The sequence below is a fragment of the Microtus oregoni genome, unplaced genomic scaffold (assembly GCF_018167655.1).
Source record: "Microtus oregoni isolate MIOR12 unplaced genomic scaffold, Mior012 000014F_ref0000157, whole genome shotgun sequence".
In the NCBI taxonomy this organism is placed as follows: Eukaryota; Metazoa; Chordata; class Mammalia; order Rodentia; family Cricetidae; genus Microtus; species Microtus oregoni.
Window position 1 is genome coordinate 4,110,854 of NW_024543073.1, and position 144,179 is coordinate 4,255,032.

A 144,179-nucleotide genomic window follows, 5' to 3' on the forward strand; every position below is an offset into this window, starting at 1 on the left:
AAATATATTAAGCTGTTTTCCACTATTGTCAGTCCTGCCCTTAAGCTTCTATTGCAAACAGCTTTTTTTTTTCTTTGTCTTTCACAATATAAATCTCACCTGTTAATTTGAGAGCCAGTACTGTCAAGCTTGGAGCCAGCTCTCCAGGTAGATTCTGCACTGTGGTTATAACTTATATATAACAATAAACAGCCCTCATGTACTCAGAGATCTGGGGAATATGGCATTTAAATGTTTAATTATTAAAAGACTTTTCATAACAGAGAGACAGTTTGGCTCCTAGCAGCAGCATGCTATTTCCTCCAAAGAAGACAGAAGACAAATGGACACAGAACAACATCCATCCACTATTTACTTCATCAAGTAAAAGTGCTAACCACTGGACAAACTGCCTTTCATCTAAACTGAAGATCTTTAGATGTGGATAAAGAATGAAATGGCATCAACTTGCCTAGCTGATCAGGCCAAGGTAGGCTTGTCTTCCTACAGATTTTCTAATCCACAGGATCTTCTAAAACCTGGCAGGCCAGGTGATAAACAGTAAAAGGCAAATGCAACCCTCAACGACCACGGAGGACCCTGAGGAGAGGCTCTAGGTAGACAACCAGGGAAGTTCTCTATCATTTTTTAATCAATAACTCCTCAAGTAAAATTTTATCCTTCTCAAAGATCTCTGATGCAGTTTGACAGCTGAGAGGTTTTGTCAGTTGAAAAGGATGGCCTCACCTAATAAACTTCAGTACAACTTCTTAACATGTTCTAAATAAAAGGTGTTTTAAGATAGACAAATACAAGTTATTAAGGTGTGTGCCTGCAAGTTATAAAGGTGTGAGAACAAATGCACCTTTAAATTATTAAATTTCTGTACTTTTTATTGTGCAGAAACATCTGTCACAGTCATATCTGTTTATACAGCGTATGTTTCCAAAACTTATGTTTTCACAAACTCAAAAAATTCTTATGTGTTCCAGGGAGCCAAATTGAAAGATTTAGGTGAATTCCCTGGTCCTGAAAAATTTTTTCTACCTAAACTTAACTTTGTCCTCTGCTCTGCCAGGTCCAAGAGACCAGCTACCCCAGGATGTGACCAGCACCCAGCTATCTCAGACCCCCCCACAAGAAAAACTTCGACACCCACAAATTAACAGGAAGCAGTTTTGAGAATCCGCTGTCCCAATTCCTTCAATCTGCTATGCCTAACTCCCTGCCTTTTTATTACAAGAAAAAGATGGGAATGTTGGAATCTGCTGGCCTGGCTTGTCACCTGGATACCCTGTCCCTTTAAGAGGCAAGCCCCACCCACTCTCAACCTCCTGATTCTGCCAAGCCAAGTAGCTCTCTCCCTTCTCCTCCCTTCTCCCCTTCCCCCCTCCCTTCCCTTCCCCCTAAATAAACTCTATACCCAAACTCCCTCTGCCTGGCATACCTACCTGTCTCCCACCGAGGCCTCTGGTAACCCACTGCCGCCCCTCTTGGGACGGGCCCCCCACTACCTCTTTATAAATGGTAAGAGTCCTTCCCACTTCCCAGCATTGATAACCCCCTTGCTACGTTAAGGCTCCTTCCCACCAGTTCACCTAGCTTGTACTTTAAGTAGCATATAATACTGTTGACCATGAAAAATTGATTTGGCTTTGTGGCATCTGTCTTTTCACCACAATTTTATAGAACCCTCTATGGATTCTTCTAGAGTTCAATAGTCCGGCTGACTTTGCTGGCTTATGCCTGCGATCCCAGTGCTTAAAAGGCTGAGGCATTGGGCTACACCGTGAGACACCATGTAAAGCCACAATGGCAACAACAATAAGACAAACAATAAAACAAGAATAAAATCCAAGTTCAGTAGTCTGCTTATCCCCACGTAGAAGGCCTCCGACCAGTATTTCCGAATGTGTATTTCCTGCACAGAGTTTCTGGCTTCCATGCCTTCGTCTATTCTTCAGCTGCCACCCTTGCTAAGTGAATGGTCTCAGAGTTTCCAGTGGCTGAAATCAGAATCCCAGTGCCATCCTTGCCACCGTCCTGTGCCATATTCCTTATGTCCGGGGACTACATTAGCTCTTGTCCATCTCCTTCTGGTTATCATTTTTTTCCACCTAGTGACAACCTCCTAATCTTGCTGCCCCCATTTCCTTTCTGTTCTTCGCACCTTAACCAGTATTTTAAATACTGTATCTGTCACTTAGCTCCTCGTTTTCACAAACCCTTTGATGGAGGGTGATCCTCATGACCGCATCTCACAAAACCATCTTCAGGGATGTCTGTGTGTCCTTTGCTTACCAGCGCCCACCCCTGTCCTCTTTCTGTCAGTCTTATTGAACTGTTTGAAGCATCTGTACCTTGTCGCATTTCCCAGCTTTCCTGTGTGTGGTCTGTCAGCTGTTCTCATCTACACTTCTGGGTCAATTCACACTCATCTGAGACCCCAGGCTAAACACAGGCTCTTTCTTAAAGCTTCTCTTGGTTTTAGCTACTCCCGGAGCCAACAGAATGCCCAGAGAAGGTCTTACCATGATAGAAGGTGGTAACAGAAACATATCCCTCAAGAGCAGGACCAGGGTGACGGGCTGTACTGTTTCCGGGATTTTACACGGGGTGGCTACAAGGGTTACTGGAGAATTGACTCTAAATCTAGTACTGCAGTGACGTGGCCTGCCTGTCCTGAAAATGTTGGTTCCCATGCTTGTTTTATTGCTAGGGCCATCGTCACTGAGCATCCACTGTGGGTCACTCTATTTCCCAAGGAGAGGGGGAAATGTCTAAACTGCTCTTATTTCTTTCACTTAAACAACATTTAAATAAACCCAGTTTCACAGTTTTCCTTTTAGTGCAGTGTCAAAATGAGATTGGCAGTCTATGTAATTATCAAACATTCAAGATATGATCTGCAACCACTGTGGGGGTTGGGACCCACAGGTTGAGAACCTCTGGTCTGGGAACTGGTGCTTAGACACTGCAGAGACTAACCATGGACTGAGTAATAGAGTCCTCGGGGTGATGGATTTCCTGTTTAGATTTGCTATAAATTGGGGGCTGGAGAGATGGCTCCGTGGTTAAGAGCACTGTCTGCTCTTCCAGAGGACCCACGTTTGATTGGCAGCACCCACATGGAAGCTTACAACTGTTTGGAACTGTGTGTTCTAGCGGATCTGACGCCTTCATACCAGTGCACATAAAATACAGCCAAATATTTGGTTTTTGGCCCCTGGCATCCAGTCATTGATTAACTTTCTGGAAATGTTGGTGGCAGAGTAGTGTTCTTCCACAAGGATTGTTCTTGAATCTGCTGAGCTGTACTGCTTGTTTCTTATCTCTAATAATTGGATGAATAGTAAACGAGCAAGTTGACCTTCAAGTTGCTTTTAGGAGAGAAGCTAGTTATGTGTCTCGAGTCAAAAGGGGTCATTGTGGGACACGGTGAAGTCGTTATTTGTGAGTTAGTGGAATTCTCAATGGTCCCCTGGAGGAACCGTGTTTACATGCCTGGCACTGTGATCCTATCTGGTAGGGACTGTGAATAACAGCGTCTTACATATCCGACTGTTGCGGTCCCCAGCCGGGGTACTCTAACGCGCTCTCGTCACACATAGATCATTAATAGAAAGAATGAGTTTCCTGGATGAAACCATTCCTCCTCTGTCTCCACAAAGAGGAAGTTGTACTACAGAATGCTTCCTTAAGCCACCATGCAGACTGTGGAATGAGTTGTGACAATAAGGTCCATTTATTGTCAGACTTCATACAGAAGGAAAAGCTAAAAGCTGAGTAAATGGAATTCATTGTCTGAGTCAACTCAAAATACTCTTTTTTGTTTTTATTTTACTAGATCTTATTTCTATTTTCTTCTAAAAAAAAAAAGATGGTCACTGGTGGCACACACCTTTAGTTCCAGCACTCAGGAGGCAGAGACAGGTGGATCTCTGAGTTCAAGGCCAACCTGGTCTACAAGAGCTAATTCCAGGACAGCTAGGACTATTACACAGAGAAACTGTCTCGAAAAAAAAAAAAAACAAACAAACAAAAAAGAAAACAAAACCAAACAAAAATAACCCTCATTTGTTGGAATTGGTGAGACTCAGTGTTAGACATAAAACTTATTTTTTTCCCCTATAAATGTTTGAATTAGAGCAAACACCACTGAATCCAGTACTCCTTAAATAGAACCTGAGCCAAAGAGATGTTTCTTATGAAATCTTGGCCATATCTGAAAACAAATGACTCTTGAGACATCTAAGTTCCCCCAAGCTCAGAGGCTTAGCATTTTTAGAATTTGATTTAAAAAAATAAGTGTCAAACACCCCCTCATGACAAATTGGGTTTACTAGAGCCCTCTATTAGAACACGTTGAAAGACAAGACCCATTTTTGACAGAATCAGCCAATTATTTAAGATAGTCATCACAGAGAGAGCTCTCTGTGAGCTGTGTGGGAGGTGGGAGGATAGAAGTCTTACTAACGGAGAAGATGCTGAAGTCAGCCCTCAGTGGAGGCCTCTCCCCTTACGTTCTGTGAAGAAGACCTCTCCCTGTTAGGCACCAGGAGGATGCTTTTCCCAACTCCAGTCTCGAGAGAAAGATTTCAAAGTGAGATCATTCACCAGTAAAGTGTCTCAGGAGCAAGTGTCAGTAGGAGCCAGTAGCATCTTTGAAATTGATGTTGCCCAAGAGAAAGGGCTCGGACAGAAGGGTGAGTTTGGAATTGAAGGCTGCTTAGAGACAAGGGCCGCAGTCCAGAGGCATGGTTCCCAGCGCGGGAGGTAGAGTGTGGCGTTTTTTAACAAGCCTCACCACAGAAAGAAGCTGCTATTTTGTGTCCGGTCTCCCTCATTATTCCTTTCCGGGTGCTCCCAAGAAGGCTAAAAACATTTACAAATTATAAAGGAAGTCGATTAAAGAGAAAAAACAAAAACAAAAAAAACCCAAAAGACATTCAGACCCCCCGCCCGCCCCTGGATGTTTTCAAGAGCAAAGCAACCCTGAGCTAGGACTTTGGGTGCATAAAGTTGGGGTCTCAGTACCTTGGTTCTAAACTGCTTTGAACTCTGTTTATTGGTAGAAATTAAGCCCGAAGTCTTACACACCGAGGCCTTACACATGTTGTGTAAGGCCGCTGACACGGAACTAAAGCCTCAGTCCCAAACAGTTCCTAGCTTTTCATGTGACAGATGTTTGGGGACCTAAAAAGGCAATGGGATCTGCTTGAGATTTTATCTGTATCTTAAAAAAGTGCGATGGAAGTGTAAGCCAAGTAAGCCTTTCCCAAGTTTCTTTTGGCCATAGGATTTCACCACACACTAGTAACCCTAACTGAAGACCGCTTTTGAGCTCACATTCTGGTGAGGCTAACTTCGAAAGAAAGAAAGAAAAAGAAAGAAAGAAAGGAAGGAAGGAAGGAAGGGAAAAGAAAGAGGGAGGAAATGAAAGAAAAATAAGAAAGAGAGAAAGAAAGAAAGAAAAGATGGGTCATATAAACCTTTAAGAATGCTTACTTATTTAAAGTGCAGCCTGATTATTCTTCTTCTTCTTCTTCTTCTTCTTCTTCTTCTTCTTCTTCTTCTTCTTCTTTTGGTTTTTCGAGACAGGGTTTCTCTGTGGCTTTGGAGCCTGTCCTGGAACTAGCTCTGTAGACCAGGCTGGCCTCGAACTCACAGAGATCTGCCTGCCTCTGCCTCCCGAGTGCTGGGATTAAAGGCGTGCGCCACCATCTCCCAGCTGCAGCTTGATTCTTTATGGACTTCTTTTACGTAGCTATGCCATTGGTATACAGCTTTATTGAATGTGCACACATAATTGGGGACTTCCACAGTTGCGAGGATATTAAAAGATGTTCTCGTTCAGTATATTCATTGTACAAATGAGAAACAGGACAATGGCGTCTCACAGGTTCTGGGCACTTCAATTCTGTGATTTTATGGCTCTGGCAGCTACTCATGAAACAGACTGAAGTCACATCTGTCTTCTGAGATACACATCAGGCTATTTTAGAGCTCTCAGCACGTCTCTGCACTGGGCGGCACTCAGGACACGAGGTGGCTGATTGCTTCTTGCAGAGCTCACAAGGAGGATTATGTCACTTTTTTTTTTTTTTAAATTAAACTTGAGGCTAGGAAGCCTAAACAACTGCAATACTTTACCAAAAGCCGAGCCTGGGAAACTCAACTCGGAGTTTTCAAATTGCCCTTATTTTAGACAAGATCACTTCAAGTCTCATTTACGAAACATCTGGGCCCTGTTCTGTTCAGATATTTAGTTTACAGTCTTCTAAAATGTTAGGGCCAAGACTCTACACCTCTGGGATTTTTTTTTCTTCTTAGTCACATGGCATAGGTAAATCCAGAACATTCTTTCTAGGACCTTTATGGCAGGAGAACAGAGAATTAGACAATGGCCATACTCCATTTAGATCTCTTTTTCCCTTCTCAGTTCCCTATTTAATATCATCAAATAGCCTCTTCCTTGCCCTTCACAAGCAAATGATAGTGTGCACCGTGGTGCCTGGTGGGAGATGAGGGAAGAAGGGCATCTCTCTCCCCAGGGAATCTGGCAAGTGTCCATTCCGCCCACACCCTCTGTTCTTCCTCCCTCCCCCAGGGGTCATCACCCTCAGCAGCTGGAGTGATTAAGAGTTCAGTTGGAGCCCAGCGGGCCAGGGCTTTACTGGTTAAACAAACCCTGAGCATAGTGAGTTTATATTTGGGTCTTGGTCTTCAGAAGGCTCCTCATTGTCATAACCCGGGGCTCTAGTCTCACCAACATTTCTGCAACTGGGAGCCTGCGGATAGAGAACCAGAATATGAGGAAATCCACTTTGGTCTTGGGGATCCCCCAGTCCAGTTTCAGGATGACAGTATACTCATTCTTCCACCGGCTTGTGCAGAAAGCCTGCTTAGTCTTCAACAATGTGGCGCTTCCTACTTAGCCAGGTTGCTGGTCTTGAAGAAGACAAACCCAGCCTCTCTTGTTTTGCTGAGAGTCTCCTTTTTAAATACTTATTTTTAAGTGTGTGTGTGTGTGCGTGCGCGCGTATGCGTGTGTGTGAACTTGAGTGCAGGTGCCAGTGGGGGCTGAAGATGTCCAATCTCTTTGGAGCTGGAGTTAACATTCCTTTGGGAGGCACCTGACTTGGGTGCTGGGAACTGAACGCAGATCCTCTGGCAGAGCAGTACATGCTCTCAACGGCTGAGTTATCTCTCTGGCCCCCCACTGAGGTTCTCCTTTGGATTTGACTGTGACAAGGAGTCCCAACTCTTGTTCATGACAGCTTGTTTTGGAAGCCCCCTGATAAACATCACCTGACAGGCTCGTTGACCTCAGCCATGTATTGATCAGGGAGTGAGGGTAAATCATAACTACTGAAATAACTCTTGAACATCAGCCGTTTGATAACACTGAAGGTTAACCGAGGGTTTGGCAAGGGAACTGAGCCAGCTTATGTCAGAATTTCCCCTTCTTCAAGGGCCCCAGAGCCCCCTTTGCTACCTTCCGCACTTGACTTCTGGAGAGGGGACAGAGTAAATGACCTTATGGAGGATCCAGGGAAGATGGGCACATCACAGTGACTCACAGGCAGAACCTCGTACTAACCTCCCTCCAAGGGCTAGGAGTGACCCTTCCCCCTACACACCAAGGGAAAAGAAACCCTGAGGACTTGAGTGCTGACTGTTTCAACATCAGTCAGACACTCTGAGGAAACAGTTGTGCAGGGTTAGAGGCTAGGGTCATAGCCAGCCAGCGAGGGCAAGAATCCTCGTCTCATCTCTTCTCAGCTTCGGGACTTTTACAAACTGTGTACGGCAATAGTTAGGGTATTGCTGATCGGATCGTTGCTAGGTTTAAACATGAGGACTAAGTTTAGAACAGCGGCTGTACCTTTGAACTACCTTGTGAATGTTAACTATTTGTAGTAATGTGAAACACTTAGAAATTAGGTCCGATGTACCAGACTAGGTCGGCTATGTCTACAGACGAAAGTACTGTCCACTAAAGATCTTAGCTAGCTTTGATTTGTGATGCTAGAGTTGTGTGGCACTCATTTTACAACAAGATGAGGGTCTGAAGCGCTGAGCGAAGAAACTTGGTAGAGAATGAAGGGCTCAGGCAAGCAGGGCTAGAAAAGAATGAGTTGATTGTTTCACACCTCCCCCCCTCACACCTTCCTCGCTCACACCTTCCTCACTCACAAGGGTGGATCAGCCTTGTCTTGGCCATCTGAAGCTGGGCTGTGTGCCCATTTGGCTGTCACTTCCTTGGTAGTATAGAACTTCACCTGGAGTGACTCCATGTGGAGCTCAGCGAAGGAACTCAGCCCAAACCCATGACCCCGATCGATTTTACCAGCCGCTAGTTACCCCTCTCCTTACTGACGACTTTGACTAAACCCATGGTTTTCTCATCTTCCAAACTCGCCACCTGTCTGCATCTGCTTCTCTTCTCTTCCCTCCTTTGCTGGAGCTTTAATTGTCTGTTTCTGTTTGCAAGTTTCGTTTCTCTCCTCGGTGCATAGTTTGGCTGTGAAAAGTCCCTTTGGTCAGTGCCCCTCGCTGTGGCTCCCACTTCCTTCTCCATCCAATGCCTTCTGAAAACTTCCTCCTAATGAAATCTGCTCTTTATAGCACAGTTCAAGAATTTCTCTAAATTAAGTGCATTGTCTCCTGCTTTTCCATTTCTTCCCTTATATTGTAGCATGCTCAGAGGAAACGCAACCCAAGGGAGTCATGGCCATTAGTGGCAGAAACTCAATTGGGAATCGGGTTTTATGGAGTCTCTGGGATCCAGACAGGACAAAATAGTCAACAGATTTTATAAATGTCAGTCAGAACCTGAGTGAAGGGCTCTCGCAGGCCTGAGCATGGGAAACACGGCGCTGATCAGGTTGTTGCCTTTTACCTTTTTCCCTCTTGCTAAAACCTATTAGATTCCATTCCTAAAGCTAGCCTCCAAGGTCTATTCCCTTATTTGGCCACAGATTCATTCCTGAGACAAACCACCAAGGTCCAACAATCAAAATTCACTGTTTGGCTAATATGTTCAGTCAGGACTTACCAACTCACCCTAGCAGACTTCCCTTTTCTCGCCTTAAAAACCCGACTCCTACAAAAAACACTTGCTCCCTGCTTGCTTGCTGAGCTTGCTGCCTGTCTTTGCAGATCAACCTCTGAGCTGAGAATTTGATGTCCAGGTGCGTCCTGTACCGACTCTGAGGGGACCGCTCTCCCTTTAGCTGAGATAGAGAGTTGACAGGTTTTATAATATCTTATCTGCACAAATACCACCCGGGGGATTTGGGCTGACATCCTGTGACTGGCAGCTTTAAGAGGGCACAACAGTCGCTTCCCCACCTGGACCAGTGTACACAACAGGTATTCAGAACTGTTCGTGTGTAACCAATCTTTATTTATGGAAAAGGAATTAAAATGAGAGCTAGGAACTGGCTGATGAGAATAAGCAATCAGACGTATGGAAGACTGGATACTTTCTCCTGCTTCACGGCACCCTACTTTTGATGGCAGTTTAAAATGAAAGGAGTAAAGCCATTGTTGACGAGTATTTTTCTTTGCAGCCAAGAGAACTCTAGCGATGGTGGAGACTAACTAAATGGACCATCTTCTCCCCTCACGTTTTTCTCTTCGAACATTAACAAGAAGACACCTTCTCCAGATTATCCTTAATCGGGAACAGGCCCTTCCTCATATACTCATGGGGGTGAAATTTTCAAGTCACAGAAAGCCAAAAGATCACATCCTATCAAGTTAATTTTTAAGTGTTCTATAACTAAATTTCAAACCTGAGAAGATCCTGGAACGTGTTGTTCTGAGCTTCTGTCATGGGAACTAGCTTCATGTTGAAATTGTCGTAGGAGAGACTGTCTGGACTCCACGTTCCCCAACTTTGTATTCACTTACACTTGGATGTGTGACGCTCACTGCTGATCTTCACTTCCAGGAAACTGTGCGCAGAGGTGTCTGTCCAGAGTTCATGAGATAACTCCAAGATAAACAAGTGACCTGGAAAAACAGGAACTCAAAAAAACCCAGGCTGTTTTACTTCCTAAAAACAGTGTGAGGTGGGATGAAAACTGGGTGTGGCGGCACACGTCTTTAATTCCAGCACTCAGGAGGCAGAGGCAGGTGGATCTCTGGGCGGTTCAGGCCAGCCTGGTTTACAGAGTGATGTCTAGAACAGCCAGTGTTCCAGAAAGAGATTCTATCACCAAACAAAAGAAAAAAAATAGAAAGAAAAAAGAAAGAAAGAAGAGAAAGAAGGTTTGAGAGAAGAGAAAGAAACTCAAAATCCATTAGCCTGAAGAACCTGGCCTTTCTCCTGGGATAAGAACTGAGTACAGGAAAGTCGCTGCATTGTGATAGCCTCCATCAGAGAAACTAATCTCCAGGACTGAGAACCGAGGGCCCTGACCAGATTGGAGGTGGGTGGTGAAAAACGAGGCAGGTTCCCAGGACCCCTTCCTCCCTCACATGTTCTAGAACCTTGAGACTCGGGTCTCCTTTCTTGTAGGCCCACGGATGCAGAACTGGTGTGCTGATTTGAGGGATCGTTGAGGGGGGGGGAGACAGATGCTGAGACCAGGAGAGCTTTGGAATGTACTGCGAGTTCGTTGTTTCCGACAGGGAGATACTCTTTGTAAGAGCATTCCAGGTTTGCTCACATCCTAGCCATGGGACAAAAGCCTCCATCCCTGAGCTTTGGGACTCTCAAGAGGCACAGTGCCAGTACCTTGGACGATCTCTTTAATTTGCATTGAGTGTTGCTTATACTCAGCATTTGTTTTTTAAACAGAGTCTTACTATGTAGCTCAGACTGTTAGCTCAGACTTGCTATATTGCCCAGACTAGCCTCAAACTCTTAATCCTTCCGCAGATCTGGGATTACCTATTCATTTTAGTATTTACAATAGTAAATTATGGTCTATGTTTTGATTTCTGGAACAAGGTCCCGTGTAGCACAGACTGGCCTCCATCTGTTTACATACCTAAGGATTATCACGAACTCCTGAGCCTTCTCTGTCTACCTCTCAAGTGCTGGAATTACAGGTACATGCTGCCATGCCCAGGTATAGTCTCACAAAAGGATCTTGTGACTGTGACTTATGGAAGAATAAAAGAGAGATGAGAGAAGCAATGTTTAGACTTAATATTTGGGGCTGGAGAGGTGGTTCAGAGGTTAAGAGCACTGGTTGCTCTTCCAGAGGTCCTGAGTTCAATTCCCAGCAACCACATGGTGGCTCACAGCCATCTGTAATGAGATCTGGTGCTCTCTTCTGGCCTGCAGGCATACATGCAGGTGGAACACTATGTACATAATAAGTAAATAAAAAAGAAAATAAATAGACTTAATATTTGGTTTTATTAAAAGTAATTTTACTGGTCTCAAATCTCTCTCTCTCTCTCTCTCTCTCTCTCTCTCTCTCTCTCTCTCTCTCTCACTCACACACACACACACACACGCACAAAAAAAAAACCCTGAGTAATTCATATGAGTCAAATTCGTGACTTTTCTCCAGTAACTTTAAGACAGTCCATTATCACGTACCCTTATCAATCTGTTCTTTCTCTGGTCTGCGCACTCTTTGCTGCAGAGCCAAGCAGCCAGTAAATATTTGTTGAATGAGTAAATGTACAAATGTATCCCAGTCATTTGTATTTTTAGCAGGAACACGTCAGCCCAGTCCAGAGAACAGGTTGTTAAGGGAAAAAAAGTGGGGGTGGGGAGACAAATGCAGGTCATACGTGCTATAATATAGTATAGTATAGTACAGTACAGCACAGTATGGTATAGTACAGTACAGTATAGTATGGTACAGTACGGCACAGCACAGTACAGTACAGTACAGTACAGTATAGTACAGTACAGTATAGTACAGTACAGTGTAGTATAGTATAGTATAGTGTAGTATAGTATAGTGTAGTGTAGTATAGTACAGTATAGTACAGTATAGTATAGTATAGTACAGTACCGTGCTGGTAGTCAAAGGAAAACAAGTTCATAGCCGGCCTGGGGTACAGAGTGAGAAACTGTCTCAAGAAACAAACTTTCTATACCTTGGCATTGGGGTGGGGGTCTCTGCATCCTTCCTGCCCTGCCATTGGGTGATGTCTGAGTCATTGGGGTGGGATCTCTGCAGCCTTCCTGCCCTGCCATTGGGTGATGTCTGAGTCATTGGGGTGGGATCTCTGCAGCCTTCCTGCCTTGCCATTGGGTAATGTCTGATTCATTGGGGTGGGGGTCTCTGCAGCCTTCCTGCCCTGCCATTGGGTGATATCTGATTCACTGGGGTGGGGGTCTCTGCAGTCTTCCTGCCCTGCCATTGCGTGATATCTGATTCATTGGGGTAGGGTCTCTGCAGCCTTCCTGCCCTGCCATTGGGTGATATCTGATTCACTGGGGTGGGGGGTCTCTGCAGTCTTCCTGCCCTGCCATTGGGTGATATCTGATTCATTGGGGTGGGGGTCTCTGCAGCCTTCCTGCCCTGCCATTGGGTGATATCTGATTCATTGGGGTGGGATCTCTACAGCTTTGCTGCCCTGCCATTGGGTGAAGTCTGAGAGTTGGTGCCATGCACACTAACTTTTCTTCATGGTAACAATAGTCACTGTCTATACCAGTTACTAACCAAGCAATTCAAATCTGTCCATATCCATTTCTGTGGAAAGAATCTATATCTTGCCTGGGTATATGTAGAAACTTTGTTCCTCTGAATTAGGCCATTCTCTGCCATCAACAGCATAACTTCAGACCCGGAGAAGCAGCTTATTCTGGTTCACAGTTCTGAGTCCAAGGTAGAGAAGCCACATCGCATGGCGGCCTCTCACTGGCAGTCCTGGGATAGCATAGAAGAGGCAAGGAGTGTGACTACATGTGTGCATGCATGTGTGTGAGTGTACGTGTATGTGCGTGGCGTGTGTGCCCATCTCTCCCTCTTCTTACAGAGTCACCATTACTCATCCATAGGACTTTCATCCTTGTCCACCTCATCCTGGCGACACATTCGTCATATCCAAACCATAGCAATTCTCTTCGTTGTGGAAGAATTAGCTTCGAGGAAAGCAGTATATGTTCTTCCTTCTCATCTTGTGTTCTTTGCTGGGTGTTCTGTTTATTTCTTAGATAGAAGAGGAGCTGAGGAGGAGCATACAGATTGACTTCTTGAGTGTTAATAGTGTGAGTGGGTGGGGGTGTTAATACTGCCTGATGTGAGCCATAGAAGTGTCATCTGTGTTAAGACCAAGCTGCTTACCTTGAACAGAAACCTGACTAACTTATCTGCAGCTGTTATGAGGCTTGCAGGGTATGTACCAGGGAGAGACAGTGGTCCCCTGTGAGTACGCATAAAGGTGTGTTTAACTCGTGATGAACCTTGAGGGGAAGTCCCGTTCTGGGTGCAGTGCTGACTCACACATGCAATAGTGCATGAGTTCCTCTAATGCTGAATTAAATTGTATCCGATAAGGTATTATTACTTAATACAGCAAAACCCAGGCATATTATCTTTACCTTCAAAATCAGTTGTCTATCGTCGGCCTCACCAAAGGGAAGCCTGTACATTTTGTATTTAAGAGCCAGGTGTGTTGGTGCACACTTTAAATCCCAGCACTTGGGAGGCCGAGGCAGGTAGATCTCTGTGATGCTAGCTTGGTCAGTGAGCCCCAGGACATCCAGGGCTACATAGAGAGATCCTGTCTCTCAAAAAAAATATTGTTGTAGTTTAATTTAGAGTGTTTATAAATCTGAAATATTTTTTAAAAAATGTTTTTATCTAGGACTATCTAAACAAGAAAAATGGTAAAGAAAATTAGACTTCCCAATTGTCCCATCGTCATGGTGAAATATTTCTGCTGTGACTAATTTCGAGTCACCAATGGACAACAGGAGGTTCACAAGAATTCTTCAGTATGGGATTTAAACCTGGACTCTGGTTAACTAGTGAGCATTGGCTTCAGCAAACACCCCATAATAATTTGTTTTTAGTCACAGAGACTGCATGGGTCTGCTCTAGGTCCTCTGCATACATGCTGTGGTTGAGGAGGTTTTGTGAGACAACAAAACAGCAGTTCAGGGGGGCTCTGACTCTTTAGCCTGCTCTTGGGACCCATTCCTCCTACTGGGCTGCCTTGTTCAGCCTTGATGTGAGGGTTTGAGTCTAGTCTTATTGTAATGTGTTATATCATATCTGTTGCTATCACTGGGAGGCCTGCTCATTTCTGAAGGGAAACGGAGCAGCAGTGGACCTGGTGGAGAGGAGAGGTGGGGGCTGGGAAGAGCGGAGGGAGGAGAGGCTGCAGTTGGGATGTATTATATGAGAGAAGAGTAAATAAAAAAAAAATAAAAAGAAAAATATAGCTAATTAAATGATAAAAAAATCTTCCTTCATTATCTTACTATGCTAACACAAATGACCTTGTGGAAATTCAAGTTTCTACTGCTGAATATGGACTGTGGCACACAGTATAGCATACATGCTGTGCTTGCATGTTCGAGAGCATGGAAACCTCTCATGTGCTCACATGTGATAGCGTGGAAACCATATAGAAGTGCTCTCACGGGCTGGAGAGGGGACAGTGCTTGCATTTTTTCAATTTGCAATTTCTCCCCCTTTCCCAAACCACTTGTTGAGCGCCCTGGGCTAGGTATGCCGTGGGTCTTCAGGTTTTCTGGAATTCAGTGTCCTGTGTGTCTGAGGTGATCGCTCTGTCTTCTCTGTGAGATTCATGCTGCCTGACTGTGTCTCCTGCGTACTCTTACTCTCTCGCATTCTTTTCCGAAACTCGGCTCTTCTCATTTATTTAGCGGCTACATGTAGTAAGTGTTTTCAAATACAGTTGGTGTTTGGCCTAGCAGTAGCCTCTGTGTTCACTTGTTGGGCCAATGAGCTTCTTAACTCAATGAAGAAGAAACCTGATGCTCATGGCCCATGGGTGTCATTAAATTTCTGCCACTTCTTGAGCCCTGATGGAATACAGAGGAGAAGATGTATTTGTTCTCTTAGATCTGTGAACCCCACCACTTGGTTACTTTGTGTGTGAGCTTGTGTGCATGTACATGTGTGTAAATGCAGCTGTGCATATCTCATGGAGGGCATAGGAAAGTCATGGGACAGCCTCAGGTGTCAATATTCAGTTCCCACCTGGTTTGAGAGTTTCTGTCTCTTTGTTATTTCCTACCGTGAATAGAGGCTGAGATTTCAGAGACTGTACATCTTCACATTCCATGTTGCTGAGAGCATTAGGATCACACACACACACACACACACACACACACACACACACACACACTACTGTGTCCTGGCTTTTATGTGGATTCTGGGGATCAGAATTCAGCTTTAATGACAAGTGCCCACCAAACTATCCTGTGAACCGACATTTGAGGCCAATCTTGCTTCTCCTTTTCCTGAATGTCAGTGTGATTGATGTTCGGTGTGTCTGACCCTCCAGAGCCAGACTGATTTGAGCAAGTTTGTAAGCCACTTTGTTCAGTCTTTGCAAGTTAGCTTCATTTCCATCTCAATGCAACACTTTTCCACAGTCAGTTTCTGGCCCCCTAGCGCATGGCAGTTGATAGTTTGTTTGTGTGACAACCCCTAGGACTGGCCAATAATGGCAAGAGGTGTGTGTTCATGTGAATGGGTAGGCAGAAAAGTAGAACACTTGGAGATCAAGTGAGAACATCCTGGAAGAATCACGAATGTTTTGCCTCATTCATCTACCCACTCTTCTGTCCACATGTATCTTACTGCTTTTATTTGCTAGAGGTGGGAAGGGCATATTATTTCAGGGAATGGACTTTAGTTCCTCCCTTCACCAACACTAATTCCTCTGTGTGAATGTTCTCCAGTGTCGTATTGATCCTTCTGGGAAGTGAGAACCAAGTGTTTTGGGGTGAGGGATCTTCTGGGTGACATGAAGTGTTAGTCGAGGAAAGTGGATCCCTTGCTGAGGCCGAGCCCAGGCTTTGACTTGCTCATTGCAGGGGAGACATCTCTGGACCTGGTTGGTTCCTCATAACTTGTCTATCTGTTATCAGTGTCTGAGTGCTCAATGTGTATACGTGGCTTATCTTTAAAGCTTTTGGGGGTGGTACTGCATCACACGAATAGAGGCAATAGAAATAATGTCCTTTATTCTTTCTTCTGATTGAAGCTGCTTTTGCTGAAGAGCACTGACTTCTCACTCAGGCCCACAGGGGAACTAAATGTAGGGGAAAGAAAATCCTGCATCTCATGCTTCACCTCTGCAGGTTGGCATGCCAGTGATGTAGGAGTCCCTACATATGCTGTGAGAATGTTTTATTACCATTGGTTAATAAAGAAGCTGCTTTGACCTATGGCAGGGCAGAATAGAGGTAGGCAGGAAAACTAAACTGAATTCAGGGAGAAAGAAGGTGAAGTCAGGCTACCGAACCTTACCGGTAAGCCACAACTTTGTGATACATAGATTAATAGAAATGGGTTAATGTAAGATATAAGAACCAGGAATGTGCCCAAACTGTTAATCAAACAGTGTTGTAATTAATGTAGTTTCTGTGTGATTATTCAGGTCTGGGCACCCAGGAAAGCAATGCACAGTCTCCTTTTACATGCCAGTCACTCGGGGGAGTGCCTGCCTAACCTGTCCTGTCCACTGTTATAAACCTGTGATCTTGATTTTAAGAAAACTTAAACTTCAGAGGACTGACAACCTGCCAGATGAGGTCAAGGCTGTCCCCTGGAGCAGAAAGAATCATCTCCTGAGAACTCTTGTCTTCTCAGACAACAAGGACTCCTTTTCTCTTCTCCCTTATCCGTAAGTCCTTCCTTCTTTGTGCTGTTTTGCAGAATCTGAACTAAGACAGTGACCAAGGAGACCACACATTAAATGGATTACTTAACTGCTTGTTCCTCTTGCTCCTCCCTCAATTCTTTCTCCATTTAACCCCAAAGCTCCTGAGAATGCCCTGTAAATAGACTTGGGGATCTCTGAACCCCTTCATCTCTCTTGCCTTCCCCGTTCATCACTGTTACTTGTGTCTTTAGTCGGCAGACCAGGATGAGTGGCCAAATCTTGCTTGTTGGTGCCACTGGAACCCAGGCTTTTATCTTGAAAACTCTGGTTACACATTCATTCTTTGGACTCAGGAGGTCCACTGTCCATCCCCCCTAGAGATGTTGGATATCTGGTGTCCCTGCATCCACTGTTTGTACGTGGTCAGTTACAATGATTCTGTCCTGCTCCTGACTTCCTATCTTACAGATGAACTCAGTGTTCAAAATCGTCCACTTCCTCCCTTCAGTACCTCATTCTCCTGAGCTGATTGGATGGCTTTCTTGTAGCCTATAGACTGCTAGCACCTGCAAGGTGTTTTGACATTAATAAAAAATTTAGACTAGAGATTTCATGATCAGCAACTCATTTCCTGTTTTTCATACATCTGCGTGAAAACTCCTTTTATCCTCCTAGTCACAGCTGTGTGTGCACACCCTGCTGACTGGAAACGCTCTAGTTTTTGATGTAATTTACTTAATTTCCAGATTTGACTTCTAAAGATATTCTGGAACCTGGTAAATTACCCAAGAAAACTAAAGACTTGAGTGGAAGTCATGATGGAGGGCATTTACTTTGAGAGGCTATACGTGTGTGTGTGTGTGTGTGTGTGTGCGTGTGCGTGCATGTGTGCTTGTGTGCATGCATGCACTAGGAATCTAACTCAGAGCCTTGCACATGCTAGGTGTCAGGTCCAAAAGAAACTCAAAACAAATGGCTAACTGTAATGGACGCAGGCTTCTAGGCTCACTCAACACCTGAGCACTCAACTCTTCTCACCCACCCCCTACCCTAAACCTCTCCAGCCCATAGGGAGCCAACCCTAACCCTCCCCCAGCTTCTGATTCCTATATAACCCTGCCATTTATGCCCTGTGCCCCTTGGTCCTCTCTTTTCTCTTTCCTTTGGTTTTCTCTCTGTCTCCTTTTCTCTTCATCTCTCACTCTCCCCCTTTTCTCCTCTTTTTGTCCTTGCCCCCCACCCCTGCCACGGTCCAGTTCAGTCTGCTGGTCATTCTCAGACTACTACTTTCTTGCTCTCTACTCTTCCAGATACTCTGGTTATTCTCTCTCCATATCTACAATTAAAAATGTCACCTCGGTTCCACCTTGGAGCTGTAATGTCCTCATCAGGCAAACCTTCTACCACAAAGCTACACAGAAAGTTTGTTGGCAGTCTTCATCTACCAGTATTGATTATTTCCATGTTAATATCTGGAAAATATGCAATTCTAATTTAACTGCTTGACTTTAAATGTTGTTTTTTTCCTTGGATGTGCTAAGAGACTAGGTTTCTATATGCAAGAGTTATCATACACCTTTTAAAATTTTGTTTGCTCAGGTATTATATTTCATGCTAAGGTCAAATATGATTCTTTCTTAGTTACTTCATTCCAACCATGTCTCCAAGGGGTTGTTGTCGAGGATTCCAGGGGATTGTTTTCAAGACCACTTTCCAAGTGCCAGGAAGCATTTGCTGGAGGACAAGCACGGGCTAATTTAAAAGACTAGCGGTCAAAGCAACATTAATGACTATGTTTGTCTTCCCTCTGTTACTTACAGGGCTTTTCTAAAAAAATCACACGAGTGTCAAGCTGTGTTTTGGTCGAGTTAAAAAAATAAATAATCTGGAGTTGCAGAAATCTATTTACACTGGCTTTCTTCCAAGAAGACGAGAACAATGGAATTACGTATTCACTAGCAGAAGTGACACCAGTGTTAAGCCAGGTGATTTCCACAGGGAACTAAGAAATATGGAGAAAAATAACCATGACTTCCCATAGCCCTGATGGTTAAACACAAGGTTCCAGGTTTCTGTGTACTTCCTGCCCATAGTGACAGTAGCTTTACCTTGCCTGTGCAGACAGACAGACTGCATACAAGTCAAGAAGGACTTACTGTACTATGAGATGAGAATGAGTTTCTGGACCAGCAAAGTGATAGTTTGGGCATTCTGTGCGGGCATTGGGGCAAAAGAAATCTACTTAGTAAGCCTGGCTAGGTCATTTATTAGCTATGTAATGGGGAGAAAGTTTCTTAACTTGTCTTTCTGCCTCACACTGTCTGTAAGAGGGAGAGGGGAACAACTGGGCCAATCATAGATCTTGACAGAGGAAGTCAAATGAAACAATCTGTTTATACACGGAAACAAACGACACATGCCTTTAATACACAGGCCTTTGACAACCATTTAAGATGCAAACTGTAGTTCTCAGGCTCTAGTTTTGTCACTTAAAGAGCAGCCAATGACCAACTTGTGCCATGGACCTCGTGGCAGAGGGGCAGCTGCTCTATTTGAAGAGGTGGCAGTAACAGCACCCACATCTTTATAGCTAACAAAAATTCCCATGCCAAATTGAACAAAAGGCCCAATACTGGAAAATTCTTCGTGTGTGTGCCTAAGTCAACCCAGATGTTACGTGATAGTGGCTTTATCCGTAGATGAATACATTTAAAATTTTGTTTGTTATCATCTACTCAATCAGGGGTTCTCTCCATCTCTCCGTTTCGGTTAGTGTGGCCATTGTTATGATCATTTATTAACATTTTAATTCCCTCTTTCCTGTAGATACGAAGAGGCTCAACTTCTGCACTTCTCCCCCACTTGAGGTTAGTCACATTCACACAGTTTGATTTGGCAACGGAAACGTGAGAGGAAATGGTGATTCACAGCTCATTTCCTCAGCTTTGATCACCACGGAAACCGTGTCGAGATGGAATCTATACCAGCCAACTCTGCCAATGGGTAAGGGGCCCTCTATTGTGGCTGAGGAACAAAATGCCTTGACCAACGAGACTTTGGGGATGTTTATTATTGAAGCAGAAGCTGGCCTATCCTGACTAGTCTAGGTAGAATAGAGAAAGGCATTTTTCTAGTGGGTGAAAATGGATTCTAAAGTAGTCTGGTAAAACACTGAACAAGTTAACAGTCTGATGCTTACAAACAGGTAGGCTTCAAAGACAAAAGCCTTCCACAAACAAAATGTCAGGAAAAGAAAACCCTTTGGAAGCTATGTCTTAAAGGTTCCTTGACCCCTCTGGCTCCTACAATCCCTCCTCCTTCTCTTTAGCAGGAGTCCCTGAGCTCAGCCCAATGTTCAGTTGTGGGTCTGTGTTGGGAGCTGTGAACCCAGATCCTGAATTTCTTGTAATCAACTTGTTTTCCCCTGATCTGAGTGCCTACAGCTGCTCTGAGCACGAGACCCTTAGGAGTCCCTGATGGCAGGAGAGTGGTTTCTGGTGGGTTTGGCTGGGGCGTGGCTATCAGTTAACGATCCATATATAAGCTGCCCCTGAACACAATAAGGGGGGCATTCTTGGGGCATTCTGGCATCAAGGATGACCTGTGTCTCTGTCTCTGTGTCTTTGTGTGTTTCAGTCTCCAGCCCCTTGCCCGGTTCATGAACTGTATGGTGGCGCATAGAGTGCAGAAGCGCGTGGTGTCAGGTCTGCACCTGTTTCCACCAGTTATTGTATGAAGGCTCTCTGGTGACAATTGGGGTGGTCACCAAGTATAGCAGAATATCATTCGGCATCATTACATAAACACTTTGTGCTCTCCAATTGCATTTGGTTCTATCCTAGGTCTCTGGGCCATCCAGCCTCTGGGTCCTGTGCTCCAAGCAGTTCCAGGGGTGGACTCACTCTGGTGGCATGGGTCTCAGGCTGGATCAGTCATTGGTCGGCTACTCCTACAATCTCTGTGCCACCCTTACCCCAGCACATCCCACAGACAGGACAGACTAGGTCAAAGGTTGTGTGGCTGGGTTGGCGTCCCTCTCTACTGGAAGTCTTGCCTGCTCACAGGTGATGGCCAGTTCAAGCTATGCATCCACCATGGCTAAGAGTCTTAGCTGGGGTCATCCTTGTGGATGCCTGGGCATTTCCCTAGCACCAGGTTTCCACCTCGACCCTGAAATGCTCCCCCTTTCCAGTCATCTCTTTCAGTTTTCTCTGCCTCCATCCATCCCCCTGAACCTGATCCCTCATGTTCCCATCCTCACCTGCCCCCAGTGCACCCATGAAATCTCTTCGATTTCACTTTCCCAGGGAACGCCATGTATCCCCGCTGAGGCCTGCACCTTTCTGAACAGAAACAGAGGAGGAGTAGATGGGGGAAGGGAGCGGCAGGGGTGGGGATGGGTGGAGGGGAAAGGGAGGAGAGGGGGAAAACCATGGTTGGGATGTAAAATAAATAAATATAATTAAAAGAAAAGGTTCCTCTGTAAGATAGGGCATTTGCTTTCCCTCAGCTTCTGCTCAGTACAGGAGGTTGAGCCATCTGCTTTCTCTTTCATAGCCTCAAGCACAACCATCAGGGACTGGACGTGTTCGCCCTCATCACTTCTAACCACTCCTGCCCCTGACAACACCCTCTTTACATCCTTACTCCCTAGGGTGGGGAGGCAGAGTGTGAGAGTCTACCTTGTGTCTTGTAATAGCCCGCGAGAAGAAGGCTCCATATCATAACAGCAGCATCTTTTCTCACGAGAGAATAACCCTAATATAAAGTAGCAAATGTTACATGTAATGCGGTTCCAAACTCTGCAGACTTTGCAATAACGTGGAGTGACTGTCACCTCAGCTGACTTTGGGCAAGGCCTCCAGCTACACCACCTTAGTGAAAGAGGTAGTTGTTTAGGGGGAAGCTCTGCCTCAGCTCCCTTCCTCCCTCTCCTAACTCCGCCCCTCAGAAAGCCTGCCAAAGGGCAACTCCTCCTCCTGAGATGCTCAAGACCACACCTCCAGGGTATTTAAGGCCTGGGTCCTGGACTTGCCCTGTGATTTCTTCTCCTCCCATTTCTGAGAGTCACCTGGGAGCGCCCTGTTTTGCTTTGCTCTGTTTATTAAACCTGATGTTATTAATTTTGCTTGATTTCGCTGATTGCATTGGCAGAGGGACCCCAAAACCAGGAATTTTCAAAATACTTAACAGTAGTCTTCAGAACTTTGCTAAGCCTCAACTTTGGGAAGGCCTAGAAGGCATAAAAAAAGCATTGTTTTAAAACAGAAAAGAGTTCTTAACATGCACAATATTTGAGGAACGGTGGGAAATTCAGTCAGGCCAGGAAGCACACCCTGCTAGCTCCCATGACCCTTCTTATTATTGGGGCATCAGATGTGGCTGAAAACAACAGAAGGTGGAAATAATTAAATAACAGAGACAAAACACATACGCTGTCAAGTGACCTGGGTCTTAGCCAAGAGCTGACAATCTCAGAAAATATTTTGCAGAAGATTGTGCATTTCGTAGCCCTACCCTGTGACTACGATAGGAAATTAGTCCTGGATTTTAATTAAGCTTTCTCAGGCCGAGGCAAGACGGAAATAAATGTGGAGAGCAAGCCTAGGGTTTACTTTTCTCAAACGTTTTTTTTTTTTTATTCAGCAAAGCATACACTTAAAAAATACATAAAATCATCTAACAAGCAAAAACAAAAACAAAACAAAAAAAACCCCAAACCCCAAAACACCCCAGAAAAAAACCAGCAAACATGCCATACACATGAATGAAACATACTGAATCTTCCTGCCAGTGATGTATTTTGTTTCTGAATTGCAGGGCTCACAGGAACTCATAGACTTGGTGTGTGCGCACCAGAAGATTTTAAGTGCACATTTAGGAAGGATGTTTATTTGAAATAAGGAATCTTGAATTATAAAACTGTGAATGGCTTGTAGAACAACACAGCTAACTAAATTAAGACTTTGCTCATATAAACTAGAGTAATCTCACCCGCAGAAGTTGAAAAATATAGATCTTCTAGATTTCCACAGGGCGCCACCCCAGTCAGTTTTCATCGTGGGTGGCACTGGCAGATGGCTTGCTCTCTTCACCTGGTGGGCCGTGACCCCGCTGACTTGGAATCGCTGGAAGTACTCGGTTTGTTCTCAGGGGTTCTCCAGACAGAACTGGGTTGGAGAAGGGTCAGGGGATAGAATGAAAGATACTGAAGATTTGCTTCTCCCAGAGGCTCCTACGGGATGGCGCAGGAGAACCCTGCGCTTTCTCAAGGAGCAGAAGCACATTCTAAGAAGCCTGTGCTGGTGGGAGCTGGACTAAGGAGAAAACCTGTGTGTTCATATTTAACCAGGCCTACTACACATCAGGGATTTGAAAAATGCACAAACACAGGATTGCGACAGCTCGGATTCCACGTGATCTGGCTGTGCGTGCCTGGCAGGGCACTTGGCGCTGGAGCAGTTCAGCACGCTGCTCTGAACGAGCCTGGAGACATTAGCTCTGATGCAAACCTCCAAAGGCTCTCAGGTTTCTTTTAGAAAGAGTTCAGCTTGTTCGATTTTTTTTTCTGTGTTCAGCAAAACTGATTAGAGATCTTTGTCGCCCTGAATTTAACTGAGAAGGCCTCTCTGGCTTCACCAGGCTACATTCGAGGTCAAGGAGCTGACTGAAAGCGAGTGCTGCCTGGGGCTTCTCTCGGACACCACTCAGAATCCTCTCTTGGCACTAATCAGTAAGGGCAGAGGATCAGCCTGTCACGGAGGGATCCCGGCTCTCTACCTCTACCTCTCTGACTTTGGACAAATGGCTCCAGCTCTGAGTTGACATCACTATGAAAAGGTGACATTGTACCACGACCCCATAGTTCACTGTCTTGACTCAGAGTCCTAGAACTCTTGGTTGGCCCCGTTCAGACTCTAGCCTAGGGAACAGAGGGCGCCTTGCCTACTCACTCTGTGTAAATAAATATGCCAGTGTCTTAGGCATGTAAGTATGTTGTCTCATTTAATCCTCTGACGGTCTCATCAGGATCGCGTTGTTATTGCAGCTACAGAGGGGAAAGGTTTAGGAACTTGTCTGGAATTGGTAGGGCAGTTCTAAAGTGATCTAACTCACAGTTGAATGTGGAGGCGTTGTGAGTGTGTATGTGTGTGTGTTAAACAGGGTAGGATTGTGTACAAAGAAGAAACTAAGTTGACTTGTTTCACGAGGCAGCTAATTCTCTGTATGCGTGTGCGCAGCTATGTAGCACAGGCTGGCCTCACGCTCTGTCGCCTTGCTTCGGCCTTTTGAGCACTACCACTGCAGGCATGAGGCACTATGCGTGCTCCCTGTTGCGCTAGGTGCTACCGTAGTGATGCTGGGGAGTCCTTTCCGGATTTAGTTTTCATGCCTGTCTAATGGGAGTAGTGATAAAACCCGCCTCCTAATATGGATGTAAGGATATATAAATTCATGATTTCTGGGTGTTAGATCACTATAATAAGCATATCAGGTGATATTTAGGCTCATCCAGTTTGAAGATTTCTGGTCTAAGAGAGTATGCTTTATATTACAAGAGTTTTAGATAAAATAGCGTGACTATAAATTAATAAAGCTGACTAAAGAAACTAAGCATGTTGGAACAGACTGGTTGGTAAATCTACATCTGGGAGGCTGAAGTAGGAGGACTGAGAATTTAAGGCCACATTGGGTTATACAGTGAGACCGTGCCTCAAACAAAGCAGAACCAAGCCCCAACAAACCAAGCACTTCCTTTCTTCTTAGCAATGTTTGCTCTGCAAGTAAATAGTTTCCAGGTCTCACCCAGCAAAGAACTCAGTCACATTCGGACCCCCTCCCTTCCTGAGCCTTGTCTCATGTAGCAGAGACTTGGCTCCAGATTCCATCATGAGACACCCAAGACTAGACTTGGACTGCCAATCTTCCTGAGAAGCTGGCATTGAAGCCACGCCCCAATAGACCCAGCTGAAGGTCCGTTCTTAAAGACATTAAACAATACATAGCTAAACACACTTCCGCTATTGTGTTTGCATTTCACACAAAATTCCCTGAGGGGAGAAAAGGTTTTCTTTTTTAAGTAGGCGTTACTAATTTCCAGGACCTTTCAGGGATGTTCTCTGTGCACAAGTATTGGCACCTGACACTCTTGAAAAAATAGAAAGGCAGTGAAGTGCTTCTGTGTTTGTCTAGACATGTTAGTGCTTGTGGAGAACGCACGGGAGGGGTGGGGTGGGGTGCGAGTGCTTACATTTTTGGTCCGGCAGAGGTGCAAGGCTGTTCCGAGTGAGAGGGAGATCCCTGAATTTGGGTCTGTTTGGGGAGAGGTGCTGCAGAGTTTGTCCTGGGAACAAAACACATTCGTATCACTCATTTGAGACTCAACCCAAAGCAAACCATAAAGTCCAGTGGAGAAGAGAGGTGTCAGAGTTGTTGAAGGTCCCGTAAAGTAGCACACACAATGGCAATAATAATGGCCACACCCTATTACACGCCACTCACGCCTTAAATGAGAAGGCATTAAACAAAACGTTTTGTTAAATTTACTCATCCATGGGGGGGGGGGTGTCATGGGGGGGGGAGTGGGGTTTTTGTTTTACTTAAAAAAAATTTGTGTGTGTGTGTGTGTATGTGTGCACGCACGCACTCATGTGAGTGTGGAGTTCAGCCCTTTGAGCACTAGCATCGTAGGCATGAGCTATTAAGCTTGGCCTCTGGCTTTGCTCTGGGTTGTGTTATGTGCTACCTAACTAATCTTTCCACCACATAAAAATTCTTCCTCTGCTATCCTAGGGCTAGAACTCAGGTCAGGAGACTAGGTGACAGAGCACCCTTACCCACTGAGCCCTCTGGCCACATTCATAAGGCATTTACTGTCATAAGCAAGCACAACAAGTTGCTCTCAAGAGTTAAACTGATAAAATTTGAAGTTGGAAAAATACCAGTCATGTAGATTAGCGCTATCACCTATCCTGGCATCTCTGGAGCGATGTCTAGGGTATCACTTCCCTAGAACAGTGTTTCTCAACTGCACAGACTATGAGGTGAGCTTAGGTTAAAGTTACTGCTGTCTTGGCCACACCCTGTTGCAGGATATTTGATCATACTGTGAACCCTGAGATTGCATTAGTTAAATAAGATCAACCATGGGTCAAGAAGTGGAGCCAGTGACAAGTTGATAGGAAGTAGCCATAGAGAGAGGGAGACAGGGAAACAGAGAAACACGCAGGAAGTAGGAGGGAGGGACTTTGAGTTTGGCAGCCTTTTTGGTTTGGGACTATTGAACAGAACTTCACTTTTTCTGGGACATTGGCTAAGGAGGAAGGTCAGTGGGTGGCTTCTCAGCCTCTCTGAGCTAGCAGGTTTTCACCCCAGCATCTGACTCCAGACTCTTTATTGGTAAAATGGTAAGATTACGTTTAGTTTAAAAATAACACCCCAAATGGATTAATCAGAATCTTTGCAAGTGAAGCACCAGGTCTTTGCCTAGTAGTCTAATAAGGGATCTGCCTTCGGCAAAGTCCACTGGGTTCAGGCCTTCCTTTTGTTTGGACAAAGCAATCCTTAGAATAATGGACAGGGGAGCATGAGTCAGGACTCTGCCTACTATGCATGGCAGCCACCTAAGCAGCGCCGTATGACAGAAAAGGAGCAAAGATCTGTTTATGTGGTTGGTACTTTGCCATTATGTTTCATTCCTTTAACCTTAAAAGTAAAATAACCCCAGGATCCATCATTTAGAGAGGAAACATTCTTGAGTAGAATATTTTCAATCCCCGATGGAGTCACGCATGAGAAAAAATCCATATGACTAGATAGAGCTAGTTATGGATGCCGTTTATTCAGAACCCACTGGTGTCAGGATGGCACCAGCTGCTGTGGGCGTGGTATCATTCTGCCTGGACAACTGTTATCTTCCTCATTTGCCAAACGAGGACCCTGAGGCTTGGAGAATTCTAAATGTGTTCCAGACTACCTGTATCTCACCTTAAAACTTACGTTCTCCTATTTCCCTAGGCAGCAAAGAAATACTGGATGGGAGAGTGGATAGTGATCTGGAAGGTTCCATGCTGGCCTTCTGCTCTGTTCTGAGGGACAGGATGGATCTGTGCATAGCTGAAAGCTCTCTTATGGGTATCTTAGGAACCTTCAGGGAACACACCTCCTGGATGACATTAAATACTAAAGTCAGCAATTACCTGTGTTGTTTAGAGCTCACTTATTCCAGACCTAGTCTGTGTTTACAGGGATCCTGATATCCCCAGAAGTGCTGTGACACTTTATGTCGCTCACCTCTGTGGAAAGAGGGGATTGCAATAGTTACTTTACGTGTCTGTGCACAAGGTTTTGTAGGACATTTCAGACCTAAGCCTTACAGAAGGGATGTTCTTGAATCCTGCAGGCCTCGCTTGTTTGTCTACCCCTTCCTATCCTGCTCTGAGACCGTAGGCAGGTGAGCTAACCTCTAAGAGTCTCAAGGGCTTCATCTAGAAAGTGGGAAACGGGAATAAAAATCTCTCCTCCAGTGTCACTGATGAAAATAAGGAGGAGCCACCGTTATAGGTGTCACCGTGACCTTCAAAGAGTAGATGCATTTTGGCCTGAGACCCTAAGAAAGGCTCTCCTATGTAGCCCAGGCTGACCTCCAACTCAGTGCTGGACAGGTGTGTGCCCCTGTGCTCAGCATGGCTCTTAAAATATTGTAGGAATCTGTCACACAGAGAAGATAGGAACTAAACTAATACAGGCAAAGTTGTCACGCAATGGAAAGGTGGCAGGGTTTCAAGGAACTGAGAGCTAGTCCGGAACTGATGAGGGGTGGTGTGTGGGACTTTGAGATGGGAGGTACCCTGCGAGTGAGACATGGGCTAGTCTACACTGTGAGGGCTGTGTTTGCCTGGTTAGGAATTTGGCTTTTGTCCTGGAAAAGTTGCTGTTGGGCTTAAATGCAGGGGTCACTGGTGCTGACCTACCTGACCTGAAGAGTGCATAGTTACGGGGATAATCTAGAAAGTTCTTCAGCAAGCTCTTTCTTGAGGAAAACAAGGAAGTGAGCTCTTTCTTTTCTTGTGACGGCCTGTAAATAACCAAGCTAGCAGAAAACACCACAGATCTTTCTGTTCCATTTTCTCTGCACGCTGCTGGCAATGAATTAAGCTGAGGCATGCCAAATTCCAGCTCATTAGGTTGAGTGTTCTTCCTCATCCCTCATGCCGCCCACTGACGGTTCTCAATAAACACTGAGCAAGCTCCGGTGCACAGGAGAGCTGATGCCCAGAACTCAGACAGCTGAATGCACTACTCCCATGAGTCTTGCTGAGCCCGGCCAGGAGAGAAGAGAGATCCTAAGCTAAAGGACCATTCAACAAAAGCGGCGCCACAGAGCTATCCAAGGGCTTCACCACACCAAGGTTGGTCGTGGAAACCTGGAAGTTTCATGGAATTTCAACCTCCCCAAAATAATGACTTCAACCACTTTAGCGAACCCTTTTGATTTTTAAGCAAAAATTTATTACATTTATACATATATGGATGCATCTATCTATCTATCCATCTATCTGCCATTATTACATTTATACACATATGGATCTATCTATCTATCTATCTACCAATCATCATTACATTTATACATGTATGGATGCATCTATCTATCTACCCGTCATCTATCTATTATCTATCTGCCAATCATCTGTCTGTCTGTCTGTCTATCCATCCATCCATTCATCTCTCATCTCTGCCTCTCTCTACCTACTTACCTACCTACCTACGTCTATCTACTTATATGCATATGTGTACTTGAGTCACAGCTCATGTGCAGAGGTCAGGGGACAACCTGTGGGAGTAGGTTCTCTCCTTCTACCTTGTGGCTTCCAGGAACTGATCTCAGGTCACCAGCCTTGGAGGCAAGCTCCTGTACCTTCTGTGCCATCTCACTGGCCCAGGCCATTTGAATTTAAGGCAAAAGATTCAGTAGTCCTCAAAACAATCTATCAAAGACCCACATTGGAGCACTGGACTGAGCTCTCAAGATCCAGTTGAAGAGTGGAAGGAGAGTATGAGCAAGGAAGACAAGACCATGAGGGGTTCATTCACTGAGATGATTTGTTTAATAAATAAGGTGACTGGCCAATAGCCAAACAGGATAAAGTTAGGTGGGAAAGCCTAATTGAGAAAGATGGGATGAGGAAGGGAAGAATCTGGAGTTGCCAGCCAGATGGAGAAGGAGTAGGAGATGAATGTGCCATACTAATAAAGATACCTCTGCGTGGCAGAGTATAAATAAGAGTATGGACTAACTTAAAATGTAAGAGCTAGTTGGTGATAAGCCTGAGCTATTGGCTGAGCATTTATAGTTAATGTAAGCCTTAGTGTGTTTATTTGAGAGCAGCTTTAGGACAGGAAAACTCTGCCTACAGTATGTGCATGTGATAGTGTGTGTGTTTGTGTGTGTGAATGTATGTGAGTGTGTGTAAGCATGTGTGAGAGTGTGTATGTGAGTGTATATATGTATGAGTGTGAAAGTGAGTGTGTGCAAGTGTGCGTGGCATTAGTTATTTCGTGTGTAGGCTTTTGTATATATATATATATATATATATATATATATATATATATATGCATGTGGTAGTCTGAGGTTGGTGTTAATAATCATATTTGATCACTTTTACCTTATTCTTTGAGGCAGGGTCTCTCAATCAAACCCAGAGCTAGCTGATATGGTTAGTTTTCTTAGGTAGCTTGTTCATGGTAGTTCTCTGTTTCTTTCTTCCCAAGGCTGTCATACCTAGTTTTTACATGATTTCTAGGGATCCACGCTCAGGCTTTCACATTTTCCTATTAAGTACTGAGCCATCTCCCCAGCCTTAAACTCCTTAATCCTAACAGCTACCCAGGACCCTGTGAGTTAGGGATTGTCTCCCACTCTGCAGATGAGAAATGCTGTGGGTTTGGGAACTGAAATGTCCTCCAAAGGCTCATGCGTGTAGACTTGGCTCTCCATGGAGCTATGTGCAGTGACAGGGCTTTGGAGAAGTGACCACTCCACTGAAGATCCACAATGTGATAGGAATTTAGAAGATAAGATGAAATTCAAGGGAGTGGATTATTGGAGCCAGCTGTGCCCTCAGAGACTGCATCTTGACTTTAATACATTTTCCTTATTTCCCTTCCCAGGCCTATCCATAAAGTTAGCTCATATCACCCAGTGTTATGCTGGGGTTGGGATGGAATGTTTTCTTACATTCAGGAGGCCCCAAGTGCAGTTGTGTAATTATCTAGCAATTGTGAGCCCCTTGAAGCTCATTTTTGGGCCAAAGACTGATGTGGGGGGTTCTTCTGTATATGTGTTGCTTTTATTGGTTAATGAATAAAGAAGCTCCTTGGCCTGTGATAGGGCAGAGTAGAGCTAGGCAGGGAAAACTAAACTTAATGCTGGGAGAAAGAAAGTGGAATCAGGAGAAGCCATGGAGCCACCAGAGAAAAAAGATACAAGCTGCCTGCCAGAACCTTGCCAGTAGGTCACGAGCCTCATAGTAAAATATAAAATAATAGAAATGGGTTAACCAAAGATATGAGATAGCTAGTAATATGCTTAAGTGATTGACCAAGCAGAGATTTAAATAATATAGTTTCTGTGTAATTTTTTTCAGTCTGGGCAGCCGGGAACGAACAAGTGGCTTTCTGCTACAAAAGACTCTAAGGAGATTTGTGTTATCATGACTCAGTTTCTTTGAAAGCTCCTAGCTATAACTAGCACTAATAAGTATTGGCTAAAATAAATGTTTTGCTATAAGCACTGTTCACATCTTTAGAATCCCTTAGTAACTTTCACTTCTCCTTTTCGCTGTTCTGCCTCCTGAGGACTTCACTGGTTACTTCTCTGGGGCCTGAGCCAATCTCAAAGCAATTGTATTTAATGTTCTTTTGTTCAAATTATATAGAAGTGTTTGATGACACTAGTTTCCTTCCCCATGCCTACTCTCTTTTTTCTCCCTTAGAAGCAGAAATCAGATTTGGAGCTCAGAACAAGGCACAGAGCTATAAAGACTACAATTCCCAACCCTCTTTGTAGATAGGTGTGAGCATGTGACCCAAGTTCTGGCCAGTGAGATGCAAGCAGGAGTGTGAGCCTTATGGCAGAGGACTTCTGAGTGGGAGCTGATTGAGCTGGGAGGCCTCCTGCTACCCCTTCCCTCCTGCTGCTGCACTGGACTGTGACAGACCTAGAGAAGGGAAGCTAGAGATCAGGCTGAGCAGCCTGCAGATGGAAGGAAGTTGTGTCTCTGGAGATCACACTTGTCACCAAAAGCCTGGGCAATGCCTACTTCAGTCTACTGCTTTTAAGACAGAGCTCTTGCTAGATGAACTACATTCTTTTGCTGGGTGTTTATTAAAAGAGGCCTTAGAATTCTACGTATGTATCTTTGGAAGCCCAAGTCTCATCTTTCAAGGACTCAAGAACCATTGTTAAGAGTAGGACTCTTAAAATAACAAGACTGAGTTCTCTAACACTCTGTGAGAGAGCAGCATCCTAGTGTTGACCGCCACCACCATCTGATGAACACGGCTGGCCTAGGCTCAGTTATACTGGCCAACTCTCTGTACTTTATGTCTTCCCCCAACCTCTAGTTGTTTTTTGATTTGTTTACAGACTGGCTGAAGATGGCCTCCAACTATGTAGCAGAACTTCAGATTCTCCTGCTTTGAGCCACCCCTCAAGTGCTCAAAGCATGTGTCAGCATACCCATGATTTTAAAAACCATCAATTTCGTGTTGGGTATGGTGGCTCATGGACATAGTCCCAGGACTTGAGAGGTTGGGGCAGGAAGAGCGCCTTGAGTTCAAGGCGTACCCAGGTTACATAGGAAATTCCAGAGTTACAGAAAGAGGCTGTGTCTCAAAAACAAATGAAAACAAACCCCACCATTTCTGGTGGTCGCCCAGATGGGCAGTGTGTTATTAGTCTCCCCTAGCGTGACTTACATAACATCTTTGATGTACAGGTCACAGGGACTAACAGCTGCTTAGATTATTTTTTTATGGGCTTGAGGTGATTTTATAGAAATTATCAACTATTCACTTGGGCTGGTGCAGATGTCTGGCGAGAGACTTTTTAGGGTAAGAGGGCAAAATCCCACCCTCAGATCATGCTCGCAATGCCATCCTGAACATGCGTCTTGGAAGAGCCGTGAAGTCGGGAGATGCATGCAAGGGTCACCTCACCTCTGATTATCTTTCCCCTATGCCCTCCACCACCACCTATAGCCCATATACTCTCAAATCCTGGTCTTAGGAGAGGAAGTGATCTGAGATTTGGGTCCCTGCCTCCTTGCTTGACCCTATCACCAATCAACTTTTTCTCTTTTGCAAACACTGGTGTCAGCAATTTGGTAAACTCTGAAGAGGATAGTATGCCTGTTCTGATAGCAAGTGAAATACCCCACCTTCCTTTTTTGAGACAGGGTTTCGGCAGACCTTGAACTTAGAATCCTCCTGCCTCACAGCCTCCTGAGCGCTGCTCTTGTGGCATTCTGCCATTCGGGGCTGTGCAACCATAAATATGTGCTATGCTGTTGACCCAGCGGCCAACTGTGACTTCGGCTTTCTGTGATAGTAGCTGAATCCCACCCGCACATTAAATAGACAGAAAAAGAACAAGGCGTTTTCAAAGCGTTCTTAAAAGGAGCATTATTTGCTTGGCCAGGCCAGAACTAACTCCAAAAGGAATGTTTTACTATAGCTCCAGCCACACCAACTTGTCAAAGGTGATATAACCATGGCTTCCCTCTTTACCCCTTGGCAGCAACAGTGTAAAAACATCATCCATGCCACAAACTAAAGATTTCAGTGCTCTGTGGGGAAAGCAAAATCTTAAATGAGCTGTCTCAGGTGTCAGCAAATAGCTTTCAGGTGAACAGTCATAATTATTCTGTGTCGAAATACGCATGCATATTTATGTCTTTTTTAAAAGCTTAATACAGCAAGCATATGCAATGATGGAGGAGTGCCCACATCTGCATATGAAATAGGATGATTGGGATTGGACAGGTGTCTTAGTTAGGGTTTTATTGCTGTGAAAAGACACTATGACCACAGCAACTCTTATTTTTATTTTGTCTTATTTTGAAGACATTCAATTGGGGCTGGCTTACAGTTCAGAGGTTTAGCCTATTGTCATCATGACAGGAAGTATGGCAGCATGCAGACAGACATGGTGCTAGAGAAGAAGATAAGAGTTCTATATCTGGATTCAAAGGCAGCAGGAAGAAAGAGTAACACCAGGTCTGGCTTGAGCATCTGAAATCTCAAAGCCCATCCCCAATGACACACTTCCTCTAGAAGGCCACATATCTCCTAATGCTGCTATTGCATGGTGACCAGACATTCAAGCACATGAATCTATGGGGCCATTCCTACTGCAGGCACCACAAGGGTGGCTCAGTTGGTAAAGTATTCTTCAAACACATGGATCTGTGTTTCCCAGAAGCCATGCAGAACTGCTGTAGTTTTGTGATCCCAGCACTAGGGAGGCAGAATCAGGAGTAGCCCTAGGGCTCACTTGCCAGCCACTCTAACTTACTTGGTAAACCCCTGGTCAGTGAGAGAGCCTGTCTCAAACAAGTGGATGGTATCCCTCAGGATGACATTCAAAACTGTCTCTTGAATGCCATGAATTAAAAAATAATTAGAAAGAAAAATTCCACATTCAAACAGAAACATGATACTTTCATATTTTTAAAAAAATCTTGATTTTTTTCCCTTTTTAAACTTAGACAGAAATATGGGTGATGTGGGATTCCCCTCTGTATGCTGTGAATATGTCTTATTATCATTGGTTAATAAAGAAGCTGCTTTGGCCTATGGCAGGGCAGAATATAGCCAGGCTGGAAGAGATATAGGGAACAAGATGGCAGGGTCAGAGAGACACCATGTAGCTGCAGAGGAGACAGATGCCAGAACCTTACCAGTAAGCCACAGCCTCATGGTGATATACAGATGAATAGAAATGGGTTAATTTAAGATGTAAGAGTTATCTAGGAATATGCCCAAGCTATTGGCCAAACAGTGTTGTAATTAATATAGTTTCTGTATAATTATTTGGGTCTGGGCAGCCAGGAACAAAGGAGCAGCCTCCACCTACACACGGGTTAAATAAGTATATAATTTCCTTCTTTAACTTACTACAAGAAAAAAAAATACCTGAAGTATATTGATAAGGATTAAGTGATGTAAATAATTCTGAATTGTATTGGGAACTGTAGCACCCAAGATTACCGTGGTTACTCAGAGCTGAACAGTTATTGACACATAAGAACATTGACTTCAGTTTCTCAAGAGAAGTTTAGGATCTTTCTTTAGGTTTTTATAGAAAATGTCATGTTTTAAGTATTGGCAATTGAATCATTTAAAAGCAAACCAAGGCACCATGTGAGTGAACAGAGCAGGAGAGTTGGTACAGCCCCAAAGGGGCCCAGAATCCCATATGAATCAATTTTTTAAAAAAGTAAAAATGAGAGCTGGCCAAGATGGCAAAAATGTATAATCCAGCATGTGGAGGGTGAAGGCAGAAGATTGAGGAGTCAAAGTTGTCTTTAGCTACAGAGTAAGTTCAACGCTAACCCTCTCAAAAAGCAAACAGGTTTTTATTTTAAATGGCTTAATGTGATGCTTTATTTATAATGATGGAATATTAAAATATTTTAATATATACTGCTTATATGTATATAAAATGTAAGGGTTTTAAAATTATTTTTTGAGAAAGGGCCTCACTAAGGTAGGCTTGACTGGCCAGGAGCTCTCTATGTAGGTCAGATTGTCCTTGATATAGAGATCTACCCACCGCTGCCTCCTGAGTGCTGGGATTAAAGGTGTGAGACAATATCCTCCGTCCAAATTTAAGTTCTTCAGTACGATCATTATTACATGGGGGAATGTACAGAATTCATGATTATTTGTAGAAATTATCTTTAGAGCTCAGGACACGGCTATTTGAGTTTAAGAGCAGAACAACGGTACAGAAAAACCGAGAGTCCTCAGAACTGTTGGGAGCAGGAATACAGAAAAGAAAAAAGAGAGTTCATGTTTATAAGTAGAGGCCTAGACACCAATGTGTGAAGTGTGTCTGGAAGCGTAAGCAAAACACTGGATGACGTTGGAAGTTCTGGGTGAGGGAGAGGGAGAAGAGCTATGCAGGCCTTTGCTGTGTGGGGAGATATAAACCATGAATGTGCAAACAGGATACCTTTCTACACAGGTCCCAGTGAGTTATTGCTGTCTTCTCACCAAAGATTTCGGTGGGGTAGATCTTGGGTAGAGTGGGAACGGTGGTTTAAACACACAGCTAACTGCATAAGCAAATTAGCATCTTGTGAATAAGAGTGCCATACAACTCTAATAAAGCATCTCTTAGAGGAAATAGCGATCCTCTTTTTGTTTTTTTGAGAACAGTCTTTTACCTCAGCATACTGAGGGTGGAAAAGCTGAAAGTTTTCACTTCCCAGAAATCCTCAAACTTTGTAGTTACTATTTTATTGCCATTGCGTACGTGGTACAAACTTGGCAGTTACTAATTTAACTCTACAAAGAGACACTCCACATATGACAGAGGCCTTTAAAAAGGAGGAGAAGAAAGTAAGGCCATTACCTGGTGAGGGATTATGTAGATGAGGAAGATGAGGTGGCCCAGAGAGCTCCTGGTGACTGGGCTGGCCAGCAAATAGCCTGTCTAGTAACTTATCAGAAGAAGACACGGTCCAAGCCTTGCAGGAGAACCCTTGGTTAGTGTCACCTTTCCAGGAATTATCTAGTGACATCTGGCAGCCAGTCCTGTTATTTAATAAGTCCTGTTCACTTCGACTTTTCTGAGAACGTTGGGCAGTGTGCTGAGGACCAGAGCTTAGGCCAGCATGGGAAGTGACTCCATGGGAGGCTGTCAGGAAGTGATTGCCCAGAGTGATGGGTGGGAGACTCTGTGTTCTGATTGGTGGAAGTCCTTTCCGGGCCAGGGGTTTCCTTTCTGGCAAGAGATACTTTGAATTCTCTGAGGTCCTCTTCTTAAAGACAACCATAGCCGCCTGATCACCAGGCTGATCTTGGCAGTTGGTATCCACGACACTGTCAAAGGTGGTGATGATGTCATTGACTTCCGAGGTGTCCTCCTCCTTGTGTCTGTCCCTGCTGTGGTCCTTCGGATGGGCTTTCTGCTCTTCTTTCTTGTTTGTGCAGAAGATCTGGTTGAGCACGCCGAATCGTTCTTCCTTCTTTTGGGGTCGGCTGTTCTGGGAAGGAAGAGGACGAGCAGGTTCTGCGCTAGAGGAACAGAAAAAAGAACAAGGATGCCAAGCGAGGACAGGAGACAGGAAAGAACAAGATACTAACACTCCCAACCCCCATTCCATCTGCCTGATCAGCTTGTCTGGGCTCATCCCCAGATGCCTGTGTCTTCAAGCCAAGGCTTTGCTCAAGGACCCACCTTCTATTAACTCCTTGCAGAGGTGGTAACTCAACACCTCCCCGCTCTCTGAGATGGGGACTCTGCTTACTACAGCCTCAAGTCCATCATCTTTCTGCTTCAGCCTCCTGTGCCTTTAGGCATCTGCTACCCACGTCTCTTGATTCCTCAGGGTTTAGAGTCTCTTCCCCCTTCCCCATTCTGTTGTTCTTCGACAGCATTGTATGTGTATGTAATATGATGCTACACATGCACGTAGTAAATTCTAGTCATGTCATCCCAACTTCCCTCTCTTTCATCCCCGTCTCTGCTTGCTGAAACCTTATTTTCCTTCTGGCATTCCCACTGAGGCTATTTAGGGTTTCTTGTATTAGTGTGGGAGAGAAGTTTCTCCTGGAGCATAAGCAACTTATCATGTTTATAGCGCAGAAGACAATGACATCCTAACCCCTTAGTCAATAACTGTGGGAAATTCCTTGGGGAGGATCCCTTCCCATTCATGATGATGAAATGTTGACAGGCCAATCTTGTCCAGGTCTTATGCAGATAACCACAGCAGCAGGGAGTCCATGGGGGCAATGGCTGTGTTGGGTCCACCAGACATTGTTTTGCTCGCTCCTCTTTGTGATGTTCCCTGAGCCTTGGCAGATGTGCCATAGCTGTCCTATTTAGGACCCCACACTCCACTATTGTTTATTTTTGGCCCTTTGGCCAATTTATAGGCTTCTGCACTAACTTCCATGGGGGCTACTTTCTCTTTTCTCCCTCTCCCCTCTCTCCCTCTTCCTCTTCCATCAACCTTCCTCCCTCTTCTCCCTCCATGTAGAGGCCAGAGGCTGATGTGTGTCTTCCTCTGTATTTGTCAACCTTACTATTTAATCTTTAACATTATTTATTATTGTGTGCGTGGATGACAGTTCTCTGAAAGGAGCGGCATCCCCTGCCCCCACTGACCCTTCTGCAGTTAACTGACTAAACTGTCTTTGATGGTGGAGGGAGTGGAATGTTACAAGCCCAGAGTCAAAGGATCTCAGGCCATTTTCAGCCCTCTGAATAGCAATTTATGGCCCTCCTCTGTGGGCGACTATTAGGTAAAGCCTTTGGAATGAACAAATTGATACCTAGCTCCCATCAACCAAAAGGCTAAAGAGCGTCAGACTGGACCTGAGAGTCATGGTAGAAATTCCCCTGCTCTTTTCTAACCTGCTTACCAAATGTCTCCATCAGTGTATCTGTGAGGTGCCTGGATCTGCAACTTTCTTTGTTCTCTTTCCATAAACGCTTCATCTTGGAACATGAACTTGGAGGTAACCTAGGTAACCTAAATCTACGTTCTCAGGCCATTAGCTACTCATATCTGGCTCCAGAAGAAACCATTTCTGACCCCTTTTGTGAGAGAGCTGTGTTTTGGATTGACATTGTATGGTGTGCCTAAATGCTGGTGCTTGCATGCCAGGGAATGTCTCTAGAGGTCAGAGGGCAGCTCTGTGACTCTGGTTCTCTCCTTTGACCTTTATGTGGGCTCTGAGGATAGAATTCAGGCATAAGCTAGCATGCCAAGCCCCTTTACCTGCTGAACCATGTCTCTGGACTAACATTATTATGATGATTAGTATTTGAGACAGGGCCTCTCACTGAATCTGGAGCTTGCTTATTCAGCTACTGACTGGCCAGCAAGCCACAAATACCCCTTGTTTCCCGTTTTCCAGTGCTGGTTTTACAGCTGTGGACGACTCTGCCTGGCTTTTCCATGGGGATCAAACTCAGGTCCTCATGCTTGTTGTGCAAGCATTTACTGACCGAACCATCCCCTCAGCCTCAGGAGGCTTTAGGCTTTCAATTACTCATGGCAATCTGTTTTCAATTATCACTCGATTCAGCTGCAAACAGCTTAGATCGTCCCTACTCTCTCATCTCTCAGGAACAGTCCGTGGTGGCGTAGGCATTAGAGACGAAGGGTAAGGTGTGACTTCAGGCCTCACATGGCAGAAAGAGGCTTTGGTCTGCTCTGAGTGAGAGATCCCAAGGGATCCAGCGGCACTGATATTATGCCCCCCGAATCTTGCCCGTTTTATGCTGTTAGTTTTTTGTTTTTCTTTCACATCAAAAAAAAAAGAAGCCACCTAACTATAGTTATGAAAAATACTCTACTAAAGGAAACAGGCAGAGGCGACTCAGAGTTTGAGTTCCAGTGGTAGAGGAAGTCATGTGTGCCAGAGATTGGGTGTGGCAGACGTGAGCAAGGCTCAACTCATAAGCAAACTCAAATGAGGAAAGGTTCGTGGCAGCTGTTTGGCGGACTCGCTCAAGCCGAGTTTCCCTGAGGCGTTGTTCTGTTCCAGTTCTTTGGGAAGCCTGCACTGTTCTCTCAATCAAACCAATGCTTTCTGCATTAGGGAACAACTGTGAAACTGGACCCAGGTGCAGGCTGCCAAGGAGACTAGACTGCACTGTAGTCTAGTCCAAACAACACCAGCACTCAATCTGCATGCAGACAATGGATGTTTTCTCACTGTGAACCTTTGTTGATATGCTTATATTTTAAAATTATTAGTACGAATTAATACTACTATTATCTCCCTTTCACCATGTCAGTCATATGATCCATTAATTACTGCCTGGAATCGGAACTACCAAAGTTACTCAGGTAGCCATGTGGCAGCGTGTATTAATGATGAAACACACAAGACGTTCTAGAAGCTTAATGGGCCTGGACAAGAAATCAAGGCTTTCAAGAGTTTGCGTCTTATTAGTGGTATTACATAAGCAACTGAGGAAAGAGAAGAGCTGACTAAATTTTGTATCTATTGTCTTTACTTTTTTTTTTCTATGTTTCTGAACTGATGCAGTGATATTTTGTTGCTTCTGCAGTGATATTTTGTTGCTTCTGGATTTATAAATGAAACGTGTGTGTGTGTGTGTGTGTGTGTGTGTGTTGTGTGTGTGTGTGTGTGTGTGTGCTTTTAAATGTACTCCCTAGTTTTCTTGGTTTGGAATCTAATGGGTGGGACAGTTTCATGGTTTTTAAGCACACTATTGATTGAATGCTTCATTGAGGCAGCTGCCAGCTGTAGCCGTCTCTTTCTGCCATGGGCACAGCACCTAATGACCGACACGCTCTGTCTGGAGGAACAGTGCTTAGACTGAGTTTCATTCTTGGACCAAGTCAATCTGAAGACCTTTTTTTGCCTTGAGGTTTGATTCCCCCTACCTCTGAGCCCAGAAGAATTAAGAATTCCGATGTAGAAAGCTTGCAGGGCTTTGCACGGAACAGAGCCTAGAGGGACATGAAACCTGTCAGCTGGTTGGGAATCAGTGCTGGAAGGTGAGAGGAGGGAAAACCTTGGTGCTCTTAATTTCTTTCTTCATTGGTGTTGGGCTTTGACCAGATGAAATTTCCATACCACAGTGCAAAATTCAATTAAATTGTCTTAATTGTCTAGTCAAAGGGGGGCGGGGGAGACAGAGAGAGAGAGAGAGAGAGAGAGAGAGAGAGAGAGAGAGAGATTTGCCAAGAATGGAAAACAGTGCTGCTCTTATTAATTTTCCTTGCTTTGGAAAATAGCTACATTAAATGAAATTAACAGCTTTTTATTTATTTACTCATTTTTCAATGGTGTCTTCTTATACAGACAGCCAAACTGGCCTCAAATTCATGACCCTACCGCTTTAGCTTCCAGAATCCCAGGATTACAGCTACAATAGTGTTTTCATTAAAATAAGTTTTTTATTTGAATATGTAGCAATCACAAACCTATTATTATTTAAATAACAAAACAAATATTTTATTAAAATTTTCCTAATTAAATATTTTGACACCATAATAGTGACGGAGGTAACAGATTTGAGAGAGCTCTTTGGTATCTTCAGAAAGTTTTGAGCATGTATAAGGGTCTCAAGAGTAAGTGATATAGGCAGAAGGAAGAAGAGCGGGAGAGGAAGGAAAGAGGAGGTTCGAGTCCTGTGACCTGTGACTGAGGGATTCAAGCTTGCTGCTATTGTCATGATCCACATAACGAAGACCGTTTCACTCTATGTTAGATGACAGCAAACACACATCATTAATTAGATAATTAATAATGTTACTTATATTATGTAATGCTGATATTATTAAATTACTGCGGCCACTAGATGGATCAGTGGATAAAAATGCTTGTCACCAAGCCTGATGACCTGTGTTCCAGTGTTCTAGCCCTGGATAACACATGATGGAAGGAGAAAAACATCTGAAAACTGTTCTCTGCCCTCTATATATTTACACACACACACACACACACACACACAGAGGCAATATTGTTATTTCTGGGCTTGCACACTGGTGGTTTAAAGAAGTGTTAATGTTACACATCTTGGAGAAGAAGACACCATGAGAAGCTCACCGTTGGGAGAGAAGCCTGACACAGGCTGTGTGACCGCAGTAGAGGGCGTAGGCCAGGGGTGTGGTCTCGTTCATGTCCCTCAGGTTGCTGTCCATGCCCAGCTCCAGGAGTGCCTGGACACATTCTGCTTTTCCGGCAGCTGCAGCCCAGTGCATGGGTGTCCTGGAGGAATAACACAGAAAAAACACAAAGGGTTCAGTCAGAACCTTACAGGCTGGCTAGCCGTGGTTGGCTGACACCAGAGTCAGGCTAAAGGAGGACAGTCCCATTGCTCTCCATAGTATGAAATAGTGTGCATGAATCCGGCGTGAGAGTCTAAGCTGTGTACAAGATGCTTCCCTCCACCTCTGTGCTTTCTGTCTGCTTTGCCATCTCTGCTCTTCCTGAGAATTCCCTAGAAGTGGAAGTCTGAGTGGTTTGAAGGCTCTTTACACACAGTGCCAACTGCCTTCTAGGAACGTTGACTCCATTTACTCTCTTACAGCGGAGACCTCACTCCTTCTTGAACAATGAGTTTATCACCATCTTTAAAATCTTTGTCAACCTGGGGCACAGAACAGACTAAGAGGTGAGTGATCAGTCAGCCAGCTAGACACCTGACTCTCTAGGCCCTTGGTACTGGGGCAAAACCCCGGGGCTCCTCCCCCACCCGCCTCAGCTTCACCAGCCAGTCAGTAGGCAAGCTTCCTGAAGGTAAGGCTGCTCCAATGCCCCTTGTCTCCACCCATTGACTGGACCCTGTAAGCTACAAGGCCCACTCTGCCTCCAAACCCATCTATCCCCCGAGACCTCAGAGGAACTCTGAAGCACAGGCTACAACTGCACAGAGTAGGACCAAGAGACTGAGACTGTGCAGAGCAAACCAAGAGAGCAGGCCAAGGGAGACTTCAGCAGTTTCATGAGACTCAGAGAGCAACCGCACAGAGCAGAATAAGAGCAGCTCCCTAAGACACAGACAGCAACTGCAAGAATTTGACCAAGAGGCAAAGACACTGCCAGCACCAATTGGACGAAGAAGTGGGTAGGCACCAATGCAAAAATTTGTTCAATAACCTAAAAAGCAACATGGTAACACCAGCATCCAGTGGTCATACAACAGAAAGACCTGATCATCTTAATCCAGAAGAAGCAGAGGAAAACAATCTTAAATATAACTTTATGAAGATGATAGAGACCCTTGAAGAGGAAATGAAAAATTTCCTTAAAGAAATGGAGGAAAAGACAAATTGGAAATAACAAATATCTTAAAGAAACTCAAGAAAACCAAGAAAAAACAAACAGGTGAAGCAAGCTGTCCAAATTGTTCAAGACGTGAAAACTGAAAAAGAGGCAATAAAGAAACACAAACTGAGGGAATTCTAGAAATGCAAAATCTGGATAGATGAACAGGAACTACCAATGCAAGCATAACCAGCAGAATACAAGAGATGGAAGACAGAATCTCAAATGTTGAAGATGACTATAGAGGGAATAGGTTTGCTGGTCAAAGAAAATCTTAAATTCAACAAATTCTTAACACAAAATATCCAGGAAATCTGGGACACTATGAAAAGACCAAACCTAAGAAAAACAGGGATAGAAGAAAGAGAACTCCAGCTCAAAAGCACAGAAAATATATTCAACAAATTCATAGAAGAAAACCTTTCCAACCTAAAGAAGGATATGCCTATGGAGGTACAAGAAGCTTATAGAACACCAAATTGATTAAACCAAAAAGAAGTTCTCTTGCCATATAATAATCAAAGCACAAAACATACAGAATAAAGAAAAAATATCGAAGAGCTGTAAAGGAAAAAGGCCAAGTAACATATAAAGGCAGACCTATCAGAATTACACCCAACTTCTCAACATGAATCATGAAAGTCAGAAGGTCCTGGACAGATGTGCTGCAGACACTAAGAGACCATAGATGCAATCCGAGACTAATATATCCACCATTGATGAAGAGAACAAGATATTCCATGACAAAACCAAATTTAAACAATTCCTATTCACAAACCTAGCCTTACAGAAAATACTAGAAGGAAAACTCCAACCCAAGGAAGCTAACTGCACCCCAAAAAACAAGGCAATGGATAACTTCATACCAGCAAACCCCAAAGAAGGGAAACACACAAACACTACCACCAAAAAATAACAGGAATTAACAATCACTTGTTATTAATATCACTTCATATCAAGCCGGGTGGTGGTGGCACATGCCTTTAATCCCAGCACTTGGGAGGCAGAGGTGGGTGGATCTCTGTGAGTTTGATGCCAGCCTGGTCTACAAGAGCTAGTTCCAGGATAGGCTCCAAAGCTACAGAGAAACCCTGTCTCAAAAAAAAAAATCTCTTAATATCAATGGACTCAATTCACCTATAAAAAGGCACATGTTAACAAAATGGATAAAAAAGCAGGACCCAACCTTCTGCTGTATACAAGAAACATACCTCAAAGACAGATATTACTTCAGAGTAAAGGGTTGGTAAAAGGTTTTCCAATCAAATGCCCCCAAGAAACAAGCAAGTGTAGCTATCCTAATCTCTAACAAAATAGACTTCAAACTAAAATCAATCAGAAAAGATGGAGGACAGTTCATACTCATCACAGGAAAAATCCATTAAGATGTCTAAATCCATTAAGATCAGGAAGTCTCAATCCTGAACATTTATGTCCCAAATACAAGCACACCTACATATGTAAAAGAAACATTACCAAAGCTTAAATCACACGTCAAACCCCACGCACCAACAGTAGGAGACTTCAACACTCCACTCGTTCCAACGGACAGGTCAACCAGACAGAAACTTAACAGAGAAATAAGAGAACTAACAGATGTCATGACTCAAATGGACTTAACAGACATATATAGAACATTTCACCCAAACAAGAAAGAATATACCTCCTTCTCAGTACGTCATGGAACCTTCCCTAAAATTGACCACATTCTTGGAAACAAAGCAAACTCAACAGATACAAAAGGTTTAAAGTTAGAATTCAACAAGAACACTAATTGCAGAAAGCCTACAAACTCATGGAAATTGAACAGTGCTCTATTAAATCACCCCTGGGTCAAGGAAGAAATAACAAAATTAAAGACTTCCTAGAATTCAATGAAAATGAAGGCACAGTGTACACAAACCTATGGGACACTATGAAAGCAGTGCTAAGAGGAAAGTTCATAGCCCTAAAGAATGCGGAGGAAGTTCACACTAGTGACTTAACAGCACACCTGAAAGTTCTAGAACAAAAAGAAGCACGCTCACCCAGGAGGAGTAGATGACAGGAAATAATTAAATTGAGGGCTGAAATCAACAAAATAGAAACAAAGTAAACAATACAAAGAATCAATGAAACAAAGAGCTGGTTCTTTGAGAAAATCAACAAGATAGACAAACCCTTATCCAAACTGGATTTGGCATGTAAAATGAGAAAAGATACTTTAAAAAAAAATAAATTAATTAAAAAATCTTTGTCAATTTGGTTGGCAAAATGATACTTTGATATTGCCCTTTGTGTTTCTTTATTTACTATTAAGGTTAAATTTTCCATTTGAATTTTTTTTATTGAAATCACTCTTAATGCCTTTTGTTGCTTTTTTTTAAAGGTAGATTCTCACTGTACAGCATGGACTAGCCTTGAACATACACTCTTTCTGCCTCAGTCTCCCAAGTGGAGGGATTAAGGCATGTGTCACTAGCCTGTGTCTGTTATCTATTTCTCTATGATAGTATTAATGCATTTGAAAGGGCTCTTTGCATACTAAAGATATTGATCATTTATAGGTCATCTATACAAACTTCAAACATTTTGTTCTTCAATCTTTCAATTTTTCTATGTAAAATGGAAAGCATTCACATTCAAATACATTTCATTTTATGTCTTTCATGTTCAGAAAGTCCTTCCTTAACCAGAAGACAGATATTCACTAATACTTAACTATTTGTTAAGACCCAGTGTTTTCTTTCTTTCTTTCTTTCTTTCTTTCTTTCTTTCTTTCTTCTCTCTCTCTCTGTTTCTCTCTCTCTCTCTCTCTCTCTCTCTCTCTCTTCTTTTTTAAGACAGGGATTCTCTGTTTAACCCTGGCTGTCCTGGAACTTGCTCTGTAGAGCAGGTTAGCCTCAAACTCACAGAGATCCGCCTGCCTCTGCTTCCCGAGTGCTGTGATTAAAGGCATGTCCACCCGGCACAACCAGTGTTTTCTTAATAAAATAAAGAGGAGTCGGAAAACAGGTGGAAATACTTGCAAACCACTTGTTCAACAAAAGGTTTATAATTAGAATACATAAAAATTTTCAGTACTGAACAATAAGAAAACAAACTCATTTGGAGAACAGCAAAGGACAGAACTGTCATTCCACCAAAAGAGATGTGTGGATGGTGAGACACATAGGACAAGGTGCCACAGGCTCAAAAATACTTGTCACATCAGTGTGGTGGCACACACCCGAAGTCCTAGTACCCAGGAGGTGAACAATAAGGTTTTCTGGGAGTTTGATTCCAGCCTGGGCTATGCAGTGAATTCCAGGCCAATCTGCCCTACAGAGTGAGACCTTACCTCAGCAAGAACAAAACTGCCCTCAGGGAAATGCAAATCAAAATGGCAAGGAGATCCCATGTGCTTATAAAAATGATTAAAATAAGGCAAACCCCAACAAAGCTTGATAATAATTGATAGTGGCAAAAACGTAGAAGACCTGGAATTTGCCTATGATCTTAGTGGAAGTTTTACAGGGTTCAATAAATCCTGACTATGTGACCCAGATATCCCACTTCCAGATATCTAGGTAGAGAAACGAAAACTTACATCCGCCCAAGAGCCTGCTCTCAAATGTTTATAGCAACCACTCATAACTTCCCCAAATGGAAGCAAGCCACCATCTTTTCAGGGGTCAGTGGATAAACAAATTGTGTGGTTCCTCTATACTGCAGATTATGACTCAACGGCATAACAAACAGGCTAGCAGTGTATGGTAATAGAGATGAACCCCAAGTACATCCTGTTGAGTGACATGAGCCAGTCACAGAGGGTCCCACAGTGACCTTCCCTCTAGGAAATGTCTGACCTCTGAAGTGCTCTGGGCACTGTCATGCTGGATGTCACAAATGGAAGATTCTACATCTGACCCTGTGCACTTGTACTTTAGCCCTGACTGACTGTCGCTTAGCAGAAGATGGGCAGTGATGGCACAAGCCTTTAATCCCAGAATTTGGGAGGCAGAGACAGGTGGATCTCTGTGAGTTCAAAGCCAGCCTGGTCTACAAAGTGAGTTCCAGGACAGGATCCAAAGCTACAGAGAAACCCTGTCTTGAAAGGAAGAAAGAAAGAAAGAGAGAGAGAGAGAGAGAGAGAGAGAGAGAGAAAGGAGGGAAGGAAGGAAGAAAGAAAGGAAGGAATATGGTTTGGCATGGTGCTCACAGCTATAATCTCAGCATCCAGGAAGCTGAGGCAACAGGATCACAAGTTTGGGTCATGTTAGGTTATATAGTCAGTTCATATCTCTAGCTATGTGTTTTTCTAAAAATGGCACATGTTCATCAACATCATTTATTAGTATGACTGTATATTCTTTTCCACTTTTCTTCTGTCCTCTATTTAAAGGCACGGCTGACTTTGTACTAAATCTTAGAGGAGAGGTGTGACAGGGTAAATATATAAATAATGTCTTGCTGCTTCCAAAAGCCAGGCTTGGAACTGGGAGCAGATATGAATTATGACCTCACAGATGGATGAAATGTGGGACATTTGAGACATGGAGGCTGTTTCTGCATTATTTGTGATTTGGCATTACTCTGAGGTGAGTACCGTAATATTTAAAATACCGTAGAGGTATTACATGACTCAGTTTTTACCCTATATTTCTTTTCTGTGTGTGGATGTGTCCGTGCATGCTGGCATACCATGGCACTTGCATGGAGACCAGAGGATAGCTTCATGGGAGTCATTTCCCTCCTTCCATTATATATATATATATATATATATATATATATATATATATATATATATCAGATAGAACTCAGTTCATCTGACTTGTGACAAGTGCCTTTATCTCTTGAGCCATTCTGTTGGCCATTAAAAAAAAGGGGGGGGGGTTTGAGACAGTCTCATTCCATCACACATTCTGTATCCCGTGTTGGCCTCTTACTTGTGAACCTCCTACTTCAGTCTCCTTGGGGCTATGGTTCCAGGGAGCACCACCTTGCCTGCTTTCTGACGTAGGCTAAGAACAGGCAGCCTAGTTCTCCAAACCACTTCCCCCACCGCACAGCTCTCATCACAATCTTATTTCTCTTCTCTTACCACAAAGCCTTTCTTTTGGAAACTCTTTCACTAAGAAAGAAGAAGAAAGAGGAAAAAAGGGCAAGTCGCAGAGATGCCTTTAAGCTTCTGATGATTTTAAACAGCTCAATTATTAACAGAAACTCAGAATTTCACAGAAAAGACAGGGCTTCGTGTTCAGCATGAGAACAGGAAAGGCTTACCCAGTGGTTTGGGGCGGGGAGACTCCTAGAAACTCACCTTCCTTCTCATCAGACCTAGTCTTCTGCATTGATTTTCCTCTCTGGGTTTGTTTTCTTCCCTGAAGCTCAGGAAAATGGATTTTATTTGTTAAAATGTGTAATTCTGCAAAATAGGGAGCTGCTTCTAGCAGCTTTTGGAAGCAGGCAAACTTCCTTCCATCCCTTAACACTACCTTGTGTTCCTTTCTCTGCCTGGATGTTTTACTTCCCGAACCATCTTACTAACATGCCCTTTCCCAGGATCAACACCTGCTCTTAGGAAAAAGTAGCCTTCAGTTTTCATTAAAATTATCAGGTTAAACATCTTCAACTCCTGAGACCTATGTAGAAGATAAGACATCCCCCACCCCCGACATACATATGCTAAAAGAATTTCCAGTATCAGCGGAGGTTCTCTTATGGGATTTCTAAGATTATCATACGCTCAGGTCTTACTTTGACAGAAAATGGAGACTACATACTCAGAAAGTTTGTAGTTCTTACACTTTTCAATAGTGTTGCTTACTGTTGTATTTTTTTCTTGCATTTCCCACACAGTCAGTGCCTAAAGTCAAGGAAGGTTAGTAAGTATGTCGTAGGTGATGAGTGCCCCATTTAAAGACACAGGTGATCCTCCACTGGGTTGCTAACAACCCCTGAGATTTGTCATCATCCCTTTCTGAACCCAGCTTCCATTTCCAGTCAATTTAACAACAATAGCTGGAAAAATTTTTTCATTAGTAAGGTCCATGGTTTTCAAGAAGGAAATACAAACTCCATTAAGAACCAAGGCCCACGTCGGCTCAACAGAAAGCCTCCTGAGATATTCAGCGAAAAGTGGAAAATCTGACAACTCTGTAGTCATGATTTCTGTTCATAACAATGATTTTTCCTCCTCTTACTAAAATAGATCAAGACTTGTTACAAACACATGTATTACCAGTAATAAGGATATAGTCAGAAAGGATAGCGCCCTCGGTGTCTTTATTTTAAGATTAACATTAGGGGAAGATGACTGGTAGTTCCCAGTGCTGTCTGAGTTGCCATGGATACCTGTCATCCACATCCAGAGCCTGCAGGTTACACTCAGGGACTTTTGCCAGATCGTTAATAAGGTCGCCGAAACCCGAAGCTGCTGCGATATGGACACACGTCTTTCCGCTCTCATCATCATAGTTGATAATGGACGGGCCCTTATGGTGACTCAGAAGGATGGAGCACAGGATCCTATTTCCACTCTGAAAAAAAGAGTCAGAGAAATCCCATCATGAACAACCCTGTCCATGTTCCTTCCTATGCATGATGAGGGAGGGCGTGTTTTAAAAGACAGAGGATGGATAAGCAGGAAAAAAAAAAAACAGAACAAGGAAGGAAAAAGCAGGGTGGTCATTTCCTTAGATGATGAGGACTGGGGGACTCATCTTCCCAGTTTATAGCCAGCTTGTCGAGTACTCGTAGACCTGTCCAACCCTTTGACCTTCCGGCATGACTACGTGAAAAAAGTTCATATTCTAGAGCTATATAAATCATTGCCCCAAAAAATTACAAAAAAAAAAAAAACCCTTACAATGTATTAAGTAAGTTTGCAGTTTTGTGATGGGCGAAGCAGCCTCAGAAGGGTGAAAAATTAAAAAGGAGCGAGCGTCATGATCATGTGGTTTGATCTGTGGAGGATTTTGTTATGTGCCTGCCCCCTCTCTCCTGGCTTCTCAGAAGTTCAGCTAACAGCTTAGCTTGGCTTTAGTGAGATGCAGCTTCAGCGTGGCCACTCCGTTTTGACTTTGAGTCTGCTCTGTTGGGGCCACTAGAGAAATCTAATCCCAGACAGTGGCTATCTATAATTTGTATTCCATTTCTTCAACAAATTTCCACCTATCTCAATTCTCTGCCGGGAGTTTTGTTTCCAGTTGGGGTTAATGTCCTCCACACCTAGGGAACCGACAATGGACTTGGTGGCAAACGGCAACCGACGTCAGAGCTAGCCTGACAGATGTGTTGCCTAGACAACAAATTGCTCCCTAGATCTGCTCATTTAACATCTTCATTTCACTGGACAAGGTGGCCGTGAGGGCACTTGTGCACTTAAATTCACTATTAACACGATGAGGAGGAGGAGGGCTGAACTACGACACAAGGTTGCAGACAAAAGCCCTGTTCCTCAGTCTGGCATGGTGAGTTTTAGGCAATCCTTGTGTCGGAGATTCCTAGCATGCCTCCAGATCCTCCCAGGTGCCCAGGATCCATCCTGCAACAGGGGTACACTGAGCTTTTCCTTAGGCCCAGGACAGAGCAGAGGGCAGCAGCAGAGGCTGGGCAGGAGTCGGGCTCCTGACGCAGGAGTTTGGGGGTTGGAATTGTGTGTGCAGGCTCCACTTATAAAACAAACAGAATTTCAAGGTGCTGAGCACAGAACGTTCTATCTCGGGTGTCTCAGGCAGTGGGCTTTCTCCTGGACCTTGGTCTCGTGACTGGAAAATGGACCCTTTCTTTCCACCCCCTCCCCCGGCCTTACACCCTTTCCTCTTTTTTTTCGGCTAGCCTTTGTTCCTCATGGCTTGGATGTGACTCGAGCACGTATTTGTGTGCTGTACCTGTCTGTCCTAAGAAGCCTGCCATACTGAACACGTAGATAAGGGGCTTTCACAGTTTTTTTTTTTTCTAGAGTCATTCATATACAACTCGATGCATTCTGAAGGGTCTGGAATACAGTTGGAAACAGTCGAGAGACACTTTTCTTGGAAAGTACCTGATCCTGGAGAAGGAAAACAGAGAAGAGTGCCAGCTCGGTGGGTTTGTTTTGTTTACAATTTCCTGGAAGAGAAAAGGCCTTCAGGTTGCCAAGGCAAAACACCTCTGTTCAGTTTCCCCTCTTTGTAGAAGAGGGAGCATTAAGGACAAATGGAAAAAACAAAAGGACACACCTCACCTCTCTGCTCCTTCTCCTCGCACGACTCTTGGGACAAGTCACTGGCAGTAGCTGCAGCCCAGGGCACCTGTGTTTGCCTCTTCTGAAACCTGACCGAATAGTCCCATGTGTCGTGGAGGCTGGAGTGCTGTAGGCTAGGCCTCTGAACAAGGATGGGCAAGGTGTCTCCCCTCACTTTACTCTCCTCTCCCAACCTGCCTTTTGTTGCTGTGGGTTCCCCAGATAAGTCCTTTGCCTGCTCCTGGGTCTCCCGTGTAACACTATCATCTGTACTTCCCTTTCCTGTGTGAGTTTTCCTCAGAAATAATGGTGACAGCTGTGCTCATGGAGAGACTGCTTGTTGCTTAGCGCCTTCCTAAACCGCTCCTGACCATAACCCCAGGAGACAGGGAGAGAGGTCAGAGATCAGAGGCCGGAGGGATGGAGGAATTCGCTCTGGGTCAGAGTTAAGAATGAGCTGGGCCAGGATTGACGTTGTAGAGTTTGTAGGCTTGGACCTTTGAGGAAAAGGACCCTGCGTGTTTGCACTGAAAACCGCTGTTCGGACCTGTCACATAAATAGTCATAGGGAACCTTGCCTCTGCAAGGAAGGTGGCCCCGCTGTACCCTACCAGAGACACTGCTTTAGAAGCCAACAGTGGGGGCGATAATCTCTTGGTGACACCCCGCATTCCCCGCTAGCACTCTGGATGGCTCCAGCCAAAGGGAGGCTCAGACAATGGGGGGCTAGGGAGGTCACAGGGGCCAAGAAGAAGTAGGAGAGCAGAAGTAGGAATGCCCAGATGGGGCCAAAGGAGGAAGAGAGAACGGGCCCACATCCAGTGGGAATGCTAGCACACCAGGGGAGCAGCAAGATCACACACAGCCTGTTGCTGAGCTCTCGGCTTCGCAGTGTCACAGATTGTTTGGCTGTATTTACCTGCTTTGTATTGTGGGTCACCACTGTCACGTTGTTGTTTACCTGCTTTGTATTGTGAGTCATCACTGTCACGTTGTTGTTTACCTGCTGTGTATTGTGCGTCACCACTGTCACGTTGTTGTTTACCTGCTTTGTATTGTGAGTCATCACTGTCACGCTGCCTTCACGTCCTCTAAGAACTCTGTGTGCTACTTGTTTTCTCTTTATCCCTCATGAGCAGAGAGCACTGGAGAGGAGCTTGGCTCAGAAGACCGCTTGCCAAAGAGCCAGGTCTCGTCTTGTGTTCTCTCTCTCTCTCTCTCTCTCTCTCTCTCTCTCTCTCTCCCCACCTGTGGATTAGGATGTAAGCTTTTAGCTGCTGCCCCAGCACCGTGTCTGCCTGACCCGCTGTCATGCACCCCTGCCTCCATGATGATCATGATCATGGACTAACTCTCTGAAACTGTAAGCAAGCCTCCAATTAAATGCTGCTTTCTTTTATAAGAATCGCCTTGGCCATGTTGCTTCCTCACAGCCATAGAAAGGTAACTAAGACAGTGTCCCTTCAAAGAGGTTCATCGGGAGGCTGTGGGACCAGTTGGTTATCAGCATAGGGCTGGGGAACAAGAGTGTTTATTCTTCATTAGCAACTTGACTGGACTAGAATCATCAAATCGTCTTAGGAAGACATCTCTGGGTGCGTCTGCGAAGACGGTAGGCTTGCCGTGGACGTGAGCAGCACCACGCTATGGGTGGAGTCCTGGAGTGTATATTTTTATAGGGTAGAGGGAGCTGAGTACCAGCGTTCGTTTCTGCTTCCTGACTGCAGGTGCCATGTGACCAGCTGCCTTCGAGGCTTCCTCCCACCATGTACTGCATCCCCTCAAACGCCAAGCCAGAAGTGACGTTGCCTTCATCACAGCAACTAGGATAATTACTAACGCAAAAGAAGTTGCACAGTGCCTTCCTTTGACAGGAAAGGGTTATTCTCCCTACCTTGAATGAGGGGATGTAAGCATAATTCATCATGTGTTAGAGCGAGTACAAAGCAGCGGCTTCCCAGCTAGCGTCTATGCTCCAGTCACGGCACCCTGAAGGCCTGAGGGCTTTTATGACGTGCTGCAGCCAGATGAAGTAGATTGGAATGGAGATAGCGAGTCTGAAGAGTGAGCGGTCAAGAACGGGCTCCGCACTAACTAGAGGGAGGAAAAGGATACTCGCAATATCTCTGAAGTGTTAGAATCTGAGCTATTCTCAGCAAGTCTTTCGAGGGCCAGAGTGCTAGCTATTGCAATAAGATAGGAGAGTGGAGGGAAAATAGGAGGACTGGGAAGGAAGAGCTGGAACGACTTTTTGCATCTCATGTGGTTGTCTAAGTAGAATATTTGAAAAGACAGATGAAACTCAAGGCCCTGAAATTAAGAAACAACTGTAACAAGTTTTCAGAATATAAGACACATATTTTACAATAGACAAAACTATTTTTCTATGTATTGGCAATGAACAAAGAGAATTTGGAAACGAGAAACTATTGTTTTGGATGTGGCTTGTCTCTGATAAAACTCATTCTGAAATTTAACTTCCAAAATAATGTCATTTGTGTTTATATGTGTGAGAGAGGGGGAGGGAGAGATAGAGACAGACAGACAGATGGATGGACAGATAAAGGATAGTGTATGCCTGTATATGTGTACTGGTGCACGTCCATATGTGTGCATATGGGGGGGCTGGAGGCTGCTGTTGAGTGCCTTTCCCTGTCACTCTCTACCCTGTTTTCTGGGACAGGGTCTGTCCTTGAACATGGAGCTCACCAATCCAGGAAGACTACTTGGTTGATCAGTGAGCCCCAGGCGTCCTCCTGGCTCTGCCTCCCCAGCACTGGGATTACAGGTTACAATGATTCCAGGATTATCATCGTGCCAGGCTTTTTATGTGGGTGTCAGGCACCCGATTCCAACTCAGGTCCACAGGCTTGCACAGCAATCATCTCGCCAGCTGAGCCATCTCTCCAGCCCTCCACCTCCAATGTAATAATAGTATTGATCAGTGGGCCACATAAGAGGTAATCAGGGGGGTTATCACTCTGTGCTGGCCTGTAGAGGGAGATGAGGCAGAGATACCTGACAAGCTAGTGTCATCACAGGGAGGTGAGAGCATGGCCTAGCGGGTCTGGAATGACACTAAGATTATCACAAACAGCAAGTGACATGCTTCTATTAGCCCAACTATAGCCAAACAGTGATGCTTCTGTTAGCCCAGCTATGGCCAAACAGTGGTGTCTTCTAGACAGATAGGAGAATAGGAAAGAGGGCATGGCCATTGTAGTCTATCTCTAGCTAATAAAGGACCTTGAAGAAGTTGAAGTTAGTTTCTGGGCCCGATGTTTCAAATCTTTACTGCTTTGGTTGTTTGGGTCAAATACAAAGGCTTAATTATTTCCAAGTGCCATAGCCTTATATGTGATCTCATTGTACAGTCCAAGAGAAAGGCAGGAAGTTGAGCAAAGGAATAAATGCCGAGGGGAAGCAGACTCATTCATGTGGAAACACTATGACGAGCATGCAGCGCTGGACCTGTGCAACAAGAGGCAACTGCAGCGGACCAGTGAGGTTGTGATTTCCCGGTACTCCTGCAAAGGGCAGAAGACACAGCCTGGGACTTCGACTACCAACACTAGCCACGTGGAAGGGAGAGAGACCACAGGTCCTCAGAGCCAAGATTCCTTACACGTCGATGCAGTTACCAACTGTCATGGGGTGATGAAGACAGCTTTGCTCAGAAAAGCGGATGCAAGAGCCCAGCACCTGCACATAGATATAGGCCAGCACCGTAGGGTACCAACAGGAACCTTTCTGTTGTTCACTTTACTTCCAGGGCCAGAGCCAGATATACAGCAGGTGTTCCAGAAGGTTTATTGAGTAGTGATGGAGCAAATACAGGAGGCATTTCACTCATGTGTCTAACTGTGGTGAAAAGGCAACATTGAAGATATTGGCCACCATTAACTGGAGTTCCTCTCTAACAACAGCTCTTAGTCCTAATAGTACATTTTAATTTCCTGGGAGAAGGAAGGAGGTTTAAAAGTCTCCATGCCCGGCTCCACCTTAGAACAACTGAAGGAGAACTCTAAGTGGGGCCTAAGCATCCACATACTTAAAAGGTCTTTAGGTGAGTCTTGGGAGCATGGTAGGCTGGGAGCAATATCATTTACAGCATGGTCGCTTAGACTCTAAATTTTAGAGAGAAGAATACTCAGTTCATCAACCCAGTCTCTACGAAGGTCAGAGAATTTAACAAAGTGACTTGTCTCTTCCAGTTCTGTCACATCCTCTAGCTGCCATAGGCACGGTTCCATTCATACCCTCCCTCTCCCGATATATTTGGAGCTAAGATACGCAGATGTGTATGACTCTCCTTAGGTCAAATCTAGGGCTGTCATGGAAATTCAGTGTGTGTTGTCGCTCTGGTTTAGCCAAACTGCCACCTACAGGATAAGGACAGAGACTCAGAAGGTCTGGGTGCAGGGAGCTCAGGAGTCTGCATTTGGGGCAAGGCCTGCTGGGGATTCATTCTACTACAAGGGCTAATTTAGGACTCGACTGTGGCTGGGATGGAGGAAGAGGGACCAGATGATGCAGGTCCATCAGAATTACTGCAGGGGCGGAGGGGGAGCGTTCAGAGGACAGTAGCCGAGAAGGAGGAGTCAGAGTGCGAGGGTATTGAGGGGGAATCTGTAGAAATGCTTAATTCAGATACCATTTCCACCTGAGCTGAGAAGCAACACGCTCAGGGCATTGCTCGGGTGCTGAACCAGATTCTTTGGGATCATTGCTACTGTGGTCCCTAACTGGACAGAGTCAATTTTCTAAGTGCCCTCAACAGAGCCAGCAGGGAGGGGGTGGGACATCTGATCAGATAACAAAAGTGCCTGAGAGGATGCCACGGCAGGTGGAGAAGACAAAAACAAGTCTGGTTCACTTTGTCATCCTGCCCAGGACCCGGTCCGATGCCCTGCAACCGAAGCCAAGTTTAGAGACACAAAAACAGAGCAGTTTCCGAATTGCTTCTGTTTTCCCCTGATCATAGGCACACCTGTGAGTCCCGAAAGTCCCAGGTGCTACCTCTGCCCTAGGAAAACCCTGAGTGAAACCAGGGTTGGGCAGCAGAGATGACTCTCACAATGAGGCTGGCAATCGTTCGGCAATGCCATCCTGGCTGGCCAATGGCAGCGAGGAGTGGGGATCTGGGCGTTGGCATGGGAAGCCAGCATGCTGAAGGCCGCATATCCCTGCTCTCCTTGAGTGTGGGAAAAATAGGTAACTCCACTAATTTTGTTAAAGAGCCCGACCCTTGGCGAAAGGATAGAGCTGTCAGGTGTCGCCATTCTTTCCTCTCAGTCTATTTGACTTTTTTTTTTCTTTTAGTTTTTTTTTTCGAGACAGGGTTTCTCTGTGGTTTTGGAGCCTGTCCTGGCACTAGCTCTTGTAGACCAGGCTGGCCTCGAACTCCCAGAGATCCACCTGCCTCTGCCTCCCGAGTGCTGGGATTAAAGGCGTGCGCCACCACCGCCCGGCTTTCTTTGGACCGTAGAATTCACAGGCCCATTCTGCTATCTATGGCTGTGTGGACTCAGGTGGCTCAACTCATGTGACCGTGATGCGGGAGTGTGAGTCACTGTTTCACTGCTGGGTATAAAAGCCGGGGTCATCTGCAGTGACGTGGCTGTGGAGGGATGGAGGAAAGTCAGTGAGCTCGGTCCCGAGGGGTTCTGAAAGTCAACAGGAAGCACTGAGTGTAAAGAGAGAGCATTAAGGGTGTGTGTATGTGTGTTGAAGCGGCAGGCTTGCTCTTGCCTTTCTGGATATGGGGGACGGCCCTCCTTGCTCTATCATATACATTTCAAGTAAATATTGGGACCAGCATGTGTGGTAGTTCTAACTTTCGCTGGGTGACCCACTCAGGTCGGCTTTACCTCATTTAAACGCAAGGCACGCCCACAGCCTGCTTTCTCACCTGGGCTGCCCAGTGGAGGGCTGTCTTAAAGTCCTTGTCCAGGAGAGTGGGATCTGCCCCCTTCTTCAGCAGCACTTGGGTGTGTTGAGGCCGGTTATGGAAAGCTGCCCAGTGGAGCGGTGTCATTCCCTGCAGCACAACGATCAGAAGGGACAGAAATGAACACAGGCTCCCGAGAGGACGCAGGTTCACATTCCTCCCATGGCTAGCAGGCCGTCACCCACGCACCAACTGCTGCTGCTTGGTAGTTCCTTCATTCATTAAGCCACTTTGTTCAAGTGGTGGTTGATGATTAACTTTTTGCTAAATTAATAGGTGTTGAGATTACAAAAGTGAGTTTGAGAAACCAAATCCATGCCCTTGGGGGAGTTGGGCTGCAGTAAAATACAGGAAGACGGACACTGAATGCACATGGAGGAGCCATTACTTCCTGGCTGGCAGTGTGCGCATGGGACATAACTAAGGGAGCAGGGCCTGCTCTACACAGTCTTCTGTGAGAAGGACTGAAGGAAGAACACCAGTACCAAGGCGCATCGCTGAGGGTATGCTCAAGGACAGCATCAGAGACAGCGGTCACGCAAGAACACAAACCGCCACCAAGTCCTGAACATTATGGGACTGCTGAGGTCCCAGTGCCTAGAACAGAAACTGTATGCATAGCTGACAGACGAATGGATGGATCGATGGATGGATAAGGGGAGAGGAGAAATGAAATTGACGACAGACAGGATGAACCTGGGAGTACTGATCCTATGCAAATCATTTGGATTTTTTCCCACACGAGTGGAAGCATGGTGGTGGAGGGTGTCAAGCAGGTGTTGGAATGATCTGATTCACACTGCCAAGAGGAAATCCTTTCTTCACAGCTGGAAGGATCGAGCTAGATTGGTCCAGCTGACAAATCTCAGCTTCTCTGAGAACTGAGGGTATACAGTTAAGGAATGCCTTAATGGCAAGTGATTTCACGTTGGCCAGTGGCAGCCCCCAAAGAAACAGTGGTATTTGAAAGTATGCCATGAGAGATGACCTCGCCTTGATCACTCCTCTGGTCCACATGGAAACATCCAGGATGAATTGAGATTGGGCTATCCACAGAGACCGCAAAGGACTGGAGCAGCTGATAGCTTCTCTCTTAGTTATTCCTGCAGAGAGCATGAAGATGCCAAAGAGGCCTGCCCTGCCTGCTGCAGAGGATGAGCAGGGAAGAGGAGACAGGCCTTGACCTCACTACCCCCAGGATTTTTATTGATCCAGGATGTCATTTGAGTTCTTACAGCTACCATCCTTACTCCATCCTCCAAACCACCTTCTGGCGTAAGGGCTGTGGTGACATCTCTCCCAGGTTCCCAAGCTACTTCCTCTTCTCCCGGGACACACAGACCACATCCTAAGCTTTCTACACCAGGTTCTGCCATGCAACTGAGTTCTAAACACTGGAGAATGGAGGGAAAGTTCGGAAACTCCCTCAAGGCCCGGCTTAGGAAGCATACCTTCCTCCATGGCTGCTTTCTCTCCTCACCACCACTGAATGTGGAGGAGGACAGGGCTGTAGAAGGTGATGGGCACATAAAACTGCAAAGCCCGAGTCCCTAACTGATGAGGGAGAACAAATCCACCACATCAATCACCATCGGATCATGATGTGAACAAATCCCTCTTCTTGTGCCAGGAGGTTGAGATTTTGAGTTACCACAGCAGCTAACCAACCCTAATCTATGCCATTGTCCTCTTATTTCCTAGAAGGAGAAACAGCCCTAGCGAAGTGTTCAAGTCGGAGTGAGAAGAGATCTGAGGCCAGGGTTTGAGGTCTGTGGGGCACTGGCCCAGGATGCTAAAACTCCTCAACCCGTTTCGTAGTTTGAATCTGTAATTTACAGCGTGCTTGCGGGGTTTCAAGTTCCCAGTGTCCTCTGATACCTCTACAGCTGTTCTTGGGGATAGTTAACAAATTGGTTCCATGTGGAAAAGCATGCTGGAATAAAAGGATATGAAAGAGAATACTAAAGAGAGTGGAGCTTATCCACTTGCTCCAATTGCTGCTTCTTCTCATGGAACACAGAGTCATTCCATGAATTTCTCTTCTGCATTTCCAGTTAGGCCACTGGGATCAGAAACCCAAACACGAGGGAACCAGATTCCTTTTCTTTTATTTCACATTGATTACTCCTTTTCTAGTTGTGAGATCATGTTTCAGTCACGGGTTTCATGATGGCTGCGCTCTTGTCTGCCTGTCTCAATGCCAAGCGCTCTGAACAGAGAGCCCATTGTAGGTGCTAAGAGAAACTACTTATTAAGCAAGGGGGTGTTCCCGGCTGCCTTTCTTGACTTTGTAAAATTTGGCTTTGCCTTTTATCCATTTTAATTTGTGTGTGTGTGTGTGTGTGTGTGTGTGTGGTATTTACGTATATATGTTCATGCATGTGCTCCTGTGTACATGCGGGTGAAAATGTATGTGAATGTGGAGTATATGTATATGTAGAAGCCAGAAGTTGACGTCCAGGGTTGAAACAACTGAAGCTCACTGAACGGGCTTGGCACACTGGTAGGTGAGTGCCAGGGACCACCTGTCCCTACTTCCCCAGTGCTAGAATACACATTGTGCTTGGCTGTTTATGTGGGTTCTGGGCATCCAAACTTAGGTCCTCATGACTGAGCAGAAGGATTTGATTGACTGAATTCACACTTCAGAATTTCGGGAGAGTGCTCCGAAAGACCTCATCACTGGTACTTCTGTCAACCGAGGAGATGGCTCAGCTTGCGAAACACTTGGCTTGAAAGCACGAGGACCTGAGTTCGGATCCCCAGCAGCCATGTTAAAAGGCCAGGCCTAGCAGCATGCATCTGTAACCCCAGTGCTGGAGAAATGGAAGCAGGAGGATCCCAGGGGCTCCCTGACCAGTCAGTCTAGCTGAATTGGTGAGCCCCAGGTTCAGCAAGAGAACCTGCCTCAGAAAATGAAAGATGGGCACCAACTGAGAAAGACATCCAGCATCCTCTAGCCTACACATGCGCGCGCGCACGCGCGCGCACACACACACACACACACACACACACACAAAAGGAAGCATGCAATAGATGACAATGATTATGTAGAATTAAGTATGTAAGATTCATTGTGAAAATGTGGTTCTAAGTTAAACTGTGGTTATGCAAGGCTAATTATTGTGTCTACACAAGAAGGTTTAAGAAAATCTATTTATTTACTTATTTAGTGTGTGTGGTAGGGGTAATGTGAGGTCACATGAGCCTGGGTTCGCTCTTTCCTGGACAGATGTCTCTTTCCTGGATAGATATCTGGTTGCTGGGTTTACTGACAACCATGTCCTCCTGCTTAGCTGTCTGCAAGCCCAAATGTTACCTCTGGGCACCTGTTTGGCACCAAGAAGTCTGTCTGTATTATCTCAATGAATTTTACAGTGATCCCAGGGGCAGGAGTTTTAGAATCACTTTTGCAGTGAGGAAGCCAAAGCAGACAGGTTAAGCAATTTGTCTAAGGCCAGTGATTGAGTACTTGGTAAGGCTGGAATTCAAATTCACATTTCTGTAGTTCTGGAAAAAAAAAATACGATCTTCATCATGTTGGTAAACTTCTATATCTGGAAAGAAGCTCAGGTGCTAGGGAATTCTGTTTTCATGTGCATAGTCTTAGCTGATTCAAGTCTTGTTAGTTTAAACAATGGTGGTTGTCTCTAGGGTTCTGGTTGCTCTCTGTAGTATTAACTTGGCCATTTGTCTCTAGATTCCCCTTAAAGGACAGCTAGCAGCACTTCGGAAATTACTGCCTCTTTGTTGCTGTTTTCCTGGGTCTCACTATGTAGCCCTGGCTGTCCTGGAATTCTTTATGTAGATCAGGCTGGTCACAGACTCAGAGATCTTCCTGCCTCTGCCTCTTGAGTGTTAGGATTAAAGGCCTGCACCACCACGCCTGCCTAGAAATGACTCTTTAGGGCTGTCAATGATGACTTGACTTAACTTCCCTGAACACTGTTACACTGTAAACAATTTGTAAACTTTCAGTCACAAGAAAGTTCCTGTTGCTATTCTTTATTATTCCCCTGCTGAGCTAATAAGAAACAAAAATAAATCCTTGTGCCATTAGTAGTCCGAAAACCAAAGATTTCACAAGCTCACGGGTAGCCGTTCAGGCAGCTGGACCATCATGGGTATTGGGCAACTCTTCATTGAGGAACATTTTCCTGCCACTGCTTCCTCCTTTCTCCAGCTTCTGTGGAGCGTGCAGACAGTCAAGCTGCGTACGGTGAAGGCTCTGGGGACTATATAGAGGCAGGCTTCAGGCTTGGAAGCTGGTACGCACTGAGCGGTAGTAGACCTCACAGTGGAAATGTGTCACGGTTTAATGAAGATGCTGTCTACCGCACAAAGCACACAGGCGTTTGATGCATCTTTTTTCTAGAAGCAGTGAATTCCAGGTTACCAAGGATCTCTTGGACATGGGAAGTATGGGATCCGTTGGATGTGAGATGGCCTCCTTCATCTGCTTCCCCCACCATCTGTCTTCTCAGCCCCACTGAAGACTTAGACCATGGAAGCATTCAGGAAGTGGAAAATTGAGGTGTCATAGAGATGGTGGAAATAGGTACCCAGGTGGCCTTGGTAACAATAGACTCCCCTTTTTTATGAAAAATAAACAAACATCAGTTCAAAGACTGGAGAATAATTCACATTAAGTTGCGAACATCTTCAAAGTGTGTCCCTTTGACAGAGGATGTGTCGTGAGGCCATTGCAGGACTCTGCGCCCTGTAGCTGGAGGGTGCACAGGAGGGCTGTTGTGAAATGGCCCTCCTGTGCAGATGAGTAAGCCTGGGTCGTGAGCCTGTGGCATGCCATTTCAGTTTCTGCTTAGCTGACAGGCTCTAAAAGAATCTCAGATCTCCCTCCAAGACAGCCATTGCTGATTTTGATTAGGGGTGGAGAGGTTGTTTTTGTCTTCGGAACCAGAAATCGAATTCGTGTGAAGCAATTTTACCACTGCCACTTAACACTGAAGGACACAGAGAACCATGCTGATGTGGCCACATTCAAGGACCTGGCTTGTCTAGGTATGCGGAGGACAGAACAAGAGCAGGGGCGGAGATCAGCGAAACAGCTCCCCATCTTGAAGGGTCTGGAACTGCTAAGAAGCTCGGGGTCTCCTTGGTTGAAGTTTAAAAATTGACATAAGAAAATAAGAACATGGCTGTTCCTGGATATGGGTTGAGAAGGTTTATTGTAGATATGAGGGAGAATTCAGCTAGAGGCATTTGGAAAAGTCCAGACTGAACATAGCCAGCAGATGAACCGGGCCCTGAGAGCAGAGGTGGAGGGGAGAGTGAGTGAGGGTGGGGGAGAGGCCAGGAGCATGCTGGGAGACCAAGAAGGAAAGATGCCAGGTGTCCAAAGTGGCCGCATTTACATAGGAGAGAGAGGCTGGGAGGAAGAAGTTTAGGGAGGGGGCCAGGGTAAGAAGTTCTGTGAGGAGCCACAGGCACCAAGTGGTACTGGGAGAGCTAACAGCATTAGCTTTCATGTGTTAACATGACAATAATGTTCATATGTTAATAGGCACCTCAGCCATTTGCATGTTACTATTATCAATTTGCTCTTTAAGCCATTCTGATAACTGTATTTCAAAGCAATTGATGACTTTCGTAATGCTATATATTTTGTTTTGTGTAATTTCAGATAGTCATCCACAGACCTCACCAGCCGCTGAGAGGTATCCACACTGCAAAATAGGGATAAGGATCCTTGCTCTCCAATCTACAGACATTTTTGGAAGATGCTAAGTGATTTTAAAAAATCTTATTTTTGAGAATAGATGCCAGAAATAACTAATGTCACCTAGAATTGTCTGATTTATGAAATGTATAATCAAGTTAGGTAACAAACAGGGGAAAGGATCATTAATGTAAAAATAACATGAATCGTGTAACTTTTTCTTGGATTAAAAATTTCAACTTCTTTCTATAATGTGTATTTATATGCAATGTATATATATAATGTATATATCATATTAATTAAGATAAATTATTTGTCTATATGCACATAGTTTTGAAAATATTTGATACTTTAAGGTGTGTGTGTATGACCTGTATGCCAGTGTCTATGGAGGTGGGGGAATTGATACTCCAGGAGGCGGATTTATAGGTGATTGTGAGTCACCCTGACGAGGGTACTGGGAACTAAATATGGGAGTCCTGCAAGAGTAGAAGATTCTGTTAAGCACTTAGTAATCTCTCCAGCAAACACACACACGTACACAACAAACAACACACAACACACACACACACTTTTTGATATCCACTGGGATGGAGTCAAGAATACAAAGATGGAAGAGACATTCTCATAGGAGTTCGAGGATCAGGGATAGAGGGAGTTACGGGCTGCTGAGTAGTAACAACCTTACTCCACTTTGAAATATGGCCAGTTTTAGTATAAAGTTTTGGGGTATTTAAAAATGCTATAACATTTTGCCATTGGTTAGCTGTCAGGTGAGATTTCTGGAGTCAGGATCGATGTCTTCTGATCTTGCTTTTGAGTGCACACTGGCTAGGGTTACACATCTGGAATGCAGAGAATGCAACTAGAGCTGTGACTCATGTCCAGAACTTCACATCCGGTTTTGCAAGCTGAACTTATTTTCTCAGAGTACTGTTATAACTGGTATTTGGATTATAAGGCTGCTTCTAAAAACCTACTGCAATGAAACCGTGCATAAGATCCACACTGCATGCTAAATACCATGCATAATGGTTCTCCTTTGGGTGGATGCACCAAGACTGCTAACCCAGATGCCAACAGCTCATGGCCTCTCCGGATGGGGTGTTCTTCCCGCGAAAGCTCAGATGAGAGCAGGGGAGGCTAACAACTCGGTAACTCCCTCTCTCTGAAAAAGACAAGCCTCTCTCTAAACCAGCGATTTTTCTGACCTCCTCTGAGACTAACTATGCAAAGGACACCTGAGACCCATCTTGCCTTTCCCACCGTGCGAAACCCGAGAGTGTGGATAACTTCTACAGAAGTCACTGTGCAATCAAACAGTGCGGTGAGAACCAAACAGGAAAAAGCAAGCTGATCACTGGACTAGAACAAAGGGTTCAGAAGTGAAACCACAAACAAACTAGGGGAAAATTTAGCACACTGTAATTAAGTTTCTGAGAGTAGATAGGCATTCTTTAGAGGGGGGAAATAAAAGGTACCCAAACCAAAATCAGTACCAGGCAAGAACAATCATCTAGTAAGTACATTGCACTCACAAGTTTCTGAACATGGCACTATGAAAATATATTTAAAACCCAGCAGAGGCCAAAGACCACCTTTCAGATGTGAAACAACAAGAAAATGGCAAGCACCCCGTAGATGAATGGAAATCGTGAAAGAAGATCCAGAAAGAGTGTCAAATGCATGGAAGATACAATCTCAAGTGAGGAAGGCAAATAAATAAGAGGATAACTAAGCAACACACAGAAGAGGGCTTCCTAGCCTATTGGTGGGACTGCAAATGGGCGTTTTGAGAAACAGGTGGGCAGTGTTGAGAAACAAACATGCTATGACCCAGGAGTTATTTTTCCAGAGAAATCCTCCCATAATGGACCCAAGGAGACTCATATAAGACTGTGTTTTAGATTAGCGGACTGATGGTAGAAAATCTGGGAGACAACCTGAATTCCCAGGGGAGTGGTTAAATGGACCAAAGTATTTTCATTGTGTGGAACACTATGGAGTCATCAAAAGGAATGAACCAGATTTCTATCCATGAACATGGAGAAGGGAGAAAGTAAACTCAAGGAACAACACATAGAGTGTAATGCCTTCTCTGTGATATTCTGTGCTTTTTCTGAACATATGGCTAGACTGGGAGGTGAAGGGATTACCTGGAGATGAAGGTGGTCAGGGTGGAATTGGTGAGGGTCTTTCTAATGTTACCTGTAGTGCTGAAGTTACTGGACCGAAAGAAAATATGATGATACAAAAACTGGACCTCAGGAGAATTGCTTCAAGCCACTGAGTTCACATAGGACGTTTCCTCAACATAAGAACATCACATTCTAGTTTTGGGATGATTTCAGACATTTATTTTCTCCTTTCTTCTTTTCATGACTCTTCACATCTGTGGGCTTCACATCCATGGATTCAACCAAACGAGGATTTAAAAAAAATGTGGACATCATACCTGTCTTAATCATGCACGGAGTTTTTTCTTGTCATAGAACCATGCAGTATAACAACAATTAACACATGGTTTACATTGCACGCGGTATTGGAAATAATCTAGAGAATAGCTGAGGTTCGAGAGAAGATGCGCATGGGTTACCTCACAACCCGCAGGCCATGCTTTCTGCAGTAGGCACTTTTAGAGAGTGGTTTCAAATGGGTGCAGACCTGCTGAGACACAGGCTGAAGGAGCAAGTGTGCCCTTGGGCAGGACACATCATCACTGAGACTGCCACTCTCTCAGCCCAGAATTTTGTGGGCCTAAATGGTGGCATGATAACAAGAGGAATTTTTGTTGTTGTTTTGAGACAGGGTCTGTCTATCTATGAAGTCGTGTTGGAGCTTGAGATATAGACTAGTCTGGTCTCAAACTCACAGAGAACCCCCTTCCTCTGCCTCCTGAGTTATTCTGGGAGTAAAGGCGTGCACCATTATGCCCCTTGGATTTTTTTTTAATTAATTTTTTTTTTTTTTTGAAACAGAGGTCACTTTGCATGAGGAAGAACCAGAGATCTTTGAAAGATTCGTGTTTCCCTCCGCCTCCATGAGAGGAGTAGGGTGGCGGGGAACTATGACTTTGCTGGGGAGACCAGTTCAGCTTCAAAGTAGCCAGGGTTGTAGGCCTGCAAGTGGAATTTGGCTTTAGGGTATGGATAACTCAAACACCAGTTACCTAAATCAGACTTGGGGTGGGGGTGGCAGCACTGAGGTGGAGGAAGTAGTCGGCTTGCTCAGGGTCTAGACATCTCCAGTGTGCTGACACGAGTGTAACCTTCCAAGCACTCGCTTCCCAGGTGGGCCCAGAGCGGTCAGTGCACACAGCTCCTATCCTGTCCCTGGTTCTCCTTTTTAAAGGAGAAGTCTAAGAAGGTGCGCCGTTCCATCCTCTGCGGTGTGGCTTTGGGTCACTGAAGATGTGTGGAGGGAACACGGTGTGTGACCACAAATCAGGGGGATGTTCCGTTTCAAACCCAAGTTTGAACAGGGGCTTTTTGGCGTGGCCATCATGACGGTTGTGGGGAGACCCCTGATGAAAGGCTCAAGACAGATGGGGGCAAGGGATCAGGAGGGAGCTAAGAGGGGCTGACTCCTACCTACCTCAGCGTCTGGGACCAGCTGATTTATCAAAACCAGGGTAGCGTGACATCTCGTGTGTGTGTGTGTGTGTGTGTGTGTGTGTGTGTGTGTGTTTAGTGGGACAAGAATTTCCCAGTATTACTAGCCCTCCTTACTGAAGAGCAACCTAATCCAGCATGTGTTTATACCGAAAGCCCACTAAGAGCCCAGGGATTTTAGCTGGATTTGGGACAATTGTTACAGAAATCCCTTGGCTGGTGAAAATCAGTACTCATCGTGGAACATGGCGTGACTATGATCAAGCCCTAAGCTGGTCTGGGGAAGCACTACAGGGTCTGACCTAGAACTCTGCTCAGGGATGGGGGTTGATGGTTCGGACGTTTTCTGCAAGGCTGACTTAGCAATGTGAAGGCAACAGCAATTATGATTAACAGGGACTAGTAATGCTGGCCTGGGACTAGTCTGTGTGTCCTCCTAACCCGGAAAGAACACATCTGGGGAGCCACGGCTTGTGGTTTACGTTTGGGGGACTCAAGGAGACAGGAGAGGGAATACCCAGGGCGAAATGATGAAATTTCAGTCATATGATTAATGCTTCAGTACTTAATGCCAGAAAGCTCCTCCTCCCTGGAAGAAGCTGCCCCTGCCCCAACCCCAACTGACAGACAGCAGTCTGCCTGGAGGTAGGAAAGAGAAGCTTGCTTGCGTGTAAAAGACGCCTTCTGCCGTCACATCTGGGCTGTGGCTGGGGACACCTTACTCACCTCCGCGTCCTGATGGTTGATCTCACTGAGGCTGGATTGTTGCAGCAGGACTGTGAGGAGCCTGTCGGGAGGAACAAGAGCGGCTCACTAGCACTGGCAGTTCTGGGTGCTTAGCGTGGGTCTCAAAACACAACACGGGGACCACAGCTGAAGGCCCCCCGAATACAATGAGGCTCTTCCCGCCAACCCGAGAGAAAGATCTATGGGAGGATGTGAACACAAACTGCCTTCTCCAGCTTCTTACTATCCTGGTGCTGCTGGGGACCAAGGGGAGGCAGGGCAGTGAGTCTTTAGCCTCACCGTCTGTCACCTACGTAGTACTTCAGTAGCCAAACGCACGCACGTGTGGCTTGGCTTTATTCCCTTTGCATAAGCATAGACAGTGCTTGCATTTACACATTGACATCCTGGTAAAACAGGGACCTCTGAGCAGGAGATGACAGGATTCAATGAGAAGCAAGTCAGCGATTCTCAAGCTCACTGGCTTGCACTTGGTTGGCCAAGGTCAACATTCTCTCTGGGAGGGAGAGGCAGGTGACGGCACTGGTCCTAGAGCCAGGTTCTGGAGCCAGATGTTTGAGTTCACATCACACGTCAGACCCGCCAAACTCTGAACTCTGAGGTGGGTTACGTACCTTCTTTCTACCCGAGTGCTTCCTGTCTTTGGGGGTAATAAGTCCTGGCCTCACAGCTCAGTGTAAGGACCGACTGAGGTAATAAGCACAAAGCGTGGACTGGGACCGAGACACAAAGCTTTATTTCTAGAAACATTCATCCTAGATTTTGAGCCTTGGCCCCAGCTCAGAACCACAGGGGGATATGTTTTTGAAACCACAAAGAGCTGGATTGCACTCAATGGGTCTTGGAGGAGCCTAGTCATTACAGCTGAAAAGCACCTTTCAGGGTTATCTGGTAAACAGCCATGTTTGGAGACCACTGAGAAAGTGCTGGCCAATGAACTCCCACCGTGAGGGCTGAAAATTCAACATGAGGGCTGAAAACGATTCAGGCAAAGAGGTTCAAAATGATTTTTTTTATAAGAATCATTTGCAAAATGAAATTGTTTAGTTCTATTCACCGACCCAGTTTTCCTATCTCTGTGTGTGTCCTAAGTGTTCATGTGTTCCTATGCATGTATGCATTCATGCTTTTGTATGTGTGTCTGTGTGTAGGACAGGGTGGACATCAAGTGTCTTCCTTACTTGCTCGCTCTCTCTTTCTCTCTCTCTCTCTCTCTCTTTGAGCTTGGAGCTGGCCTGTCAGTGATCCCAAGTTTATCTCATCTCTGTCCCCCTCAGCCCCAAAGCTGGGCTACAGATTTGAGGTACCATGATTTTACTTGGTGTTGGGGATCTACACTCAGGCCTTTGTGCTTGCATGGGAAGCCCTCCAGTGACCTATCCATCTTCCCAGTCTCTCCATCCAGTTGTGATTGTGTTTCAGTTTAGATGACATCCCAAACCCTATGTGTTAAATTACTACCAAGAGAAGAAAAGTGTGATGTACCAATCCTGCTGCCTCCGTAGTAGACGTGGAGCTTGAATGAGGATGGGATTCTCTTTATTTGCCATAGACGTGAAATGGCTTTGGAAGCCTGGGTTTGAATCTAGTTTCTCCACTGTTTTCTGGGGGAGCTAAGCTGCTGCTGGGCGCCTAATTCTTGCCTCACTGCTGAATGACATTCCGCGGAGAGAAGAATTAAGTGTCTATGGCAGACTGAGAATTCCTTGCACAAAGATTTGTAGGAATGGGCTAAGACTGAGCAGTTTGTCTCCTTTACGATTTCTGAATTCTAGACTCATTCCTTTACCTGGTAGAAAGTCATTATAAAAATAACTGAGACCAGGTATAGTGGCAGCGCACATCTTTTAGCCCTAGCACTCTGGAGGCAGAGGTAGACGGATCTCTGAGTTCAGGGCCAGCCTAGTATACAAAGCAAGTTCCAAGATAGCTAGGGCTATACAGAAAAACCCTGTCTCAAAAAAAACCAAAACAACAACAAACAAACAAAAAACAATTCAACTGGGGTAATAGTTTTTGTTTCTAATGGTCTCACCTCTGGTTGCTGTATGGGTAGAGGGGGCGGAACTGGTGACTGTCTCTTCTCTGTGTCTCTCTCCAGGAGCCACTTTTGTCTCCAGTGGGTACAGAATTAAAAGGGAGGGGTCAAGATACGAGTGGAGGTGTGGTTCTCAACCTTCTAATGCTGCAACTCTAACACAGTTTGTTTCTCATGTTGCGCTGTCCTGACCACCATAAAACTATTCCGTGGCTATTTCTTAACTGTAATTTTGCTACGGTTACAAATCATAGTGTAAAAATCTGATTTACAGGATATCTGATTTGCAAGTCCTATGAAAGGGTCATTGGCTCCCTAAAGGGTCGCGACTCACAGGTTGAGAATTCTTGAGCTAAGGGCAGTGTTACTCTCTCAGCTAGCCCCAAGGTGTATGGGCTCCTTGGTGCTCAGACAGGTTTTCTTTCCCTTCTGGATCCAGTCGAGAGAGATGGGAAGTGAGACTCAGATTTCAATAGGGGTTAACAGAGAGAGTTCCCATGCGGCAAACTGGGTGGGCCCCAAGGCTGTGGGATGAATTCCTATCTCTTATGGGCTTCTCCAATTCTTTGTCTCTGCAATCCCTGGCTCTGAGTCTGACCTTTGAGGATGACATCAACTAAGTCTCCACAGTAATGACTTTGTTGTTTAGTTAGTGGGAGCATCTCAGGGAGGAGGGGCAGAGTCAGACTGGCTTCTGACAACCATTCTGGGGTGGTAACATCTTTCTGCTCTTTTGGAAAACATGATTTTGTTTTTGTTTTAGTATCTTGGTGTGTACCCCAGACTGGCTTTGAACTCCTAGGTAGCACAGGCTGGCATCAAACCCGTGACTCTCCATCCTTCCTCAGCTTGGGATAACAGGTACGTGCTGTTGTGCTAGGTGAAGAGAGAGCACCATCTCTTGCCCATTTCCCTGGATTTTCCTCAGTTGCTACTTTTTGGAATCCCCCATCTTCTACGTCTGAAGGATTGATCTATGCTGTCTTAACTATTTGATTCTGAAGTCTTCAAGACTTGTAGGCTTCCAACCCTGGACACAGATATCCAGAAGAAGAGCACACCTGCCCCGCCTGCTCCCCCCGCCCCCAGTGTTTCTGTGATTCAGCCTGAACTAGAGACAAGGTGTCCACTATGCAGCCTGGTGACCCTTGCTGTTCAGTGGTGTGGAGGTCACATGGTTTAGTCCCCGTCTACCCCAACTCTGGATCCCTTGCTGGCCTCAGTCTTGTTATTCTCCTAGAGTTCCGGTGTGATACTACGATGGCCAGAAACATTCCTTCCACCATCCCCGCTGGAAACTGTTCAATCTGCCTTCAGATCTCAGAGCAAAAGTTCCAGACCACCACATATCAGGCTCCAGGACAGCAAACAAGGATCCCCGGCAGGTACCTTTTCTCACCTGGGCCATGATTGAGTAACGAGAAAACAGAGGCTTGCTATTAGAATCCATCCCCACTTCTTACCAACTAGCCTGGGGCCTTGGACAAGTTATAACAGTCCAAGGACCATTTTTTTCTTATCTGTGAAATGAAAAGCATGCTTCTCATTCCTAAAGATTTGCTACAATTTTTAGTTGAATCAACGCTTACAAAACACTTAGGATAGCTTTTATGTGCCCACTCCCAGCCTCTCTATAATAGTTCATTTAAACCTTGCTGGGTCTTGTCTTCTCTGAGTCTTCCCTGATCGCCCTCAGGTGATTCAGGTGGCAGGAGGGATCAGTAAGAGACTTTGTAGGAGCAGCTGACTTCTGCAATCTGTTTTGTTGACCCCGCAGGCTCCCAGCCCTGCAGCTCAATGATGACAGCTGATGGGAATGACCCTCAAGTCTGTCGTCTCCCCTTCCTGTCCCTAAGGCTGTTTGCATGCAAGAGTGGGACATAATGAAATATTCACATCAGGTTAGAGCACTAGCAGCTCAAAGGACCCCAAGATAGTGAGCCAGGAAACCTGGCTGTAGTCAAGAGTGATGAAAAGAGGCAGGATTGCTGGCACTGGAGCAGGGGAAAATGAGAAAAAGAAAGAAGGGGGGGGGGGGGGGAATCTGTTACCATGGAGACCATGAAGAAATTCTTCAGAGAGCCCAGTGACTTCTTTCAGAGAAAATCGCCATTTGCCTTTCAGGACAAATGTGTACAGGGCTGTACAAACACAACTCTGTGAATTTGGGACTTTGTCCTAATGATCCTGTCCCCTCTTTCACTCGGGCACCCTCTGAATGTCCCAGCCAAGGGCACAAGAAAAGCGTGGGGCATTGAAAGGGAGAAAAACCTGGACCTGCTGAGAAGCAAAGAGTTCCTAGCAGGCACGGGACTTGTTGGGATGAAACCTGGGCTCCTCTGTGTTCTAACGTATAAATCACTTATCCCTGTGTCTGCTCCAGTCCACACTTCCCTTGGCCTTAGCTGAGGATGTGGGTCCCAAGTGATTGGAGAGCCTGAATCTCTTTACAGGTTAAGGGCAGAATTCGAGCGTCCCTCTAGATTACTTAAAAGCAGCTTCAGTCTGAGGCTTCCTCTCAATACCCTCCAGTGAGTGTCACATGGGAGGAGTCTGCCGTTCGGAAACCTGAGGGTCAGCAGGTTTTTAAGCCAGAGCAAACATCTGTGCACAAGGCCTCCAGGTGGCTGTTGGTTCTGCTTACTAATATGAAGAATCTACAGATGGACCCGTGCTCACAAAAGTTGCAAAGTGAGCGTCTGGGGAACAGAACGGCCTGATATTCTGAAGACCAACGGCCGTCTGTTCCCTTGAGTCTACACGGGGGGGGGGGGGGGGGGGGGGGATGAGTGTTTCTAGTCCAGAATTCTTTGCAATAAATGCTGCTATGGGGTTGTGGACACAAACAGTTGTGTGTTTGGACACACCCTTTGAGACCTGTGTGTGCCCAGGTGGGAACTGGTGGGGTGGCAATTAAGGGGTTCTATTCTTTAATCCCAGCATGTGATATTCGTGTCTGTCTCTCTTCTACTATCACCATTAATACCACACTCACCATTAATGTTTTCTCAACACAAGGCAGTAGGCGCTGTGTTCAGTAGGTTTTATATGCTGCCCTCTATTTCTGCCTTTCTCCTGATTAAGGGAAGAATTGCATTCCGTTCACTTTCTAGAAAAGAAACTTATCTGAGCCTTCACATAGTATCTTGTCCAAGACAAAGTGGTTGATCAGATAAAGCGAGATTCAGGTTTTGTCTGTAGCCACTCTTGACTTCTCTCAACCCAACAGGGATTTTAAGTGTGTTTTGGTTGCACAAATAAAAACAAGGTGAGTGAAGAAATTAGCCACAGAAAACAAGGGCAGGAGATGGAAGACACGGTGTACAGTCCTGTGTGTGTCAGAGGTCGGTTTCAAACCGAGTTTCGAATTTTCTAGGCATAGAAAGGGAGACCCAGGACCATAAACCACAGTATTCCTATAATACAAATTCCAAATTATTTGCTCTGGAGAAGCAGAGCAATCTTTCCCTTAGTGAAACTTTTTCTCTGTGGTTTCTTATACAGGATTTTAAAAGATGTTGTAATGAATAAAATATGACCTGATCATGAGCCAGTGAATTTTGTAAGACTGTTTCTCATAAGGCCTGGCAACACAGGCCAAGGGCTTATTGATAAAATATGATCATTGCAATAAACTCTGCAAGGCTCACAACAGTGTCTCTCAGGAAGACAGCAGACCCATCAGGCAGGTAGGTTTTCTTCATGTTTGCATCAGTTACTTGGTTTCCATTGCCTCAGTTTCCCTTCTGAGAACTGAGGATAAAAGTATTACATATTGTATAGAAGAGCGGTATGTTAAATGTGACCTAGAAAGCACTAAGAATTTCGTTCAGAGCATTATCTATAATAACCAATATCAACTGGGTGGTAGTGTCACACACTTTTAATCCCAGCTCTCAGGAGACAGAGGCAGGGCATCTCCAAGATCGAGGCCAGCCTAGTCTACAGAGCAAGTTCCAGGACAGCCAGAGCTATACAGAGAAACCTTGTCTCAAAAAGATAAATAAAATAAAAAAAAATACCATCCTCCTTCTCATCAACATCATCTTCCTCTTCTTCATCATTGTCATTGTTTGCTTTGAGTTTAATTCAGACCAAAACATTTGCTAAGCTAGTCTAAGGTTATACCTAAATATGGGCTGGTTAGACAGCTCAGTGGGTAAACCCGCTTTCTTCCAAGTCTGAGGACCTAAATTTGATCCCTGGAACTCACGTGGGGGAAGGAGAGAATTAACGGCTATAAGTTACCCCCTGGCTTCACACGTATGTCATGGTGTACACTCACACGTGAGTACACACACAAAGTAAATAAATGATTTTTTAAAGGTTGTGTCCATTTAAAAAACCAGGCTCATGTGCTTCGTGGGAGAGACTCTCTGCTTCTCAGTGCAGTTGCAGGGCTGGAAGCTGCCTACACAACCAGACAAAGTCTGTGCGGTAGTGTGAATGCAATTAGCCCTCAGAAACTCAGAGAGCAGCACTATTGGGAGGTGTGGCCTTGTTGAAGGAAGCGTCACTGTGCGCGCAGGCATTGAGGTCTCTTGCTTAAGCTTCGCTCAGTGTCCCAGTCCACTTCCTGTTGCCTTCTGATCAACATGTAGCTAGCATAAGGCTGCCTGCTTATTGTCATGCTCCTTGCCAGGAGTATAATAGACTGAACCTCTGAAACTGTAAGCGAGCCACATGAGTTAAATGTTTTCCTTATAAGAGCTGCCATGGTCCTGGTGTCTCTTCACAGCAATAGAAACCCTAACTAAGACAGTTGCTTTTTCAGAAAGCAATGCCAAGTGCACACTGATGCTGAAACAGGGTTCGTCCCACTGCCATGACAAAGCTTGGCTTGCTTAGCCTCTTCAAATGCCTAATACAGACGTAACTCTACCATAAATTTCCTCGTATAACAACCACAAAGTACCTTATAATTATTTTTTTTATCAGTTTACTTCCGGAAGGAAGCCTTTAGGATGAGCTGCTTCCCAGAGAGTCTGCAGGTAATTCAGCTAACTAATTTGCTGTCTATGGTTGTTAAGGGTTTGACCCAATCCATTTTGAAGAAGATTCACTAACACAAAATATGGCTTTCAAAATAGTTAACCACAGCTTTGCTTCTCATGAGTTGAATAGCAAAATTTTACCATTCAGAATCATCTATCCATTACAAGAAGAAATCTGTTATCTTTGACACAAGGAAGGATGTCTACTTTTCTGGATTCAGTTCACCAGAAGATGCTAGCTAGGTCATTTAGGGTAATATCCAGAGACGAGGAAGCCTCAACTCACCAGAGGAAATTGGCTTGGTCATTAGGGATAATATCCAGAGACAAGGAAGCCTTAAGTCTTTGCTTTCAAAGTTATGTGGGATAGATCCTGAAATATCCAGAGACACTGGTGTATATAGTATGTGGGGTAGATCCTGGAGTATTAGAGACACTGGTATATGTAGTATGTGGGGTAGATCCTAGAGTATCTAGAGACATCACTGTATACAGTATGTGGGTTAAATCCTGGAGTATCTAGAGACATCACTGTATATAGTATATGGATAGATCCTGGAGTATCTAGAGACACTGCTGTATATAGTATGTGGGGTAGATCCTAGAGTATTAGAGACACTGATGTATATAGTATGTGAGGTAGATCCTGGAGTATCTAGAGACACCGCTGTATATAGTATGTGGAATAGATTCTGGATAGGTCTTGGAATATCTAGAGACACCGCTACATATAGTAAGTCCACAGAGTAAGTGGTGGTGGTTCATAACTTTCATCCCAGCACTTGGCTGCCAGAAGCAAAGACCTGTATTTTGAGACCTGCGTGGTTTTTTTTTTTTTTTGAGCCAAAATTTTTATTTATTCATTTCTTGCACTTGAAGTACTCTTCGATGACATCCTTGGCCTGAGATTCTTTGCCATAGTCCTTAACCACGACACAACTGCAACCAACTACTTTCCGTGGCTTTCCCTCTCGATCAGTTTTACAGAGGCCTACCCATTCCCCGAGTTTCTTGTTGTCATCAACCTTAATTAGGTTGATTTGGAGCTCAGCACAAAGGGCCTCCACCAACTTGACATACATAGGCTCATCACAGTTGGATGCAAGCACACAGAGATGGTCTTGGTGCTTGTCTAAAGCTTTGACAGCTTCGCGGATGCCACGTGCAAGGCCATCGTGGATGAGGGTAATTGTCAGCACCTCTTGAAGGAGACCTGCATTTTTTTATGCCATCTTAAATTCACAAGTTAAGTAAGATATTCACCTTTGCAGGGCAAGTTCCTGGGCCTAGGAAATTAACCTAGTGAGACCTGCAGGCCCCAGGCTTTAGAAGCAATTAGCATTTACTTTGTTAGTTAACAGTTACAGACCTCAGTACTTTCTTATCAGCTAGGGATATTTCCAGACCTGAATTCCAGCATCCTACCCGCCCCCCCCCCCCCACACACCTGTTTGCTATATAACAGTTTCTGAGAAATAATAAAGTGGGCAGCTTGATCAGAAAGCCCGACTTGCTGTCATTTCTTGTATCTCTTGCCCCTTCATTCCTACCCTCCAGGGCGAAATCAGTTCTGTTCGCATCCCGCTGGTCGCTGGTCGGGACACATGGGGGTGGGGATGAGGTAGAAGCTGGAGAATCTCTGAGTTCAAGGCCAGCCTGATCTGCAGAGTGACTTCCAGGACAATCAGAGTTATACAGAGAAACCCCATCGTGAAAAAAACCAAAATCCAAAAACCACACAAACAAACAAAAGAAAAGAAAAGTCCATGCAGAAGAGGACATACACTTGGATCTGTTTTCAGCTAATCGTTTCAGAGGCTGGACCTGGCTGACCCATGTAGTTTTGATTGAAAAGGTGCAGAGGGTGAGGACTGAGAGAGCTTTTCATCCAAATCTGAGTTCCCAGTTCATGGACTGGCATCACCAAAGGCAGATAACTTCTCTGCCCAGGACTGCATCTCATGATGTTCACTTTATATGACTGTGTATAAATGACCAGTTCTTGTCAATGGAAAAAGAACAGACATGAATGGTGATGTCTGCCTGAGGTTTTGTAAGAATGAGCAAGGCATCTCTTTGCTCCTCTTTGCCCATTACCAGGCCAAGGGAAGGACAATCTGTTACCATTCAGGCTGCTAGTTACAAGACAGGAGATGCTCGGGTCTCTGGATCACCGTGCTGAGGGGAGCCAGCCCTCCCCCAGCAACACCTACATTGGGACTGTGATATGCCTGAGAACTAAAACTTGAGGGTGAAGCACTCAAGCTTTGAGTTTTATTTACTGTAATAACTATAATTATTCTAACTTAAGTAGGCATTTATCTTTCAGAATAAGTAGCTTTTAAAACCCTCAAGAGAAGCAGATAAAGTCAGTTAAGTTCAGTAATCAAGGCAGAATGAGTCTTAGAAGGTATGTTGTTTTCAAACTTATTTTCTCAAGATCACTCTTGCAGAAGCAGTTTACTTTTGTAACTAAATATTTATGCAAGCTGTCTTTAAAGTCTTTCCCTCTTCTCTCTCTCCTTCCCTCCCCCCCCTTTCCTTCCCTCTTCCTTTTCTTAAAACAAACCATCCCTTTACCTGTGATGACTATTGATGGTTAATGGTCTGGGCTTGCTCTTTCATTCCTAACTTTCCTTGCTTCATCAGGCTTTGGGTAAGTTCTGTTATGTCTGGATAGAGTCCAAGTTAGCAAGCGGTAAGCCTCAGGAATAGTCCCGGGATTCCCAAGCCTTTTACTTTCTATAAAAGTGACTGAAATGAAGAAATCCTGTTATCCCCCCCTGCCTGGAGAAAGGTTTCACCTTTTCAGACTCTGAGAGCTTCATCCAGATCTTCATTCTGGTCCTGGGTGCTGAGGGTGAGGCACACAGCATATTCCCCACCCCATGCCACCCCTACTCGCGTTGCTGGTCAGGCCTGAGACTGGAAGATGTTCAATTACTATTAAAGTCAAGTTGCCCGCACAGAGGTGAAGAAAGAGTCAAGGAGCAGCATTGCTGTTTGTAGCAGGAAATGCTATCATCAGCTCTGCTGTAGGGGCTTGCAAAATGATGGAGACAGTGGCCAGTTCGACACTGAGGAATGAGGAACTCACTGGACCAGGCATCTTCCCCTTGGTTTCTCAATTGTCTTACCAAATTGTGACCTCCTCAATCACTGACTTTCTTTGAGTAAATCCCTTCACACTGACTCCATGTGTATACCGCCCTGGTTTTCTCTCTAGTGCCCTGAACTTCTGCCTCAGGCTCCTGTGCCTCTTCAACTCCTAGACTCAGGCTGTACAACCCATTTGGACATTAAGCGGACTGACACATCACAGTGGCTTTAGCTTGTATGATTTTTCTGCAAAGCGCTTGTCATTACTAGAAAGTATCTTTTTCCTTTGTTTACTAGATTCCTTCACGACAACATCCACTGTGGGACATCGAGATTGTCTTATTTATTGTGGCATTGTTAGGGACTAAAACTCCGCTTCATAATGAAGTTCCAGTAATAGCTACTGAGTTAATAAATGACTGCTAGAATGAATGAATGAATGAATGAATGAATTTATGGATTCTAATAATGAAAAGTAGGCTTTCTCCCAAAATAAAAGACTATGAAGAAAGCGTTTCAGATGTAAGAGGGAAGCAAGATCAGAGTTTAAAACTACGCTAGAGCATTGTGTTGAGGTCCTCTCTGCGAAATGGGTAAGTTTCCTTTTTATCAGCCACAGAAGGGTGGGTTCCATGCCTTCCTTATGCAAGCTGGGTCTTTTCCATCTGGCGTATGTGTTGCTTACCTCACATCGGGCTCTGCGGTGGCAGCATGCAGTGGCAGGCGGCCGTTTTTATCTGGGATGTTGTGCTTGGCACCATTTCTGAGCAGACTCACACAGCCTTCAAGCCAGCCCTGAAAGGCAGCAGCAATAGTATTATTATATAAGACAGCCTCATATAACAAGGGTCAAGCTTTCTATAGCTATGTGTGTGTGTTGTTGTGGTGGTGGTGGTTTTTGTTGTAGTTGTTTTGGCCACTTATTTGGTTTGGCTAAATAATGGTTTAAGTGGAAACCATTAAAGATCACAGTTCCAACTCAGGCCCCAGAGCAGAGAGCTGAAGTCTGAGCTTCAAGTTCCCAGGTTTTCTGTCTGATTGTGGCCCTTCACATGCAGGTTGATGCAGGTGCTCTTGCCTCTCCCTTTCATTTCCAGGACCCCTCATTGGGATTCAGCTGCAACAATTAGGCTACCCCAAAGATAGCATGTGACAGGGAGTAGTCACCTGCTCTGGCTGCTCTGGCATGTGGCTTAGTTCTACATGATACACATCACCTGTCTAACTTGGATGACAACATCCAAGTCTAAAAGCTGGATTCCTGTACCACTTCTGAGTCCCAGCCTGCATGCTCAGCCTGTCTCCCATATCTAAAGTGTAGGTCTTGGCTCTTTATCATCTCATGCCCTGTTTATAATAACCCAAAGGACAGCATCTTCCTTCCTTGAGTCAGTCTCATCCCAGTGCTTAGACACACAACTCACACACCCTGCCAATAGCTGCAGTTCTAACGCTGGCATCCTGACTCTCTAAGGTGAAGACACACAAGCATTCTCCAAGGGATACACCTCGCAAGGCTTTATGCACCTACATGTTTCTTAGGAGGCTGTGTGAATTCCCTGCACCCTATTTGTACCAGCTGAAACTTGATATTATCACCTTGCTGGTCAGTACATCCAACTGGATCCTTTTTTTTGTAGATTTATAAATATTATACAGTATTCTGTCTGCAGGTTTGCCTACATGCCAATAGAGGACGTCAGATCTGATTATAGATGGTTGTGAACCACCATGTGGTTGCTGGGAATTGAACCCTGAACCCGTGGAAGTCAATGCTCTTTATCTTTGAGATATCTCTCCAGCCTTTTTTTTTTACTATATTATATTAAAGAACATTAGTAACCTGAGACTATCCCTGCCCAGATTTACACTGCTTTCTTAATTTATACTTCTTTAGCTGACCCAGCTTAGCTGATAACCAAGCTTAGTTCTCTTTGCTAAGCAGAAAGTCTCCTACATTTATCTTCAACCCTTGGGCTACACAGCTACTTATAAACAGACAAATAAGTAGATGAAACTCTTATTGAGAAGAATAATGTGATAACCTTTTATTCAAAAGCAGTTTCTAGCCTTCCTCCATGTGTATATAGTCAAATCTCGAGATGTCCCAGTGAGCTGAGACAGCTGAAGATTCTTTCCCTTAGGATGACAATATTGGAAGCACCACAACCTAAAGAGTTAATAAACTTCCTGAAGAAAGAATCATATGGACAGAACCTTGTGGTTTTGAAGCCTCTAGACAATATCTGCCAACAAGGAGCACATCCAAACTCCCGGCTGAGCCAGGCATGGAGATGCAGACCTAGAATCCCAGAGGTTACCAGCAAGAGGATCAGGAGTTAAGGGTCATCCTCTGCTACATAGTGACTTTGAAGACATCCTAGATTACATCCTGGCCACAAAAATCAAAACTAAAAACCTCCATGGGCTGTAATACCAAATAAGGTTCTGTAGAACTGGCCAGCAATATCTGTCTTAAGTAGAAACAAATATTTGGGGGGCACTGTTTGTACTGACTCATAGTTTACTAATATATTAAATTTGCTTCTAATTGCTAATGTCCAAGTCATCAAGATCTCTGCTTAAAAGAAAAAAAATGGATCAGAGGACCCACAAGCTAGGCATGCTTTGCAAACTTCAGAATTCCCCAAGATTTTACATATGGTTTTTGAAAAAGCAGATCTTTTGGTGGAGTAAGCTTTGAAACATCTAAAATATTTTGCAATTCTTCCTGGAACTCAATGTGTGTATGTGGTTTTCTTCATTCTTTTTTCTTTTCCTTCTTCTTCAGAAAAGAAATTTAGAAATCAGTGAAGACATTTGAAAGCCTTGATACCATTTGGAGGCAACAGATGAACACCATACCTACTATGTCAGCCAACCTCACCATTGCCTTCAGCTGTGAGAAGCTGGGGTTACTGTTTTTACTATACCTCAAAAATAAAGACAGAGGAACAAAAAGGTGAAGAGATTTGCCCAAGGTCACATGTCTACAAATGTCTGTGTACCCTGAGTTAAGAATCAGTTTCTAAGTGCCTCTTTTGCCAAGGTTCTCCTAATGATCAAATTTAGACATCACCGGATTTCACAGCGACCCTCCTCTTCCCAGAGCCTCAGCATCCAGGGATGGGTCCAGACTAGACCTCACCCAGAAGCCAGCACAGTTAAGAAGGCCGTCCTATCTTGGGTCACTTCTCTCACACAGCCCTTTGGGATGGGAAGAGTTGCCTGCAAAGGGGTCACCTGGAAACAATCCTTCTTGCCCCTCGTAATTGATGTTTGGGGAGAACGTCCTTCCAGTCCTTTCAAGTTTGGAAATTTAGAGTTCTAAAAGACATACAATTTGTTTTTGCTGTCTTCATTGAGTCTAATGGCGGTCAACTTTACACAGCATTTCCGCCCCTTTCCTTTGCTCCTTAATCCGGATGTTTTCTTTTCTTTATCTCAGACACAAAAAAGTGTGTAACAAGAGCAGTGATGATGGCATGTGCCACAAAGGGAGGGGACTGAGAGTGTGGCCACACATCTGTCTGAGATATGCAGACTCACTCAGCTAGGACACGCAGAGCAGTGGTCTTCAAACTCAGGCGGACACAGATGTTTCCGGGGAGGTTGGTCTAACCTGCAGGCTCCCTTCCTCCCCTGCCCCCAGGCTATCCAAGGAGTATCTAACAGAGGAAACCTTAGTATACCTCAGAACCCGCCTTCCAAACAAGACCTCTATGGGATATTGATACAAGAACCCTGTGGACCACACTTCAAAGTACCATGCCTCGATTTGTCTGTGGGTCCCAGGGAAAGGAAAAAAATTAAAAAGCGGCCTCTGGAGAAAATCTCCGTGGGAATTGAGTAATGCATCATTGTAAACTCTGTGTGAATTGTGACAGGAAGGGGTGGTGTGTTTGGGGAAGGGAAGTGCTTTATTTCAGTGGGGCACCCTAGGAGGCCTGGTTGGGGGTGAACCCACCACTACCAACTGGCAGCAGTAGTGAATGCCTGAGGCAAGATGTGCTAGGATGGTGGTCACATTGCTGGAAAAGAAGAGAAGCATTCAAGTGTTCCTCATGTGGTGGGTAGGGCTTGGTTCACACGGGTTTAAGCTATGTCACCCCAGAAGAATCAGAAAAGCAACTGAGAGGAGGGGGCTAGAGGAGTTTCCATGAGTCTTAACCATGTCTTGCTTCAATGTTGGGCAATGCTGAACCGAAATCCTGAGTGTGAGGAATGACATTACAGTTTCTAATGCGAGCACTAGCCAGGAACCGAGTCCTTCCCTTGGTGTTGCCCTGTGATCCTGGCTTGTTCCCTACACCCTAGTCCCCTCACTCTTCCCAGCTCCCATCATTTCTCACGTTCTTCACTCTGGAGTGTCCACTCAGCCCCCCTCCATCTAATCTCACCCCACAGATGTTAGCTGGATCATGAAATCACTACCACCGTCTGGGGGTCATTTATGGCAGCCTTCTTAAAAAATACTCAGAAGGGCCAGAAATGCCTCAAGTGAAATTCCGATGCTGAGATAGAAAAGAACACTTCGCTGGTGGTCACGCCAGCTCTCCCTTAGCTTGTGAAGAATATGTGCGAGCCTTAGGGATAATGAGTGGAACCGAAAGTTCTACTCTCCTACTGCATCAACTCATGGGCACCTTTCTTTGAGTCGAATCCACACGACATCTGTAGGTCCCTTGCTCTGTGGCCCCATTAACAAGCATAAATTCTTACCAGGTAGGTTGCCAGGCACAAACTGGTGCGGCCATGCGCGTCCTGGGTATTAATGTTGGCGCCCATCTTCAACAGCAGTTTCACCGTGTCTACTTGACGCCCAGAAACCGCATGCATCAAGGGCGTGCATCCTGGAATGAGGCATTTCAGCAGCCCTTTACAAACGTTTAACTTTAGAGATTTAGAGCAGACCATTTGCCTATCCATCTGCTTTGCTTTCCCGTAGCACGAATCCAGCTGCTGGATGTTGTGGGTCTGAGATGAAGATGATGATAGCATCCGCTTGCATAAGTGTTGGGTTTCCTTCTAATCTCCCTCCCCTTAGTTGTCTATAATTCTCCCTCTCCTCCTTCTCAGTTGACTGGAATAGTTGGTGGATTAAAACAGTTTGGGCAGATGACCAGAACTGGCCGTTGTGGTCTCAGGGATGTGAATAACTCCAGATATACCGGGTAAGTTTATCCACACTAAGCCGAGGTAGTGCAGAATCTGGAAGAGCGGCTTTTGGTCCACCTAGGCAAACAGGTTCAGCACACATTGACAGGCAGGGGGTGGCAAAGCTGGGTGGTAGCCTTGGGCTTCACAAATTCTCAGTAGGATCCACCTCACTGAATTCTTCTCTTTCTGAATCAATACAGCCAAAGGCATTTTGTTTTTTAGTGTGTTTTCTTTCTGAATAAAAATAGAGATGAATGAACCCATTTTATTTAATTTTGTGGGGCTGGAACAAACAAGGAATGTCACATTCCTTCAGTCCAAGGGACCAAGCTTAGAGCCAACCCACTGGCGAACTGACATGTGCTTAGACGCTATGGAGATGGTGGTTCTCTTCTGGATACACCCAGCAGCTGTGGTCCCCAGAGAGGGCTGCTGTTCTCGCTGAACATGGCAGCTGGTGGTCCAGCAGCCCTCTTTTCTGAGATCCTTTTCAGACATTCATTCTGGGTAAAGCAGCAATAAAGTGATTCTTAGGAAAGTGAGGGGTGAGATTTTTCTCTCTTCTTCCTTTTCCCCTCTCTTCTTTCTCCTTTCCTCCTTATCCCTCATTTCTTTCTTTCCCCATCTCTTCCTTCCTCCCTTCCCACTTCCTTTCTCCCTCCTTCCTTCCCTTACTTCCTCCCTACTTCCCTTTCCTATCAAGCAGTTGCAAGCTGCTGTGGTGGCGCACACACACACTCGGGAGGCAGAGGCAGGCAGATCTCTGAGTTCAAGGCCAGCCTGGTCTACAGATCAAGTTCCAGGAAAGCCAGGACTACACAGAGAGATTTTGCGTGGAAAAACCAGAAACAAATAAAAATTATTAAAAATGAAAGTGGTAGTTATGACCATTAGAGGGGAAAGAAAAGACACAATGAATAAGAAAATGAAACAATTTGTGAATCTGAGATATTCAGTAAATAAAACAAATTAATTTTTTTCATATTATTTTCATAAAATTACATGATCTGCCTGACTAGTTTATATTCATCTTGAGGTTGTACTTTCTACATAAATTTCTTCAGAGAACAAAGAACAGAAAATTGTATTATTAACAGGCATGATTTATTATAAAGTTTTGATAACTAAAATAAGAAATAGCTCAACAGTGTAGAAAGGAGAGTCCAGGAAACACTCAGACGTGCACGGGGCTCACTGTGTAATTGAAGTGGTAGTGTACACTAGCAGAGAGGACAGAGGGACTTAATAAATATGTACTGACAAATTGGCTGCATACAGATGCCAAATTCAAATGCAACCAGATTCCCCACCACTCATAAATACAAACCAGATGGATTAGAGATGAAATGTAAGAGGCAAAATCTAACACTCCAGAAAGAAAATGCAAACTCATGGTCTTATAATCTTAGGGACTTGTGGAAGAAGGAAAAACCAAAAACTGTAAAAAAAAAATACCTTGTTAAATTCAACTACATATGAATTTAATTTTCCATAGTATATATTATCAGTCAAAATTCAAAGACTAGCTACACACTGGCAGAATATTTTTGTTTTTAATTTTTAGCTAATTTACTATCCTTTTTTTGTTTTTGTTTTTCGAGACAGAGTTTCTCTGTGGCTTTGGAGCCTGTCCTGGAAGTAACTCTTGTAGACCAGGCTAGCCTCGAACTCACAGAGATCCACCTGCCTCTGCCTCTGGAGTGCTGGGATTAAAGGCGTGTGCCACCACCACTGCCAGGCTATCTTTTTTTTTTAGACTTGGTTTTAAACACATAACCTAGGTTGGCCTTGAACTAGTGATCTGCCTGCCTCAACTTCCTGAGTGCAGGGATCACACATCTGTTCTGCCATACCTAGTAAGAAAAGTTATTCTAATTTGTAAAATTTAATTATTAGGTAAACTAAATAAAGAGCAATTCAATCAGAGAGACATAATGATCTAAGAGGGAAAGGAGATATATGCATATAAGAAGAAATGTCCTGTGTTGCCAAGGATTTGGGAACCAATGACAGCATCACCATTTTTGTCCCCTTTGTCATCTTTGTCTTCATCCTTGTCCTCATCATCATTGGTACAGCATCTCACTACACAGCTCAGGAAGCCCAGGCTAGCCTTCTGTCTTGCTGTTCACTTATGCCATTCCCAAGTGGGTCAGTTTTCATTACTCATCTTTGTTCTTCCGTATGAGTGTTTCTTTATGAAATATACCCAGAAGTAGAATTACTTGGTCACAGGTACAAACATTTTGACTTTTGTTAAATATTGTCAATTTTATCAGGCAGCTCAGCTGGACTGAGCCCTTTGATGAGAGAGGGGCCTAGTGCATCTGGTCAGTTTCAAGGACTTCCTGGAGCTTTTGAGATGTTTATTTCCTTACTTTAAGCAGAGCCTCTCCAGTCTAGAGTGTTTCAATTCCTCTTAGACATCTTGAACCTTAAGGAACTTCCCTCAAAGATGGAAAGCTTTACCAGAGAGGAAATTTCTACAAACACTAGTTTTTTTTTTCCTATTTGAAAATGCAAGCCAGATAAATTTGCCTATGTGTGTTTACTTGTGAGTGTGCCTGTGTGAAAATACACACATCAGGTTTTGATAAACGTGTGATCTGCCTACTTTTAGAAACCGAATTAATCCTGAATATCCTGCAAATGCATCTCTGTGTTTATTACACTCTTTCCCATGAGTGTGACACATACATCCCTTTATTCAGATTTTCTTATATTTATCTCATAGGTATTTTAAGTGTTCTGCATTATACACACACACACACACACACACTTATGGATTCCTTTCAATGGTATCATATTTTAAGTTTTGTTTTCTACATATTAGTGTCTAGTACATAGATTGATGTACTCATCTTAGGCCTGTGATCTCTGAACTCACACCTTAGGATTGTCGATGGTGATTTGTGAATTTTGTATTTTCTTCCCTTGCCTTCTTCCCCTGACCTTTTGAATTTATATTGCGCTGAATACGCGTGCTGAGAGTAGACATTTCCTCCTATGTTCCTGACCTCAGAGTCAAACATTCAGTCATTAACTATTAAGTAATACTGTCCCTCTAGACCAGTGGTTCTCAGCTTGTGGGTTGTGACGTCTTTGGGGGTTGGATGACCCTTTCACAGGGGTTGCCTATGACCATAAGAAAACACAGATATTTACATTATGATTCGTAATAGTAGCAAAATCAGTTATGAAGTAGCAATGAAAGTAATTTCATGGTTGGGGGTCACCACAACCTGAGTAGCTGTGTTAAAGAGTCGCAGAATTATGAAGGCTGAGAGCCACTGTTCTAGACTGTTTGAAGATAATCTTAGGACAGAAAATCAGAGAGGAGATTTTCCTAAATTGCCTGGCATAGTCTTGTACTCATGACTCTCGTGATTTAGCTTCCCAAGACATTAGAATTGCAGGCTCATACTACCATGTCTAGTTTTGTTCTCTGTCACATAGAGAAAGTTCCTTTCCACTTCTATTTTCTGATATTCAAAATTATGGAAGTGTATTGAATTTAAATTCCATCAAGTGCTTCTTTGCCAAGTAATATGATTTATTTTTCTTCTTTAACCAGCTAGTTTGGGAGATTTTATTGGTTCGCAAGTATTGACCTAGACTTACATTTCTAGAAGAAACCCAACTTGATTATGATATATAATTCATATATGTGAATTCATATAATCACTTTGGCACCTATATTCATGAGGATAATTGATAAATACAGGGATTTAAAATATTTTATTTATCTGGTATTGATAAGGAAATATTAATATTACTTATCTGTACTTATGAACCAGAATTACATTATTTTCTTCTTTTCTCTTTTTGAAAGAAATCATATAAAAATGGTGCTGATTATTCTTTAGACATTTATAGAGGGGCTGGAGAGAGAGCTCATAGTTCAGTGATTAAGAGCACTTGTTGATCTCCCAGAGGAGCTGGGTTTCCCTCCCAGGACTCACATGGTGGCTCACAACCATCTGTAACTCCAGTTCCAGAAGATCTGATACCCTCTTCTAAACCTGGGGCACATTCAGGAAAAACACTCCTACACTGAAAGTAAATCTAAATAACAAATAAATAAATGAATTCTAGAAATCAGTAAGCCCATCTAGGGCTGAACATACTCCTCTTTAGGAATTTTTAAATTATGAATCTAATTTCCTAAATAACTATAGGAATATTCAAATTGCCTCTCTCTTACTAGAGGGATTTATGGTTGTTTACATTAAAATTGTTTATTAACAGCTATTAATTGTGCATATTTCTGGTGCTCACTGTGGTATTTTCATGTCCTTGGTTTATTCCCGAAGGGACCAATGATGGAAGTATTCCCTCTCTGTGGACCCATGCATTAGTATATTGAGTTTCTTCTTAGCAATGCTTCCATATTGTCAATCCTGGTGTTTTGCCTAGCGAACACAGGTTTTCAGGAGCTTTTCTTTTGTTCAAGTCTGTTGGCATCCTGTGTTACCAACTCCTTCAGTCCCAACCCTGGGATACACAAGGCAAGATGAAGATCCAGACAACTCACCAGCACTCTGGTTCTCAGATCCCAGGACTTAACCAATCTGTTGTTTTCTCTTTGTTTTCCACAGTTATTATTTTTTTTATCATATCCAATGTTCTCCATTGAATTTAGAAAGAACGGGATGGGGAATACAACTATGCTGTCAACCAAGAGCCAAATTCTCTGCTCTCTGAAGGACTATGACATTTATATTTCTCCCGACATCCACTGCTGCTGATGTAACCATCTCTTCCTAGACACTTGTAACTACTGGTGGCCAGAACACTCAGTCCCCAAAATGTTTGCTGAGCGGTCATGAGGATCTGAGTAGGGTACCTAGGACACACTTAAGAAAGCCAGGCATAATGTTTTGTGCTTGTAATCTTGGCCCTGAGATGACGGAGACAGGCAGATACTTGGGCTCACTGGCCAGTCAGTTTAGTTAGCCTATTGGATAAGTTCCAAATTCCAGTGAGAAACCCTGTCTCAAAAATGAAATATATGGTACCTTATGAAAGATACTTTTGGTTTCCATAAGCACATATGCACACAGACAACTTATTGCCCATTCCTGCAAAAATACTGGCAACAAACCACTCATAATAAGAAATGAAGTATGATGCTGAAGGTTTGTGTCCAACACCTTCATGCAGAGAAATGCCAAGGGGTGCACACAGAACCACAGGCAAGACACCTCCAGTATCACAGGGCCAGTCAAAAATGTTTGAGATGTTGCTCACCGCAAAAGACCACCTCTGAGAAGATAAAGTATTGCAGCGTGGATTTAAAAAAAAAAAAAAGCACAAACAGCTCACCTTCGCTGTCACAGCATTCCAGGATGGAAGGGTCCTCTCGAATCACGGCAGTCAGAGCACTGACATCTCCATTAGACGCTGCCTGATACACCATGGTCAGGTCGACTTCCTCGGCTGAGTCACCTCCATGAATCAAATGGACACTCTGTTAGTGTACGGAGTGAATCCACTCAAAGAATAACACAGCCTAAATCGTCACCCACACAAGTGATTCACTAAGCCTCCCACCCCAGTGAATCCAGGCAGAGGCTGAGTCAGCCTGCTCACATACTCCCTGGGCACTTCTGAGGAAAAGCAGGCCGCTGTGGGCCACTGGTGACAACACCATGGGTTGGGGAAGGAGCCTTGGGATTAAGATGCCCTTTGACCTGTTATGACTCTTTAGGCAATCGGGTTTCCCAAAGTTAGAGAAGGCAGAGCGGGAAGATAGGCCTCCTCTTGCTTTCAATCTACTTTTCAAGAGCTGAGACAAGCTCCGTGGTCTTCTCAATTGCTTCTTGTTTAGAGGCAGGGTCTCATGTAGCCCAGGCTGGCCTTGGATTTTCTAGGTGGCTGAGGTTGACCTTGGATTTCTGACCCTCTAACACCCACCTCTGGGCAGTGCAGATGTGGGCTGTCACACCTGGTTTCATGCAGCTGTTGGGGATTGAAAGCATCTGCTCACTAGCTGAGCAGTCTGTGAACTAGGCTACGTCCTAGAACCTTGGCTCACCCGCCTTTGGGAGAAGCTTTATGCCCCTCCTTCTTTCTTCTGGAGATGCTCTGCACCTTCTCTGGTCCTGATCTTTGCTAACTGTATCTACAACCTCTTGTTGCTCATGGGAGGCACTGGCAGCCTGGGAAAGGAGAGGATGGGACTAACAGCTTCTCAATCAGCCTCTAGCTGTAGCTGCTCCTCTCAACCAGAAGCTTTTCTTATGTGAAACTGGCTCTCACTTAACCCCGTTATAACCATTTTCCTTCAGCTGTAAGCTGAGTTACTGCTCTCCACTGGTGTCCAACTATGGCGTTTAGATTTGAACCTTTTGCCTCATCTTGCGTTTTTGTCCTTTCATTAAAGTCTATTTTCCTCTCCCCTCCCCTCCCTTCCCCTTCCCTCCCCACATCTCCTCTCCCCTCCCCTCCTCTCCTCCCCCCTCCCCTCCCCTCCTCTCCTCCCCCCTCCCCTCCCCTCCCTTCCCCTCCCCTCCCCACCTCTCCTCTCCCCTCCCCTCCTCTCCTCTCCTCTCCCCTCCCCTCCTCTCCTCTCCTCTCCCCTCCCCTCCCCTCCCCTCCTCTCCTCTCCCCTCCCCTCCTCACCTCTCCTCTCCTCTGCTCTCCCTCCCCTCCCCTCCCCTTCCCTTCCCTTCTCCTTCCTTAATTCCTTCCTTCTTTCTTTCCTTCCTTCCTTCCTTTCATTTTCAAAACAGGGTTTTGTAGTGCAAATTCTAATTTGGTCTTTACAATAAAAACCCCCGAGACAGATATAGGGATAAATGCTGAAAGATCAGAGAGACAGAGCAGCCAGTCACTACTTACATCTACCGAATCCTCACACTGAATGGGTGATCCTGCCTTGAGGAATCCTCTGACTAAATGCTCCAATCTCCTATCTCCTCCTGCCTTATATTCCTCTCTCTGTCCAGCCATATCCCTTCCTGTCTCTACCTCCCTAGTGTTTGGATTAAAGGCATGTGACGCCCAAGTACTGGAATTAAAGGTGTGAGCCATCACCAACTGGCTCTGTTTCTCTTTTAGAATGGACCAATCTCACGTAGCCCAGGGTGGCCTTGAACTCACAGAGATCTATCTGCCTTTGCCTCCCGGAATGCTGGGATTAAAGGTGTGTGCCACCACTACCTGACCTCTTTGTCTAACTAGTGACTTAGCTCTGAACTCTGATCTTCAGGCAAGCGTTATTTGTTAGATAACAAACAAAATATCACCACAGGGTTTCTTGGTGTAACAACCCTGGCTGTCGTGGAAATCACTCTGTAGAGTCAGGCTGGCCTCAAACTCAGAGATCCACCCATCTCTGCCCTTCAAGTGCTGAGATTAAAGGCATGTGCTACCACCCTCCAGTTAAGTCTGTTCATTTGCAACCACCTGAGTGCATAAATGCTATTTCTGGAAGAACTAAGGTTGTAGGAAACTGTTTTGAAAGAGGTAGGCACCTGTGCAGCTCTGAAACTTTGTGAGGAATGGGTCCAACAAATTTTATTGCTAAGGGCAACAAGAGACTGGGAGTCAGGTGACCCTGGGGTGCACAGAGAAGGCTAGGAAGCAAGTTCGCGTGGGAAGACCCCTGGAGGGAGGCTGTACCAAGCCCTCAGTTGTTCTCAGGGGTATTTTCTCCAAGTGTAACTGATGTTCAGAGAAAGAATATCTCAACAGTCTTAAAGTAGTGTTTTCTTCTACTGCGGACACTGGGCCCAAGTTGGCTTTTCAGTTCTTTGAACTTCAGCTGGCACAAGTACTAAAGTTTTGGTTTGGTTCCTCTGTCCCAGTATTTCTGAGGAACCATTAATGATTTTTAACCAGTTGGCCAGTTCCAGGGCAAGCTTGTTGCTGAGAACGGCTTGCTTCTGACAACACTGTTTTGTAAAGTGAGTGCGGGCTTCCTATCTCGTCCATGTTTGGTTTTGTGTTTTCGATTTTGAAGAAGGCCCCTGTGTTCATTTGCATGCCAGGTGAAGGCTGTCTGGGACAAATACCACTCAAGTGTGGTCGGTTTGATGACTTTGGTACAAGCCATGCTTGTGCCAACCAGCTGTGTGGCAGTGCGGGCTAGTCACCCTCAACCAGCTCAGTTTCCTATCTATAAAGTGGAAGTGATCTTAGTGACATTGACAACCCCTCCTTTAGAGAGATGTCAGGGTGGCACTGTGTCAATATAAATTCCGTGTGCCCAGGAACAGCCTGACATTTTCTAATTTTTGCTCCATATAAACATTTTGGCTTATTTAGACAGCATTAGATGTATGAGACATATATTTAAAATGAGCTCTTGTTGATAATGGCTATCAAGGAAGCCGTGTATCACTTGCAATTCATTACAAATCTTCGTATAAGTCTGGAATTTTGTTCTGATGACTCCCAGTGCCTCTGGGCATAAGATCTAGGGCCCCAACTTAAAAGATGAACCTACTTTCGGCTATACATTCAAAGATGCTGATAGTGGTACCTGGAAGGGGGAGCCTGGTTGGCACAGGGAGCCGCTAAAGATGACAATGAAACTGTTGAGCCATTTGTTTCTTTTTGTTTTTGGATAGGGTATCGCTATGTAGTCCTTACTGGCCTGGGACTCACTCTGTAGATCAGACTGGTCTCAAATTTATGGGTGATCCTTCTCCCTCTGTCTCCCCTGTGCTGAGATCACAGGTGAAAGCTGTCGCACCAGACCCACCTGTGGGCTTTTAGAGACTGTATGTTATATAATAACATGTTCACATATTGTTCATGACTGAGTGGACAAAGTACAGAGAAGGCCTTTATCACAACGTGGAACTACACTGCTTCCTAGAATTAGGATCCCCAAAATATCTCATCAGAAGGATTTGGGTATCACATTTAATGTACAACATATCTGATTCTGTAAAATACCTACTAGGACTCATGGAAAGGTGACTGACTGACTGACTCTGTCCTTTTTGTTGTTCAATGCCCCCTGAACCTGATACCAGTTTTAACCTGAGTACTCTTGGGTGATCACCAGGGCTCTGCTTTCAGCCAAATAGCTGTTTCAGTGATCTGGGGGCGGAACTCGTGACCTGGAACGAAGCTATTAAGAATTTGCATCATCGTGGCCAAGGTGACGTATTCAGAGCTGTGACCCGGTTAGAGTTTGTGAAAAGCAAACAGACTCAAGCCTGGATGGTTGAGCGCGCTGCTCACTCTGTTTATCCACCCACGAATCGGGAACCTTGCAGTGAGCTTCTGGGTGGCAAGCCTGTCTTAGCAGATTGAAGATAGAATAGGGCCAAGAACGAATGAGTGAAGGAACGAGTGGAGACCTGTTGACGACACCTAAACACCTGCATCACCACCCCTTAGGCCCACAGTGTCACCAGAACACATACATCTGCCAATACATTATTTCTATTTGATTGTTATTTTGTACCATCTTGTGGGCAAGCTTGACTTTTCTTTTCCGATTGTGAGAGAGTTCCAAGCAAGGACAGTCTTAGCAGAGTACCCTAGCAAAGGAATCAGATTGATATTAGCTCCACAGGAATTCATGTTGAGTGCACTGGGAGGAACTCTAGCTGGTCACTGATTATAACCATACTGAAGGATGTCACAGGCTCCTTCCGTTCTTCACAGATCAGTGTCATACTGAGATCTCTAGCCTGTGAGTTAACGTGATGAGAGGAGGCTGGGAATAGTTAGAGACAGTGGATTTCATTTGTGTCTCATGAATGGCTCAAGAAAATAGGCTGGTTTGCTCTGCAGACAATCCCATGAGGTTAAGACTGTGGTCTAGATAGTTTGCCTATACAATATACAATTCACCATTTGAACCACTTCTAACTGTACAGTTCTGTGGCCTTGAGGTATTCAAAGTATTGCACAACCGCTACGACCAACCTCTCCAAGCCCTTTTCGTTTTCCAAAACCTCTGTACCCATTAAAGAGTAACCCCCATGTCTCCTACCCAGCCCCCAGAAAGCACTAATCCACTTTCTGTGTCCGTGAATGTGACTCTAGGGTTTTTTTTTTTTATAGGTGTGGAATCAACAGTATTTGCCTCTTTGTGATTGGATCATTTCACTGAGCAGAATGTCTGCGAGACCCATTCATGAAGGAGCATGGATCCCATTTTCCTTTCTTTTGAATGCTGAGTGATATTTTTTCCTATACATGAACGAATATACTGATCTCTTGATGGACACTTGGTTTTCCTTTGTCTTTCTCTTGGCTCCCGTGAGTAACGCGGCAGTGAACAGCATGCACAAACTGCTTTGACATTCTCCTTTCAGCTCCAAAGCGGAGCTGCTGGATCACACGCTTATACTTTTTCTTCTGTTCAGTTTTTAACAATCCACCATGCTGTCTGTGTTGCTTAGTTTTGTGTCAACTTGACCCGAGCTAGAGTCATTTGGGAAGAGCGACTCTCAATTGAGAAAATGCCTGTCATTCCTGTGCAGGTGGTCCTGCACTGTATAAGAAAGCAGGCTGAGGAAGCCTTGGGGACCAAGCAGTAAGCTGTGTTCCTCGATGGTCTCCTTTTCAGCTCTTGTCTTCCAGTTCCTGCCCTGATTTCCCTCAGTGACAGGTTGTTGGGCTGTGACCTGAGAGTTGTAGGATAGAATAAATGCTTTCCTCAAGTTGCCTTTGGCCATGGTATTTTATCACAGCAATAGAAGCCCCCTACTAAGACAATGTTTCTCAAGGCAACTTTATCATTTTATATCTCCATATCTGCCCACAGGTTCTCATTCCCCACAGCTCATTGCTCTTATGTATTGTGTGTGAAAGTGCATTATTTTTATAACAGTCATCCTTTGGAGTATGAAGTGGTATTTAGTTGTGGTTTTGAATTACATTTCCCTAATGTAATGTTGAACATCTTTTACAAGCGTCATTGACTGTCCCTCTGTTTTTGAAGGAATTTTGGAGGAATAATTATTAATATCCTTTACTCACTTTACTCACTGGTGTTTTGTGGAGCTGGGTTTTTTTGTGGAGCTATATGAAGAACCCTATTATTGATATTAACTTCTGTTTGAGATGCTTGATTCACAAACACCTTGTATTCTGTGGGTTTCCTGTCTGCATTGTTAATAGTATCTTGCAATCCAATTTGTCTGTTTCATTTTTTTGTTGCCTGTACATTTGACATAATGTCCCAAAAAGCAATGCCAAATCCATTGCTAGATGTTCTTTCTTTAGGCCTTTTTCTAAGAGTTTTATGATTTTAGGTACTATGATTGGGTCTTTGATATGCTGTAAAGTAAGAATCTAAGATCTTTCCTTCCTGTACTATCTAGTTTCTCAAGCACTATATTTTTTTTTTATTGAGAAAAGGAGAAAAAAAATAAAAAAAACAAGTTTCCACCTCCTCCCAGCCTCCCATTTCCCTCCCCCTCCTCCAACCCTTCTCCCCCTCCCCCCACTCCTTTCCCCCTCCCTCTCCAGTCCAAAGAGCAGTCAGGGTTCCCTGCCCTGTGGTAAGTCCTAGGTCCTCCCCCCTCTGTCTATATCTAGGAAGGTGAACATCCAAACTGGCCTCTTGGCTAAGGGAAGTAGACAAAATTGCCAGGGAGAAAATTGGGATCTTGGGGGTGGGGTGGGATGGGGGTAAGAGGAGATGGGGAAAGAAAAGGTAGAAGGGAAGGAGGGGGGGACTTGGGGAAACAGGAGGATTGGGATAAAGGAAGGTTGGACAGGGGAGCATGGAACCACAATTCTTAGTTAAGGGAGCCACTTTAGGGTGGGCAAGAGACTTGACCCTAGAGGGGCTCCCAGGTGCCCAAGCTGAGGTCCCCAGTTAGTTCCTTGGGCAGCTGAGGATAGGGAACCTGAAATGACCCTATCCTAGAGCAATACTAACGAATACCTTGCATATCATCATAGAACCTTCATCTGGTGATGGATGGAGATAGAGACAGAGACCCACACTGGAGCACTGGACTGAGCTCCCAAGCACTATATTTTGAAGACCATTACTGAGTGATCTTAGCACCTTTCTTAAAAATTAGCTAACTGTAGATGTATGGGATCATTTCTGAACTCTCGGTTTGATTCCATTGATCTATATGACTACAACCTTCATGCCAGTACCACAGTTTTTGATTATTGCAGCTTTATAATAACTTCTAAAATCAGGAAAGGTGAGGCCTCCCTCTAATTTTGTTTTTCTTCTGTAAAACTGTCTGAAATGTCTGGGAGTCCATTGAGATCCCACATAAATTTTTAGAATGAACTTTCCCATTTCTGTAAAAATGTTATTGAGTTTCGACAGAGATCATACGGAATCCACAAACTTCTTTGGGGAGCAGTGACATCTTAATATGAGTTTCTAACTCAGGAAGCACAATGCCTTTTCATTTATTGGCAACTTCTTTAATTTACTTCAGCAACTCATTGTGGTTTTGGGTATGCACATCGTTTGCCTTTTAGGTTAAGTTTGCCCCTAAGTACTTTATTCTTTTGTTACCATTGTGAATAGCATTGCTTTCAAAGGGATTTTCTGCAAACATTTTGACAATGAAATTGTTGTGTGCCTCCTAAGCAGTGAGAAGGAACAGTGAATGAGTGACAGGAAAGGGTATCTGGGTTATTGGAGCACGACAGAAATGTTCCAGGTCACATCCAGGGGTAACAAGCAGCCTGTTACTGAAGATAGGCAGTCTTGGCCAGAAGACCATTTAGGAAGAGTGCTTAGAAGGAATCCAGAGTGAAACACAGAGAAAGGGGAAGGGAAGATCACAAGCTGATTAAAATGAGCTTCAGAATTGTTTAGTGTAGGATATGCTATGCAGCTGGTGATTAGGAACTGGGAGGCACTTCCCTAGAGGCTGTGTAGAAGGCCTTGGAAACCATGGTGAGAGTAGATCCCTAGGCCTAACCCTGCAGCTGACACAAAGCATTTCTGCAGAAATGAGCAAGATGCTGCAGAAATAACAGTTACGAAGGAAGGACTGATGGATTCCTTTGGAATCTAAAGTAGGGGTAAGGGTTTTATTTTTAACAAAAGGTCACAAACCCACTTAATATCTTCTAGTAACTCTATATAATTAGACAACATGCATCCCTTTCTTTTCTCTATGTATCTTTCTATGTATGTATGTATGTATCTGCCTATCTTTTATCATCTACCTGTTTAGCATCATGAATTCATCATATGTCTATTTTCCTTCCAGGGAGCAAGGTTTGAATGCTTCTTGCCTCTCTGTATGAAGCCTAAACTGACAGACTTATGCATAGATTGTGCAGAGTGAATCTAGACATTAGTGTTTTACTACTAAAAGGGTAGACAGAGCTTTGTACAATGATCGCTACTAACGCTTTGGATAGAATGTGCTTCTCCAAAATATCTGTGTATTAGGGGATTGGTATCCAGTGAGTGGTGCTATTTCGGGAGGTTCTGAGATCATTAGGAGGGTCTAGGTTGAGGAATTCATGTTGGAGGTGGGCCCTTGGGGATCTCTTTTTCCTAGCCCCTTGGGATTCTTTATGAAGCGTCCTTATTGCTGTGATGTGACTGACTTGCTTCACTATGCTTTCCGGTTCACAATGGACTGAACCCTCTGCTACAGACTCAAAGTGAATCTTTCCTCCTTTAAGTTGCTTTTGAGGGCTTGGTCAGAACTACACAAAAACTTCAGTAATGCAACACAAATATAACACAAAAGGGAAGGTCATAGCTATGCAAACACTTCAGTCATTCAACAAGTAAGGGAAAGTTATAGCTATGCAAACACTTCAATAATACATCACGTAAGGAAACAATTCCTGGATGATTCAAAATTCTAAAAACCAAAGAATTGTATTTTTAAAAAATTCTGACCTTCTAATACTAGAGAACATATAGGGATTCTTGATATTTCTTGATAGTCAAAAATATTTCTTGATTTACACACAGATAGAAAAGATTGGCAAAGGATAAAGCCACCTGGTAAATTACGCCTGAGGCCATGATTGATTTCTGGGGTTTGTTCAAAGGGAACTTTGGTTTACTCAGCAAGTGACTAACACCAACATAGTTACTGTAGAAAGAAAATAAAAGTAAAAATTGTAATAATCAAGGAAAACAAAATGGTGCTGAAGCAATATTGGTGTTGTCTGTGAACTATTTCCAGCCTGCAGCGAGATGAGACGCACGACACTGTGTGCTTACACACTCTACAGCGGCTTCACAGTGCACACACTGTGTGCTTACACACTGCACGGCAGCTTCACAGTGCACACACTGTGTGCTTACACACTGCACGGCAGCTTCACAGTGCACACACTGTGTGCTTACACACTGCACGGCAGCTTCACAGTGCACACCTGTGTGCTTACACACTGCACGGCGGCTTCACAGTGCACACACTGTGTGCTTACACACTACACAGCGGCTTCACAGTGCACGCACTGTGTGATTACACACTACACAGAGGCTTCACTGTGCACACCTGTGTGCTTACACACTACACAGAGGCTTCACAGTGCACACACTGTGTGCTTACACACTACACAGAGGCTTCACAGTGCACACACTGTGTGCTTACACACTGCACAGAGGCTTCACAGTGCACACCTGTGTGCTTACACACTGCACGGCGGATTCACAGTGCACACACTGTGTGATTACACACTCCATGGCGGCTTCACAGTGCACACCTGTGTGCTTACACACTCCACGGCGGCTTCACTGTGCACACACTTTGTGCTTACACACTACACAGAGGCTTCACTGTGCACACACTGTGTGCTTACACACTACACAGAGGCTTTATAGTGTAATTTCTGACTGCTGAATCTAATAAATGTGAGCTTACAGTGAATGCTGACCTTTATAAAATCTCTGGTAGATAAAACAAAACAGACAACTATTTTAAATGATTAATTTTTATCTAAAACATAGGATAGGCAAATATTTTTGATATTATCTTTTGTTTCCTTTCACTTCCTTTCCTTCCAGTTCCTTTCTTTTCCTTCAAGATAGGTTTTCTTTGTGTAACAGCCCAGGCTATCCTGGAACTCACTCTGTAGACCAAATTTGTAGATCTGGCTTCTTTCCTTATTTTACATGGCCACCTTACTGGGTTTTGGTTATATTAGAAATTGTTGATTTAATCCCGAGGGCCTAGAGCTAACTCGAGGACTTCAGATATACAGCTCACTCTTAACAAAGTCGTGAGTGCTCCGAGCTCCTCAGATCTGACATACATGCAGCTTCCATCTCTAAAGTTGTAATGATGGCTGTGCCCTCAGGTCACTGTGGTGTTCTTAGGGAAAGCCATCAATTGTACTATTTACTGAGTCCATTTCATTGAAACTGCTTCGAGGTCAGGCTAACACCTTTGCTACTTAAGCCGTGACCCTTTAGTAGAATGGCCATGCCAAGATAAAGGTCATTTCAGTTTTCAGAGTCTAAACCAGCTGGTTTGAGATACTTCTTTTAGTTTGTTCCATTCTGAGGGTCCCTGGGTGACTGAAGTCCCCACTGAATCACCATGGCTTCGGAATTCATTCTGAGCATCTACAGAGGGACCCGCAGATGACCTCAGGTTATTCTTTCGGGTAGGACTGACTGCCTTGGGAGAATTTAAGTATATTCAGTCATCCAAGCACTCTGCGTCTAAAATAGACAGCAAAGGCCTGGTCACAAAGGTGTAGGGTCTCTGTCTTTTAAAACAACACCATCCAGAGGGAAGACAAATGTCTCAGTGGTGACTGAGACATCCTTGGGCTGTTATGACAGGGCAGTACAATCATGTAAAGGTGTGTGTCCCCCCAGGGTACCCCAATTCAGATCCCTCTCTCTCTCCACGTAGTTATCCCGGGTCCTGTGGGACAGTAGAGAAATCACTTCTTGGGGCAACCTACAAGGAACAGGCTTTCACGACACCTTAATGGCTTCATGTGACAACATTGCCATCTGCTGGTGAGGAAGAGTTTTTATGGTCCCTGCCTGGCTTTGAGCCAGGAGACTGCCACTACTGTTGAATACAGTTCAGCATCAGTTTGGAGCACTCTGACATACAGGAAAAAGGAAAGATGCCTCTCTAAAAGACACCCCCCCTTTTTATTATTTTGGGGTATTTATTTGTTGATTAGTTAAATGATTACTTAATTTTTAAAAGGGAGCCTTGCTTATTATGTAACTCTGGCTGGTTGAGAACTCACTGTGAAGACTCACTCTGAATGCACAGTGACCCTCCTGCCTCTTCCTTCTGAGTGCTGGAACTACAGGACGTTTCACTATGCCAAGGGTGGTGATGCTTTGGTTTTTCTTTTGAGACAGGATCTTGATAAATTGCCCAGGATTGTCTTGAACTCACTGGCTTTGACTTTCTGGGGATCCTCCAGCCTCAGTCTCCCTCGTGCTGAGATTACATGCACGCACTGCCATTCCCAGCTTAGGGAACATCCGAAGCAGGCCTTGTCAGTAATCTAATTCTTTAAAAAAATGTGTTTTTAAAATTATAGAATCTTTAATGTGGGATAATTGTACTTATTGATCAATTTCGGGTTCATTTTCCAAATGCAAATGAATTTCTCACTCCTTGAATTCTTGCAGGGCTCTTGATGTTAATATACTATATTAGTTCTTCGTTAATTGGGCAAGTATACATTTTACATTCATTTTTACAAAGGATTGTGTTAGCCTGGCTAGCTTTGGAAACTAAAAATAGGTGAGCATTATATCAACTCTCCTTTCGCTACTCTGAGACAACTATGTGAGGAAGAGTCATACAAACTACAAAAATGCAACTCAATTTTTAACAAAAAAAAAGACTATAACTTCAAAACTCTCTGTCAAAAGAGACGAAGAGAGTCTACAGGGGTATACCAGATGAAAAGAAAAGAAGGCAGTGTGACAACTGAATAGAATGTCCGTGACTCTTGCCTGGATTCTTTATTGAAGTTGGGATAGTAGTATAAAAGATATTATTGCATCAGTAGACAACACTGGGATGCAGGCAGTAGATTAAATACACACACGCACACACACACAGAGCAAATAATAAAATGGGCTAAAATATTACATCATGTAAGCCTGGGTGGAAACTATTCAAATATTCTATATATTACTTTAGGTCTTCTCTTCCCATAAATTGGAAATTGTTTTCAGCAGCTGGGGAGATGCCAGAGTGAGCAGAAGTTCTTGCTGTGCGACTGTAAGGACCAGAGTTTGAGCCCCAGAACTCATGTAAAAAGTCAAGTGTGTGTGTGTGTGTGTGTGTGTGTGTGTGTGTGTGTGTGTCTGGGGGGCAGATACCAGAGAATTGCTGTGGCTTACTGGCCACCCAGCCTAGCCAAAATGGTGAGTGTTGGCTTCACCAAGAGTGCCTGTCTCAAGGGAAATCGGCACATAGAGATAGAGCAGGACACCTATATTTTTTTTCTGGCCTCCTTATGTATATCCATGTGTGCGTATATTACTACCCAGTCACAAGAAATTATTTTTAAATAGCTAAAAACTGAGTAGACCCTAGCCTGTCACATGCATATACTGTCCCGAGGGCACACTTGGAAGTGGAAGGGCTTCTTGCACAGAATGCAGTGACTTCTTCCCCAATATAAGCAATGACCCAAAACAAGTTTTCAACGACCAAATGCTAGCCACAATTTTCACAAACAGAAACAAATGAAGGACACTTCCTGAGCACACACGCCTATCAGCAGAGGGTTAATCGTGGGGGGAGACACTCGTGACTGTAAAGCAAACCGGAAAATCTGAGATGCCGATTGTTCACGACACAGTGGAATCAGCAGACACTGCACCGAAAGCCCCACAGACTTTCAGAGAATTTCGAGCAGAGTCAGCGTGTGATAACCGCTGGAAGGAGTCTTTCTGTGAGACGGTGTAGGCTAGCCTAACCACATGCCACTTTTCCTACCAACCCTAGCCTCTCTGCACTCAGATCTTTGCCTTCTCACCTTGGCCCATTTCTTGTGGGTGGGTAAGATGTTGGTTACATCAAAATAACAGCTAGAAATATAGTGGTTTTCTTCTCTTTTAGGTGGCCCCAAGTGGGGAACTCCACAGGCGGGAGGTAAACCACAGAGATGCTCTGTCCTGCCGTGCTGTGGGGCTGATGAACAGAGAAGATGGCCAACTCTCAGTGTGGCCATTCAGTTCAGCTCTGCCCCGAGTTGAGGCTTAGACTCCTGAAATGGATCTGGTGAAGCTGTGAGAAGCGATACAGTTGATACCAGAGATGTGGCTACCCAAGCAGGGGCTTCTTCGGTCCCTGGATACCCAGACTCCTAATAACAGAGCTGTCTGTGGTGGAGAATGCTGCCAATGACCTCACTCCTCTAGTGCCCAGCACTCAATTATGCCTCCTTAAGGTGTGACCGGTGGTTGTTTGGCAAGTATCTGTCTGTCGCATGCTCCCTTCTGTTCGTCCTGGGAAGGGTGAAGGGAAGGACTGCTCAGGTCACTGGAGGTGGGATCTTCTGAGGGACTAACAGATACAAGCCTCGGCTGTCTCTGGAGTGAACTAGACTCTCCTAACCTGTCTCAAGAGCTGACCAATGGGAAAGAAGGGGGCAGAACAGAGAAGAAGCAGGACCAGCCTTGGTCTTGAATGGCCCAGAACTTTGGCAATGAGATTCTTCTTCTATCTCTCTTTCCCTCTGTTCTTTGTTAAGCCAGAGAAGGACAAAGCTGAACATCAGCTCAAGAGCAGCAGAGACCCCGATTCTAAGCCTGTGGGTAGCCATTTGCTGTGCGCCCTCCTTTAACAGAACAGCTGATCAGAACACCAACTTCAACTTCAGTCTTTCCGCCTGAAACTGTCAACCAAACCCAAATGACCCCCCTCTTCCCGGCCCCCTTCTCCTGCTCTCCCTTGCCCTCTTCCTCAGATCCTTTCAACTTTGCTTGTTCTTCCCCTGGAGGCATCTATCTGGCTGTGGCCCCGCAATTTAACTTTTGCTTTTTCAGCAAGATGCAAGCCTCCTTGCTTAGCGTTACCACTGCAGATGAGAAGCTGAATTTTACCATCCGCACATCTGTGTGTTGATCTGAAAAAGAGCAGGAATTTGAAGAGAAATAGACTTAGGCTGTGGTCCCAGCTTTTCCGCTCTGCTGGTGGTAATGGTGGGTTAGGTCATGAGCTTTCTGAATTCTGCTGGTAAAAGAAAGAGGCTGATAGTAGAATTCCATGAGTCGATTTAGGTGTAGTCCTTAGCACAGGAGGTTGGGTGCTCAGTAGACATCAGCTCTCCACCATGTTATCCACACACAATGCCTGTGCAGAGTCGGCACCGAAGAGATGTTCCTCTCACCTCTTACATGCCAGCTTTCCATATACCATAAATAAGAATGGATTTTTATCAAAAACCATGCCATGTTATGACTTTACCTTAGGTCCTGGTTAAATTTTCTAGCATTGGGCCGAGCGCTGTAACCAAAAGCAACCTGAGGAAGGGTTTGTCATCTTACAGCTTAGAGTCCATCGTGAAGGGAATTCCGAGCAGGTACTCAAGGCAACTTTGAGATGGGAGCTGAAGCAGAGGCCATGGAGAAAGACCACCCAGGGCCACCTGCCCAGGGATGGCACTGCCCACAGTGGACCGGGCCTTCCCACAGCAACCACTAGTCAGGAAATTAGCTTCACAGACTTACTATAAGCCAATCTGATGGAGGTATTTTCTCAATTGAGGTTCCCTTTTATCTGATGACCCCAGCTTGTGTCAGGCTGACAAAGCACTACCATGCACATCTGCTTTCTGAGAGTTCTCATTTCATGTAGCTCTAGAGATGTTCATGTCCTAACTGCTGGAACCTATGGTTATTGCTTTATGTGGTGTGCACACACACATGCACAAACCCATGTATACACACACACACACACACCTGCCTTAGATGTGAAACACTGGGGTTAAGTCATGGATTATGAGGCCTTTCTCCTGCATTGTCTGGAGCAGATAGAGTTTGAGACTCGTACCATGGACTGCACACATGGAGGAGATATTTACACATAGCCTGGTAGACAGAGATGAAGGCAGAGGTGGAAGTTATGAGGTCATGACAGCCTGAAACTGGAAGAGGCAAGGGAAGATGCTTCCCTGAAAGTTCTAGAAGGAGTATGATCCTGGCATCTCGATTTCGTATGGGTCTTCTAGAACTGTGAAAGGAGATGTCTGTTGTTGGTAAGTGCCCGCGGATGCGGATGGTGTTTCATTACAGTAGCTCAAGGATACCAGCTAACCGTACCACCCTGAGCAGAAGACCAGCCATTCCTCTCATCTTTGCAACAATGTTTCTACAAAGGGCCGAGGCTATGAGGAGCCTGAAGTCCAGAGGCAGCCACACACATTCCATCCTGCCTCATCAGATCCATTTCCCAACAGAACTGTAGTAGGACCTGGCCTCCTCACTGTGACCAATACCGGGCTGACGAGGACAAAGGAGGCCATGGAGAGTGGCTATGCCTCCTGTTTTCTCTCTGAGGATTCCTTCAGGTACAGTACTTGTACAGAGGTGAAAATGTAGATTTCCCGTCAGTTATACAGCCAGTCGACTCTAGTGAGCAGGAACCTCCGTGTTCTGTAGTAAATCATTTTACTACGTTCCTCTCTTGCATGTGGGCCTGGAGAGGGCAAGCAGCCAGGAGGAGCACGTGGGATCACAGCTGTTGCTATGGTGAGAGCAGAAAGCACAAGACACAGGAGCAGGGAGTCTGGCAGAAATCAGACTTTCTCCCTCTAAAGTTAACATGGCAAGCTAGAGTCTGGGCCAGTCATAACCTGGCCCTGAAGCCCACAGAGACCTTGTAGATAGGCAAAACCATATAACTCACACGGGAGAGGAGACTGAAGCCAAAGGAGGACCATTAGCTCAGGAGGCTATGGGGACTTGAGACAAGACTTTGTAGATAAATAGAGTCATAGAGATTTATCTCCTTAGATCCCTGCATGTGGCCCCCCATTCTCTGCACAGCCATGAGCTGAGTTCCGGTCTGTGCTTACCTCCAGCCATTGCTAGGCCGGAGAGCTTGGTGAACTGGAAGCTTACAATTGCTTTGTCGCCTGCATAAGAGAGCACCCAGGTCTGGGTCCTCTCGTTAGTAACTGGCAGATTGTGACTTTTGCAAGAGCTACCCTGAGCTGCTCTGTCCTCACTTATCCCCCCTGAAAGGTTGGGGGGGGCGAAGGGATGAACATCCTGGGGGTGGGGACCAAGCTATAGCCATACCCATTTTATTGAAAACTCCACAGGTGGGGCCCAGGCATCACCATTTTCAATTCTTCCCAACCCACCGGACTGTTTCTTGTCCAGCCAAGTTCAAGGCCAAGTGGACCGTGTAATATCCATTGTAGGACATTATCCTCTGACCGTCATTGCTGCCGTTTTCATCAGAGCAGCTGTGATTCCTTGCAGGAGACCCTCTAAATGTAACCTGCTGACTGTGAACATTCCTTCAGGAAGAAGGGTTGGAGGGGATCTGTGGAGTCTTGCCTTAGATTCTGCCTACTCCCTCCCACACATCCTAGCCATTTGTATGTGAATTTAACCTAACTGCACGTGGCCCTGGGAGGTGGTAGAATATACAGACCAACCGTAGATGGTTCAGTAAGAGGGGGACTCCATCTACTGTAGATAGTTTAGTAAGAGGGGGATTCCATCTCTTCAGTAATAAAGTTATCATTCATGTTGGGGTGAGATCTTTTTTTTTTTTTGGTGTTGTGGCAGCTTGGGGGTCACAAGAAACTCCTCATCTTTGCCCTATAAGCAAGCCCAATAAATTCACTGGTTCTCCCAGTCCTTGGTGGTCTATAATAAAGAGATAGACATTTGTCTACATGTTCCTAGAGAAAGTTTCCAAAGCATATTTAAGTTTCTCCCAGAAGAAATGTCTCTGTCCACATACGCATATGAACCTGGGACTATTGATTTCAATTCTCTAGTTGTTAGGATCCGTTGTAAACTCTTCCCTAAAGTTCCACACTCAGCCCATTTTTTTTTTTAAATTGATAAGTCCCCTGAAGAATTACACCATTCCTGGAGGTACTGCAATCCCAGGCCTCTGCATAAATTGCACAGAGCAAGCTCCCATGTTCCCTCCCCGCCATATCAGGTATTAAGCTGAAGTGCTCACGCTCAACGTTCTGGTCATGCTACCGCCATTTGCTAAATGATACAATACTGAAATCTACTCAGGTTTGAAAACTTCTTATGCTCTCCCATGCGTTTAATGTAGAGGAAGGATTAGTGGGGGGATAGAAATACACAGGCATCTTTTCTGTTCATTGTCTCTCAGAACTTACTCTGAGTGACCCCCTGCCGTTCTGGACGAAGGTGCAATGCAATCTAATCAGTCACCCAGCAACCACTGAGCACCCTGACTGAGGATGGGCACCTTTAAACTGGACGTCAAGAGGAGATCAGGTGGCACTGAACCCAGCAAGAGCCGCAGCAGCCGTGATTTGAAAATCACTGCATCTTGGCAATCTGGCAACTGCTTCTTTAAGCATCAGTTTGGATTTTTGTAATGACCCTGCTACATAAACATCATTTTCCTGCTGAGGAAATGAAGGCCCAAGTAAAATGCCAAGGTTGCAAATCTCAACTGATTTGCCATTCAGAGCTGTGATTGTAGACATCTCTGTGTCCATCAGGTACTAATTTCAGAGAGAAGGGAGATGCACAGAGATAGCAGGGAAAGGGTTAATATTATGGGAGGACTCGGGTAGGGGAATTGCAGAGAATTAAATACGTTGCATTAGGTATGACCTGAGCTCACTCCCGAGAGAGAGAACCACGCTGGAACAGATGAATTCATTCTGGAGGGCTTGTTTTTCTGCAGTCAGTCCCTGCTCCCTCAAAATCGTCCCCATAAGCCCATTGTGCTTCTCTGTGGTTCCGTGGCTCAGCAACACTGTTTTCTGGCCATCAGCAGAACACAAGGTACAGGGAGGGGAAAGGGGGTGGTAGGGGAAACTAGTGGAAGCCCCTTCCCTCCAGTGCCTATCTCGAGACTCAAAGTGAATCAGGATGTTCTCTCTCTCTCTCTCTCTCTCTCTCTTCCCTCTCTCTTTCAGACTCTATCCACTAAATGCCTCAGAAATCTAAGTTATTATTTGAGAACCCCAGTGAGCAAACATCGCTCACTTGTGAAGCCAGATGTAGAACCAGGGGAGGTAACACTGGCCGGAAGCAGCGACATTTGGGAAAAAGAAAGAAGACATGGATTTTCCTAATGAGGCTTCCCCAAGCCACCATTTCATGCCGTAGCTGAAAGAAAGAGACCATCAGAGGACCTTGGGGTGCTGAAGAAACTCAGTGTAAAGAGAGAATCAGATGCCAGCCAGATATTTCATTAAAAGGTTCTAGAAATGTCTGTTAATATGTAAAGAGTGGAAACTCCTCCCACCATCCTGTGTAATTACACAGATGTCAAATACATACGTGGGGGCACACAACATATACAAAATCACATATACAGACTGAAGGGCTGTATGTCTGGTGATGATAAGGTGAATGAATCCCACAGCCTACTCCTCCTGTGGAAGATGACCTCCTTTATTCAAATGAAGGGTAAGAAAAAAAACATACTCTATCGTTGCAATTAAATAATATGCTGTTAAGTCAAGGCACAGTCTTGATTGAGCTACTGTGTCAGCATGCCCTGTCTGTGGGTCGTGTCTCTCCTGGAGGGGAATCCGCAGTGGCTCGTGAGGACTGTAGTGGTAAAAGATGGGGTTTACAGACTGAAAGAGGCATGGGATATATTCTGATATCACTTTCTCTAATACACTTTAAGACATGGCATCAAGATGGCAATCTCTAAATTAGCTGCTATGCCTTAAACCCAGGGGCTAGGAATACGTCAGCAAGTCAGAAAGCCCATACACTTGTCTCTCTTAAAAGCTTATCAAGTTAGAGGAGCATTCTTAACAGGTTCGTACACACACACACACACACACACACACACACACCCCTTTCCTTACAACTGGAAATCCCTCTGTTATACTCAGCATTGAAGGACGTAGTAAAGCATCGTTCTACCTTTTTGCTGATCGAACACAGCTGAGGGGCTGAAATCCATGGTAGCCTGTCTCATCGTTTACCATAAGAACAACAAAAACCATCCAGGGCTCCGGAGAAGAGAAAACACCAGCTCACACACTGCAGCCAACACGCCAGTCCGCTTCAGTATTGTTGGCCGAGGCTCCTGTTGGAGAATTAAGTGAGCATTAGATCTGCAGGTTGCCTTCAAGGCCAGCGTTGAAGAGAGGTAAAATAGTCCTCTTCTAAAAACTGTGGGGGAGGAAGAGTTACTCTCTGAGCCCCATCACCAGCTATACTCATGTGTGAGTATTACACACCCCTCCCCCAAAACAGACAGAACAGTCCAAATCCTAAAATGAAACAGTCTTCGTGGGGGTGCGTACCTTGGATCGTGGCCAGGGAAATGCTGCAGGTCTTAGAGCTTCAGCGGCCGGAAGGTTGCTTTAAACCAATAGAAACCTCAATGAGTGAAGTGAGGAGCCAGACGGAGCATGTGCAGAGCTGCTAGCACAGAACTGCGTTTGGGCTGTCTGTTCTTGGCGGAGTGAGAACTGCATTTGGGTCACGTGAGAAGAGAGAGGGGCCATCTCAATGGAATAGGATGTAAATATTGGAGCAGGAGGCTGCAGGGCACGTGCCCTGCTGAGCAATTACGCATGGGCGCTGTTTTTCTTCAGGCTGCCTGCAGTGGTCTCCTCCTGACAGGGAGACTTGCGGGAGGGGAGTGGTATTTGCTTGTCAAGGCTCAAGTGTCTGCGCTGGCTAAATCAAAACAGTCTGCGGTCACAAGGGTGGGTGTTACTGCATCATGCATGAACCCGGACAGGTCACCAAATGTACACCTCTGAGAAGGAGCGGAGAAAATGGTAGTAAATTCATCTTTTAGGCTCAAAAGCCTAAGGGGGAAATCTTGATCTCATTTGCAGCGGATGGCTCTATTTACTGCTAAGTGAAAGCTTCTATCTCTACGGCTCATCTCTTTGTGCTTTTATAAAATCAATGCATTTTATTTGTTTCTGGGGCTTTGTATCTCTCTCTCTCTCCTCTCTCTCTCTCTCTCTCTCTCTCTCTCTCTCTCTCTCTCTCTGTACGTGTGCATGTGTGCATATGTGTGTGTATAGACCAGAGGATCTCTCTTCAGGACCACCATTGTTTTTCTAGATACAGCCTCTCCCTGAAATGTGGGCCCGGTCCACACGACTAAGCTGACTGGAAGTAAGCCCAGGACTCTCTTATCTATCCCCCGACTGTTGGGATTGTAAGTGGCATCACCTGGTGTTTTACTTGTCAGTGATAATGACAAACCTTTTTTTTTCCCTTTTTAATTAACAGATATTTGAATTTGGAAATAAATACAGGAGTAATTTTTCTTTGCACTTAGCTATATTAATAAGTTATTGTGTGGTACTGGGGACTGAACCCAGGCTTCATATTTTAAATAAGAGCTCTGTCACTGAACACACACACACACACACACGCATGCACAGATACAAAGCTCCAGACACAAATGCAGAGCCTTTACAATTGTTTGGACACAGCAATCTAATGGTTTTGTTTGTTTGTTTTTTGAGACAAGGTTTCTCTGGAACTAGCTCTTGTAGACCAGGCTGGCCTCAAACTCACAGAGATCTGAGTGCCTTCCAAGTGCTGGGATTAAAGGCGTGTGCCACCACCACCCGGCTGTAGCAATCTAATCTATGTTCCTCTGTAGGCAAATTCCTTTCTTATCTTTTGCCTCATGTTACCTAGGTGCCTATTATTTATTTTCCACAAAAATAAAATTGAAGGGGGCTGGAGAGATGGCTCAGTGGTTAAGAGCACTGGCTGCTCTTCCAGAGGTCCTGAGTTCAATTCCCAGCAACCATATGGTGGCCCACAACCATCTGTAATGAGAAATGGCGCCCTCTCCTGGCGGTGGGCATATATGCAGGCAGAATGGTGTATACATCATAAAATAAATCTTTGAAAAATAAAATAAAATTGAAGGGTCTCAGGTCCCAGTGACAATCTCTCTCTCACTCACTAATAATATTACAGCCATTTAAAACTAGGACTTAATCACTAACACCATGAATCACTCAGCAGTACTAGTGAGTACTCAGCAATGCTATTAATCACTCTCCTTCCCCATATGGTCTCCTTCCTTCAAAATACTCTGTATCCTTTGACCTAAAAACACAAGCAGAAGCAGGAAAGATATTGGATCAAGTTCTTGCTTTAGCGTTTTTAGAGTTCAGGTCCTCAGCAGCTACATAAATGGTAGGGAGATGCGGCGGCCTGACTATAATCTCAGTGCTGGAAAGGTAGTGGCTAGACAGTCGGTGAACTCTGGTTTCATGTGAGAGACGATGCCTCAGTTATATAGTGGTGAGCTAGTAAGGAAAACACCCTGCATCAATAACTCAGGCTCCCACATCGATGTGCAAACGTGCGCACCCACACAGACACATAACACACACACACACAGAGAAATACAATTAAAATTTAAAAATACATCAAGACATGTGCTTAATAACCCCCAGTCCTCAAATATATCTCCTAAGTTCCCCAGCACCAATCTCTTAAATTAAGGATGTGCCACACCCAAGGGGGCTGAGAACTCATTGGGGGAGTCTACTTATTATTTTTCTTGTTGCCCTGGACAAAAGCAACTTAAGAAGGGAGGGTTTGTTTGGCTCACACTTTGAGAGTGCAGCCCACCATGTTGGCAGGGGTTTGAGGCTGCTCGCCCCACTGAATCTGCAGGGAGCAGAGAAGGGTGGTCAGATGGCTTCTGTATGCAGTCTGTTATCTCAGCCAATCACAGTTGGTGCGTCTTCCTACCTTACTTAACCCAGCGCAGAAACTCCCTAATAGATATGCCCTGCAATTTGTATCCTAGGCACCTCGGATCTAGATCCTATCAAGTTGGCAATCAAATTAATCAGCACAAGGAGGGAAACTGTTAATTAGAGTAGCAGATACCAGGGAGGGGCAGCCTAAGTCCATTGAGCTGGCAGACATTGCTACTACTCAACCCCCAGCAAGAGAACAATGAAAGGTTTAGACTCTCCCTTGCATCTGTTTGGTCATGCAGTCCTTCACCACTGCAGCAAGAGTGCTGTGCTCCAGCCATTTCTAGAGACACTGAACATGCAGATTGAGCAAGATGGGGAAGGTGCAGCATTTAAATGAGTTCCCTTTGTGGATGCAGCGGCTGCTCTTGGCCATGCTGGAGCCACAGGAATTGGTTTTAACCAGTAGATTACTGGAGCAACTTTGCCCAAACACAGTGACAGCTGAACTAGATGGTGGAGGATGGTGACCCCAGGAGTACAACAGCCAAGGTCAGCCTGCTGATTCCCCCATCCATTGCATTGCCTGGAGAGTTTCCAGGCTGTTGCACGGAGTGGGTCTAGGGCTCAGTGGTCTGTAGAACGGTGCATGAAAAGATGAATATCCATGTTCTACTCCTGAGAACCCATGAATATGATCTTGTTGACAGGAGGAGCCTTAGCAGCTATAATGAAGGAGCTCTATTTGAAATCAGCCTCAGTGATTTGTATCGTTCAAAGGGCACTCAGGGACAAGGGGGGAGATTATGGGGCAACACAGCCTCCAGTCAAGTGTCACTTGTAGCCACCAAGACAAGTTGACAATTCTGAGGAAAGAGGAGGAAGAAGGTAGGAATCCTCTGTCTCCTCCTAAAGAAGGATCTGGACTCTGCCAACATCTTGACTCTGAACTCTTGCTTCCTAGACTGTGAAATGATCAGTTTTTGTTGTTGCTGGAAGCCACTAAGCTTGTGATAATTTTGTTAAGCAGCTTCAAGAAATGAACACAGAGAAGGACTTTTAAATTAAAATTAAAATCTCCCCAAATTCCTACATTTCCCGTGATGACATGTATTGTTACACAAGCCAACGTAATAGTTATAGACATTTTCGTCTTATAAGGGGGCTGCTTTGGGCTCGTTCTGAAGAAGGGCCGGCAGGTAGATTGGAGGGGACATGGCTTGAGTCTGTTACATAAGTATGGCTTGGGCAGACTGCACAACTTTTTGGAACTCTGCATTTTATAATTTCCCACGAGAATTCATGGTTACCATCATTCTTTCACCTTTCTGGGCTCCAAAAACGTTGGATATTTTTAAAAATTGTATTTTCCGTGCATTTTGAGTGAGGGCGTAATGTCCCACTGCAAGACACAGCGTATTTTTATCACTCTGCAAGTTCTGTGGCATTCCTTACAGGCTAGCCCCTCCCCTGGCAAGCAGATACTCACAGCCGATTGGCTACTTTTCCTGTCACTGTGACAAAGCACTTGGCAACAGCAATTTAAAGGAGGGAAGATTTATTTTGGCTGCGGGTTTCACCATGACAAGAACCACAGAGAGAATCGGGCATGCTCGGCTGAACGCAGTGTGGAGGAAGTGTGAGAAAATAACTTGTTACACTGTGTCAGATCAGGGAGCACAGAGGCCGGGACTGGAAACACGGCCAGCCTAGAAAGTAACCGCCACTTCCGAATGACCCGCCTGTGAGAGCCAAAGCTACATTGTAAGTTTCAATTACTATACCTAAGAGATCCACTAAACAAAAATGCCCCTGATCTGCAAGCCCCTTGTCCAAGGACGATAGTTCCTGAAATGCTGGATGCTATTGTTTATGAGGGATAACAAGCCACACGCTTTCGCTCCCCTAAACAAGTTTGTTTGACCTATCTACACCGGATGTGCATAATCTCATGTGGGGTGGGAGGTTCACAGGCTGGAGGTAATGTCAGGATGTATATTTGCCCCTGATTGGACCTGGTGGGAAACACAATGAATTATGGGTTTTCCTTCTTAAGCCTCTGCCGACTATGATTCTGGACCATTTCCTGGGAACCTGGGTATGGACCTAGCCAGAGCCCATCCGCCTGGCCAGTATTTAATTAAAGCTGGCTTCAGATTTGGCTTTAAACTGTGGTAGTGGTCTTATTCTCGACTGGTGGAATTAACATACCCCTTCCAGTCAGCCAGGACACATGACCCCCTATGATAGTGCCACCACCTAGGCTCCAACCCTATGGGTCTATGGTTCACACTTCAGACTCCCACCACGGCAGCCACCTACGGCCTGCGGTGGTGTGCCAACTCTTCTCTATGGTGTGGGAGAGGAAAAGAAGATACGTGGTCTGTGTGGCCAAGCAAGCCTGGCTCTTTCCTTTGCCTCCAGTTCATTCCTCACCACCCTTCCACTCTACGCTCAACACCTGACCACGTTAGTCTTCTTCTGTTTCCAGAACGCCACACCCTTTCCTATGCTGAACATACTTTGCGATTCTGTGACTTACTTGTTCTCCCTCTACCCCAGCTCAGAGGTCACCATTTCCAACATGCTTCCTTGACCACAACCACCCAGTCCAGAAGAGTCCTCAACTTCTGAACCAATCGTCACTTCCTTGTTTCGAATGCCACTTTATGAATTTGGAATGAAAAATATGCCTGCCAGGCAGACAGGGCTTCTGCTCACGCTGTGATACCTCAGGGTGTCTCAGACTATCCATGGTGAAGGACCAGATTTATGAATTTCCAAACCTTTGGGGATCAACATGTTCTTAAAATGTGTTTACTCAAAGTATGTTTAGGCATTACTATACTGTGCAGTCATATATACAGAATCCACTGGCCACATATGGTTGTTTAGGTTCTGTTTCTCAACCACAGTAACAACTAGAATTCGACATTGTCATAATTAAACCCAATTGCTCCTTGAAAGGCGGGGGTGTCAAACGGCAAGCCACAGGTGGGAGAAATAAAGCCAGTGGACAAGCAAGCAACTCAACACTTAATGGTAGGAAAACAATACAGATTACAAAGGACAAAGATTTAAAGCTTATTTTGCATTGTACTTTTAAAAAGCATGCCTGCATTGTAACATATAATATATTTTGTAATGATGCTTTAATTCATGAATTTGTGCACCTTGATTATATTTATATTTATTTTTCTCTCTTGTTCCTCTTTCCCTTTCTTGATTCCTTTCCTTTTTTCAGAAATAGTATTTCTTCTCCTTTTTGGTCACACACACACACACACAACACATATTCACACATGTATATACACATACACACAGACATATATACATGTACACACATACATATATTCACACATGTACACATGTATGCACATAGTACACAAGCAAACATACATGCACACACATCAACACATATGCAAACACATGCACACAAACACACCATACACATGCACATACACAGACATCCTGTAGATGAGACAAGGAAATGTGATGTTTGTCTTTCTGAGTCTGGTTTATTTCACTGAGTTGAGATATTTGGCAATGGATGGATTTTAGGGCACGATGCTGAGCTAAAGAAGCCAGACAGAGTTTGTGCTAGTGGGATTATATTTAGGAAGTAGTCCCCTATGCCAATGCATTCAACTGTACTTTCTACTTTCTTTTCTATGAGGTTCACTGTGGTTGGTTTTATGTTGAGGTCTTTGATCCACTTAGACTTGAGTGTTGTGCATGGTAATAGATATGAATCTATTTTCATTCATCTACATGTTGATATCCAGTTATGCCAGCACCATTTATTGGATATGCTTTTTTTCATTTTTTATTTTTTTGCTTCTTGTTAAAAATCAGGTATTTGTAGGTATGTGGTTTGATATCTGGGTCACAAGGACATGTACTCAACTATATTCATAGCAGCATTATTTGTTATAGCCAGAACCTGGAAACTATCTAAATGCCCCTTGACTGAAGAATGGATAAGGAAAATATGGTACATTTACACAATGGAATACTACACAGTGGAAAAAATAACAACATCTTGAAATTTGCAGGCAAATGGATGGATCTAGAAAACATCAAATTGAGTGAGGTAACCCAGACCTGTTGGGCCTGAAGAGGCCTGGGCATGAGGCCCAGTGTAATTTCCTGAGCCTAAATTGAGTGAGTTTGGAGACCTGTCTCTGGCTATGACTTCCACACAGGAAGTGACTCAGCACAACCCAACCTAGTCCCGCCTCTGCCCAGTCACCGCTAACATGGCAGAGTATTATTGGCCCTTGTTCCTTGCTCCACCTCCGCCCATCCCAGGCATCCTACCCTCTTTCTCAGCCTATATAAGTTCCTGCCTAATAAAATTAGACAAGATCCTGCTTTGACAGACTCCCTACTCAGTGTGTTTCTCCCCGTTGGCCAGGGAGGAGGTCTGAGTTGTAGGCACTCCCCATCCCACTCAGCCCAAAGAAAAAGTCCAGTAGGTCAGGCTCTGCCCCTGCCCTTTCTGCTAGAGAATCCGGCACAGACCCAGAAAGACAAATATAATATGAACTTACTCATAAGTAGCTTTTAGACATAAAGCAAAGCAAAGAAAAGCCAACCTACAATTCATAATCCCAGAGAACCTAACAACAAAGAGGACCATAAGAGAGACATACATGGGTCTAATCTACATTAGTAGAAAAAGACAAGATCTCCTGAGTAAATTGGGAGCATGGGGATCACGGGAGAGGGTAGAAGAAGAGGGAAGAGAAAGGGAGGGGAGTGGAGAAAAATATATAGCTCAGTACAAACAATTAAAAAAAAGCACAAAAAGAAAAGAAACCAGAAAGAAAGGACCACATCCTGAGATCCCTTCTTTGAAGCACTCTTGGCAAAAAACCATACAAACAGATTTCATCAGTGCTTTCCAGAGAGAGGGATGAGCTTCAAGGAGCTTGAGAGAGCTTGTGGTACTGGAAATAGTTTATAATAGTTTTAACAGTGGTGAGGGACATACACCTTATATTCAATTGTCAGGCTCACAGGACCTGGTGCTTCAAAGGGTAAATGTAGAAAAATCACTCTTTAATAGACCTGAAAACATAAACAATATAACCTTCCATAATGTCAATCTAAGTTTCTGTGGAGACCACAAAATGCAGACCCATTTCCAACTTGTCTGGCGGTCAGAGAGTTTGGAGACCGACAAATCTTGTTTTGTGACAAATCTTGTTTTGCTAAACTTTCTCATTTTAAAACTTATGTAAACAAAAGTTAATGGCTACCTAGCATTTTGGCAAACATTTAGTCAATCTTTTGGTCAATATTTCTCCAATTAAAACTTATCACTGAGGTTTATGAAATATAATATAATTACATCTCTAATGAATGCTGACTATGTTGCTTTCTGATGCTAACAAAATGCCCGAGGTAGACAACACTAAAGAGGAAAGTTATATTTTGTCTCACAGTTTCAGTCCATGGTCAGTTGATGCCTTGGTTTGGGCCAATAGTGATGCAAGAAAAAGCATGACAGAACAAACACTGCTCACCTCGTGGAAACCAGGAAACAAAAAGAAAGGAAAAAAAAAAAAAACAGTATCCCAGTGTCCCCTTCAGGACATGCACCACCGATGTGACTTCCAACCAGCAGGTCCCACATCCTAAGGATTCTACTACCTTCCAGAAGCACACAAGCTGGTGACCAACTCTTCAGTGCATGGCCTTATATATTTATGTATGTATGTGTTTATTTATTCTTTGGCTGGCCTACCCATGACTGGATGGAATATGTAAATGTAGTTATGATAGTTGGATGTGGTTGGCTCACACTGGCTGGTGGATTTTCCCGCTACCATAGTACCCACTGCTCCGAGAAATTGTGGCCTTTACTTTCAAATCTCAAGTACATGGTTTTGAACTTTTTCATTCTCTGAAGTGCATCTGTGTTATTAGATTCCTATGGAAGCTTTGGGGATTTGCATCCAGTTATGTCTGGATCGTAGCCAATAGATTTGGGGTGAAAACAGGAAGCAAAGGTGAAGAAAAAAAAAAAACCAAACCCACAGCGCATTTGGAGACCTATGTGGACGGTGAATTTGCTGAACATCCCCGGAGTGTTTTCACACTGGTCTAACCTGGACCACCCATCCTCTACTTCTGCTTTTAGCTTGGTATTGATCAGTCAAGTTCAAATGATGGCTTGCAGTGGGAATTAAGTTAGCATTGTATAGGTCGGGTTTGGTTCCAGCAATGTCACTCCCCCATTCTGTCCCTTTTTGGTGGCTCTGAAATATCCAGAACAATGTTTTTTCTTTGAGTGAATTTTTTGAGAGGAAGTCCTTGAAAGGAATGAAATTGAATTCGGCCTTCCGAAGTTTCTTATAGAGTTAGGGAAATGAATTCCGAGGTTGCCACAGTTACAGACTGTACCTCCTCCACACAAAGGTGGCTCTACTCATGGTCTGAAATAGACAGCTCTGCATTGTGTGTTTTAAACCCACTTCCTTCTTGGTAATTCTTTTGAGGAAACAGTCCATGTGGTGAGGCTCCAAACTGGAGGCTATAAAGTGTGAATGTTTGGGGCTGGAGAGATGGCTCAGAGGTTAAGAGCATTGCCTGCTCTTCCAAAGGTCCTGAGTTCAATTTCCAGCAACCACATGGTGGCTCACAACTATCTGTAATGAGGTCTGGTGCCCTCTTCTGGCCTTCAGGCACAACACAGAAAGAATATTGTCTACATAATAAATAAATAAATATTTAAAAAAAAGTGTGAATGTTTGCCAATACCCAGTTCTCAGCTTGACTACACCTCTATTCTTGGTTGTCAACCTGACTACATCTGGAATTAACTAAAACCCAAATTACTGGGCATAACTGTGTGGAATTTTTTTCTTAATTAAATGATTTGAAGTGGGAAGACCTACTTCTAAACCAGACCCTTGAAGTGGGAAGATACACCTTTTTTTTTTTCTTTTTTTTTTTTTTTCTGGGCCATACCTTCTGCAGGCAGCCTTTATAAAGGGCTCAGATGAAGGAAGCTTGCTCTCTTTTTGACTGTTTGCTCTTGCTCTCACTGGCAAGACCATTTCTTCACTGGCATAAGAGCCTGCTTCATCAGGGTACCAGCATATCCTGAGGACTAGCTGAGACATCCAGCCTTGTGGGCTGAACAAATAATGGATTTTTGCAACTTCTGTTAATGGACAGCCCTTGTTGGACTAACTAGACCACAGTCTGGAAACCATCCTAATAAATCCCCTTTATATGTATATATAATTTATATGTATTTAGATATACAGATTCATGCTGTAAGCTCTGTGTAATACGCCCAGTCTAGAACCGGTTAGTGATTTGCTCTTTCGCGTCTCCTAGCAACACCAAGCACGACTGTGGATCTCTGGAGTTCATTGCTACAACAGCTTTGAACCCCTCTACAGGAAGCCCGAGACTCCCAGCTGCACAGGCTCAGGATAGCCCCACTTCTCCTCAGCTTAAACATATGTTCGCACCATTTGGCCTCAGAGACATTCCAAAACAAAGCTGGACAGTTTTTTCAGAAGTTCACACCACAGCAAGCGTGCCAGGATCTGCAAATAGTCGAAGAAAATACCCACACTTAACACTTGCTGCTAAATTGGTCTGGACCCTTCACACATCTGCCTACACAATTGTAGCTGGTACGTTAATTGGAAGACACCAGCTGCTTCAGCAAGTAGGGAGTAATCCCCTTCTGAGTGTCTGGACTGACTACTCTCCTAATCATCAGGGACCTTAAGTCTTGTTGGGTCCAAAGAAAACTCCTTTTCCCCAAATTCTGGCAGTTAGACAAAAAGCTAGCCTTCCCCAGGAACTTGTGAAACTGGTTCCTCTCTACCAAAGGAGCCATTTTCCCTCTCCCTGGCAGAATGAACAGATGGCTGGCTACCTATGGTGTCTATTAGCACCAAAGCATGTGCAGGCCTCCAGGATCCCTTGGTATCACAAGCACCTGTTACATATTTCAGAGTCCACGCTGGCATCCCGGGTCTTCTCAGCCCCTCCTCTCCTCTAAACTTCCATTCAGCCAGCTTCTCACTCTCCTGATAACCCTGTTGTAATCGCGTGTTTTGTCTTCCTCTCTTGAATTCTCAATCCCCTCCCCTCTCACCTTTCCTGTACCCTCCCTCTCTTAGCATTTCCCACCCACCCATTTCACACCTACACACACACACACACACACACACACACACACACACACTCCTCCACTTCTCTTTTCTGCGCCTGCGTCTCTCACGACCATGTCCCGTCTGCTGGCCATGTTCAGTCATCTCCCTTCTCCGCTCTGAACTCGTCCAGATGTCCCCGGCTGCTCCTTCTCTCGTATCTACAACTTTCTCCTAACCATACCATGGAGCTGTCCTGTCGTCAGTTTAACAAACCTCGTTCTTCAAGGCACACGACGCCTGCTGTTTTCCCTTATCCCTCTGCATTTTCTTGGACTTCCCTCAGCATCTGCTGCTGGAGAGAAGTGTGTATCTTCAGAACTCGGTGCCTTATTTGTATACCTCATTCTACCCGAAAGTCTCCCCCAGAGAGGCCAGCGTGCACCACTGTTGAGAATCTGGGCTCTGAATTATCTGGGTACTGTTTTCATTGTTTCAGTGTCAGGACTTAACATTGTGTGAGCTCTGTCTTACTTTCCTCATTATACAATCAGAATAACATTAGGACCACCTCATAAGGTTGATTTTTTTGATATTATTTTGAATGGGGTGTCTATAAAGAAATGAAGGCAGAGAGGCAGGCAAATTTGATCTCAGTAGATTAAAACTGCTTTGCCAACAGTGAGGGACCACAGCCTTTCCATGGGCTGGAGGTTGAATGCACTTAATGGGGCTGGGAACTGTAGGGTCCAGGGCAACTTGGTACACACCTGCCAAGATAGGTTCTATAGAGACCAACAGGAAAGTAGGCCTGAACCACAGTTTACCCTAAGGTTTCAACAAAGACCACAATCTGAGACCACCCAGGAACAGACCATCCAAAGGAAATTTCTAATGTGCCAACTATTGTAGTTAGGATCACCTGATGTCCTTTAGCCCAGTACATAGAGATCCCCTTCTCACTAGGGTGTCCCTAGACAAATGCCAGTCAGTCAGGGGTCCTGAACCTTAGAAATTCCTCACCCCAACCTCTGCTACTATAAAAACCCTGTCCCAGCTAAATTAGAAGCTCTCTGATTGTGCCAATGTGTTGGACACATGGAGAGCCTGAGTTGAACTTGAATAAAAAGAAAGGCTCTTTGTTTTTACATATGGGACTCAGTCTCTTCTTTGGGTTTGGTAAATTTTGCAATATGGGCATAACAAGAATAGGTATCTATTCATACACACATATTTAAGTAGCTACCAGGAAATTGTAGCTATTGTTTCATGGTTTTGCCGGAAGTGGGGGGTGAGGGTGTTTTTAAATACCCGGGCATATTGTTTCTGCAGGCAGTGTGGAATGGTCAGGCTGGGGCCAAGCAATTCCTTATGGCTAGGAGCTACTGCTCTGTACAGCCTCACTCAGTTCCTCATGACATGAGGCTATTACCCAACAGGGTCTCCTCTGTAAATCAAACAGACTTCAACCTGTGGTCTTCTTGCCTCTACCTCCTGAGTATTGGGAGTCAAGTCCCCCTGTGTCCAGGGCATAAGGTTTTTGAGTGAGGTAAACTGATTTAAGTATGCCAAGTTCTCAGAGAAATGTTTTCCACAATGATTTTTACATAAATTTTCTACTGTGATTTCCACTAATTATTCTATTACATTTCAACCTTCATCCTGATCCTTTCTCAAAAATCTTCCTGTTTTTAGCTTAAACACGTGTTCACATCTTTCAGCCTTAAAAACATCAAAATAAAAACCAGAACATTTTAAAAAACTGCTCTCTTTCTCCTTTCTCAACATACTTTCAGAAGTAAGTCTACCTGTTCTTTTGTCTTCTAGAAACACCCAGTCTCTTCTTGATTCCCTGAAGCCTGACCTTGGTTTCCTGGCTGCTGGAAGAAGGCTCTGCTGTCAGACACTGGTAGACAACCAATCTGATGGGCCTGTTTCACAGTTAGATGTTTGATTTTAATAGTTGTACTATGAAAACCAGGCAGACCCAAAAAAGCCTCAGGCTTTTCGCCTGTGTGCCTCCAGTGGTTTCGGGACAATGGATGTGGGGCAGCATAGTGTGACGGGATGAACTCAGTTTCATAAACTCAATCTCACATCTTCAAGCCTCCATTCTGCTCTGCAAATGGTAGATGCTCAGCCAAGACAAGTTTCTTGGCTCAGGAGAAACTCAGGACTCCTGTCTTCCTGTTTGTTTGGAACTACAGAAACTCTCCGGGTTCCTTCCAATGCTGGGAGAGCATGAACAGGCTAGGTACCTGGACCTTTAACCAACGTCTGTTTCTGTAGAAGTCTGGGAAGGACTCATCTCTGCAGAAAGACTAAGGTGGGGACATAAAGGGTTGATGAACTACTGCTGGTTCCAGACCCAGATCCTTTGGTAAGAAAAGTGGGGTTCTGCAGAAACCAGAGACTGTAGGTGTCTGGAATAGTCTTGTATTTCTCAGTATTACCTATTTATCCTGTCTCCCTCTAGCTCTGCCCAAGGCTCTCTCTTCCTCTCAGGAGACTCCTAACTGCAGAATTCTTCTTGGCCTGTGAAGAAGTTCTCACTGTTCACAGAATTCTAAGCTACATCAAGAAAGAGGCATCTTAACCACTTTCATTTTACAAGCAGATCCAGAGGGGAGTGGCTAATTAAAGTGATAATCATTGAAGGAAAACAATCTCACCTGTAGGGTGAGAAGCAAGGATATTCTCACCTGTAGGGTGAGAAGCAAGGATATTGCTCAGCCAGCTGAAGAGATACTCTCACTGAATCAGCACGGCATCAAAAACTTAATAGTGCCTGGGGACTCAGTTTCCTTCACACGGCGACAAAGGGATGCTTTCACAGGTGGCCCTGCTAGAATACAGTTTCAGAATGCTGAGAGGCTCGTTTTCTATTTATTTTCATAATCCCTTTTTAAAAATCAGCTCTTAAAAACTATTTTCTTCTCCCTAGAAACATAGCTAAAAGATTTCTTTCTTGTTTTCTTTTCTTTATCTTTTTTTCCGAGAAAGGATTTCTTTGTGAAACAGTCCTGGCTGTCCTGGAACTCACTCTATAGACCAGGCTGGCCTCGAACTCACAGAGACCTATCTGCCTCTGCCTCCTGAGTGCTGGGATTAAAGGCGTGCGCCACCACTGCCCAGCAACTAACAGACTTCTATTGAATTTAAACCACAGATCAGTTGAACCACAGTGAAGATTGTTTTGTTTACATTATGCAGAGTACCTGGTTTGATTGATGGCCCAAGATGGCAGCCACAGGCTTTGTGCTTCTTGATGAAATGGTGATTGTTTCTTTAGCATCCTAGGTTCTATTTGTTTACGGGAAGGTTTGATGTCTACCTGTGGCAGTGAAATTAGGCAAGTTAGCTTGATGGAACATGTCGCGTAGGTACCGCCACAGCATTCAGGAATTCATATTCTGACATGCTTTCCTTCTTTTCCCCAGCGAAAGAAATTCCACTGTTGAATTCAAATTGAAAAATTGAGGGGAAAATGAGATCTCAATCAGCAGGGTGGAAATTTCCACACAATGGAGTTTAGCGAAACAAAGAAGTAACTTTCAATAGCTAAATCTGAGCTAATCTCCGAGTCTTCAAATGACAGAATTCAAAGTTTCTTTGACTTAGTTAGGCAAATAAGAAATCAAAGTGTCATTCTATAGCCTGTGAGCATACTTGGCATTGATTATAACATCCCCATAACACATGCATTGTAATTTAATAATTTGAGGTACAAAGAATATTCTGGAAGTATTCTGTGTGGTTGATAAGCAAAGATATGATTTTTAATATCAGGCTAGTAATAATATGGGGATCCAGGTATATTAAGATGATCCCTGAACTCTTTTTTGATGGGGAGAGAGCCTGTGTGGAGAAACCAGCTTGAAGAAATGTCATGTTATTCCACTTGAATGAGACAGACTCCGGTGTATTAAATCTTATGGTTCCAGGCACAAATAGAAATCCCAACCAGAAGCCTTGTTTTCATCGTTGTGAGAAACTCAATGCTGAGTTGGGACTGTGGGTTAGATTTCATCCCTCGTGACTATTGGCCAGAGGAACTTGCTAGGCGCTTGCTGAGTGCCCACCAGATGTTAGGTCCCTAACATGCTTTGTGACTGGCCTTCTCTCAGGTCTGGTTCACTCCTCATTCCCCAAACCAACACCCAGACCTTTTGGCTGGCACAATGTACCATAAACCCTTCCTTTGCTTGTCAGAAACAGCCAGATATGGCGGATTCTCATTTCACAAAATCTGGTACTCAAAGGACATCTTCAGTAATCGGCCATTTTAAAGTAACACGAAAATCATGACATTAACTCTGTTCTTGGGCAATTTCCCCCACAAATATGCCAAAGAGTTACCATTTAAAATATTTAAATATTGTAATTAGGAAATTATTGATTCCAAGAGAAAAACAGGTACAAATAAAAAGTTTGTAAAGAAAAGAAAAAGAATACTAATTATTAAAATATAAGGCTGACATTTCTTTATTCACTCTAGTCTATTCTGTAGTAATTACTTAATAAATATATATCAAATAAATGAAGGAATTAATAGAGGAAAATGTTCCATAATGGTGGAAGTAAAAAATATTAATGAAATTATCTTGCCCATCAAACTAGTATGTCAGTCTAGAAGAGGTAGCAATTAAATCTTCGATTTAATGGGGAAGCTAAGTATAAAAGAGTAGCTCTAAGAATCTATAAGCTGTATGGACAATCTCAATGGTGCCCTGGAGCTAAAAGGAGAGTACCCAACAGGGACAAAACTCACTGGAGAAAGTCAGTCACATGGTACAACAGTGACGTTTGCTGGTTTGTCCAATGTGATTCCATCAGCAGTCACTAGGTAAGCAGAAGACATCAGGCAGCGTGGAGGAGAGTCCTTGTCATCAGCAAGCAATGGCATGGACTTGTGGGGTTGGGAGACCCCCTTAGGCTACAGTTGTGAGGCCCAGGGGCCTGAATGGCCAGCGTGCCCAAGAGTCCTATGATGTTGGTTTCCATTTTCAGAGGGCCGGAGAAAGTCCAGTCCTTTACAGGCCAAGGGCACAAAAGTGACTAGGTTTTCTGGGCCCGGGGGTGGGATAGCCCTCCATAATGTTTCACTGCCAATGATGACTCCTTGGCCACAGCTAGGAATCTTGAGAGAGCCCCTTTCGTCCTGCAATGTTTCCAGAATACCTACTTGAAATATTTACCTTTATTTTATATGTGCAGGTGTTGTACCAATGTGTGTTATCTGTGTACCAAGTGCATAGAGGATTCATGGAGCCCAGAAGACGGCCTCAGATTTTCCAGGGCTGGATTTATAGATGGATGTGAGCCACCACATAGGTGCTGGGAACCGAACCTGAGTCCTCAGGAAGAGCAGCTAGTGCAGTGCTTTTAACTGCTGAGCCTCCTTTGCAGCCCCATGTAGTGGCTCCCCAAGCCCCAAGATCAAGACACTCCATTTAGTGTCTGATGACGCTGGCCGTCTTGGTGTAGCCTCAAGTGGCCAAAGAGCCGAGGAAAGCGAACTCTGTCCCCTCCCAGAAAGGTCCCATATCCCAGAACTGGGATATAGTAGCACTGGGATCAAGTTTCTTTGGATCCATCTATTAAAGAGAAATGCTTGTAGCAATTCTGCCTATTGTCACAGAACATCCAAGGACAGATGAACGTAGAGTCATCAGCCCATCATGGACACGGTTAGTTACTGTTCAATAAAGAATATACCCAAAAAGAGCTGTGTCATTCTAAATAAGGCTGGAAATTACTGAAGAAACAAAACGATAAACCGTTTGCAATGGTCACATGGAAAAACTTCCACACAAGCGGAACCTGTCGGAACATCCCAGAAACTCAGAGTCAGTGACCTTGACTACACAAAGGGGTAAACCAAGGCCCACAGAATATTCCACCTGGATGCAGCGTCTGCCTCGGCTCCAAGCTGCACTGTGCCGTATGCAGTCTCAAGACTTACTGCTGGATTATTAGTTATCCTAGCGCCCTCTGGGGAAGATTTCTCAGGTGAGGATCTGAGAGTTAGAGAGTCAGGCAACATGGGAGCGTGGGTATCGTTAGCCATGCCCTTCCACGCTTACACACATCTCTACCGGAAGTGCATCAGCCCCGTGGACCTCACAGCTCGGCGTGGTCCCTCAGAGCTGATGCTTTTTGAAGAAGTCGTCCGCTAGCGTAGTCTTCCACTTCTGTGGCCTTACACGTTGTCTTGTCTCCAGTGCTTCATTCAAAACTCTCATGAATATATTCGTAATCAACATAATGCCTAGGAATCTCCCATGGAACAGAAACTATGCTAGGCTCTTAACTATAATCCTCCAACACCCCCCCCCCCCGTTATTCTTAGAGCAACTTTTTGAGAAAGATAGAGTTAATGGTTCCATCTTTAGTTTCTCCGTCCATAAGACAATCCCTGGTAATGGTATTTTTCAAAGAACAGAAATTTGTTTCTTGGGGTTCTGGAGGCTGGAGCTCCAAGATCAAGACGTTTAGTATCTTATGATGTGGGTCACTCAAGTGATTGAATGGCCGAGAAGAGGCAACTCTGCTCCTCTCCGAAGACCCCATTTCCGACACCATAGCACCGGTATTAAGTTTTCTTCAGACCCATATATTAAGAACAAACTCAAACGGGAGCTCAAGGAGAATTTATTAGTTTAACAGAAACACCCTCCTCCACCCCTTCAACACCCCTCCAAGGGGCAGGCAAGCTGTAAATCTCACAGCGGCACTCACAGTGGTAGTTAGATACCCACTCTGCTCATTGGCTCACGGCATTCCCTTGGAGTCTGACGTCAGTTCTGTCTGGGTCCAGCAGGTGGCAGACTTGTATCAGTCAACATTCCTACAAAGCGCAAGGAGCTAGTCTAATGGCAGCCGGTAGAAATCAGAACTCATCGTTTTTGGGTACTGACGGCTGGCCTTGTTTAGTTACCCTCAAGCAAGGAGAAATGAAATAAACTGCTTTGAATTGACTCCTTACTCTTGAAAATGGTTCTTGGATATTTTACACACACTCACCCCGTTATGGATGTTGAGACAGTTAACAAAGGTACGGTTGGCACCTACTAAGTTATCATCGCCTCTACTAAGTTTATCCTTGCAGGATTCCTCAAAGTGGTGGCTATAAATCATATATGTTTGGGTCCCTATCGCCTGGCACAATGCTTGGTATATGGGACTGCCCAGCTGATGTTTGCAGAACACAATAGTGAGCACCAGAGTCAGATAATCTGGGTTTGAACTTCGACCTGGTGCTATTTGAAAGGCTTCTGTAAAGCCATTTAGGGAGGAGTCTAGTGTGGAGGGCTGAATGTAGTTGGCCCCCATAATTTCACAGGGAGTAGCACTATTAGAAGACGTGACTTTGTTGAAATGGGTACGGCCTTGCTGGAGGAACTATGTCATTGTAGAGGCGGGCTTTGAGATTTCCCAGGCTCAGGACACTGCCCAGTGTCTCAGTTGACTTCCTGTTGCCTATGAGATGTAGAACTCTCAGTTATTACTCCAACCCCATGTCTGCCTGCACACCGCCACCATGCTTGCCGCCGTGATGATATCAAACTGACCCTCTGAAACTGTAACTGAGCCACCCCGATTAAATGATTTATTTTATAAGAGTTGCTGTGGTCATGGTGTCTCTTCACAGCAACAGAAGCCCTAAGACACCTAGCATGTGTGACGCCCTATGTCCAGTACTCAGCGCCCCTGAACCTCCGTGTCCTCATCTGTAGCACAACTGTGATTGGTGATGGTGATGGGGATGATGGTGCCTAAGCTCACCGATGAGAACAAGAGTCACATGAAAAGGATTTGGCGTAGATTCATCCGAGATGGTCCTTTTAGATGACTGGGCCAAAGTTGAAAAATACTTTAGTGTTTGATACCTCCTGCTAAGGACTAGAATGTAAGATGCTCAGGGGTGGAGTTTAGCTAGATCCCAGAAAGCTTTTTCACTTTTTAATTGGAATTTCCTGCCCACAGCTTGACTTCACGCCTTGTAACCTCTTGCAGAGAATCATTGAAAGAATCAGCTTATATTTTGCATTCTGTGACCCCAGTCCCTAGGGGTGACTTTTTAGGGCAGTCACCCCATGACCTGACTTCAACTTGGTTTTGTTAATGCCCACTACTGTTATTTGGCAGCCAGTTTCCCTGCATGTAGGGTCCCCTGCAGGCAGCAGGTTCACCACTGGAACCCAGGTGACCCATGACTCTCACTTGCCGGCCGCACGTGTGTCTTCGGCCTCTCTTTCCCCCCAGAAGGCTTCTCCTTTCTCCAGCCAGGAGCCACGTCTATTCTCAGGTTCTCCTCGGCAAGCTTTGCTGTCCCATGCTGTGAGCTTCCTGGCAAGGCAGATCCCCTGATGTTTAAGGGTGGGATCTGGTTTCACATCAGAATGAGATCCTGACAAGTTGTTTAATCTTTGCATAAGTTTTCATATTCCTACGATGAGAATAATAATAGTTTCAACCCCCATAAGGATGCTCTAGAGATTTAAAGAGGTAACGTTCAGAAAGCACTTGGTATGGAGGAGGGAACAAAATAAACTCCCAGCACTCAGCAGTGAACATTAGTGTGGAACAGATTGTGTGATCCTTTTTATTGCTGTCTACTACACTTCCTCTTCCTGAGTAGGGAGTCAGCTTTAGGATTCAGAGCCTACACTTAATGGCTCTTGATAGTCTTTGCGCCGCCTTGTATGTCTCTAGCCATGACAGATGCACCATTTTTTTAAACATGTTAACCATTCTTTCCTTGCATTATAAAATAAAATTCACCTTCAAGATTTAATTTTTTGATAGCAAATCTACCTAGGCACTGGCTTAACGTCACGTCGCCGTGTGCCAAGAAATGGTAAAGTTGTTCATTCGCTACCACTCACTAGATACTAGCGCTCCATTCAAATTATTGTAGCTTGTTGGCGCTAATCAAGACTTACTGAGACAAAGAGTTTCTTTTCTACACTTTGGATATTAACAGGCAAGGAAGCAGCAAGACAAGCAGAGGAGTGCACAAAAGACAAAATAATATTGATGGGAAAAATAGGACGTTTGTAAAGTTTTTCAGCTGAGAGAATCTAATGAACACAAGTTGGTTCTGAGTTCCTCCATCTCCTCTTCCACCCAGCCTGGACACACTGTCATAGTAGTGAGTGTGTGTGTGTGTGGTATAAGCAATTAAAAGGGAGGCAGTTTGAACTAAGTAGCGAGAAGTAAGCTCCTGGTTTCAGAGGGCTACTTGGCCTTATGGCTAAACATCATGGTGGCAGAAGATCTTTCTCACTGAGGACAAGAAAAGAGAAGGGGAAGAGGAAGGAGACCAGGGCAGATCCAGCTCCAACGACACACCCTCAGTGATCCAGTTCCTTTGAGTAGGCTCTGCCTTCTGCCTTTCACAGACTCTTTATAATGCTGCTGTATTATCAAGACTTCAAGGACTTCATCTATTGCCTACAAGAGAACCCTCATGTTCTAAGTGTCTGGAAATGCCACCACAGATACATTCTGAGGTGTACTTCTTACCCCGCTGGGTTTTTTCTCAATTCAATCAGTTTAAACTCTGAAAACCATCACAGCTGCCAACATTGGACAATTCAGTAGAGCTAGAATCCTTTCTTTCTTTCTTTCCCTCCCTCCCTCCCCCCCTCCTTCCTTCCTTCCTTTCTCTCTTTGCTTTAGTTTCTCTATCTCAAAAGGATCAAGACTTCTTTCTCTCTTCCTGCCAGGGGTGAATGTGGCTGTAAATATCTTCTCCACTCCTAGTAAAGATGAGGGTACCTGTGTCCCTCAGAGACTTTGTTGCATTCTCAAGTCCTTTGTGTGTGCACTGGGAAGCCTGAGGGTTAAATGTCGCCTCTCTAAGAAAGCAATGCCTCTTTCCTCACACCAAGTAGCCTAATCCCACACTTTGTCTGAGCCGTGCCCTGGGGTTCCTGGCTGGCTGTGAGAAACAGGAGCAGAAAGCGGTTCTTAAGAAGGAAGCCTGGATTTTGTGGCTGAAAACTGACACCTAGAGACGCAAGAAGATCCTTGTTCAGTAAAGAAGCGTCTTAGTCAGGTCATAAAGGGAAATGGTGAAAGATAATAGATGTGATGTGGGTGACCCCAGCACTTCGGAGGCAGAAGCAGGAGAACTGAGGTTAACCGGTTCACTAAACTAGAAATGCCTTAGGAATACCAGAATGGATGAATGGAGTCGGATTCTGAGCACACCCGTAGGTGGACCATCCTAGCTCTCTAGAGGACTCTGTGATCCCGGACTTCATTGATTTAGCTCCTTCTGGAGCTCCAGGGCCCAGCCCTGGCCTGTTCGGTTGCTATGTTTGGTGTTTTTGCTACACCATGGACAGCCCAAGAGAGCACATGCCATCGGCGACTATGACACAGAATAGGTGGTGGAAGGACATAGATTATTAATCTTTGAAAAATGTGAACGTGTGTCCAATGCATCGTAATTATAGCCACTCCTTACACCTCTCTCAAACTCCCTCAGGATACTACCAACCCATCTTCCTCCCAGTTTCACGCCATCTTTTATTATGAATAATAACTAATAATTCCCTGAGTTCAATTTGTGCCTAAGAACGCAGACATGAGCTAGGGCATGGACAACATGCTGTTGACCACATTCCTTACACAAAGTGACTCTGTCCCTCGACAACCACCCACTGTCGGTAGCTCCTATTTTAGGAATGTGCCCTTGTGAACCCCCTGTGTTCATGCTGGAATTTTAACTGGCTTGATACTGGACAGGTCCAGTGTAGGCAGCCAGAACTGCTGTGTGTTGAAGGGGGTGGGTAAGGCTGGTCTAGATGCTCCATCTACCGCTGAACTCTCAGAGTCACCAGGTCTCAGCATTTTGATCAGGTTTGAGTCTTTGAATCTATGAGTGTAAACATACATAGTGAAAAGGTGTAGAGAAACACCGGTAAGTACCCCTCTACCTCTAGAAACTCTGATCTCCCTAGATCTAGGCTTTTGAATAGGCTTCAGTACCAGACATGAAATCCCTCCAATGGGACAGGTCTCAGATTCAAGCAGAAAGTGGCTGCTTACCCCATAACCTCTGTGCCACTACTGTCCCAGGGGGCGCAATTTGCAGGCAGATTGTTATTGTAGCGTGCAGGGTCCAGCACTGGGTAAGATCACTGATTGTGTTTGCTCTCCCCTAGCCTCCTGCACAACACCAACCTCCTGCACTGTAAAAGCTTGCCAGCAGGGAGAAGATATTCTGATCAGTTTTGAGATTGATTTTGTAACGAAAGTGGGTGATGTCTTCAGCACCAGAGCTTTTCTATCCAATATTAGCAACCAACATCAATGGCAATAGCTTTGCTGTTTTGGGTACCTCCATGGCCTCCCTGACCAATAACTTGGTGGGCAAAATTCCGTGTCTGGCACTGAAATCTTCAGGGGTCTGGTGTTTTACCAGCAAAAGAACCAGAGAGTGAACAATGGAAAGTAACCCCTCACATAAAACCTTCAAACTTGCTCTAGGCTCATTTTCTGTGCAAATAAATTCTATCCACCATATAGTGGCAATAAAATTATCTACCACACCGGAGCAGCAACAACAGCAACAACAACAACAACAACAACAACAACAACAACAACAACAACAACAAGCACCAGGTAGATCCCGTCCTTTGGCTGGAAAAAAGTTACATACTGCGATTGGGTCATCTAGAGATGCAATGCATATTAGTAGCCAGTGGGGGTCAGCGGCGCTTCATCTCAGAGAGCATCCAGGCCCTGCCAACAGCTAACTCGGTGTAAAGCCAATGTAAACTCTTTGGGAGTTCACGTCTCTGATCTGGTAGAGCAGACTTGGAGAAAGAGAAGACATTTAGTCTCATGGACTTTAGCAAGGAGATTGGCTTTGACTTGTGTTTTCCTCTACTCAGTCTCTTCCTATCCTGCTTTTCTCCAGCAATAAGCCCTCCGTATATGGTGGATTTAGGGCTTTCCTTGACTCAGCATGTGAACACCTGGAATTGAGGACTCTAGCCTAACTTCTTGGATCCTTATCTCTTTGGTATGAACCACCTCCTGCTTCAAGCTGTGGCAGTCTGAACACATTGCTTAAGCCCTAGGTGAGTATAAGTCATTCATAGATACACATAAGCATCCCGGTCAGAGACAGCTTTTGAGAGCCAACTGTATATATCTCATTCTGTCACCTACTGAAGTGATGTCATGTGGATAGTTAGACAGGAACTATTGTTAGGATAATTGGTACCAAAAAAAAAAAAAAAAACCCGGACAAATGACTCAGTTAGGACCTTTCCCCGTGTTACTGGCTTTTCAATACTACAATAAAATACCTAAGGCCATCAAATTTAAAAAGAGGAAAGGTTCACTTTGGCTCATGGTGTTGGAGATGTCAATTCACAATGCATCAATTTGTGCAGCAAGGCAAGGCAGAAGTGCGTCACGGTAAAGTAAACTGTTGACCACGTCGCCAGAATGTGCTGGGAGGGAAAGAGGAGGAGACGGGAGCTTCACTATCCCCTCTGAGGGCAAGTCCCCAAGGACTATACACCCTCCTATTAGACCTTTTGTCTTAAAAGTTTCAACCACCTCCCAGTAATGCCAAGCCGAGGATTAAGCCTTTCGTACATGGACTTTTCAGGGGATGGCATTCGAGACCCAAATTGTAGGGTTATTCTTGAAAACTAGTTGCAAAAACACCTGGGCGCACATTAATGATTGCATATGTTGGATTCTCTGGCTGGAATGTATCTGTGAAAAAGGAAGGAACAGCTTCTGAGAGCTGAGAGGATCTTCCAGTATATTCTAGAAACTATAGTCAAGAACCCCCCACAGTGGTTTTCCTGTCAACATCAAGTCAAACTTTCCTACAAAACTTTTAATGGTCAGATGATGATGCTAAGTGGCCCACAAATCCATACACCTTCTTTCCTTTTCTAATCTTGGGTCTTGAGAAAAAGTCTTATCTCTTTAGAGAGAAGCATTTTATTGTTTCTACAAAGTGTGTGTGTTTTGGGGGGCTGGGGGTGAGGGACACCATCAAAAGGAAACAGTGGCTATCTCTCTCTTTTGTGTCATCAGGAATCATTGAATAAAGCATGTTTGCTCATGTCATGTAATTGTACAACCCAAGAATTTAAAGCCATAAAGTCAGCTTTGCTTAGGGAAGACAGTTTCCCAGGCATAGACAAACTCCCAGCCAGTCCCTCAAAATTGCTGGGAGACATGGTCAGAGCCTGCTATAGTGTAATGTTCGGAGCATTTTCTGCACAGTAAACATTTTAATCTATATTTTTATTGTTGTAATGACATGATTTAAAAGAGGTTATGGGTCATGGTAGTTTTCTGGCCATTTAGAGACGATGGACAAATAGGGATGGCAACTCATTGGGTTTGGAAAATAAGTCCAAGCTAGTGGATGAGTGAAACGAAGGCCCGCAAGTCATTGCCACAAAGTGAGGCAGTGTCAGGCTTCTCACTGTAAGAGAGGAAAGTAAAACAGAGAAGGAGAATTCTAGAATAAGTTCTCTGCTGGGATTAGAAGTTTTGACCCTTCAAAAGTTAGAAGAAACTCAGAGCTTTCAAAAGGTAGAATTAGATTCAGAAATAAAACATGTATCTTCATGTACCTGCATTCACAAACACATGCAGACACAGGTACAAACACATACATTGCTCATGTATTTAGACAGTGGTAAAGATCACATAACATTGTGGACATGCTAATCACCAGTAAGCTATGGTTTTTGCTTGTTTGTATGATTTGTTTTTTAAGACAGAGTCTCTCTTGTAGCCCTGGATGGTCTAGAACTCACTATGTAGACCAGGCTGTCCTTTAGTTTACAGAGATCCACAGGCATCTACCCGCTGGGTGCTGGGATTAAAGGCACGTGTGATGATGCCTGTTCTCTGAGCTGTGGACTTTAAACTGATTTATGCTATTTGAAGTTAGCTTTAGAGAAAAAGAAATGACAAAGAAATCAATTACCAGTGAAGGCCTGGGAAAACAGAAGTCAAGAGGTGGAGTTAGGAGAGCTCTGTTGCTCTGAGGATGACTGAATGAAGCTCTCTCCGGCATCACCAGCCTGATGCTGGCTCCTTGGAGGGGCATGGGAAGGCTGATTCTGGGGTCTCTGAAAACTGGGGTCAGCTCCGACAGCTGGGACAACACTTGCAGGAAGTGTACCAAACAGAAAGATGCGTCCCCTTCCTCCCACTTGCCTTCACACCCCAAGGCTCCAATTGACAGGGTCTCATGGAAAGTCCAGGACAGCTCTCGTGTGGTCCAGCATGTTAGAAGGCAAAGGCCAGAGAGTTAGATTTGGAGTTGAGTAACAACAAATGAACGATTAGCACAGAGGGAAGGTGTGGACAATTATCAACTCTTTTTCCACATGATTCAGTTCTTCTAAGAGTGGTTATTCTATCCTAAGCTAAATAGTCCTCATTTGGGAGGATTTATACAAGTAACTTTGCAAATCAGAAGCACAATCTTGCCATCCCTTCATGCTTGCTAATTCTTCATTTGAAAAATGTCCTCACCTTACATTGCTTCCCATTGACGCTTGGTATAAAGGCAGGAATTCTGCCTTCCAATACCATGTGTGTGCGCCCACCTTGCCCTTCAATCAGGACAGCGTCTCAACTGGAGGCTGCTCTCCTTTTCTTGGACTGACTTCTATTCTTCAGTCATAAAATCTTTTCTGTCACCAGCCTGTTTTCTAAATTCCCTAAGCCATGCCTGAAGGCTGACCTCTTGGAGTTATTGGCTGGGTTTCCACATGTGTAAATGGTGTGTGTCTGAAATAGTGACAAGGCTTCACCACCCCACTCACATTAAGTGAGATTAACTTTTTCTTTTTCAACTTTTGGAGACACAGGCTGACCTTGAACCACTGGTTCTCCTGGCTCAGTGGTTTACAGGGTTTGTCACCATACCTGGCTAAACATTCCATATTTGAGTTGTGTGGTACTTATACTTCTGTATCTGGTTTATTTTGCTTAGTACCGTGATCTCTGTTCTCACCTATGCGGTTGCAAACAACCAGATGTCGTTATATGGATGGCGGAGTTGCATTTCATAGTGCACGTGGTTTCTGATTTCTCGGCTCTTCTGAGCAGTGTCATAGTGAGCACAGGAGTGAAGGCGCCTCTTTGACATGCTGGTTTATTTCCTGCCGCGTACCGTGCCCCTGTGCCTGCGCTCTGTGCGCTGGCACCCAGTTTGCGAGCTTCGGGCAAGGGAGCTGGAGGTTAAAATACACAGACACAGACAGACAGAGAGACAGCAACACGGGTCATCCTTGAATTCCCCAATAATGCCCCCTTTATTGTGTTCAGAAGCAGATTATATAGAGATAGCCATGCCCCAGCCAAACCCACCAGAAACCACTCTCCTGCCATCAGGAACTCCTGAAGGTCTCGTGCTCAGAGCAGCTGTAGGCACTTAGATCAGGAGATTACAAGAAATTCAGGATCTGGGGTCTCACTGCTCCCAACAATTTCCCTTGGTTACCGATGTAGCAGTGGGATTATGGGACCATTTTGTGATTCTCTTTCCAGCTTTCTGATGGGCCCACCACACTGTTTTGCATAATGTCTTATTGACATTCCTACCCACGCTATGCAATGTCCTCTTTCTTCCAGAACTTCGTGGTACCTGTTCTCTTTATCTTTTTTGATAAAGATTATTTTTACTGGGTGAGGTGCTATCTCTGGTTCTGTTTGCTATTTCCCTCACAATAAGTGATATTTTCCCCACCTATCTGTTCATAATTTGTGTACATTCTTTTGAGAAATGCTTACCTACATGAATTAACCCTTACCCTCACTTTTCATTGGGTTGCTCATTTTTTTATTTTTATTTTTTATTTTTTGAGACAGGGTTCTTCATAGCTTTGGAGTCTGTCCTGGAACTTGCTCTGTAGACCAGGTTGGCCTTGAACTCACAGAGGAAGCGTCAACCTCTGCATTCTGAGTGCTGGGACTAAAGGCGTTTGCCACCACCTCCCAGATGGCTGATTCTGTTTTTTAAGTTCTTTACATATTCTGCACACTAATCCCTTGACAGAAGCCCATCTTGTTTTATAAATCTCTGCAATATTAACAATGCCATAATGTTTAGTGCTATTTTAGCACCTTCTATATTATCCACCTGGGGCCTTTCTCTTCATTGGCATGAGCTATCATTTTCATCTCTTCATATTTTAATTGGTATGATTACTTTCTCTCTGTGATACTCAAACTGGAAAGTAACCACTCTGCATCTATTCAGGAGAACAAACAGTTACCATATGAATGAGTGGCCTCAGTGTGAGACACTGGGAATAAAGGAGGCTATAGAAAAGTGAATCTACATCCTAGATAGAAAGTCACATTCAGGGCCTGTGAACATAGCCTGGTTGACAAAGGGCTTGCTACAGAAGCATGCAGAAACAGGGTGGCAGGTCTCTATAAGTTCAAGGCCAGCCTAGCCTACAGAGCGAATCCCAGGACAGCCAGGGCTGTTATATGGAGAAATCCCATTTTTAAAAACCAAAAGGGGGAGAAAAAATCAGCACGTGGACCTGAATTTGATCCCTAGCATCGCATCAAAAACAAAAACAAAACAAAGCTGGATCCTGTGGTTCCAGCTTGTAACTCTAGCATCAGAGAGGTGGAGACAGATGGATCCCTGGGACTTCATTGACCAGCCCAGCCTACTTTGCGAGCTTCACATCTCAGAAAGCAACCTTGTCTCCACAGACTGCTGTTCACAAATTCATTTGTTACCATCTTCTGTTGCTCCTCCGACTAATCTTACTCTCCACAGTTCCTGTATCAGCTGCTAATCTGAATTTGGGAAATTATTCTCACCTTTTGTGTCTCTGGTCAGAAATACCCCCCCCCCCCATTTCTAATAGCACCTGGGAGGAGACCCTGCCTCTGTATCAATTTTCAGTGTTCTGAATTCCTTTTAGAGTTTGCAAAATTTTGGAAAGAATATCTTGCTATACGGGAGGTTAAAATTCATTTGCTATTTGCTTGCAAAGTATCACTTGGAACCTATATGGACCAGCATGTTCCAGACGTTAAAGAGGTAACAGAGAACGAAAAAGACGAGCATCCCTACCTCGGTGTAAGGCACCTTCTGGTGATGGGGAGGGAAGACAATAAGGTAGATAGGGAGGTAAATGGACCAGGAGGATGGTAAATGTGCGAAGTGACAGGAGTTGGCTGGAGGAGCAGAGCAGCTGTGAGGGCTTGTTTTCTGAGTCAAACTGGCGAGGCTGACGTACCCAGTGATTTGATCTAATGCTAACCCAGATGTTGCTGTAAAGACAGCAGCGGGTGTGATGAGCATCACAATTAGCAGACTTTAAATGAAACAGACTTCTTTCCACAGTGTGGTCATCTCATCTACCAAGCTCTACAAGCAAACTCTGGTGTTCCCTGGAATCTCCCCAGGACTGTGGCAACTTTAGTTTTAGCCTGCTGATAATTTCTGACTTGCATGTATGAGTGTACACACACACACACACACACACACACACACAGTCACACACCCACCCACAAATGTACACACACATGCATATGCACACCCTCCCCCCATGGACACATATAGCACACATATGTACACACAGGCCCATGCACACATTCCCCCTCCACATGCACACACATACACGCATGTATACACATGCATATATACACAATCACACAAACATGCACACATGCAATACTCTCTCACACACATGCACACACATGCATGCGCACACTCATACACATACACACATATACACACTACACACTACTGCTTAGGTTTCTCTGGAGAACTCTGCCAGTAGCAATTTTGAATGAAGAACCTTTTGTACATTCATTTTGCCAATCTCAAGTCTGCACGTCTGCTCACACGTCTCAGAGAAAGCTACTCTGATCACTCTCAAAAATGAATGCTGGGGCTATGGTTGCATCTCAACTGGTGGAGTTTCTGCCCAGCATGCATGAGACCCTGGATTCGATTTCCAGTAGGTGGGGCCAGGAAAGACTATTTGTAATCTCAGCACTCAGGAGATGGAGGCTCCTGAGTTCAAGGTCATCCTCGGCTACATAGTAAGTTTGAGGCCAAACTGCACTACATGGGATCATTGCACAAAATTATCAACAAACAGATAGATAGATAATTAAATAAGGTTAAAAAATAAATAAGGTTATGAAAATTAATCAGCCTCCTTTCCATATTTAAAATTCCCTGACCCTGCTCTAGCTTTTCCCACAACCATGTCACGTTTCACATACTGAGACGATTTGTTTTGTTTATTTCTCCTCTAGTATGTACACTTCACGATGGCAGGTGTTTGGGGACAAGTTCCCTGGGGAGCAGCACTCAGAGTTGGGAATTCGGGTGCACAAGGCTTACTTGGAGCGGTGCTGTTCCCGGGAGCCATGTCAAAAGGGTCAGGGCAGAGGACATGGCAGCGACGGGAGGGCCCTGTGATGTAACTGTGACAGAGGCTGAGATGCCTAAGACACTAAAAGTTTAGACATTGCTTCAGGGGATGGCAAGAGTTCAGTGAGACAAAGAGGCCCCGGCCTCCAGAGCTACAGACCTTGACATCAACCAGGCCTTGGAGACAATTTCCCCAAGGGACAGAGTTCCCCTTGGCCAAGGACAACTCCCAGAGAGAACTCAGTTTGTGAGTCACCAGCTGGCAGCATTCCTGTCAGTTGGGGAGAGAGTAACTTGGCCTGGAGCAGGGCTGAGGGTAGTGTCCCTGGGGTGTCAGCCAGTTTTACTCACCTAGTGCTGGGTTCTTAACTCCATAACAGGGTGAAGAGTAAATGGGTCTAAGGAACAAAAGAATGGATGGGATTCTTTTCAGAATGGTTAGCAGGCGCAAGCAGGATGTAGCAACTGTTTTCAATGGGCAAGCAGAATGATTACTGTGAAATTAGAAAATCTGACCCTCAAAACAAACCTTTAAGGCAGTTCAGCATGGCAGAGGCCAAAGCTTGACCTGGGGTAGAATAGTAGCTTGGAAACAAGGTTGGACACAGTACAGGATCTGCTTGGACCCAAGATATCTTTATCACCTGCATCACAAGCTTTAAAGTCTCCTCCATAGATGCCGGGTACTTTTGGGACCATGGTGCCTTTCCATAGGCCAGAGCCAGGCCCTGGGGTTAGAAAAAGCATCCTGCTAGCGCAAGGGACAACTGACTCCCGGTGACACAACCTTTAACCAGCCTTTTCTTTTATCTGTTGACTCAACACAGGCCAGGGAATTCTTTGAAAGAGAGCAGGGCTGTAAATCAGCAAGCCCTGTGAGATGCATTCCAGGGTCCCAGAGGAAAAAGGCTGCACACAAAAGCCCCTCTACTAAGTCTTCAGGAATGCTGTGTGGCCTTGGAGGTCCTGGGGTTAGACCGAGGGGCTGGGAATGGAAAGTCTCCAGAAGAGAGGCACAGCGAAGCTGTGGCCCGGGCATCTGAATGTGCTTCTAAGAACGACTGGCTTCCGGTAAGCAGAATGGTGCCTAGTGACGCTAAGCCCTCAGTGAAGGCGGTGAGTGACTGTGTATCGGGCTCTTACTCCCTGACTGTGTGTCTTCAAGAAAGGATGTCTGTTTTTCCTAGGCCTTGCCCATGTTCTCTGCAAGAAGTTGGGTTTGATCACACGTAGACTCTGGAGGGTGAATTTAACCTTTAAATTTAAAAGCATCCAAACAGATATCTCTACATGGAAATAGAGGGGTCATCCAGGAAGGAGGTGAGAGGGGAGGGAAGGGAGGATAGAAAGGAAGGGAAAGTGACAAAACCAAGGCATAAGATCTACATGTATGCAAATGCCTTGGGGTGGCCTATTAATCTGTACAAGCAATATATTAACCAAAAGGCATTAGCAGAGGTTCTGAAGCCATGGAAGGAAGAGAAGTAGAAAAGTCCTGCATGACAAAGGGAACTCTCCAGTTCCCTGGCTAGTGCAGACACTGGTGCTGTGCAGGGCCTGCTAAGGCAGGTGAGAGATTCCTGCACATCTGTCAAACCCTGTGAGATTTTTTAGGGGGTACTGGGACACTTCTGTGCCCATGGATGTTCAGGATATGGGTCTTCCCAAGCTTTCTAAAACACACAGCTCTCTCACTAGAGCAGGCCAAGAGAGAAGAGGAAATGCAACAGCTTGTATCCCTCTGGGGCAGAGTGCCCCCTGGGCCCCTCAGGCATCAGAGCAGAAGTGGGGTTCAGTCTGTTGCTTGCCCACCTATGCCAGTGGTTTGATGTGGTGCAAGGAACACCAGGACCCCCCTCAGAATGTGGGAGTCAAAATTCTAGCTGTCAAGGTACTTGGGAGATCTGTAAAACAAAATGGGAGAGATCCTACCTACACTCCAGGTACGAGCAGGCAGAAGACTTGTGTCAAGGCAGCACCCCTTCCCCTCCCTCCATTGGTCCCTTTCTCTTTTCTTCCTTTACCTCCTCCCTGCTGCGCATGTCAGCCCAGCCTGCTGGAAGAGAAGAACACAAGCAAAGCCTGTAGCCTTTGGGACCAGGGTCCTGGGCAGACATGTGGGTTGTATACCCACACCTCCTTGTCCCAGAGCGATGGCAGTTTGCCACTGACCAGTATCACTGTGGACAAACACTATTTATTCAACAAAGATGCCAAGAATTTTCAATCTCTGACTCATAGGGAAGAGGAATTTGGAAAAACGGGGAGGGGGATGGGTAAGTGGGGAATGAATGGGAATGAAACTCAGAGGAAGCAAGGATGACACCAGGCTGGTTTGTCGCTGTGGGGCGCAGAGGAAGGGGGCAGGAGGTGGTCTTTTCCTTGGAGGAGTTCACATGAGAACCCCGAGGACCCCAGTTCTCCCCCGAGTGCATATAAAAGAATAGGCTATAGAAACTCAGGGGGCTTCTTCTTTTATTTTCACGGAGCCAGGGATTCCAAGCTTATGTATGAACTTTGGGTCTCTTCGGAGTGGTCATCTAGGAAAAAGAGGCCCCCAAAGCTGTAATCACTAGGGACCCTCATGCAGGAAGTGTGTCTTAAGTCCGTGTCAACATTAGGCATAGTAACACCATACCCAAATTTTGGGTTCAATCTGAGTCCTTATGTTTGGTTCAGTTGGAATTTAGACCCACATGCTAACCAGGAACAAGAACTGGGTCCCCAATTTCTCTTTCACCCCATATCTGTATACATGGGCTTATACAGCCTGGCCAGACCTCCCAGGAGCGTTTCTCTGTGGCCTGCTGGGGCTTTCCCTGCTTCTTGTGAGCCAACTCTGACCATGGAGAGCCTGAGTCATCCTGGGAATCTAGAGGTTGTGTTTCATGTCGTGACGGTCCATTTGCTGTCGCTGCAGATTTATGCTTTCTCTCCTTCCCAGCCCTTTCTCCCCAATCACTGGGCCTTATTGTGTTTCTTCTGCCCTCTGCCATGGCAACAATGGCCTGTCTCTTCTCCCGCCTTTCTGCCTTCCTAGGGTTCTTGCTTCTTCTTAGTCTCTCACTTAGGCCGTGCCATGAGGGTTCCCTCCCCTGCGGTGCCATAGAGGCTCTTGGCACCAGCTCATCTTGCAGGGGTCCAGAAAGTCAACCAGGCAAGTGGACAGGGCTGTAGTCCTGAAAACTGAGGCAGTCTCAATGAAAGGGAACCAAATTAAGCCTGCACCTCTAATTAGCGGTAATGACCCATCCATGAGGTAGCAAATCTACATGCGGCAAGTCTTTAAAGTCTTCAAGCCTTCACCTAACCTGTTTCTCCCGTGTAATGGATGAGTTAACTGAAGCTCAGAGAAGACAAGTGCCTAAGTTTGAGGTCTTGATGGCACCCAGCAGCCCTGTGTCCCGGGTCCCTCTGCCTCTGGACCCCACTGTCCTCTGTCCTCTGCCCATTGAGGACTCTGCTGTAATCTTCACACTCATCTTTGGCTAAGCCAGCTCCATCTTTGTTCTCGGGAAAACCTACTGTGCTGGGCTGAAAGTTAATCACAACAGCCAGTGAGTTTTGGTTGAAGAAACGTAATTAAAATATCAGGATAATTTGTTTGGTGGTGGCGACACTCAGGGGCTAACGATGTGACATGAGCTGAAAGATGCTACATGACCGTGTGTTTGGCTGTGGTCGGGAAGAACTGCACAAACCGGGGAACAGTTTAAGGCTGCTGGTCCTCTCAGGACCTAGAAGATGACTTCCTTGAACAGAGAGACTCTGATCTAGGGGAGTTCCTGTTTTCGGATCAGGAAAACATGGAGCTTCTTTAGCTGATATTTTTTCTTAAGTAAAGAAATCCTGCACACATATAACACCATGCATGTGGAGGTCATGATGCTTTTTTTTAAAAATAAATAAATAAATTTAAACTATTAAAAAAGAAATCCTGCATACAACTAATGACTTTAAAAATTATTAAGTTGCGTGTCTTTAAACAGAAACACACATAAAACAAGAGCAGATAGTGACTGGCTGATGACCATTAGACTTGCTGGAACTTGGCCTTGCCTTCCTCTAGGAGCCAGGGATCATTATTCACTAATTCAGTGTTTACATTGCTGCCCTGAAAACCAAGGATTCCCATATTCTTTATGCTTAGCTGTCTGGCGGCGGGTCTCCGATTAAGCGGCATGCTAGCATCGTTCTCTGTGAGGATAAGCATTGGCTCAGCTTTCTTCGTCCCTAGATGTGTACCATCCTTAGCCTATAGCAGGTACTAGAAAATACGTTTTCTTGTTTATTTGTGTGTAGGTATTTTCCAGCATGTATGTCTGTGCACCACCTGTGTGTGGTACTGTGGAGGCTAGAAGAGGGGCATTAGAACTCCTGAAAGAGGAATTAGAGATGTTTGTGAGTCACAGTGGATGTGCTGTGAATTGAAGGGCAGCCAGTGCTCTTAACCTTCAGCCATTTCCCAAAATATTCTTAAATGAATGAATAAAAGGAAGTCAGGAAGGGAATCACGGAAGTGCAGGTTCATGGGAGTCAGGTGAGTTTGGAGCAGGTGTACATGGTTCCCCACGCAGACAAAAGCAGAGGATGGTTGGAGTTCTGGAGTCATAACATGTGGGGATAGGACACACGGGGGTCTCTTGTGGCCAAAGAAAGATGTGGAAGCCGCATTGCAGGGAATTAAGGAGAGGGTAGTGAGCAAGGAGGGATGGTAAGTGAGGCTGCGTTTTTGAAAGGTTTGGTGGGGAAAGGGAAAGAAGGATTTATAGGAGCCGAGGAGCCTGCGTTCAAAGGCGGATGTGTCAGGCCAGAGGAGTCTGCAGTAACTCCCAGCCCAGTAGGTAGTGCATGAGAGAAGCCTGTGGTGCAGCAAAGGAAGGTGGGAAGAGAAGGCTGAGGTTCAAGGCAGGAACTGACTGGTTAAGGAGAGGGCCATCTCAGTCTTGCAGATATGTAAAGGCAAAAATGACAAGTGACAATGTGGACACATCTATGGTGAAGGGGAAGGAGGCTGGAGTCCTTCCAGATGGCCTTGATTGCCCTTATGCATTGGGAGGCTGTGGTGGTTTGAGTGAGACCCTAGGCCCTGGTGTTTGAATACTATGAAAAAGAGTTTTGCACTTGGGGAAGCCATATGGCTGTAGGAAGAACTGGTCTCAAAGTTAATTAAGTAGTATGCAGTAAGAGGGCCAGCGTATAGCTCAGGAGTTCAGAGTTTGCCTCGTCTCCCGGATCCCTAAACTCAAACTCCAGCACAGCCAAACAAATTGGCTCAGGCTCGGTCACTAGCTAGTCATTATTGGACAGATTAGCCATGCTGGGTACCATTGTCTCAGCTAAGACAGTGGGAACCTTTGGTTTTCTAAAGTTAATTTGGGTTCAGAAATGATAGCATTTTACTATTCCTTAAAGATGCCGTGCTTGGTGAAGACCAGAAACAGACCCTGTTGAGCGATGGATCCCAGGAATCCACCTGAGGGGGAATGATGATTCCAGATGATTGGGAGCTGATGGTATAAATGACTCGGCTTCAAAACTAGCACTCCCTTTGCACCTGAACCCTTGCCTCCAGGACTCCATCCCTGCACTTGTCCCCTGTTTGTGGCTCCTTCTCCACAGAGAGAGAAATGCCCAGCCTGTACCATGCTAAAGATAGCCTTTTCTTGACAGTCCCTTTCCTTCCACACTTCGAGATTCTACCTCTCTGATGATGCCATAGTCATTGAAAGAGGAAGCACACACGTTCCTGCTCCAGATCGGTTCTTCTGGGACCCTTTTCTTAAACCCTGTGCTCAGGTTTGGATCCCCACTCCACCACCCCTGCTCTAGAGGATTGCCAGGGATCCCCTGCTGCTCCATATCCTCTGATTGTCTTGATTTGGGAATGAGGCACTGGAACTATGGGTTACCCTTTTGTGGGTGTTTTAACTTTCCTTCAGAAGCGCTCCTTTGAGGTTCTCTGCTTATCCCGTAAGTCCTTCCCTGGCTCTTGAACATGCGTGCAGAGGACCCCAAGGATCTTCCTTAGCTTTCTCCCCTTCTTCTTTGCCTTCACCCTTGGTGTGCTCTCTCTCTTAGTTGCGTGACTTTGATCACTACCTTCTTACAAGGGATTTAGTCCTGCATCTTCATCTCTGACTTTTGTCCCTTACTTGGGGACTTCTCTGTCAGCACGTCAAGTTCAGTGTAGACAAACTTGCCCCTGCTGCTCCCATTCTGCTCTCTGTTTCGGCCCATTAAGTCACCATTCTCCCTGTCACGAGGAATGTCTCCTATTCCTCGATTTCAGAAACTTTGGAAAGTTGGTCAAGACTCCATCCCAGAAGTGACATCTCTTAGTAGTAAGTAACATGGCTGTTTTAGTCACTGGCCATTGCCGTGAAGAGGCACTGTGACCAAGGCAGCTTTTATAGAAGACAGCGTTTAATTGGGGGCTGGTTTACGGTTTCAGAGGTTAGTCTATTATCATCACGGCAGGGAGCATGGGGCAAACAGGCAGGCAGGCATGGTGTTGGAGAAGTGAGAGCTATATCCTGATCTACAGGAAGAAGGCAGTGAAAGAGAGGGCAGGGGGAGGAGGGAGGGAGAGAAGAAAGAGGAGAGAGAGAGAGAGAGAGAGAGAGAGAGAGAGAGAGAGAGAGAGTAGGCCTAGAATGGGCTTTCCAGCAATGACACACTTACTCCAACAAGGCCTCATCTCTTAATCCTTCCAAAGAGTTCGTCTACTGGAAACTAAGCATGCAAATATATGAGTCTATTGGGGACTAATTAATGCTGACAATAAACTTTATATAATTAAAGATTCTCCTTGTTTTTGTTTAGTCCAAGTACCAATGAGATAAAGTGACCAAGTAGTGAAAGTGACAGAATTGGGCATAGAAACAAGCTGATGTCAAGTTTATATGTCTAACTTTTCAAGGCAGCTAAGAAAATAGTAAGTAATCAAAAGCTAAAACAACAACAAAAAGCAAGCAAATAAACTTTGTCATTTTAGAAGTTTATTTTTAAATTGCAAGTTGCTAGGGGAGAAACCTTGCTCGTAACTTGAGGTCAAGTCAATAATTTATGCTAATCAGACCACGGGATCTTGAAAAACAAAAGGTACACGTGATTGCCAAATGCCATTTGAAGAATATCGTCAACTTTTCTTCCGACGTCCATTTCCTAATTTGTTAGCGTACGTACTCCACAAGGGACCAGCAGGCAGAACACGGGAACGCTGATTTCTAGGTAGATACACAGGGCACAGCAGTTCATCTTACAGAGGTTCTGAAGGAGAAAAAGGCAGACATAGAGTAGGGGCATTGTGATATTTTAAAATAGTCAAACGAGAGTCCATGTTTGCCATCAATGTCTGAAAGAGCCTCATTTCCCCCCCCCCACCCCCCGTGGAGGACACGACACTGCACTCTTCTTCCTAATGTTGCTCATATTTACTTATCTGGGTAACTTCATTTAATCCAATGGGAAATGGCTTCAGTCTCACAGCTAATTTGCCCTGACATGTCTCGAGAGGATTTTTTATTTTTTTGAATCATGCCTGCTGCTTTTTATCAAATCATGCCCCCAATTAAAGGGGCATCTGTTATTGGAATGTCTTTCAAAAACAGCAGTGGAGCCTGGACGTCTGGAAGGTTTACAATGAAACCTTCTATTTGGAGCCCACATTTGTGGAGGGATGCTTGAGTTTATTTTCCTTTATTTTTTAAGTCTTTCCAGGCTTTTTTAGAAAGTTGTCATGCGTGATCATGTTTCTGCAGCTGAACGTCATTGATTAAATCCAGCTCAGAGAGCGTGGGGGGAAGGAGTCTACACAGGAGGCATGAAAGAAATAGCATGTTTGGGAGACCTGGGCCTGGTGAGGCAGCAAGCAATTGAACTTTAAAGAAGACATTGTCCTTTGACCTGCCATTAATTTGCACTGGTTTCTGTCTTGGAAGGCCTTAAGGTAAACTGGATATGTAACCAATAGTTAATGTCCTTTAGGTACCACTAAGGTACAATGGTCTCTGGCATCGGGAGGTAAACGTGGGGAAGATTCCTGGTCCTCTTGATTACAACCTCAGTGCTACTGAATGCATTAAAGGGAACTTGGCTCACAGAGTACCCGGTGATCCCCAGGGCTGAATCAGGAAGATCAAAAGTTTGAGGCCATTCTGGGTAGAATGAAGTCCTGTCTCAAAACAACACCCAAACCAAACACAAACACACACAAATAAAAAGGACAAAACAACCACAAAGAAAAGGTGGCCTGCATCAAATTTGGGCAGACCTGTAACTGTTTGTCTACAGGCATAAAAAGCAAATGCAAAGGTATTTCAAAGGTAGCATAGGCCGATCTTTCTGCCCCAGGGGTCAAGGTCATTAGACGCAGCAGCTGTGGGTTGAGTTCTGAAGATGATGAGAAATTGATGGGTTCATTAGCTTCTCCATGCCAGGCTGTGGGGCTGTGCCATCCTTCTAGCTCACGACCTATCTCCATTAGATGCCAAGCCGTAAAGCCTCTGGGACAGACCCAGATAGACTTCTGAAGGGCCAAGGATTCACTCTGAAGGTGATGGGCTCCTGATTGGGGTTTCCAATTGTTAATTAACTACATCTAAGGAGAGAGGTTTCTAATTAGGACACGCTGACTGACGGCTCCATCCTAGATTGGCGTTAATTCATAACCAGGCTGCACTGCAGTGTTCATGGCCAAGCCCATTAGCCTTGCTCTCCCAGCTCCCAAGCTAGACATCCTAGGGCTCTGCGTCTCGCCACCAAGCGCCTTGTGCATCAACAGTTCTGACAAGCGGGGGTTGTCATCTCTCAGATTCACTCGTTCTGTTCTCTTTATCTCCAAAACACGCTGGCTCGGGTTCAGTTCTTATCGGGGACTCCCTTGGGATGCCTTCACGGCCTTTCCAAGGCTCACTGTAGCTTCTTCTACTAGTGAAGTGGTTCTCAACCTTCCTAATGCTGCAGCCCCTTAATACAGTTCCTCATGTGTGCCGACCCCCCAGCCATACAATTATTTTCGCTGCTTTTTCATAACTGTAGTTTTGCTACTGTTATGAACTGCATTGTAAATATCTGCATTTTCTGATGGTCGTAGGTGATCCCTGTGGAAGAGTCATTCAACCCCCAAAGGGGTCTCAACCCACACAATGAGAACCACTGTAGTAGGTCTTCTCCGATGGGAGCGTTTCCTACAAACAAGTGCAACCCTGTCACTCCCCTGCATGAGACCTTAGGGACACCCCACGGCCTGCTGAATAATCTCCCTCCTCCTTAGATGACTTTTTCAAATAGTGCTGAGGACTGAACCCAGTACATGCTAGATAAATACCTTACCACTGAGTGACACCAGGCTCTCCTCAGCTAACTTAGGCCGCTTCCCACAAGGTGCCCTATGCCAGCCTTCAGAAACCTGCCGTTTCCCAAATCCTATGACCTGGTTTTCTCCTTGGGTCACTGGTAAACCAGTTCTTCTCAACTTAGGTTACCTGGCATACATGGCTCCCTGCACTGAGGTCTCCTTTATGGCCCTCTCTCTCCAGTCCAGGTCTTTGTGGTTGGAAACAATTTTCTGCACATACTCCAGGA

At 44.7% G+C, this 144,179-nt stretch overlaps 2 protein-coding genes and 2 long non-coding RNA genes across 6 annotated transcripts; 2 read left to right on the forward strand and 2 right to left on the reverse strand.

Moving 5' to 3' along the window:
• The first annotated feature begins 10,067 nt into the window (after positions 1 to 10,067).
• Positions 10,068 to 20,591, forward strand: LOC121455893. Its single transcript, XR_005975552.1, has 4 exons — positions 10,068 to 10,421; positions 18,591 to 18,755; positions 19,597 to 19,773; positions 20,407 to 20,591. It is a non-coding gene; the product is annotated as an uncharacterized LOC121455893 (long non-coding RNA).
• Positions 20,592 to 22,412: 1,821 nt separating this feature from the next.
• Ankrd55 (ankyrin repeat domain 55) lies at positions 22,413 to 105,344 on the reverse strand. 3 transcript variants are annotated; one of them, XM_041663187.1, is made up of 11 exons: positions 105,268 to 105,344; positions 86,610 to 86,732; positions 80,847 to 80,977; positions 76,810 to 76,919; positions 65,973 to 66,033; positions 55,917 to 56,045; positions 48,133 to 48,317; positions 40,597 to 40,758; positions 35,411 to 36,075; positions 25,022 to 25,114; positions 22,413 to 22,940 (listed from the first exon to the last, which is right to left on the reverse strand). In XM_041663187.1, exons 1-11 carry the CDS (start codon positions 105,320 to 105,322, stop codon positions 22,819 to 22,821), a joined length of 1,836 nt encoding a protein of 611 aa, XP_041519121.1. In that variant the 5' UTR covers positions 105,323 to 105,344; the 3' UTR covers positions 22,413 to 22,818. The 3 variants fall into 3 exon arrangements, with proteins under 3 accessions (XP_041519121.1, XP_041519122.1, XP_041519124.1); XM_041663188.1 differs by lacking the exon at positions 55,917 to 56,045; XM_041663190.1 differs by lacking the exons at positions 22,413 to 22,940; positions 25,022 to 25,114 and having other exon boundaries at positions 35,759 to 36,070.
• On the forward strand, positions 41,117 to 50,062 carry LOC121455587. The gene is made up of 3 exons (XR_005975524.1): positions 41,117 to 41,164; positions 46,262 to 46,376; positions 49,742 to 50,062. It is a non-coding gene; the product is annotated as an uncharacterized LOC121455587 (long non-coding RNA).
• LOC121455592 (40S ribosomal protein S12-like) lies at positions 73,851 to 74,605 on the reverse strand. The gene is made up of 2 exons (XM_041663197.1): positions 74,536 to 74,605; positions 73,851 to 74,238 (listed from the first exon to the last, which is right to left on the reverse strand). The coding sequence occupies exons 1-2, from the start codon at positions 74,603 to 74,605 to the stop codon at positions 73,886 to 73,888; spliced, it is 423 nt and encodes a 140-aa protein (XP_041519131.1). The 3' UTR covers positions 73,851 to 73,885.
• Positions 105,345 to 144,179: the final 38,835 nt, after the last annotated feature.

Bases quoted from the DNA above. Each gene is read 5' to 3' on its own strand.
- LOC121455592 (XM_041663197.1), bottom strand. From the start codon at position 74,605: ATGCGAACAGAACTGATTTCGCCCTGGAGGGTAGGAATGAAGGGGCAA. The intron at 74,239-74,535 runs GTCGGGCTTTCT...AAAAAAATGCAG, and splicing joins GATACAAGAAATGACAGCAA to GTCTCCTTCAAGAGGTGCTG.
- Ankrd55 (XM_041663187.1), bottom strand. From the start codon at position 105,322: ATGAGACAGGCTACCATGGATTTCAGCCCCTCAGCTGTGTTCGATCAG. The intron at 86,733-105,267 runs GTAGAACGATGC...TGATTCATGGAG, and splicing joins TGTGTTCGATCAGCAAAAAG to GTGACTCAGCCGAGGAAGTC. The intron at 48,318-55,916 runs GTGAGAAAGCAG...TCTTTTTTTCAG, and splicing joins CCCTCCACTGGGCAGCCCAG to AGTGGAAATAGGATCCTGTG.